The 122250-nt window shown below is 42.9% G+C and overlaps 1 protein-coding gene across 6 annotated transcripts; it reads right to left on the bottom strand.

Annotated features, from left to right (window-relative positions):
* Window positions 1–1311: 1311 nt before the first annotated feature.
* plekhm3 (pleckstrin homology domain containing, family M, member 3) lies at window positions 1312–91876 on the bottom strand. 6 transcript variants are annotated; one of them, XM_078403653.1, is made up of 9 exons: window positions 91788–91876; window positions 85822–85926; window positions 80927–81775; window positions 72386–73297; window positions 56238–56383; window positions 43205–43398; window positions 30493–30556; window positions 13824–13981; window positions 1312–4268 (listed from the first exon to the last, which is right to left on the bottom strand). In XM_078403653.1, exons 3-9 carry the CDS (start codon window positions 81504–81506, stop codon window positions 4094–4096), a joined length of 2229 nt encoding a protein of 742 aa, XP_078259779.1. In that variant the 5' UTR covers window positions 81507–81775; window positions 85822–85926; window positions 91788–91876; the 3' UTR covers window positions 1312–4093. The 6 variants fall into 6 exon arrangements, with proteins under 6 accessions (XP_078259779.1, XP_078259782.1, XP_078259778.1 ...); XM_078403656.1 differs by lacking the exon at window positions 85822–85926 and having other exon boundaries at window positions 91788–91821; XM_078403652.1 differs by lacking the exon at window positions 91788–91876 and having other exon boundaries at window positions 85822–86102.
* Between the last annotated feature and the right edge of the window lie 30374 nt (window positions 91877–122250).

The raw sequence follows: 122250 nt of genomic DNA, 5'->3' as shown, positions 1-122250 counted from the left end.
CTGCGCCCTCCTTCCTCGCAACATGGACCCACTACAGTTCGCATACCGTCCGAACAGGTCCACGGATGATGCGGTCTCCCAGGTTCTACACACCGCTCTCTCTCATCTGGACAGCCAGGGGGCTATGTGAGGATGCTGGTCATTGACTTTAGTTCAGCATTCAACACAATAGTCCCCAGCAGACTGGTTGAGAAGCTGCTGGAACTGGGGCTTAGCACCCCTCTGTGTGCCTGGGTCCTGGACTTTCTCACTGCCAGGCCCCAAGTGGTCAGGATGGGGGAACACACATCTAGCCCCCTCACCCTGAACATAGGATCCCCCCAGGGCTGCGTCCTTAGCCCCCTACTGTACTCCCTGTACACACATGACTGTGGGGCCAGGTTCAGCTCAAACTCCATCATCAAGTTTGCTGATGACACTGTGGTGGTGGGCCGGATCTCCAACAACGATGAGAAGGCCTACCGGGAGGAGGTGGCTCATCTGGCACTCTGGTGTCAGGACAATAGCCTCCTCTTGAATGTCACTAAAACAAAGGAGCTGATTGTGGACTTCAGAAGGGCTAAATATCCAAGGACGTACACGCCACTGGAGATAAATGGGTCGATTGTGGATAGGGTGAGCAGTTTTAAATATTTGGGAGTCCGCATCGCAGAGGATCTGACGTGGGCAACGCACATTGCCGCACTGGTGGGTAAGGCTAAGCAGCGCCTTTACCACCTTAGACAACTGAGGAAATTCAGAGTGTCTCTGAAGATCCTTCATTGCTTCTACTCTGGGGCTGTAGAGAGCATCCTGTCCGGCAACATTACAGTCTGGTTTGGGAACAGCTCTGCCCAGGACAGGATGGCCCTGCAGAGAGTAGTGCGTTCGGCAGAACGCACCATGGGAACTACACTCATCCCCCTGCAGGACCTATACATCAGGAGGTGCAGATCCAGAGCAAGTAAGATCATGAGGGACCCCTGCCACCCCAGTAACGGACTGTTCCAGATGCTACGATCAGGCAAACGCCTCCGCTGTCACGCTGTGAAAACGGAGAGGATGAGACGGAGCTTCTTCCCACAGGCCATCAGGACTGTCAACTTTTATAACCCCAGAGACTAAATTTTTGTCGACTCTAATAGTAACTTATTAACTTTATTTATATGCTGTAACTGTAATTCTTTTTGTGCACAACCCGCAGGCATTGCCACTTTCATTTCACTGCACATCGTGTATGTGTATGTGACAAATAAATTTGACTTGACTTGAGACAATGGCACATTAGAATATCATATCTTTATTATTTTCTAGATGACTTATAGACTCCAACTGTACAAAAATGAATCTCAGGATAATTTCTCACAATTTATATACATAAATATATTATATTATAAAAGCAACAAACTTCAAGTTGAAAGCTTTACAATTGCAACTGATATTTGAAGAATGACAACTTCCACACATCTATGAAAAACACCTTGGTGCAGACGTGTTGAGAAGTTAAATCTTATCACAGTTGGAGAGGAGAGATTACAAGTAATGTTATCAGAAGCTTTGCTTTTGTAAATGACTGAAGGAGCCGGTGTCCAGAGTCTGAGGCAGATAACAGCAGACAAGTCAATGAGGTGCAATCATCCCCCAGGGCTTCAGAAGTAACCTTGCATCATTATGTATATAAATGGTTCCAAAAAAATTAACTTCATTTGTTTACTCCCCCTACCAACCTTCACTCATAATCACTTCCGTTTTTCACTCTTGAGAAACGGCAGTCATCCCAATACATTACACCATATTTACATATAAACTCACACCACTCAGAGTTGTCATGCTCAGGACAATTGGAGGTTTGCACGGCCATATGGATTAAAACTGTAATGCTTTACAGAACTGGAAACCTTACTCAAGAGGAAACTAGATATGGATTGTATACTCAAGATCACACCCCATGGGACTGCACCCGCAGCAGGAATGTTGCACATGGTGCACGGTTTCAAAGTAATTGTTTTACCAGCAAACAAAAAACAACCCTTTTTCTCACTGTATACCAAAATACAACTAAAATTCTCTTTACAAATTGCCAATTTTCTCTTCTTAAAACCTTTTCCTTCATACGAACCTCAACAAAACAAAGTGGGTCTAACAGAGACAAAATGTGGTTTATGTGGCAATGGAACTAGTGAGTGGCAGGGGCTGAGGAAAAGCTGAATGCATGCAGAAGAGCCTCAGAAATGAGCCACAACTTTCAAAACTGCAATTCCAGAAAGTGGGCGTGAATAAAGTGCCTTTCCTGTTCATTCGCTCTCATTAAACACTCTTGATTCTTGACAATATTAAGTATTCCTGAAATCTCACTGCTCCCCAACAGGTCAACTACAATTGTCAACCATTCATTTTTTTAAAAGAGAGTTTTTTCCCTTTGGTTTTATATTTCATGATCCTAGTGTTCCCCACTTACCGTGCACTCAGTGCAATCCACCCTGCACACTTTTTTGGGAAACCTAAGCTGTACCCATGTGCTCCACATATGTTGATTACTGGTAATGTGTATAAATGTGCACAACTTCAACTTTTAAAAACACTTTGCTTTAAGTTTACTCCGATTCCTATGTATAACCCCAAAACAACATAGTTGCTGGAAATCTAAAATAATTGAAGTATTTAGCAAATCAGCAACATGTGTGGAGTGGGAAACAAGTGCATACACTTGAGATAGATGACACTCCAAAACCTTTTCCACAGATGATGCTGAGTATTCTGGCACTTTCTGTTTTTATTTTTTAAATCTGTCAGGTATTTGGTCTCAAAGACCTTACTTCTTCCCCATTGCTTTTTGGTTCAGTTCTCTCGCCTTCCCATTTAATAGCAGTTGATGTTTTTTAAACAGGCCTTCCTTAGGATGTTGAAAGGATACAACTTAGGGACGAACAATATGCATAAACCTTTTACGTGTAATGGAACAACATTGCAGCAATAAAGTCCACATGAAGTATTATCACATTGGAAAGTGCAAAGGAAAACAAAAAGGGAAAACATAACCACTAAAAATGCTATGTTGGCAGTAAGCACGAGTTGCATTAATCCTTGTGACCCCTGCGAGAAGCCTGGAATTCCCCTCTTGAATTTGCTTTATAATCACATGACCGTTGGGTAGATAAAGAAACACGCCTGGCACTTGAGTCTATTTACGAAAACTTGCGTCACATTCAAGCTGGCCCAATGAGTCTCCATGTTAAATGTATTGTCCTCCCCCATTCGCTCCAGAATATCTACAGCGCTTCCTCCAATGGGTACGAGGGTGGGAATGACAACAAAAATATATATCGGGGAATAAAAGAGTTATAAAATTTTGAAGCAGCTGTTGAGCCAATGGAGCATCAAATCTGTTTTAAAAGCATGAGGGAAATTTAATGTTCTAACTAAAATATATTTCCTCCAGTAATACTCATCTCGTAGCCAATAATAAATAAATCTTGGAAGGCGACTATTAAAATAGAAAGACAAACCTATAACATTGGTGCTATGTACATGTTGTTCTGGGGGTAAGGGTGGATCTTGTGCAAAAATGAAGAGGGATTGCACTGGGAAATGGCCCTGTTGTCCATCTTTGCCAACCAGTGCACGTGGCTGATGTGCACAGGTCAAGTAGGGTTACAAAGTGTGTTGCAACTCAGTGTCTGCTGAAGCCTAGGAATATACCCAATTCAAACCCAAAAGCCCTACCAGAGCAAAGTGACTCCAGTACATCAGTGCAGAATAAAACTGCAAATTTGCCCCAAGGAAATTTCTGTGCTCTCACTGGAAACAGATCTATGGTTATTTACTCAACTCTTCACTCGTCTTGACAGAAAATATGTTTTTTGCATGGCTCGTATAAACAAAGCAACATACCTTCAATGGTTACATCTGAAATACAATCTACAATGCGTGCTTTAATGTGGAGAGGGAGACCTCTTGGACCTCTTTAACTTCCTTGTCCTGTTATGTTCACAAACAAAATATCCTCTCTACTTATTCTATTACTGTACATGGGGTCAAAATACAGCTATTCTATTTCTCAAGTGATGAAAGATCGGTCCAAGAATTCTTCTCTAACCTACACCTGACCTGGACATCAGCTAGTTGGATAAGGGAATTCAAATGCACTGCAAAGCTCAAAATTGTCATCAAAGTCCAGTTTGCTCCACAAAGATTGAGGCTTCTTCTGCAATTCCCTGTGCACACAGCGGGGACAAGGAATATTCCTCGACTTGCACTCAATATGGAAAACCGCTCTGCAAATTTCACACCTATGGAGAAAGAAAAAAAGTTTTCATTTGTTTTCAAAAGGGTCTGATATTTACACAGTGCTTTTCATGACTATCGAGGTCCTAAATGAAAAGTGTAATAATTGCTGAAATGTCTTATATTTACATAAACATCTTTCATATCTCTACAACTTAAAAAACATGTTTAAATTTTTTTAATGTTTCCACCTCAGATGAAGGGCTATCCACCTGCAATGTTAACTCTCTTCTCTCTGACTATTTGTGCACTTCTACTATTTTCTGGCTTCTTTTCCCCAGAATTCCAGCACCTGTATTTTTTTCCTGCTTTTAGAGCTGACTTGATCTTGGTTCAAAGTAGGGTTGCCAACTGTCCCGTATTAACCGGAACATCCCGTATTTTGGGCTAAATTGGTTTGTCCCATACGGGACCGCCCTTGTCCCGTATTAGGCCCCGGGGGGGGGGGGTGGGGGGGGTGCTGTGAACCTGGACACTGCAGGAAAAAAATTGCAGATGCCGGTTAAAATCGAAGGTAGACACAAAATGCAGGAGTAACTCAGCGGGACGGGCAGCATCTCGGGAGAGAAGGAACTGGCGACGTTTCAGGTCGAGACCCTTCTTCAGACTGAATATTATTATTTTTTTGAACTGAAATACTTTATTTCTGAGTGTTGTTTTGCACAAGCCAACCTTACCTTTCCCTCCCCACTCTCTCCCCAGCCCCACGACAGTCTTGACTGAGATAAAATGGCCCCTGTAACGCACAGCTCAGTTTGGGCACGGCGATCTGTGGGCGCATCTCGGTCACCGGCGCTATGCGGGCCGCTCCGTCCCACCGGTCGCTCCGCACTCCGTCCCGGCTCAGTGGCGCTTATAGTCCGGGCTTCTGCTTCTCCTGCGCCCATTCTGCCTCTTGCTCCTCGGGGGCCCCCTGACGAAGCCTCAGTCCACACTGATGGGATGCCCGGCCAGCACCGACCCGTTCAAACCCTCCATGGCTGCCTGCGCCTCCTTGTACTCCACCAGAGCATATCCCTTGAGGTAGCCGGTGCGCCGGTCCAGGTTGAGGTGCAGGTTCTTGATCTCATCGTACTCGGCAAACATGTTGTGGATGTCCTCCTCGGTGGCTTCCTCGTGGACCCCGGTCACAAACAGGATCCACCCCTCCACCGAGGGCCTGGTTCATCGCTGTCTTGCTCCACGGAGTCGTAGTCTTCTTGCAGCCTGGATCGAGCGCCTTCCTCTTCTTCGCCTTCTTCAGTTTGTGGATACTTTCGTTGCCCCTCGTCGTCCATGGCAAAGTCCTCGCCAGCCGCCTCATGGAGGTCCAGCAGAAGATGGGTGACGTTTTGGGTCGAGACCCTTCTTCAGGCTGAGGAAGGGTCTCGGCCCGAAATGTCATCCATTCTTTCTCTCCCGAGATGCTGCCTGACCCGCTGAGTTACTCCAGCATTTTGTGTAGGCCTGGAGGCCGCCTAATGGAGGTTGCGCAACAACCCGCCTCCCGGCCCAGGCGGCCGCCGTTGGTGGAGCGGGAGCACGTGGCCGCTGGCTGGATGACGTCACCTTGTCCCATATTTGGGAGTGAGGAAGTTGGCAACCTTGGTTCAAAGTCTCACCTGAAAGTAGAAGATTGAAAGGTGCAGCTCGTCCTCAGCACCGCACTCAGCTATGTATATTCCTTCAAGGTTTTAATAATAATAATAACATATTCCTTTATTCGTCCCACACCGGGGAAATTTACAGTGTTACAGCAGCAAAGTGGATAGCAAGAGAGCAAGAGATCATTCATTATAAATAAAAGATATATAAATTGTCATCAGTTTTCTGTGTGTTCTTAGCTGTTATTGTTGACTCGTCTGCTGGGATAATTATCAGATATGGAATTACACAGCATTTAGCTGAATGGAATTACACAGCATTTCACCATTGCACCAGAGAAAGAACTACCCAGTTAGGTCACTCACTTTCTCCAGATCAACACAAATCTTCCCGCTGCAAGTATATCTTCAGATCACTTTTGAAAACTAGTGTTGAATTGGCTTCCAAATGCAGCCTATTCCAGAATATAAAATATAAAGGCTATAATGTTCACCTGGATGCATTGTTTCCTTAAAAGAGTGTTGAAGCTCAATAATGTAGGTGTTATATTTCTTTAAATAACATATATTACAATGCTAATGATTCCAGTAACCTCAGTAACAGTGTTCGATAACAAATACAATAGTGTTAGCTAATTTAGTGTATTAGCTACAATAGTATTAACTAATTTAATTGTGCATCAGAATCTTAAAATGTTGAACAACCTCTTTGTCATTATGTAAGTGAATACGTAAAACTAATGGATTGAAGATGAGCGTACAGACAAAAAAGTAAAACTTGTAATAGCAAAGCACAAAGTGCTGGTGGAACTCAGCAGGTCAGGCAGCATCTGTAGAGGGAATGGACAGGTGCAATTATGGGTCGGGACTCTTCTTTAGATCCTGCTGTTCGACCATCTATCTTGCAAAAGCAAAATACTGGAGGTTCTGTAAATCTGAAATGAGAATGCTGGAAATACTTGGCAGGTCAAAACAGCATCTGTCGGGGAGTGAAAATGAGAGTTCATTTATTTTATCTCTGTTTTTTCCGAGTTCTGATTTTGGATCATCCCAACCTTAAAAGTATGTGTTAAATACCAATGGGAAATGACTCAAATGAACAAATTGCAAGGGGACGCGAGAAGGGTACTAATGGGATTGCTCTCCTTTGAACAAACTCAGATTTAATAGGCCAAATGGCATCCTCTCGGTGTTTCTGTTAGATCAGTCCGTGGAAAACATGGATCATTTTTTGTATCTCAGAACCCACCTCTCAATGAAATCAGATATCGATGATATAATTCACCACTGCTTTTAGAGCAGCAGTACAGCCTTTGGTTGACTATAGGGAAGGGTGTTTGAAGGACAAGAACTCAAATGTGGCATTAAAGAATCCCCACCCTCCATTATGCTTCAGAAATGAGCAGAAAAGATACCCCAAAACCATACCTGCAAAATCTTCCAAATGCACTGAAAAGGTAAGCAACCAACATTAACATCCCCTGTGTAGGAAGGGAAGGAACTCAGGTTTAAACCAAAGATAGAAGGAATGGGTGATGTTTTGGGTTGAGACCTTTCTTCAGACTGATGTCAGGGAAGAGGGAAATATATAGATAAGGAAGTGTAAGGTGTGAAAATAGGACAAAGGGAATAGAGATCAAGGAAAATGTCGAATAGATCATTGTTAGCTGGGAGTTAGCTGCTTTTTAAAATCTCTGTTCAAAGCAAACAGAGATAAAATATAGTCGGAGATTGTAAGACTGGTCAGAGAACTGGGAAGGGGAGGGATGGAGAGAAAGGGAAAGCAAGGGTTACTTGAAGTTAGAGAAGTCAATGTTCATACCGCTGGGGTGTGAGCTGCCCAAGCGAAATATAAGGTGCTGTTCCTCCAATTTGCACTGGCCTCACTCTGACAATGGAGGAGGCCCAGGACAGAAAGGTCAGTGCGGGAATGGGAGGGGGAGTTAAGGTGTTTAGCAACCGGGGGATCACCTCCCAGGTCAACTTACTCAGAATTGAGGCCCTCAGTACACACGCCAGGTCATTCACATACCTCAAACAAGACTACTGAACAGATACTCTATTCCAAACTCTACCAAAGGAAAAGATTATTGGGACACAGAAAAAGATTCAGGGATGTTCTCAAAGCTTCCTTGAAAGCAATGTAATATCCCCATTGACCTGAAAGAATCCGTGGCACATGAACACTTAAAATGGAAAAGGAGCAGTCTGGATGGCACAGGGAACCTCTAATCCATGTGCCTGGTGGTCAACTCAGGAAGCAGGTCATCATCGATATTGAGAGTCTGTTTAAGAAGAATTTCTTAATTTACTGGCACATTCACTAAAATATAAAATACATACTTTTTCCATTTTGATGACTCTTAAGATGAATCTTTATTGACAAACAACAAAACAATCACCGTTATCACAATCTGGTAAACCTGTTGTTAAGAACTGAGATAAACTCAACAATACAATATGTGTTACAAGGGCAGAGCAATTCTCCCAATATCATCATAACCATAAAATGCCAGGGAGGAGCCATTGTTTTATGGGAATGGAAATCATTTGAAACTCCAAGAGTTTCTTGAAAATGTCATTAGCATAGTAGATGAGGGGTAATTGGTGTCACAGTACATCTGAATTTTGCAAAAGATAACAATATACCACATAATGACAATGACTACTCTATGATGATATATACCACACAGATGGTTGTTACATAAAAAGGGCTTGCATGGATAGGGGAAAACATTACAAAGAATTGAGAATTGGTTAAAGGAATTAACCGGAGTAGTTTTTTTCAGGTTGACAGACGATGGGGTACCAAAAGGAACAGACCTGAGCCCTCAGCTATTAAGAATATTATTTTAACTAAATTTGCTCATCATTGAGAGCTAGATGGGAACACGAGCAAAAATATGTTAAAAGGAATAATGACAGGCGGTCCAGATGATAAAAGGAACTGCAGATGCTGCCTGACCTGCTCAGGCTCCAGCAGTTTGTTTTTTGAACTAGAATATCAAAATCATCCTTATGGACTGAACATATGGGGATGTCCTGCAAATCCGTCAACTAATGTGTATTTTGTTCAGTGCAAAGGGGATCATACTGTGAGGATTGGGTGCAATATTGTTTATTCTTATTATTTTAGGGACCTTGCAGTGTGAAAATTGTGTTACATTTCCATCTTTGCCAAGGGTTATCCCAAGGTTGGGAAAACTGCTAGTTACATCACCTTTTCTTTTGGAACTTTATATACAATAAGACCTTACAGCAGCCTCCAATGAAGGCCGCAGGTGAAAAGTGCCACTCCATAGTTACAGTGAATGGTCATCACTGCAGACCTGTGCTAAATCAGCATGGCTATGATGAACATATGATGAGTGTTTGACGGCACTGGGCCTAAACTCGCTGGAGTTTAGAAGAATGAGGGGGGGGACCTTACTAAAACGTACAGAATAGTGAAAGGCTTGAATAGAGTGGATGTGAAGAGGATGTTTCCTCTAGTGGGAGAGTCTAGGACTAGAGGTCATATCCTCAGAATTAAAGGATGTTCTTTTAGGAAGGAGATGAGGAGGAATTTCTTTAGTCAGAGGGTGGTGAATCTGTGGAATTTGTTGCCTCAGAAGGTTGTGGAGGCAAAGTCAGTGGATATGTTTAAGGTAGAGGATAGATTTTTGATGGGAGTCGGAGGTTATGGGGAGAAGGCAGGAGAATGGGGTTAGGAGGGAGAGATAGATCAGCCATAATTGAATGGCGGAGTAGACTTGATGGGCTGAATGGCCTAATTCTACTATCACTTATGGCTCACCTAAACAGCTGGGCTCTAGTTCAATGAAAATGGGTTGTTCCTGATGAACCATTTATCCAGCCAGTCAGCCATTCTCAGCTGTCATGGCCTTATTTGTAGTCTTTATTAATTTGAGATACTGCTGGTCTCTTCACAACCTAAAACGCACACTTTCCTTAATAGGAAACGGCACAAAAATATAAGAGAGAAAAGAAAAAGCACGACCCAGACTGTTTAAACATTTCAGCTGTTTAAATGACATGGGCTAGTTGATGAGGCATGTGGAGATTGCCCTGTGCCAATATGAGCAATTCACAACAGATATGAGTAAGCTTTTCAAGGTAACCAAAGCTAATTGCTTCTGTGTACTTTGGTCATGCGATTTTAGAATGCATATCTCACTAAAAAGGCAATGCCGTTTCCCTGCTCCTGCTCTGTGCGTCCTCAAGCCCTCTTTACTGCTCTATCTCCTTGTTGACTTTAGAAATCTTATCAAAACTCTTGAAACAAATTCTTGGGAATAAAACAGAAAATGATGGAAATACACAAGAGATCAAACTGCATCCACAGACAAAGAACAGTTGACAAGTTTCAGGTTGATGATCTTTCATCATGATCTGGAGCAGATTTCAGATTTCCAGTATCCACTGCATTTTGCTTTTAAACAAATTCTTGGTCTCAATACCTATTCTTCATCTGTGAACTGTTCCAGAATGCTTTCCTGCATTAACTGCTGGAATGCATTAGGTGCGGCTCAATTTAGCTCACACTCCCCTAGCAAGAAGGTGACACATTTGTGCCCCACTACATAATGGCAAAACCCAGGTTTACAATTCAGTGCAGTTACGAAGGTAGTCTGCAGTTTTGGAGATGTTATAATTTAAATTATAAAGTTCATTTCTTTCCTTTGAATTTCACATAAAAAGGTTCTTAAAAGCAAAAGGGTGCTACCTGGTCAATACCTTTCTCTCAGTGAATCCCACTTGTTGGTCAACTTGGCCCACTATCACATGCTGCGTGCAAACTGGCCACCATGTTTGCTGCATCACAAAAGTGACTGTACCTTAAAATTATGCCATAAAGTGATTTAAGATGCTCTGAAGAAAAGCACAACAAAAATGCCGGAGTTGATTTAAAAATTAAAATTATTTTAGTTGACATTTTCTTCATGTCAGTCCATTTAAAATGACTTTGGCGATATTTCTAAGGTTTCTCTGGTCTGCTCTCTGGATTCCTACGCAGACAGATCGCATATTCTACGCTTGTAATTTTCTCGATAGATATTGATAGAGAAACTGAGGGAGATGCCAATCTGCAGAGTAGCCAAAGCCTCCCCAGTGACATTTGGTAGTGCACGAGGAAAGAATAATGTTCTGCGCAATGTGCACCAAACCAACTAAATATTCAGACGTAAGGAACAGCAGATGCTGGTTTACCCAATCCGAAACATAGGAACAGGCTCAGCAGCCCACCGAGTCCATGCTGAGCATCTACCCATTCATGCTAGTATTATGTTATCCGATTTATGCATCCAGTCACTACACACTGGAGGCAATCTAGAGGCCAATTAACCAACAAACTTGCACGTCTCTTGAATGTGGGAGGAAACTGGAGCATCTGAAGGAAACCCATGTAGTCACAGGGAGAATGTGTAAACCATGAAGACAGCATTTGAGGTCGGGATCGACCCCAGGTCTCTGGTGCTGTGAGATAGCACCTCCTCCAAACACGCCACTGTGCCAATGGAAACTCGATTTAACATTCCAACTGAAAGATGGCATTTTAAAGTAGTCCCTCCCCTTCTCTCTCCTCATGCATATGTGAACAGACACAGCTACAGACAATCAAGTCTCCAGGTTACAATAGGGTTCTATTACCCAGAACTGTTTGAACTGTGTGGGAGGGAATGACAGAACAGCTGTGAAGGGAGAGCAACCCAGGAAGAGCGGCTGCCAGCTGGCCTCACTAACTCAGTGATAGAATGTGTGAGTGTGCTCAGCCCTCCCAGCTCTGATCTGCCTGACCTAGCCCCTGATTGTTGCAGGTTGAGGGGCACGGAGGGGGTGGTTTGTTGGAGAGAAGGCAGGTTGGAGAGTTGGAAATGCCACGTTCCCACAGGGCAGAAGTTGCCTGTAGCAGCTTGGAAATTCATCCCCATCCATCCCAAATGTTCGTTCGTATGTATGTGGTTTTGGGCTTGTAACCCGGGGATGACCTTATTGGGCGCCTGCACTCAGTGCAGCTGTATTTAGATGTTAAAAACTTATCTGCATTCAGTGATCATTAGTGTTTACATTCTTCTCTATTAGTTCTTTATTTTACTGCATTAAAGGTGCATTATAAATACGAGTTATGTGCTTTTGAAATAACCTAAAACAACACTGGGTGATGATAAAAGCATGTAACCTTCTGTGACCATAAATATATTCAACACATTATCATGTGGACCTGCCTCGTAATGTTAGGAAAGTGATGGGGAGCTTTTTCAAGTGTTCCAACACTGAAACACATTTCTAGTTTAATGCAGCTATAATCTATTATGGTGTAGCAGTTAGAAATAAAGAATAGTGTGCTTACAAATTGAATCACGCAAAGAAAGATCAGTAAAAGAAAACTGATCTACAATACACATGTAGAATAAGTGAGGCACAGATGAAGGCTACTTAATAGTTTGAAGCCATTTTCAAATATAATGCTTGGATCATATTTCAACAAAACAAGGAGTACTTGAGCATATCTCTCTCTGTATAGAAATGAATGGTCATTTGCTTGATCATTGCATTACACAACATTAACATTTTAATACTGGAACATTCCATTTTCTATGAGGCAGAGAATCGGAATGCAGAGAATAGAGAAGGGTGCAGTGCATTTTCAAAAGCAAATCTGCACCAGTCTATAATTAGATTTATTCCTAAAGTCATGATGTCATCATATATATTTTGTATCAAGCTTCATGTGCCAACTACATCACAACATGTTTTTCCCTCATGATGCCAATCGTATGTTTATAAATGGGAGATATGGCCCAGCTGTGAATTCAATGTTTTGTACAACATCCCTTACATTTTCCCTATATTAATTACTGTTAATTAGCCCAAGGCGGGAGATCCACATGACAAGAAATCTATTTTGGCGAAAGAATTCATGGTGATAATTTACTTAGGCATTAAGGGGCTTTGAGCATTGTGTTGCGGTGGTATAGATGCACTGGACTGGGGCCAACTGCAACTTTTTTTTTCCCCCAGGAGAAAGAAGCAATGGAGATGTTTATTGGCATATCTGTATTACATATATTCTCATCAAACCACTCCTGGCTCTTTTTGGTAGAGAGACAAGTGTCAGTTATTGTGGATACTCTGTGGTTCCTGTGGGCTGGGAGTCAACAGGTCACCTCTGAGACACTGTTTGAGAAGAACTACATTTGCGGGGTCTTTGAGAACTCCAGAATACGTAATAAAAGTGAATTAATGTACACATGCAAAATTCCTTGAATTACAAATATTCAAATCACAAATTTTCGCAACAAAGCAACTGATATTTAGGGGTATGCGTCTTTGATTTGATTTTCACAATAACAAATAGCATGCCACTCACTCCCCTTAGGAATATGTTACCCTATAACTCTCAAAAAAACATTTCACACAGCCTTTTTGATTTATGAAATTTCTCCAAATTAACGTGTTTTCCAGCAAAAATATCCTTTTTGTGAATCTATATGTATAAAACATTTTCCCTGAAAATGGAAGATTAAATAGCATACCGAGGACGAGGTAATTTAACATGGATAGTCCGTATCCCGGGAGATCCTTCCATATAAAACTAGCATTTACATAGCAAACGAAAATATTCCAAGGTGTACCACAAGAGCAGATTCAAACCTAATTTGACACTGATCAAGAGGTTATGATTGTTAACCTGAAACAAGGTCAAAAAGGTAGGAATTAAGGAGCATTTGAAAAGAAACAGGAGTAAAAGGGCACAGAGAAAATTCCAGGGTTTACAAGCTTGGCAACTGAAGGCACAGTCCAGGGTAATTAAAAATGGGAATGTGCAGGACGCTTGAATTGGAATGCAAACATTTCAGAGGGCTGGAAAGCTGGGAGATTACAGAGAAAGAAGTGGGTGGAAATTGAGGGATCTGAAAATAAATAATTTTTTTGAAGCTGCAATTACCTCCCACCCAGGCCTGACATACCTACCTTTTGGTGGTCGTCCCTTCGAAAGGATAGATGATTTGCCCATTGTTACAGATCTCACAGATGAAGCCTTTCTGGCTGCAAAGGCCACAACTATATACGTGGGCACTGGCAAATTTGTTGATCTTCACGAGGAATGGAGCAAGCTTGCCTTCAAAGACCTATGAGAAAAGGGAAGAAAAAAAAATCAGATCACAGGCAGACCATAAAAATTGGATTTATCTGCTATTAATTCCTCATCTGTGATTTTGTTACCTCCAAATTCAATTATCTGGATTCTTATTCTTCACTCACCATACACATCATTCCTCAAATCTTGACCGGCACCATATGTCCTTTTTTTCACCTATTGGACCCCAGGGATGGGAAAGGGGGGGGGTTCCCTCTGAATTCCTGATGAAGATTGGCCAGCACGGTGGCGCAGCGGTAGAGTTGCTGCTTTACAGCGAATGCAGCACCGGAGACTCAGGTTCGATCCTGACTACGGGTACTGCACTGTAAGGAGTTTGTACGTTCTCCCCGTGACCTGCGTGGGTTTTCTCCGAGATCTTCGGTTTCCTCCCACACTCCAAAGACGTACAGGTATGTAGGTTAATTGGCTGGGTAAATGTAAAAATTGTCCCTAGTGGGTGTAGGATAGGGTTGGTGTGCGGGGATCGCTGGGCGGCGCGGACTTGGAGGGCCGAAGGGGCCTGTTTCCGGCTGTATATATATGATATGATATATAAATAAATGAGATTTATGCGCTCTACCGCAGCTGGGGAATACCTGCTGAGCAAAGAAGTCATCTCAGTTTACAGTTTCCTCAGCTTGACAAAGGTGTCAAACTAGTCTCAACCAATGTCACTCTTCATTTTCTTCAGAGATGCTGCCTGACCCGCTGAGTTACTTCAGCATTTTGTGTCTATCTTCAGTGTAAACCAGCATCTACAGTTCCTTCCTACACACCTGTAAATCTTGCCTTTGAATCTACTGGTTGTAGTTTCAAACTCCACTAGAGAGAGCACCAAATCTAGGCTATCATTCCAAAGTACTTTATCTGATCATTACGGAACTAGTATTTGCTGAACTTTTCTGTGCAAAAATGTTTGCCTTTTTCATTGTTGCAACAATTCAACATTTCAAAAGTATTATAAAGGGAGTGAAATATTTAACAACCTAACAGCTTTCTCCTGCTGTATAAAGTTCCATCCCTTAGATGTTAAAGTGTACACTCTCCCCAACAAGATGATACATTTCAAATCACATAACAAGTTCATTTTCAGAAATTACAGAAATAAAAACATTTGGAGCAATTATAATATACAGTGCTCGTAATAATAATGATTGGGCCAAAGACCAAGCATTTATTTATTTGCCTCTGTACTCCACAATTTGAGATTTGTAATAGAAAAAAAATCTCATGTTAAAGTGCACATTGTCAGATTTTAATAAAGGCCATTTGAATACATTTTGGTTTCACCATGTAGAAATTACAGTAGTATTTATACATAGTCCCCCCCATTTCAGGGCACCATAATGTTTGGGACACAGCAATGTCATGTAAATGAAAGTAGTCATGTTTAGTATTTTGTTGCATATCCTTTGCATGCAATGACTCCTTGAAGTCTGCGATTCATGGACATCACCAGTTGCTGGGTGACTTCTCTGGTGATGCTCTGCCAGGCCTGTATTGCAGCCATCTTTAGCTTATGCTTGTTTTTGGGGGCTAGTCCCCTTCAGTTTTCTCTTCAGCATATAAAAGGCATGCTCAATTGGGTTCAAATCGGGTGATTGACTTGCCCTCTCAAGAATTGATCATTTATTAGCTTTGAAAAACTCCTTTGTTGCTTTAGCAGTATTTGGGATCATTGTCTTGCTGCAGAATGAACCACCAGCCAATGAGTTTTGAGGCATTTGTTGAACTGTGTCTATACACTTCAGAATTCATTATGCTACTACCATCAGCAGTTGTTTCATCAATGACGATAAGTGAGCCAGTACCTTCAGCAGCCATACATGCCCAGGCCATAACACCCCCACCACTGTGTTTCACAGATGAGGTGGTATGCTTTGGATCTTGGGCAGTTCCTTCTGTCCTCCATACTTTGCTCTTGCCATCACTCTGATATGTTAATCTTCGTCTCATCTGTCCACAAGACCTTTTTCCAGAACGGTGGTTGCTCTTTTAAGTACCTCTTGGCAAACTGTAACCTGGCCATCCTATTTTTGCAGCTAACCAATGGTTTGCATCTTGCAGTGTAGCCTCTATATTTCTGTTCATGAAGTCTTCTGTGGACAGTGGTGATGGACAAATCCACACCTGACTCCTGAAGTGTTTCTAATCTGTCGTACAGGTGTTTGGGGATTTTTCTTTATTATAGAGAGAATTCTTCTGTCATCAGCTGTGGAAGTTTTCCTTGGCCTGCCAGTCCCTTTGCGATTGGGAAGCTCACCAGTGCTCTCTTTCTTCTTAATGATGTTCCAAACATTTGATTTTGGTAAGCCTAAGGTTTAGCTGATGTCTCTAACAGTTTTATTCTTGTTTCTCTGTCTCATAATGGCTTCTTTGACTTTCATTGGCACAACTTTGGTCCTCATGTTGAGAAACAGCAATAAAAGTTTCCAAAGGTGATGGAAAGACTAGGTGCTGAGAGCTCTCTTGTACCTTCATTATGGAGGCAATTAAACACACCTGAGTAATTACAAACACCTGTGAAGCCATGTGTTCCAAACATTTTGCTGCCCTGAAATGGGGGGGACTACATATAAACACAGCTGTAATTTCTACACGGTGAAACCAAAATGTATAAAAATGGCCTTTATTAAAATCTGACAATGTGCACTTTAACCACATGTTATTTTTTTCTATTTCATATCTCAAATTGTGTACAGAGGCAAATAAATAAATGCTGGGTCTTTGTCCCAAGCATTACGGAGGGCACTGTACATGCTGGGTTCATGACCCCACTGTTGTTGATGTACCCATTTGGACAAATTGATTTGCTGAGAGACAGAACAATGAGAAATGCTTAAGTGGAACCAAGCCAATTTATCCTACACTTTCCTAGAATATCCATGTACCACGTGGAGCTTTCTATGTTAAAACATCTGACGCAGACATAAGACCACTGCCAACTGAGATTCGTGGAAAGGGAATTTGCAGTTATCTAGCTCCTTTCACAATGTGAAAGTTTCACACAGTACTGTTTGAAGTGCATGTATTGTAGAACAAGAAATGAGGCAATCAATTTACATACATACAGCCAGATCCTATTATATGGAAAGTAAATGTTTCAGTTGGGCAAGATGAGGGATAAATATTGTCTGTCATTGAGCAGAATGCCTTTGTTCTTATTTTGAATAACATGAGAATGTGTACCAAGTTCTAATTTAATGCTTTGCCTGACACAAGTTACTTCAGGTAATGCCACCCGCCCTCAGTACTACATTGAAGTGCCAACCTACCTTTTATCCTGTTAAGTCAGCCTTGAACATACAATGTTATGACTCGGAAGTGAAAGCATTATCAACTGAATCAGCTCACAAAGATTTTCAAAGGCATATTTTTTGCTTTCATACTAGATAGAGAGAAAAATGAACAGGAGGATAGAACACAGGAGCTTCAAAATGTGATAGGGAACTTGCAGGCAGTTAGCAGCTTGATTGTTGAGAGGTATCCTGAAGGTGAGATTCCATTTGTAAAAGGCGACATGCTGGCGAGACTCCCGCTTCAATTAGTTATTATAAAATCTAAACAGTCTGCTTGTCCCCTCAAGTGATTAATGGCAAATTCAGTAAATTAATGAGGAAAAAAGTAGACTCCTGCTTCTTGTCGGGTTTTATTAATTGGTTAGCAGCATAGTTGAATCCTGATGAAAGTACAATTGGCAAGCCAAGAAATGTTACACTTTAGCAAGGTTCCCTATAAATTGCATTATTATGTAAAATAAAAACAGGCAATTTGCAAAATGTTGTTACAAGTTCTTTTTGAATGAATAAATGAATAAGATTAATATAGTTCCAGATTCATTCTCCAGGCTGTGGTGGGAACTACAAGGACACAACATTTCACTGTCCTATGCCTGTATTAACAGTGAGAAATACACAAAAGGTAAGGATCAACAGCAGCCATCCAAGTCTTCCAGCTATTTACAATATACATTAATGACAGATAAAAGGAAGAAAAGTAACATTAGCAAATTTGCAGATGATACAAAGCTGGGTGGCAGTGTGAACTGCGAGGAGGATGCTATGAGGATGCAGGGTGACTTGGACAAGTTGTGTGAGTGGGCAGATGCATGGCAGATGCAGTTTAATGTGGATAAATGTGAGGTTATCCACTTTGGTGACAAGAACAGGAAGGCAGATTATTTTCTGAATGGTGTCAAATTAGGAAAAGGGGAAGTACAACGAGATCTGGGTGTCCTTGTTCATCAGTCACTGAAAGTAAGCATGCAGGTCCAGCAGGCATTGAAGAAAGCTAATGGCATGTTGGCCTTCTTAACAAGGGAGTTGAGTAAAGGAGCAAATAGGTCCTTCTGCAGTTGTACATGGCCCTAGTGAGACCACACCTGGAGTATTGTGTGCAGTTTTGTTCTCCAAATTTGAGGAAGGACAATCTTGCTATTGAGGGAATGCAGCGTAGGTTCACGAGGTTAATTCCCGGGATGGCGGGATTGTCGTATGGTGAAAGAATGGAACGACTGGGCTTGCATAAACTGGAATTTAGAAGGATGAGAGGGGATCTTATTGAGACATAGGATTATTAAGGGATTGGACACACTAGAGGCAGGAAACATGTTCCCGATGTTGGGGGAGTCCAGAACCAGGGGCCACAGTTTAAGAATAAGGGGTAGGCCATATAGAACGGAGATGAGGAAGAGTTTTTTCACTCAGAGTTGTTTATCTGTGGAATTCTCTGCCTCAGAAGGCAGTGGAGGCCAATTCTCTGGATGATTTCAAGAGAGAGTTAGATAGAGCTCTTAAAGATAGCGAAATCAAGGGATATGGGGAGAAGGCAGGAACGGGGTACTGATTGTGGATGATCAGCCACGATCACAGTGAATGGCAGTGCTGGCACGAAGGGCCGAATGGCCTACTCCTGCACCTATTGTCTATTGCCTGCTACGCCATTCTTCAAGATCACGTCTGATTTTCCAGTGCTTTCCGCAGACACTTTGATTTCTTTAATAGGTTCTGCATCGTTCTGCAGAAGGACCCAGTTGCAGAATGATGCACAAAATCTTTGACATTCTGCCCCTGGATAACCTCATCTGAAAACTGCCCATTTCCACACATCTGCTGACACCAGAGAGCTCGACTTCATCACCGTGCTTCTGATCCATCCACTATCTCCAAATTATGAGGCAGCTTGCCTGAGTACTCAGTGAGCATAAATTCTTTCCAATTAAGCATTGGGGCAAACAAAGCCACGTAACGTTTGCACTGTCATAAACCATTTCCTGGCTAGTGACTCCATCTCTCGCCTCAGCAACTGCACAAAATTGAACAGCCCCATTTGCAAATTGGTTGCTATATTTCATCCGAATCATAGACTGCCCACAACCGGAATCTAAAATTCCACTTTTATTACCCTGCCAAACCCAACTGCAATTCATCTGTTGTCAAAACTATGGCCTTGTTACCTTCATAATTAGCTATTCCATTGTACACTTGGCCAGTCTCCCTTGTTTGATCTGGAGTAAATCTGAGGTCATCCACAAAAGTCAACTGTCCATGTCCTAGTTTGCGCCAAGTCCTGCTCATCCATCAACTCCATGCTTATGATCTTCCAAGGAAAACAATACAGTTATTTATATATATTTAAAACTATCCAAGATTCCCCACATCCTTTTCTTTGTAATCTCCTCAGGTACAATAACCTTCAAACTCAACCAATTTTGCTGTCTTGATCATCCTCAAAATTAATTCACTCTGCCATTCGTACCATTAAAATTTGGAATTTCCAACCTTCCCTTTTTCTTTTACGACACTTAAAACCTATTTGTGCCAGACGTTGTCTGTCAATGTTTCCGCAACCTGTGGGCCATTTTACTATGTTAAAGATGTTACTGAAATGCCAGTTGTTGATGCAAGTTATTGATTACTAGAAATGAATGGATTTGGAATCATTAACCCAACTTTAAAACCAACTCCAGTCTCTTCTCTGGTTACATTACTGTGGTGGAGATAGATTAAGTGGAAACAAGTTTACCAAGTTAAAAAGTCAGGATAGAGAAAATGCAATGATAAACTTCTGACTGCTCATATTATCTGTTCACTATCTGGGATATTTTTAAAAAACTTAACGTACTACTTAAGAGAGGCAAATGAACTGCGAAGTAAAATATTCCAGATGAATGCCAAAAATATATTATGTTTTCAAATACAATGTCAATCGTATGAATACACTTCACAACAGACAATGAAAGGGATATGGAATTAACAAACGCTGCCTGAGAAACCATATAAGACACAAGGTCTGAGTCACCAATATGTACGAGCTCCTGGGAAATTAATCTTTGCTGGTTTAACTTACAACTGCATACATAGAGCATAAAATAAAAGACATTGCACAGAAGCCAGAGTATTTGAAATAATTATTCTGTGCTGTGTTTGTACTCCACAAGCTCCCTCCTATATTTTTTTACTTAAATCCATCAGCATACCCTTCTATTCTAATTTTCTAATATATCTTTCTAATTTAAGTAATTTACCTCAATTATTAGGGATTAGCACCACATTCTCACAACTTACTGGGTAACAATGTTTCTTCTTGGTTTACTTCACACTTTTAGCCCCTGGGACTGATCTCTCCCAAATGGAAACTTTTACCAATCTACCACACTAAAACACTTCTTATAGAAATCTATAATTTTATCCTTAATCTTATAGAAGAGAGCTCTAGCCGGTTTATTTTTCCTTTTTGGTTGTAAGTACTGAGTTCTGGTCTCATCCCTGTGAAGTTAATGTACTGTTCTGATTTGGCACTATAGCAATAGCAGTGATTTTCTCTGCAATGCCCTCTATCCCCACTAATTCCTCATTAATCTGTTATTAATGCCTCTCCTGTATATTATACATCCCTTCACTTCGAAGCTGACAATGTCCTCAGAATGCTTTGGGGAGCCAGTGATGGGTAAACTGAATAACAGCAATTGTTCCAAGTGCCTGTCAAGCATCATTTTTCTGCCTTTAATCCAGTTCCTTTCTCAATTCTGCCTGTTGAGTTTGAATTGCTGTAATTAGCCATCTTGTCCAGCAAAGCAGATCTTGAATAATGAAGTTACAGGGAAGAAAAGGAGGTGAGGGGTTGGGAAAGGAGAGGAGACCCCTCCTGGAACAGCAACTTGTACAAGCTCCCGGCTCTGAGCAGCTTCCATGACCATCATGTAACTTAACAGCACACAGCTTCCCATGTAGTGGTCCACCTACTGTGCTCCGATAGAGCCATAAACATCCCCATTTATCTTCAAGTACAGTTAGCTGGGCTCTGCTCTATACTGCATGGCTTCCGAGAGTGCTCTGGAATGGGCAGATCTTTTAAATAGGTTACTGTCCCCAGAAACATCTTATGTAAAAATTCCGAGACCAAAACTGCACACAGTGCTCCAGGTGCGGTCTCACTAGGGCCCTATACAACTGCAGAAGGACCTCTTTGCTCCTATACTTAACTCCCCTTGTTATGAAGGCCAACATTCCATTGGCTTTCTTCACTGCCTGCTGTACCTGCATGCTTCCTTTCAATGACTGATGCACTAGGACACCAAGATCTCGTTGTACGTCCCCTTTTCCTAACTGGACACCATTCAGATAATAATCTGCCTTCTTATTCTTACCACCAAAGTGGATAACCTCACACTTATCCACATTAAACTGCATCTGCCGCCCACTCACACAACCTGTCCAAGTCACCCTGCAACCTCATAGCATCTTCCTCACAGCTCACACTACCACCCAGCTTTGTATCATCTGCAAATTTGCTAATGTTACTTTTAATCCCTTCATAGCCCAGATTCCAGAAGATCCCGACAGGCCTTGCGGCAGAAGTTGCCGATGATGGGCCATGGCTATTCATCGGCAGCAGGTCTGGCTCGCATACTGCGGAAGTGAGAGCCCACCTGGTGAGGGAAGACACCGAGCCCGGCTACTGTACATCCCTGAGGACAGGAAAACCAACGAGGAGGGTGGAGGGAGTCCACGATGGTGGCGGACGCTGGAACAAAGGGCCGGTAAGAAAGAACCGGGATGTTATTTTCCGTGCCCTCAAGGTCGGCTGTGGGAGACACTCCGGGCCACAAAGGCTGAAGGTGGCTAGGCGAGCAGAGAGGCAAAGTTCGTTGGACAATCCGGCTAATGGTGACAGACCTAATGTGCCTTTATGGCCAGCTGCAGCTGGGACTTTGAAAATGGCGCCAAAACCTGGCGATTCTTGCACATGGTCTCAATGGGTTGTTTCTTTGCATTCTGTACTTAATATGGCAGTAATTTTACTGAACTGTATGCAGAAAAAGAATTTCACTGTACTTTGGTACATGTGATAATAACCATTGAGATTTTTATGTCTATCCATTTAACCAAGATCCCTCAAAACCCTACAACCATGCAAAAAAAAAAAATTCTCACTGCTTTACAACCATCACATCCTATTTACAGTGCTAAAGCTCCCAAGAAAAGGTCAAACAATCAAAAACAACTAATTGTTAAAGCTGGGACAGTGCCATTGAAAACTAATCGAAGCGCTCTCACTGGCACAGTGGGCTTGAAGGATGTCAACTTCAATCACCAACTGTTCCCCTCAGCTGATGAATCAATACTATTTGATCTAGACCACCATTTGGAGGGGCCTGAGAGTGGTAAAGACATAGAATGTACTCTGGGTGGGGACTTCAACATGTATCACTAAGAATGGCTCCATAGCATCACTACTGACTAAACTGGCCGAGTGCTAGACAACAATGCTGAGAGATTCAGTCTGCAGCAAGTGGTGATGGAACCAACAAGAGGGGAAAACCTATTTGATCTCATTCTCACTGATCTACCTGTCACAGATCCATCTACCCAGGATAGTATCAGTAAGAGTGACCACCGCGCAGGCCTTTGGAGGCAAAATCCTATCTTCACGGTGAAAATACACTTTATTGTGTTGTCTGGTACAACCACCATGCTAAATCGTAAGTCGGTAAACAGCTAGAGATGGTCTGGAACTGGGCATCTGTGAAGCGTTGTGGGCCATGATCGGCAGCAGAATTGTGCTCAACCACAATCTGCAACTTTGTGGCCCAGCGTATCCCCCACTGAACCATGTATCAAACCAGAGGATCAACCTTATTACAATGAAGGGCACGACAGACGCAGCACCAGGCATACCTCAGGATGAGGAATCAAGCTGGCAAAGCTGTAAAACAGGACTACTTGCATGCTAAACATAAACAGCATGCAATAAGGAGTTAAGAGTCCACAACCAATGGATCAAATATAAGCTTTGAAGTCCTGCCACAGCCAGTCATGAATAGTGGTGGACAATTCAACAATTCACTCGAGGAGCAGGTTCCACAACTATCCCCATATTCAATAATGCCGGAGCCCAGCACATTGGTGCAAAACAGAAAGCTGAAGCATTTGCAAAAATCCTCAGCCACAAATCCTGAGTAGATCATCCACCTTTCTTCACCCGTAAGGTCAGGAGTAGGGATGTTCGCTGAAGATTGCAGAATCTTTAGCACCATTCATGACTTCTCAGATAATGAAGCACTCCACAAACAAATGCAGCAAGATGTGGACAATATCTAGGCCTGGGCTAACAGGTGCCAAGTTATATTGTGTCACGCAAGTGCTGGGCAAATATGATACCCAACAAAAGAAAATCCAGCAATCACTATAACATTCAATGGCATTACCATCACTGAAGCCCCCACTATCAATATCCTGGGTAGCCACTGACCAGTAATTAAACTGCAGTAGCAATATACACAATGTAGCGACAAGGGTTACAGGACAAGGACAGCAAAGGTATGAGATCATCACCACCTGGAAGTTGCCATCCAAGTCACACACTACCCTGACTTGTAAATATATCACCGTTCCTTCGCTATCGTAGGGTCAAAATCCTGGAACTTTCTCCCTAACCTCATTGTGGGTGTACCCACACCATAAGGACCATAGCAGTTCAAGAGGGCAGCTCACCACCACCTTCTCAAGGGCAATTAGGGACAGGCATTTAAATGCTGGATCAGCCTGTGATGCCCTCATTCCCTCAATGAATATACTAAAAAAACACCAGAACCTTGACTCATGCTGAAAGAATGGACTTGGATGAAGTACAGGCGAATAAGCAAGGTGTATATTCACCTTATACAGGTGAATAAGCAACTGGTTAGATTAACCAGTTAATCTAAAAGTTGCTCTGGGGAAATGAATAGAGACGATAAATTAGCTCTAGAATGACAAGGTACCTTCAAAATTTTCAATTATTAATGTAAGCCTGTCTGGACATGTAGAGGAGAGGTTACGTTTGATTAACTTGATTAGAACATAGAACAGTACAGCACAAGAACAGGCCCTTCGCCCACAATGTCTGTGCCGAACATGATGCCAAGACCATTTCTGTGTCAGATGGCAGTAATCTTAATACAATACAATATATCTTTATTGTCATTGTACAGGGGTACAACGAGATTGGGAATGCGCCTCCCATACGATGCAATAAATTAATTAGCTAGTCCGTATTAATTTAAACAACCCAATGAAGCAAATTAGAACAGTTTTAAAACAGAATAAAGTTCAAGTAGATCTGTGCCGGTTCACTGTGCGATGTGACCAGCCGGCTCAGCAGGACCGGTTCATAGCAGCTATGGCCCTGGGGATGAAGCTGTTCCTGAGTCTGGAGGTGCGGGCGTAGGAGGCCTTGTATTAACCAAGTTAGATGTTATGTTTTCAAGCTCCAATCCAGAAAAGTGCATGCAAATCAAGATTGATACCATAGTTAAGTACTGAAATCTATCGAGATCTTAACTGAAGATCTTGGCACAATAAGAATTCCATGTAACTATTTTGAAGATATTTATTTGTCAATCAATATCACAAAATAAATTATTTAGACATTACTGAATAGATGTTTGTAGAAACATGCTGTGCACAAATTGGCTGCAGTGTCTTCTACATTACGTTATTTTGAAGTGACAAGTTCATTGCCTGTAAAGAAGTTTGGTATGTCTCTAGATATAAAAGGTATTATATAAAGCATTTTTTCCCTTTCATATCCAGGTTTGCTGATGACTGAAAGGTATAAATGAAAACATAAGCTGAGAAAGATATATTAATAGATAAAATAACTGAACAAAACTGCAGTAGATTTCAATGCAGTCAAGGTGAAGTAATTCATTTGAAACCTAAAGATTTTAAGCAGAGTACTTATTAAAGATGAAAAGTTAGTTACAGTATTAATTGAAAATAAATTTACAGTAGGTTATTAAAATCTCATGTAAAAAAATATTAAATCAAGATGACTAACAGAACCTGGGTCATTATGTCAAGAGGATTAGAATACATGGATGATGAAGCAATTCTTCAGGTATATAAAGTCCTGGGTAGATATTGAGACACAGGATGCTGGATTTCTTGCTGGAATGGATGGAATATTGGTGCTGGAATATTGAGTAAGAAACAATGCGCTGGAGTAGCTCAGCGAGTCAGGCAGCATCTCTGGAGGTAATGGACAGGCGCCATTTCTGGTCAATAGACAATAGACAATAGGTGCAGGAGTAGGCCATTCAGCCCTTCGAGCCAGCACCGCCATTCAATGCTGATCACTCTCAATCAGTACCCCGTTCCTGCCTTCTCCCCATACCCCCTCAATCCGCTATCCTTAAGAGCTCTATCCAGCTCTCTCTTGAAAGCATCCAACGAACTGGCCTCCACTGCCTTCTGAGGCAGAGAATTCCACACCCTCACCACTCTCTGACTGAAAAAGTTCTTCCTCATCTCCGTTCTAAATGGCCTACCCCTTATTCTTAAACTGTGGCCCCTTGTTCTAGACTCCCCCAACATTGGGAACATGTTTCCTGCCTCTAATGTGTCCAATCCCCTAATTATCTTATACGTAGAGACGCTTCTTCAGATGGATTGCATTAGGGGATAGATAAACTGGAAGGGAGATGGGGGGGGGGGGGGACGGAAACAAAGTCTGGCATGGAGAGAGAGCGACAGAGGGGCAGAGAGGGAGGGATAAGAGGAGTGAGGGGGAGCTTAGGGAGAGGAGGCAGATGGAGTGGGAGGGGGATGAGTGGGAGAGGAGAGGGAGGGGGAGAGGAGAGGGAGGAGGAGAGGGAGGGGAGAGGGAGGGAGAGGGAGGGGAGAGGGAGGGAGAGGGAGGGGGAGGGAGGGGAGAGGGAGGGGAGAGGGAGGGGAGAGGGAGGGGAGAGGGGAGGGGAGAGGGGGAGAGGAGAGGGGGAGAGGAGAGGGGGAGAGGAGAGGGGGAGAGGAGAGGGGGAGAGGAGAGGGGGAGAGGAGAGGGGGGAGAGGAGAGGGGGGAATGGGGAGAGGGGAGGGATGGGGAGAGGAGAGGGATGGGGAGAGGAGAAGGATGGGGAGAGGAAAGGGAGACGGGTTGGGAAGACTGAGGGGAAGATGGGAGGGTGGGGAAAGGGAGGGTGAGACGGGAGGGGGGTGAGACGGGGGGGGGGGGGAGACAGGGAGGGGAGACGGGAGGAGGGAGATGGGTGGGTGAAGAGACAGGTGGGTGGGGGATGGGTGGGGGATGGGATGGGTGGGTGGGGAGACGGGAGGGTGGGGAGACGTGTGGGTGGGGAGACATGTGGGTGGGGAGACGTGTGGATGTGTGGAGGGGATAGTGGGGAGACGGGAGGGTGGGGAGATGGAAGGTTTGGGAGACGGGAGAGTGGTGCAAACATTACGAATAGGCAGAGAGGGAGAGAATAATTTGCAGGATGGTGCAAAAGAACAGGGTATGGGACCAATGGGAGTTGACCAGGTGTCTTAACAATTCTCTGATTGTATCAGCCCTGTGGCAGCAGAGATATTTTATAATTCTCATGCAGTAACAATCCAGCCGAAATCAGATTGTGTTGGTGCCAAGTCACCTGCTAATCACAGCAAGAAATTCATTCTGTACACAGAATCTAATCTGCAGTGGTCAAAGTAATTATTTCCCAGCCCTGCCTATTTACCTCGCACCTGTGCGACAAAGTGTACAAGAAGCTTTCACAGCATCAAAGTCAGTCTTGATTGTAATGCATATACATTAGGGTAGCCGCCTTTTAAAATAAAGGTGGGCTTTGGTTTAATAATGATCACGAGGGACCAGCAAGTCCACAGCTTGCACTTGGCACTCACATCAGTAAATTTAGTTCTATTCTGTAAAGTAAAAGTATTGGAATTACTCAGCAATTCTGGCAGCAGCAATGGGAGAAAAAAAGTTAACAGATCAATGAGATAATCTTTCAGCAGGTTTAGTTTAGAGTTTAATTATTGAAACAGGCCCTTCAGCCCATCGAGCCCATAGGGACTATCAATCACCCATTCACACTAGTTCTATCCTACTTTCACATCCACTCCCTGCGAATCAGGAACAATTCATAGTGGCTAATTAACCCACAAACCCACAAGTCTTCGGGATGTAGGGGGAAACTGCAGCACTTTGTGGAATGTGCAAACTTCACACACAGCACCCGAGATCAAGATCGAACCCGGGTCTTTGGCACTGTGAGACAGCAGCTCTCTCAGCTGTGTCACTGAACTGCAATAAGTTACAGATAAAACAAGTTTTAAAATGCAGAAAGAACAGTAGAGCTGTGAGAGGATGGAAATAGGAAAAAGCTAGCGATAAGATCATTTCATGGAATCCCTTGCTGCAGTTTTCTGTAAACATATGGGAGTCATTTTACACACTGAAAAACCCCACAAAGAAACAATGAGATACAAAGCTAGCAATCTATTATAGAAACAATGCCCAATTTCTCCAGCTCTTCTTTGGATAGGGTTAGAAGACCATGCATGTCCATAATAGGATGGCATAGTGGTGCATTGGTAGATGTGCTGCCTTACAGCACCAGAAACCCGGATTTAATCCTCACTACGCATGTTCTCCCTGAGACCATGTGGGTTTTCTCAAGGTACTCCAGTCTCCTCCCACATTCCAAAGACGTGCAGATTTGTTGGTTAATTGGTTTCTGTAAATTGCCACAAGTGTGTAGGATGGAACCAGTGTACGGGTGATTGTTGGGCGGCATGGACTTGGTGGGCCAAAGGGCCTGTTTCCATGCTGTATCTCTAAACTAAACTAAATTAAATAACAGTCCAACATGGCCTCAATTTAACTTCCCATTTGACCAGAGAAATCTCTAACAAAGCAGCACTCCTTTAGCACTGCAATGGATTGTCAGTCTGCATACTAACTCAGATATCTGGAGGATTTTTCTGTCTGAAAATATTAGGCCAGGCATTTCAAATACAAACCATTGAGGTGCAGTCAGGTTTATTCAGGTGTTTATAAAGAATCACTGGCATTTTTCATTGAGCAGTAAAGAGCTCTCCCAACATTCCTCTTTTAAATAATTAAACTAAAACAAGATTAATCTTTTGCTCTTTCATCTTGCTAATTTTGGAATGCAGAGAAGTAACATTGAACTTTCCTGAAGAACAGTTGCAAGACTTCATGCAAAGCGGAGTGGGCTATTCTGACAAATATACATCACTGTCAAGATTTGACCTTCCTGATTTAGAAAGGAATGCAGGAAATGAAGACATTTATTTCTATAACATTTCCCTACCTCTGAACATGTACTTTTCTACCAGTGACGAATAGCCAGTGCTGTAATGCAGGAGGTGCAGGAGCCAAGAATGGACAACTTCTATATCCTGGATTAGGGAGGTCAAGAATCAACCAGATGGCTGCTCCTGATCAATGTCCAGTGAGTTAGAAGGGGGCATAACTTTGGTTGGTGATCAGATCAGGCTTGGCCTTTGCATCCATGTGATCAAATAATCTGCAATGTTTGCACAAAGGAGCTAACTGGATGAAAGTTTCCACAAACCACGCAGGCAAGAAAAACTAATGTTGAACTGGTCAAGGCCTTCATATTCTTGCATGAAGAGTTACCCCGACTTTCTTTTAAATAATAGATGGTTTAATTTGGACCTGGACATTAAATCACAAAAAGCTTAGTTATTTAGTCACAGTGAGCAGCTCCAATCAAATTAGTTTGCTACTCTCGGGAGTATATGTGCCACTTTCTATGTCCACAAGCTTCTCTGATTTGATGGCTCAATTTAGGTCACATTAAATTATAAACTACTGGGACTAATGGAGCACAGCTTTGAGTTTTTTTCCTAAATAAACAATCTAACAAACTGAGCAGAAGAAAACAAGGCTGCCCACAGGGTTTAGAAAAGCTGCTGAAAGGTTTCCGTGCCTGCAATATAATACTTTCATCTGATTAAATTCATTTACTCTACTGAAGGGCCAGTATAGAGGTTCTGCTGTCATTAACTGATTTTCAGATCAATGGTGTACAAAGTGCTTGTGACAGCCCCATGGTACAAAAAGGTTGCAATAAACCTTCGCTGTTTATTTATGTGGTTTGAGCCAGTCTCCAGCATTCTCAATACCTTTTGCTCCATCCTTCTTAAAGCTGCCTAGATCCCAAAAGCTAGAACTCCCTCTCCTTCATCAAGGTGTTCCATAAAAATCACCTCTTTGACTAGGTTTTTGGTCGAGTGTCCAATTGTCCTACGTTGTTCAGTGTCATATTGTCTGAAAATGTTCCTTTATAATCTTTTTTTGACGTTTATTGTATTAAAAGTGATAGGCAAACATAGGTTGCTTTAGGTGTATAATGTTCTATTCATTTGCAATGGTGAAGTTGTGTTTTATTGTGTTTTATTTAGCGAATTCAACAATCGGTGTTGAGGGGAGGTTGGAGAAGACACCAACTTTGGGAAAAGAGAAATAATGTCAAAACAGAGATGTAAAGTGTTCTTTACATACATAAACCAACGTAGGATAGAGAAACAGATCAGCCATGATTGAATGGCGGAGTAGACTTGATGGGCCGAATGGCCTAATTCTGCTCCTATCACTTATGATCTTATGATCCTCCCTTCCATTGACTCCATTTACGCCACGTTGTCTCACCAAGGCTGCCAGCATAATCAAGGACCAGTCTCACCCCCGTCACTCTCTTTTCTACCCTCTCCCATCAGGCAAGAAGTGTGGGAATGCATGCCCCTTCCAGATTCAGGGTCAGTTTCTTCCCAGCTGGTGTCAGGCAATGGAACCGTCCTGTCACCAAATAGAGTGGTCCTGACCTCCCACCGACCTCATTGGAGACCTTCAAATTATCTTTAATTGGACTTTACCTTGTTCTAACCATTATTCGCTTTATCCTGTATCTGTTCACTCCAAATGGCTTGATTGTAATCGTGTATAGTCTTTTCTCTGACTGCATAGCACCCAAAAGCTTTTTCACTGTGACAATAATAAACTGATCTAAACTACCTACCCAAGTCGGTCGGAGTACCAAGAATAATTGTATTTTGTCCCAAGTGCTGGCCTGGCTCAAGTCTTGATTACACAGATGCATGAAAAGCAGGTTATGCTGAATGGAATTCTTTTTAACGGAAAATAATTCTCCCTTGGATAGTTATGGTGATTGATAAGCATGGTACATACCTGCTGAAGGTCAGCTAATGAGTACAAGTGTATGTGCTGTAGAATATATTCTCTGGGAAAGATCCTGTGGGGAAAAAAAAATCATAAATCAGTGTTGTTATTATTAGTAAATTGCAAAACTAAATATTGTATGAAATTTGCCCCATCTAGGGAAAATACATGTTTTACCATTGGGGCTTTTTTGCCACTTCAAAAAAACTTTTAGGTAATTCAGTATCTTAGGGGTATTTGACCCAGTAATTGTTTCTAATTCCCATCTATCTTTCCATTGACAGCAATTCTAGTCACATTACATGTGAACTTTTCATTTAAGTCATTAATAAAGATTGTACGTTGTCAACCAGTGATGTTTTTTTCTCTCGGATAGAGTTCATTATCTATATACTAAAAACTCTCGTTTGTTTGTTCCTGAACTACAGCCAAAACTGTACACGATAGCGCAATAATTTTAGGCCCACCTTACTCACCGTCGTCCCTTAGGTGCTAATGGAAGAAATTTCATTGAAATCGGTGTTATATTTTTTAAGTTATTCAAATTTTAAAGTTTAAATCTATCTCCGAGGGAGGGAGGGGAGAGGGAGGGAGTGGTGGGAGGAGGGGAGGGGGGTTGAGGAAGGGGAGGTGGAGGTGGGGAGGAGAGGGTGCTGCACCAATGCAGGAGAGGTTTGGGCCCAACGGGTCCACTTGGTCTAGTTTTGTTGGCAGTATTTGTTGAGATAGTACCAGGGTTAATACTTCATCACAAATTTGCTGTTTATCCTAAGAATATATATGAGATCTTACTGAGCAAATGCTGGCTGTTGCTCAAGGTTATGTAAAAAATGTGACTCTACAAAGTAATTTGTTGCTTCTTAAATCAGTGTTACAGAATCACACAGCATGGCTTCAGGCACACTGTCCATCCCTACATCTACTCTAATTCCACTTATGTTTTCTTATTCTTCCCACAATCCCCAGATTCCAATCGTCACCAACATATACTAGGTGCAATTTACAGTTGGCAATTAACCAACTGACCCACACGTCTTTGGGTCTTAAGAAGGGTCTTGACCCGAAACGTCACCCCTACCATCTTTCCAGAGACGCTGCCTGTCCCCCTGAGTTACTCCAGCATTTTGTGTCTATCCACAAGTCTTTGGAATGTGGCCGTAAACTAGAGCACGTGAAGAAAACCCAAACCGTCAATGAGAGAGGGTGCACGAAAAGTCAAGACTGAACTGAGTTGGTGGGGCTCTGTGGCAGCAGTTCATTTAGCTGCACCGAAAGAGATCAAGAATATTGTACGATGTGAAAATCCATTATTAAAGGCATTATTTATACAAAACCTCTTTATACGAAGGGATTAAAAGTACCATTAGCAAATTTGCAGATGATACTAAGTTGGGGGGTAGTGTGAATTGTGAGGAAGATGCAATAAGGCTGCAGGGTGACTTGGACAGGTTGTGTGAGTGGGCGGATACATGGCAGATGCAGTTTAATGTAGATAAGTGTGAGGTTATTCACTTTGGAAGCAAGAATAGAAAGGCAGATTATTATCTGAATGGTGTCAAGTTAGGAGGAGGGGAAGTTCAACGAGATCTGGGTGTCCTAGTGCATCAGTCAATGAAAGGAAGCATGCAGGTACAGCAGGCAGTGAAGAAAGCCAATGGAATGTTGGCCTTCGTAACAAGAGGAGTTGAGTATAGGAGCAAAGAGGTCCTTCTACAGTTGTACCGGGCCCTGGTGAGACCGCACCTGGAGTACTGTGTGCAGTTTTGGTCTCCAAATTTGAGGAAGGATATTCTTGCTATGGAGGGCGTGCAGCGTAGGTTCACTAGGTTAATTCCCGGAATGGCGGGACTGTCGTATGTTGAAAGGCTGGAGCGATTGGGCTTGTATACACTGGAATTTAGAAGGATGAGGGGGGATCTTATTGAAACATATAAGATAATTAGGGGATTGGACACATTAGAGGCAGATAACATGTTCCCAATGTTGGGGGAGTCCAGAACAAGGGGCCACAGTTTAAGAATAAGGGGTAGGCCATTTAGAACGGAGATGAGGAAGAACTTTTTCAGTCAGAGAGTGGTGAAGGTGTGGAATTCTCTGCCTCAGAAGGCAGTGGAGGCCAGTTCGTTGGATGCTTTCAAGAGAGAGCTGGATAGAGCTCTTAAGGATAGCGGAGTTAGGGGGTATGGGGAGAAGGCAGGAACGGGGTACTGATTGAGAGTGATCAGCCATGATCGCATTGAATGGCGGTGCTGGCTCGAAGGGCTGAATGGCCTACTCCTGCACCTAGTGTCTATTGTCTATAATGAAAGATTACTATTTTTAAAAAAAGCTTTCAGAGAATATATATATCCAATAATTCAATGTGGATTCAGATTAATATAGCTCTATAATGCCTGCCACCCTTCTTTGTTGCAGAACAGTTGGACATTGTGCAGCTGTATGCTCCAAAGCATCCTTTTACTTACCTCCCCTTAGTCGTTACAGAAATAATGGCACTAAAAAGATTTTCTAAAAGAGTAATTGCATTTCATGTAGAATCTGTTTTTAACGAGAGGATTTGAGTATAGGAGTAAAGAGGTCCTTCTGCGGTGAGACCACATCTGGAGTATTGTGTGCAGTTTCAGTCTCCTAGTTTAAGGAAGGACGTCCTTGCACTGCACGTCCTTGCAGTGCAGCGTAGGTTCACAAGGTTAATCCCTGGGATGGAGGGACTGTCATATGAGGAAAGAATGGAAAGACTAGGCTTGTATTCACTGGAGTTTAGAAGGATGAGAGGGGATCTTATAGAGACGTATAAAATCATAAAAGGACTAGACAAGCTAGATGCAGGAAAAATGTTCCCAATGTTGGGGGAGTCCAGAACCAGGGGACATAGTCTAAGAATAAAGGGGAGGCCATTTAAAACTGAGATGAGAAGAAACTTTTTCACCCAGAGAGTTGTCAATTTGTAGAATTCTCTGCCACAGAAGGCAGTGGAGGCAAATTCACTGGATGAATTTAAAAGAGTTAAATAGAGCTCTAGGGGCTAGTGGAATCAGGGGATATGGGGAGAAGGCAGGCACAGGTTACTGATTGTAGATGATTGTAGACTGTCTTTCAACATACGACAGTCCCGCCATTCCGGGAATTAACCTAGTGAACCTACTCTGCACTCCCTCAATAGTAAGAATGTCCTTCCTCAAATTTGGAGACCAAAACTGCACACAGTACTCCAGGTGTGATCTCACTAGGGCACTGTACAACTGCAGAAGTACCTCTTTGCTCCTATACTCAACTCCTCTTGTCATGAAGGCCAACATGCCATTAGCTTTCTTCACTGCCTGCTGTACCTGCATGCTTACTTTTAGTGACTGATGAACAAGGACACCCAGATCTCTTTGTATTTTCCCTAACTTGACACCATTCAGATAATAATCTGCTTTCCTGTTCTTACCACCAAAGTGGATAACCTCACATTTATCCACATTAAACTGCATCTGCCATGCATCTGCCCACTCACACAACCTGTCCAAGTCACCCTGCATCCTCATAGCATCCTCCTCACAGTTCACACTGCCACCCAGCTTTGTGTCATCTGCAAATTTGCTAATGTTATTTTTAATCCCTTCATCTAAGTCATTAATGTATATCGTAAACAGCTGCGGTCCCAGCACTGAGCCTTGCGGTACCCCACTAGTCACTGCCTGCAATTCTGAAAGAGACCCGTTAATCCCTACTGTTTGTTTCTTGTCTGCCAACCAATTTTCTATCCATGTCAGTACCCTACCCCCAATACCATGTGCTCTAATTTTGCCTACTAATCTCTTTGTGGAATTTGTGGAATTCTCTGCCACAGAAGGCAGTGGAGACAAATTCACTGGATGAATTTGAAAGAGAGTTAGATAGAGCTCTGGTGGCTAGTGGAATCAAGGGATATGGGGAGAAGGCAGGCACAGGTTACTGATTGTGGAGGATCAGCCATGATCACAATGAATGGCAGTGCTGGCTTGAAGGGCTAAATGGCCTCCTCCTGCACCTATTTTCTATGTTTCTATGAAACCTACACAGTTGTCAGAACATGCAAAGTCAACACAGAGAACAATCCCTCCTCAACCACAATTAGTTTGAAGAAGGGTCCCGACCCGAAACATCACTTCTCCATGCTCTCCAGAGATGCTGCTTTACCTGCTATGTTACTTCAGGTCTTTGCATTTTATTCCATGTAACTCTTCCATGCGATGTATTGCTTACTCAATTCAGATCACATGTGGAATAGCAATCTAATTTAGATGTCAATAGTAAAATATTTTAAAATATTTATTTAATATGTACAGATCTGGAACTACAGAAACCTTGCAATAATGTCTGACCATAGCTGTTGATAATCAGAGCCAGGAACCTACAATGTAGAGAGAGGAAAACAAAGAAAATATATAGACTATAGCCTTGCACCATCACAATCCAATATAATGATCTATTTATTTAAATGGTGCTGGGTTAGTTTTGACTCAATTATAACCTTCCCACCTCTGAGCCAGAGAGTTGTGAATTCAAGTCCCACTCCAAAGTTCAAATTCAACATCTCAGCTAATGCTCCACTTGTTACTTAGGGAGTGCTGATCTGCTAATGGTGTCAAGTTTCAATGAAACATTTCATCAAGGCCGTTCTAGCCCAATATTAAAATCGGTTGACACGACCCCAAATGGTGCAGGGGGGGTTTTCCGGGGATCCTGGGTTGACATTTATCTTGAAGCAACATCACAAAACAAATGATCCCATCTTTGTTGATGGGATGTCATGGTCAAATTAGCTGCCATATTTTCTACATTTTAGCAATGACAACACTTAAGAATGTTCTTCAACTAGAAAAAAATAAGATTTGCATTTATAGTACCTTTCCTTCCTTTAGAACAACCCCAAAAGTATTAATTATGAAGTATTTATCTCCATTGTAATGCAGGAATGCAGAAAACCTTGGCTAATGGTCTGCAAACAGCAAGGTAATCTATTCTAGTGATGTTGTTTGATGGATTGACAAAGGCAGACACCCTGAGATATCCAAACCTCTGAAAGATGCTAAAATAAAACAAACAAAAATCCATTTGAGCTAATAATTCTCTGTAAATGTAGGGTGCTATGGGACCTTGGTCGTGCTTCTGCTCCTGATCACCATTCAGTGCTGACAATGGGAAAACAGATCAGGATCACCTGCGCAATATTCCACTCTCAATAATTGATCAATATTTATGGTCTGGGCCCACTCATAATGAATGGCAGTCAGTCTGAGTCAAAGGAGGGCTGTCTATTTGACAAGAAGAAAGGCAAGTCAAAAACTGGGTAGAATTACAAGATAAATAGGGCCGAGGAAGGGATAGTTTAGTAATTAGTCAAATTGTGGCTGTGCTCTAGGCCCAAATTAAAATAATCAGGCTGCTCACTAATGAGAGCCATCTCCAACAAGGAGCCCGCAGCACCTGAGAGGCAGATAAATCATGCTGACAACTCTTCTTTATCATCGTGATTACACTGAACCGTCAGAACGCTAATTACATTTGCACATCAATGGGTGGCCTTGTGTACTGGGTTCCCATTTCATTACATTACTGTGATAACCTGTAATCAAATTATTAGCTAGCAATACACAGTAGCCATGTTGATTTATATTAAGGGGTAGATTATTAAATGCTTGTGTCCAGCTGGCACACACCACAGGCATTAATCCATGGTTTAATTTTGCATTTCCAATTTGTTATTGTAACAAAATGGATTCAGAAACTATTTGCTTTGCATCTCCCACCCCTCTTTCTAAAACAAAAGCTCGACTTTACTGATTCCTGATCCATATTCGCAGAATTCTATTCTCTCGCAACTGTCTCCGCTGCCCTGTACTGGAAACGCATCAAATTTAACACTGTCATCCATGGAGTAAGCTTTCTCCAAGATTTTGCCCTTCACCTCTCTTTCAGCTGTAGCCCCTCAACCTTCTTTCATTCCACTCCTTCAAATATAGCAATGCTATGCTGCCCAAAGTTTCATCGACAACCATATCTTTAAAGACTGAGGAGAACCTTCACAATCTTATTGTGTCCTTCTCTCTCACAGCCATTAAGACTTTTGTTAAAACATCTCTTAAATCAAAGCTTGCAACTGGTACACTGACCTTTGTACTGGGGCCATTAATAGAGACAGAAACAAGTGAATTTATTATGGGGAACAAGGAAATGGCAGACGGGTTGGACAGGTACTTTGGCTCTGTCTTCATAAAGGAAGACACAAACAATCACCCAGATGTACAACGGGACAGAGGACCTAGGGTGATGGAGAAACTGAAGGAAATTCACATTAGTCAGGAAATGGTATTGGTCTGAAGGCTGATAAATCCCCAGGGCCTGATGGTCTGCATCTCAGAGTACTCGAGGAGGTGGCTACAGACTTTTGGTTATTGAGTAGAGCTACTGCTCATGGAAAAATGCTGTTTCTATGTCTGGCCGAGGCGGCTTAGACAGTCCGTAGTCGCCTTCCAGAGGGAAGTGCTTCAAAGAGTTTGTGGCCTGGGTGAGAGAGGTCAGAGATGATCTTACCAGCTCGCTTCCTGGCCCTTGCAGCGTACAGTTCGTCGATGGGGGGAAGGTTGCAGCCAACAACCTTCTCAGCTGATCGAACGATGCGCTGCAGCCTCCGGATGTCGTGCTTGGTGGCTGAGCCAAACCAGACCTTGATGGAGAAGGTGAGGACAGACTCTGCGATGGCAGTATATATCTGGACCATCATTGCCTGCGGCAGATTGTGTTTTCTCAGCAGCCACAGGAAGTTCATCCTCTGTTGGGCCTTTTTGACTGTGGAGTTGATGGTGGCCCCCCAAATAAGGTCCCTGTAGATGATGGTTTCAAGGAACATAAATGACTCCACAGATGTGACTGTGGTGTTGTTGATGGTGAGTGAGGGGATGGGAGGGGGAGGGGGAGGGGGAGGGGGAGGGGGAGGGGGAGGGGGAGGGGGAGGGGAGGGGAGGGGAGGGGGAGGGGGAGGGGAGGGGGAGGGGAGGGGAGGGGAGGGGAGGGGGAGGGGGAGGGGGAGCTGGAGCTCTCCTAGTCTACTATCCATTCCACTGTCTTACGAGCATTGAGCTCCAGGTTGGTGCGAAGGCACCAAGGCGCCAACTGTGTCACTTCCTGTCGGTGTGTTGAACAGCAGGAGAACAGCAGGAATCACAAAGGGGGAGAAAATGTCACAGAAATCCCGTTTGAAAGAGAACTTCTTCAAGGTAGCCATACTGTGAGGGTCTATACCAATCAATCACTGGTCAGGCTTTGTCCTACCCCACCCCACTTTTCCAGCTCTCTCCCTCCTATTACAATTAGCCTGAACAAGAGTCCTGGCACCAATGGTCGCTTACCCATTCCCTCCATAAATGTTGCCTGACCCACTGAGTTCTTCCAACACTTTGTGTTTTGCTCAAGAGAAGAAACCTTGACAAGAGTGGTGAAGGAAACTCTAAGCAGTCTGATTCAAACTCTTGGGTTCTTAAATGCTTTCAAGGCTTTCAACCAGAACTAGTCCGTCATCATGCAGCAACTCTTTATCTTTATTTGTTTGTGTCAATCAACATGAGTCATAAACTAAACTAACCATGCCGAGTGCAAGTATGGTTGAGCAACAGTGCAATACAAAATCTCCCATTGTTACTGCAATTAGTCACCTCCCTGTAATTAAGTAGACCTTTGACCAGCAGGTATGTTTAGAACAAAATTAACATGAAAATCAATGTTAACTGCATGCAGTTAAAAATCAATTGACCACAACCAATGATAACAAGACTCAACTTTGCTCTCACTAGGGTCTCTTCTACATCCCGCAGCTCCGCTCTTGCTCCCCCTCCCCCCATTCGTAACAAGGACAGAATCCCCCTCATTCTCACCTTCTACCCCATCAGCCAGCGTATCCAACAAATCATCCTCCAACATTTCCGTCACCTACAATGGGACTCCACTACTGGCCACATCTTCCCATCCCCTCCCCTTTCTGCATTCCGCAGAGACCGTTCCCTCCGTAACTCCCTGGTCCACTTGTCCCTTCCTACCCAAACCATCCCATCCCGGGGCACTTTCCTCCTGCAACCGCAGGAGATGCAACACCTGTCCCTTTACCTCCCCCCTCAACTCCATCCAAGGACCCAAACAATCTTTCCAGGTGAGACAGAGGTTCACCTGCACCTCCTCCAACCTCATCTACTGTATCCACTGCTCTAGATGTCAACTTCTTTACATCGGCGAAACCAAATGCAGGCTCGGCGATCATTTCGCTCAACACCTTCACTCAGTCCGCCTTAACCAACATGATCTCCCGGTGGCTGAGCCCTTCAACTCCCCCTCCCACTCCCAGTCTGACCTTTCTGTCATGGGCCTCCTCCAGTGCCATAGTGAGGCCCACCGGAAATTGGAGGAACAGCACCTCATATTTCGCTTGGGCAGCTTGCAACCCAGTGGTATGAACATTGACTTCTCCAACATTAGATAGTTCCTCTGTCCCTCTCTTCCCCTCCCCAGTTCTCCCTCTAACTTCCTGTCTCCACCTATATCCTTCCCTTGTCCCGCCCCCCCTGACTTCAGTCTGAAGAAGGGTCTCGACCCGAAACGTCACCCATTCCTTCTCTCCTGAGATGCTGCCTGACCTGCTGAGTTACTCCAGCATTTTGTGAATAAATACCTTTGATATGTACCAGCATCTGCAGTTATTTTCTTACAAAAGAACATTAAATCTTTATCCCTTAGGCTGGAAGTGACTGAGAAGCTTTGGAGAGGAGGGGGCGGAAGGGGATTTCACAAAAAAGGGCGAATTTTAAGGTACATGAAATGCAAATAGGATATATTCTTAAAAGTAAAATAATTGCAGGTTGGAAATCTGAAATAAAATGCGAAAATTCTGAAAACACACAGGTCAGGTAGCATATGTGGAAAGATAAACATTTGACATTTGTTGAGCAAAACAAAGTACTGAAGGAATTCAGTGGACAGGCAGGATCTGTGGAGAATGGACAGTCAGCGTTTCAGACGAAGAAAGGCCCTGACTTGAAATGCATCTGTCCATTCCCTCCACAGATGCTGCTTGACCCATTGAGTTCTTTCAGCACTTTGTGTTTTGCTCAAGATCCCAGCATCTGCAATTTCTTGTTTCGCCAGTTAACATTTGTTCATGTCATTGTACTTTTGTGTGTGCCGTAAGTATCCGATACTGAGGTAGCATATGGTGTGATATAAATCCAAGCCTTACATCTACAAGCCACATACAAAGAAATTGAGTCATAGAGATGCAGCACGGATGATATGGTGGCCTACGCCCTCTGCTCGATGTTACTGTTGGCCAGGAGGTATAGAAGTTACATACCACCAGATTCAGGAACAACTATTTTCCTTCAAGTCCTGGCTGAGATATAGGAATCATCGTTAGACACAGGTGAGGTGCTAGAAGACTGGAGGTTAGGTAATGTTGTGCCTCTATTGAAGAAAAGCTGCAAAAGAAAACCTGGGACCTACACACCAGTAAGCCTAACATCCATGGAGAGCCAATGGTTGATTACGGATAGTCAACATGGTTTTGTCCGTTGGAGATCATGTCTCACAAATTTGATTGAACGTTTTGAGGAAGTAACCAAAATGATGATGAGGCAGGGCTGTAGACAAAGATTATATGGAATTCGGCAGCCTTTAATAAGGTTCTGCATGGTAGGCTGCTCTGGAAGGTTAGATCACATGGGATCCAGTGAGAGCTTGCTAAAAGGATACAGAAACGGCTTCATGTTAGGAAGCAGAGGGTGGTGGTGGAAAATTGTTTTTTGGACTGGAGGCCTGTGATGAGTAGCGGGCCTCACTGATCGGTCCTTGGGTCGTTGTCATCTATATCGACGACTTATGAGAACCTACAAGGCATGGTTAGTAAGTCTGCCGATCAGGGTATTAAGTATAGAAATTGGGATGTTATGGTAGACCGGGGGCCCACCCGGAAGGTCCAGCTCACTCCCTGGAGACTGAGGACTCGACTGCCCGGAGGGCCTGACTCACCCATTGAAAACTTTGTGCTGCGATCGTAAACTGCTCGGTAGGCCTGCCTCGCCCGCCATTGATAGTGGAACCACAATCCACGTTGAAAAATGGAACCCACCCAGAATAGATGGCGGGCACGCGGACCGGAACCCACCCGGAAGGCCCGGCTTGCCTGCCTCGGATCGAGGACCCACAGGAACCCACCTGGAAGACCCGTTAGCAGACCGGCTGCGGGAGAGAGTGCACAGCTTTCATGGATGGAGGCTCTGCAGCAGCCTGGGGCTCAGCTGGTCCGGGAGCAGCGGCGGAGGACACCGCGGCCAGGCGCCCGGCCGATTTTGCAATGTCGCTAAACAACGGGCTTCATGGCCAGCTCAAGATCCCTGCACTTAAAACTGGGACTTGAAAATGGCGCCAAACTGGCGACGCTGTATGTTGTCTCAGTGTACTGCTGCTGCACATATGAACTGTATCTGAGATGTTTATCTAATCTATATCTAAGTGCTTATGCATAGTGATACTTGTACTGAATACAAAAATGAATTTCACTGTACCTCGGTACATGTGACAAATAAAGTACCATACCACACAGTTGTACAAGACATTGGTGAGGTCACATTTGGAGTATTGGGTTCAATTTTGGTCACCCTGTTATAGGAAAGATGCCATTAGGCTGGAAAAAGGGTAGAGAAGATTCACGAGAATGTTGCCAGGAGTCAAGGGCCTGAGCTTCTGGGAGAGATTGAGCAGGCTAAGACCTGATTTCTTGAAGTGCAGGAGGATGAGGTGTGTCCAATCACAAGGGGAATAAATAGGGTGAATGCACAGAAGCTTTTTTTGAGTAGGGAAAAAGAGGACTTAGGTTTAATAGGAACTTGCGGTGAAAAACCTTCACACTAGTGATGGGTATATGGAATGAGTTGCCAGAGGAAGTAGTTGAGGCAAGTACAATAACAGCATTTAAAAGGCATTTGGATGGGAAAGGTTTGGAGGTGTGTGCCAAACACGAGTGAATGGGATTAGCTTATATGGGGCATCTTGGTCGGCATGGATGAGTTGGACCGAAGGACTTGTATCAGTGCTGTACCACTACAACCATCATTATTGAGTTGACTGCACAATCCTAATCCTACCTCAGCAATGTAATACTAAGGAAGACCTCTTGTACTATCCTGGACCTGTTTTCCATTTGTGTTTCACACTGATGTTTTTGTTTATGCAGTCTTTTTCTTTTCACTGCATTGCAAAATTTGTGTAACTTGTGTTTTTATGTGTTGGCTGCATCTATGTGCCTGTGATACTGCTGCAAGCAAGATTATCAATGTACATGTACCTCAATGTGCTTGTGCATATGACAATAAATTGAATCACCAGTAATCATTTTCAAAGTAACACAAGACTGAATCAAGCCCCAAGTACATATTATTCCATAATCTGGTCTCCTTAAATTCTAGGGATGCTAAATCAGTCTACAGATGCCAACATCAGTCATCAATCACTAGCTCATTTGCTGTCAAGTCCTTAATCTGTTCTACTGTTACGTGACTATTCCAATGCTCCCAGCTTATCCCATGATATTTTGCAAGAGTGTTATCAACAAAATTTGACATTGAGCCACTTAATTCCAGCTTTTGATTTTTGTTCTAATTATTCCATATGAATATGTATGTATGAATATGAATATGTCGAACATTTCTAATATTACAACTCAGAACTCCCCACACTGAGAACTGAGGATCATCGAATCTGACTCCGAAATCTTAACAGGGAAAATAAAAGCAAAATTCGTCATGACAAATTAACAGTTGCTATTTAGTAAAATGGAATTTATAGCACTGGAGTATTCAATAAAGATTCACTGGAATGATACAGGAACTAAGGAGTTACATCTTTCAGGGGGTGACTAAACAGAACAAAATTGAAATGTATGATGATCCTGATGAGTTTTTCAGGTTCTGAAAGGGTTTATTAAAGTAAGCAGATGTCAGACTGGGTAGAGTGATCAAAACCTGTGGCCATGACCATACAATATCCTAGTCACTAATAAATCCAAGGGAAAGCAAATAGGTAGCCTCAGAATTGGTTAGACTATGGAACTTGCCACAAGATATGGTCAAGATAAGTAGAAGAGATACAAATTAAGGGGAAACCTATAAAAGCATTTGGCAGATAGGAATAAAAAAATAATTGGTGGGGAATTAGTTTAGTTTTTTTTGTTTAGTTTTATGATACAGCTCGGAAACAGGCCCTTTGGCCAACCGAGACCATGCCGACCAGCAGTCCCCGCTATCCACACTAGGGACAATTTACAATTTTACCAAGCCAATTAGCCTACAAACCTGTACGTCTTTGGAGTGTGGAAGGAAACTGGAGCTCCTGGAGAAAACGCACGCTGGTCATGGGGAGAATGTATAAATGCCTTACAGACAGCACTTGTAGTCAGGATCGAACCTGGGTCTCTGGCGCTGGAAGGCAGCAACTCTACCGCTGCACCACCGTTGTTATTGATGTACGAGGTGGCAGAATGAGAGACAGATGGGTACATGATAAGAAGTCGGAAAGAATAATACGGCCTCATTTAATTTACCCAAGTACTACCAGAATGACTATCTTTTTATTACAATTTACACAAGCAATACAAGCAATCTTACTCTCACAATAGTCAATACACGCGAGTTTCAAACCACAGCTATATACACACCTTCGACGCAAATCTTCTGCCACAGTGGCTCTGCAGCTGAAGAGGTATGCTCTCAGCGATCTGAGTTGTTGGCGCAAGCGGAGGACAGTTGCCAATGCATCCACATGTTCATACAAGCATGGATTATCCTGCTGGATGTCAATGAGTGGCTCTTCCGCGATGTACTCTAGGAACTCTTTTGCTTGTTTCGAAATCTGCAGGAACCAAGAGATTTGAAAATGGCATTAGATATTTATAGAGTACATAGGACATCGAACAAAACAGCACAGGAACAGGCACTTTGGCCCACAATATATGTGTTGAGCACGGTCAAGTTAAAATAATGTAATATATGCACATGATCCATATCGCTCCATGTCCTGCATATCCATGTGCCTATTTAAACATTAATCTCCTATCTTTCTCCACAACTATCTCCAACAGCACATTCCATATAGTGTAAAAAATGCTCCACATACCTCCTTTGCACCACTCTCATAAAGCTATACCCTCTTATGTTGACATTTACACCTGGAATAAATGTTCTCACTGTCTCCCTATCTATGCCTCTCACAATTTTATACATTTCTATCAGGTCTTCACGCAGCCTCTGATGGTGTAGAGAAAACAATCAAAGTTTGTCCAACCTCTCTTTGCAGCTAATCTAATTCAGAAATCATTCTGGTAAACCTCTTCTGCACCCTCTGTTCCCACTTTCGGAGCTATGGGCCATCAATGCAGAATGAGTCTTGCCATCAACCATATATATATCTTCCTTTACATTCAACCTCCCAAAGTGCAACACCTCACACTTGCTTGGATTAAACAACATTTGCCATTTTTTCACCTCATTGTTTGCAACTCCAGCAATATTGATGTCACATGCAAACTTGCTAACTAATCTGTCTACATTTACATCTAAGTCATTTAAATACATCACAGTAATGTAGTCAATATGTTAAAGAATATAACAAGTTTGAACTGGAGCTAACAGCCTTACAGTATAATAATCTGTAGGCAGTTAATAACAGATTAATTTGCCGCTACACTTTGAGATCAAGAAGAGGTGGTGTTGGGCTCTTGAAGAGCACGAAGGTGGGATAAGCCCCGAGGGCCTAGTGGGATCTATCCCAGGTTATTGAGAGAGGCAAGAGAGGCGAGTGCTCGGGCCTTGAAGATCTTTGTATCCTCTCGTCACAAGTAAGGTCCCAGAAGACTGGAGAATAGCCAATACGGGTCTCCTTCATTAAAGAAGGGAAACAGGAATATTCCAGAAAATTATAACCAGTGACCCTCGACATCAGTGGTATTGGAGAGGATTCTTCAGGTAGAATTTACTTGCATTTAGAAGAAAATAGGCTCATTAGGGACTGTCAGCATAGCATGCTCCAGGGCAGGTCATGTCTTATAAACTCAAATACATTTCTTGAAGAGGTGACAAAGGTGATTGATGAAGATAGTCAGTGGCTGTTGTCTACATGGACTTTATGTGAAGCATAAGATAAGGTCCCTCGTGGTCGACTGATCTAGAAGATTAAGTGTATGGGATCCTTGGTGATTTGGTAGTTTAGATTCACAGCTGGCTTACCCATAAAAGAAAGGGGGTGGTGGTGGAATGGTGGAATTCTGGCTGGATATTTTTGTGTTCACAGGATAAGTAATGAGATATCTGCTGCTTGTGACACATTTAAATGACTTGGACGAGAATGTAGATGGGTTGATTAATAAATTTGCAGATGACACAAGGCTGTCAAAGGATATAGCACAATGTAGATCAGTTACAGATACAGTGCCCTCCATAATGTTTGGGACAAAGACCCATCATTTATTTATTTGCCTCAGTACTCCACAATTTGAGATTTGTAATAGAAAAAATCACATGTGGTTAAAGTGCACATAGTCAGATTTTAATAAAGGCCATTTTTATACATTTTGGTTTCACCATGTAGAAATTACAGCAGTGTTTATACATAGTCCCAACGTTTCAGGGCAGCATAATGTTTGGGACACAGCAATGTCATGTAAATGAAAGTAGTCATGTTTAGTATTTTGTTGCATATCCTTTGCATGCAATGACTGCTTGAAATCTGCGATTCATGGACCTCACCAGTTGCTGGGTGTCTTCTCTAGTGAGGCTCTGCCAGGCCTGTATTTCAGCCATCTTTAGCTGAAGAGAAAACTGAAGGGGACTAGCCCCAAAAACAAGCATAAGCTAAAGTTGGCTACAATACAGACCTGGCAGAGCATCACCAGAGAAGACACCCAGCAAACTGGTGATGATTTATAAGATTATGCAAGGCAAAAATAGCAAGTCAGATCCTTTTCCCCAGGGTAGAAAGGTCAAATACCGGAGTGCATAGCTTAAGGTCACTGGGAGAACATTAAAGATAATGTGCAGTATCACGAGGCTTTAGGATGGGCAAGAGGCTTTTAGATGGGTACATAAATATGCAGGGAACAAAGAGATAAGGATCAAATTCAGACAGAAGGGATAATTTGGTATCATATTCGACTATCATGGGCCAAAGGGCCTGTTCTTCTGCTTCACCTGATCCCTTAACGGAAATAAAGTTGCTATCCTTGCCTAGCCTAATCTGTATGGGACTAGAGTTCTGGGCCAACATGCTTGCTGTAGACTGCCATAGAATCATACAGCAGCCATTAGCCAAATAATGCAATCCAGCAATCAGCAATCAGCAATCCAATTTTTCTTTGTGCATTCCTATCAACTCCACCCTCCCTTGAGTTACCCGTCACCCACTTTCACGAGGGGCAATCGACAGTACTCATTAATTTAACAGCCAAGTTGTCTCTATTTTTGCCTCCTCAATGGATCTTGAATGGTTCTTTATTATCACATGTACCAAGGAACAGTGAAATTCTTTTCGGAAAGATTATTCTTATACATAAGTATAATCCCCAATTAAATACAGAATGCATAGAAACAGCCCACTGAGTTCATATGCAAGGTCACCAGGTTTTGTAGCCATTTTCAAAGTCCCAGCTGCAGCTGGTCATAAAGGCCCGTTGCAGCCATCGCCATGATCTGGATCATCCCATGAACCGTCATCCATCTCTTCACTCGGCCATCTTCAGCCTTTGTGCCCTGGGGCACCATCTGCAGCCGACCTTGAGGGTGCAGAAGGTAAGACCACCGGTTCTTCTTACATCAGGTTTTTCTTGCATCCACCACCGACTCCCTCTACTCCCCTCGCCAGTTCCCAGTCCTCGGGGACAGGCAGGAGCAGGGCTCAACGGATTCCCAGTCCAGGTGGGTTCCCGGTTCCGCGGCATGCGAGCCAGGCCTGCTGCGGGGTATGGCAGTGGCGAGTGGCCTGTTGGGAGCTCGGGCCGCTATGTAATCTTGGTATAAAAAATTATCGCAGGGCAATTAATTATGGGCCTAATTCCACATAAGTCAAGTCAAGTCAAGTTTATTTGTCACATACATATACAAGATGTGTAGTGAAATGAAAGTGGCAACGCCTGCGGATTGTGCTAAACTACAAAACAGAATAGAATTTTTTTTTTAACACAAAAAATAAATTAATACAGTAAATTAAATTAGTCCCTGGTGATATGAGAGTTAACAGTTCTGATGGCCTGTGGGAAGAAACCGTCTCATCCTCTCTGTTTTCACAGCGTGACAGTGGAGGCATTTGCTTGACCGTAGCAGCTGGAACAGTCCATTGCTGGGGTGGTAGGGGTCCCCCATAATGTTGCTGACTCTGGATCTGCACCTCCTGATGTATAGGTCCTGCAGGGGGGCGAGTGTAGTTCCCATAGTGCGTTCAGCCGAACGCACTACTCTCCGCAGAGCCTTCCTGTCCTGGGCAGAGCTGTTCCCAAACCAGATTGTGATGTTCCTGGACAAGATGCTTTCTCCAGCCCCAGAGTAGAAGTACTGAATGATCCTCAGAGAGACTCTGAATTTCCTCAACTGTCTGAGGTGGTAAAGGCGCTTCCTTGCCTTACTCACCAGTACGGCAATGTGTGTTGTCCATGTCAGATCCTCTGTGATGTGGACTCCCAGGTATTTAAAGCTGCTCACCCTATCCACAGTAATCCTATTTAACTCCAGTGGCATGTACGTCCTCGGATGTTGACCCCTTCTAAAGTCTACAATCAGCTCCTTAGTTTTTGTGACATTCAAAAGAAGGCTGTTGTCCTGACACCAGAGTGCCAGATCAGCCACCTCCTTCCAGTAGGCCTTCTCATCGTTATCGGAAATCAGGCCCACCACCACAGTGTCATCAGCAAACTTGATGATGGAGTTGGAGCTGAAACTGGCCACACAGTCATGTGTGTACAGGGAGTACAGTAGGGGGCTAAGGACGCAATCCTGGGGGGGATCCTGTGTTCAGGGTGAGGGGGTTAGAAGTATGTCTCCCCATCTTGACCACTTGGGGTCTGGCGGTGAGAAAGTCCAGGGTCCAGGCACACAGGGGAGTGTTAAGCCCCAGTTTCAGCAGCTTCTCAGCCAGTCTGGTGGGGACTATTGTGTTGAAAGCTGAACTAAAATCAATGAACAGCATCCTCACATATCCACATTATCCACATATTTCATACCAAATTCAGGAAAGAAGCAGATTACCTGGACAATGTGAAATGGCAGAGTGAAAGCTAACTGCGTCGTGCCTTTCTAAAAATAGCTAGTATGGAAAAGATGTCATCACTAACCATATTACCATAGCACATACAAAAGAACAGCTGGCATTTCATTCACTGGAACTGTGACTTTACTTCAGAAAATACTTTTGGCTGTAAAGGACTTCTGAATGTTCTGAGGTCTTATGCGTGCACCTAATTTTAAAGCTCAATTCTCTTGTTTCCAGCAATGCTTGGATATTTAATATTACTCATTTTACAGAGATATGCCTTTTGTATTTTAAAATTACTTCACTGACTGTTGTAAACTGCGTAGAGGCTGCCAAAGGAAATAAATGTTCCATTCACATTGAGAGGGAGTGCAAAACAAGTTTCACAAGACCATGGTGCTGATTTCATCTCTTTTATGAGAATGACAAAGATCCGGAAGTTATAAACTAGAATAGTTCAGTAGGTATACTCATTGAACAAATTTTATAGCACCCTTTGATACCGTTCAGGTTTAAAAGAAAAAGTAAACCTGTGACCAGACAGACCAATAATGTAGGAGGTATGTAACTGCATGGAGTCAGAATAGACAATGTCTAAAGAATGGTCCCCTACCCGAGATGTTACCTGCCCATTTTCCTCCACAGATGTTGCCTGACCTGCCCAAGATTCCAGCATCTGCGCTCTCGGGTCTCCAGAATAGGCACCCTCCTCATGGACAGTTACAGAGCATCTGTAATTTGTCTTAGCGCTTAGGATTAGGGATCCAAAACTCAGGAAGAACTTGCGATTCGAGTGCCATCAACAACAGTTTGTGCTTATTAAACACATGTCCAAGCTGGATAATGGTGGGAGGGTGGGTGAGAGCCACAGGGGAAATATTTCAGGACTTGGAGCATAAGCAATGAAAATTGATAGTCAGTGCATGGTTGTCAGGATTGTTCAACTTCTAAATTCAACTTTTTCCTCCCTTTAAAAAACTCTGCTCATGATTTTTACTATAGAAATCCTATTTACAAAATATCCTCATATTGGCCTTGTCCACAAAGCACAACTGTGGCTAAGAATGCACAGCACAAACAGACCATTCAGCCCAACTAGTCCAGCCCGTGTTTACGCTCTACACAGGTTTCCTGCCAACCTTGCAACTTATCCTTCCCATTCCTTTGACATGATTTGCTAATCATCCAGTGCATTTGGAGGCTTTTTTGAGCACAGTGTTAATGGTATCTCTCCAGGGTTCCTGGCTATCTGACAGTACAGGAAAGATGTGGAAGACTGCAGCCATGAGCTTAGTATTGAATTTGAGGTCTTGATATTAACACACTTTTTTTCAATTACTCAAGCACTATCCTGGCACAATGGAGGCAATGGAGATTTTCATCATGACCTGTACCTTTGGTGAGAAGTTGTTCTCAAAGTATGGAGGGTGTTGGTTAAACATCTTTATTTGCTGAGGGTGGGAGGAGCGTTGTATTTTGCGTGGAAGGCAAACGTTAATAAAATACCTTTTCCTAAGGTACATTATAATGCAAATACGATTCCCTCGTAAACCTAACTGAATGAACTAACAATGACTTGGCACTCAGCCTCAGGGTGTGTACAAACACATGTTGTCTGCAAACTGTCACTTAATGTCTGCGGTCACGGTGACCTTGGCAGATTAATTGGCCACTGTAAATTCCCTTCTGATGGCAGGACATATTTGAAGCAGTTGACTGGCATGAAGAGAGAATAGGGACATGAATGGGACTAACATGGAGTATTCTGACAGCTTGTATGCACTGATAGTCTGAATCGCCTCCATCTAAGTTGCAAGGATGTATGGGTCGAGAGTGGAGGTGAAGTTTTCCATTCATCGATAAGATTACCACAGGCAACCTGTTAGAGGTGAGATGCAATACTGCACTGAGAAATATAAAGAGATGAAGCAATAGCTTGCTTTAACTCCATTCTGTAATGGTTTGGGGTCTGTGAAATCTCTTTTTAGAATTACAACATGCATGTCATTCAGTAGTACATGTAGAATGGAGACAAATTTCTGAGTGCAGCCAAAATTGGGGATTCACCAAAATCTCCCTTTGATGGCAGGGTTAAATGCTTCCTTGGCATCAAAAAAGCTATGAGTAGTGATCGATGAACCCAGAGCAGCGGCTCCCTGAATTTCGTAAGGCTTGAATTCATGCCAAATTTTAGCAATTGCACAGGATTCCATCTGCTACAGTGTACTTATTGTTTTTCAGCTACTCATGGCTTTTCCAGGCTCTTGTCAGCCTAAGGTGTGACGAGCTTGTTGTGGAACATCGTCAAGGATGCATGTCACAGATAGACCTTTGGTTGAGTAGATATTTGAATTGCTGCTGCCAGATGCTCCTGTCTCCCACTCCTTAAAATGCTCTCATAAGTGATAGGAGCAGAATTAGGCCATTCAGCCCATCAAGTTTACTCTGTTATTCAATCATGACTGATCAATCTCTCCCACCTAACCCCATTCTCCTGCATTCTCCCCATAACCTTTGACACCCATACTAATCAAGAATCTATCTATCTCTGCCTTAAATATATCCACTGACGGCCTCCACAGCCTTCTGTGGCAAAGAATTCCACAGATTCATCACCCTCTGACCAAATAAATTTCTCATCTCCTTCCTAAAAGAACGTCCTTAAATTCTGAGGCTATGACCTCTAGTCCTAGACTTCCCACTAGTGGAAACATCCTCTCCACATCCACTCTAACCTAGCCTTTCACTATTTTGTACGTTTCCATGAGGTCCCCCTCATTCTTCTAAACTCCAGCGAGTGCAGGCCCAGTGCCATCAAATGCTTATCATATGTTGACCTACTAATTCTTGTAAACCTTCTCTGGACCCTCTCCAGAGACAGCACATCCTTCCTCAGATATGGTGCCCAAAATTGCTCACAATATTCCAAATATGGCCTGACCAGCACCCTATAGAGCCTCAGCATTACATCCTTGTTTTTGTATACAAGCCCTCTCGAAATAAATGCTAGCATTGTGTTTGCTTTCTTTTGTTCTTGGGTATCATCAGAGTTGTCCCGGGTGTTTAAACCATAATGGTTCTGAACAGCATTATGGTTACAGTTAATTGCTGGATCTCCTACATATCTCCTGCACCCATCATTTGTCTTTAGGTTGTAATGTTTTGTGCCCAGATGCCTATGGATTTATTTATTTTCCCTTGAGGCATGCCAGACTTTCAGTCCAAGAAAGCTGTGCATTTATACTTAACTAGATTGAGGTGGACCTATTGGGTCCAAATCTCTCCTCAGGGCCTCTCCTAGGGCAACCCTCCCCCAACTTACAATACTGCGGGCCTGGCAACCCTCTCCAACTGACGAAGTCCGTTGCCGGGTGGGGAGTGTCTCCCGGGGCTGTGGGCGGGCGAGGGGGGACAGGGAAGAGGAGAGGGTGCCACTCACTTTGGCCCTGTGCCGCCAGCACTGTAGCCAGAGCGAGCCATGGACCCAAAGCCTCTCCTGCATTGGTCTAGCACCCTCCCCTCCCCCACTTCCCCCCAACTCACCCACTCAATCCCCCCTCAACTCCCCTTATCTCCCCTCCTCCCCCCCACCCACTCCATCCCCCCTCATCCCCCACCCACTCCATTTCCCCCTCAACCCCCCTTAAAACTTCCCCAAACCTCTCCTGCATTGGTCTAGCACCCTCCCCCACTCTCACTCCCCCAGACAGGGCACTATACAAAACAGAAGCAGCAACAAGCCATCTGGCCATTTGCATCTTTCCTGCCATTCAAAGAGATGATGGATGATTCTTTCCATCAGCACTGCCTTCTTGTGCTAATCCCATGTTCCTCAATTCCCTTTAATATAGTAAAACTCGAATAGTCCAGTGTCTTCTGGACTCCTGAGCAAAAATCAAAAAGTGCTGGAGGAAACCAACGGGTCAAGCAGCAACTGTGGTGGGAAATGGACCCTCCTTCAGACTTAAAGTAAGCATCATTTAAGATTTCACAGTGGAGCATTAGACGCAAGGGACTGCAGATGCTGGAATCCTGAGCAAAAAACAAAGTCCTGGAGGTACTCAGTGGGTCAGTCTGAAGAAGGATCTTGACCTGACACAAATGCTGGATCACCCACTGAGTTCCTCCAAAACTTTGTTTTCTGCTCAAGATTGTAGCACCTGTAGTCTCTTCTGTCTTTCTAATTTGGACTTTAGTAGTAGATTTTCTGACTATTGGATGTTACTTTTATTAATTAAAAGAGATTCAAAGACTCTCTTAGAACATCACTGAGGAGTTGCAACTTTGATACACACCACTGGGAACCGCAAGCATTGGATTTTCCTGTTTGGTGAACCTACATAAAAAGTGGTGCTCACTCATGAAGAAGCTAGATTGAGAAGCAAAGCGAATCTCACAAATCAAGAACCACTGATGCTACAGCATCTCTACACCAGTTACCTGTGTGATAGGAACATATGAGCCCAGAATGGTCAATAGACAATAGGTGCAGGAGTAGGCCATTTGGCCCTTCGAGCCAGCACCACCATTCAATGATCATGGCTGATCATTCTCAGGTCTATGGTCATATCATTCTATGGTCATATCAGCTATTTCAGTACACATCGCGACACTATAGATTAGATGTCATGATCCTACTCGAGAACTAGTGACCACAAGAATAACAAAGGTAGACACAAAATGCTGGAGTAACTCAGCAGGTCAGGCAGCATCTCGGGAGAGAAGGAATGGGTGACGTTTCGGGTCGAGACAAGAAGGGTCTCGACCCAAAATGTCACCCATTCCTTCTCTCACGAGATGCTGCCTGACCCGCTGAGTTACTCCAGCATTTTGTGTCTACCTTCGATTTAAACCAGCATCTGCAGTTTTTTTTCCTACAAGAATAACAAATGTACCTTCAACACACCTGTATGAAACTTCTATTAAAAATGTTACAACAGTATAATATTTTTTTCCAGTGAACGAGGAGAGTTTAAAAGGAGCATAGAAATAAAACCTTGGTGAGTTTAAAGGAAACGCAGGGAATGTGATCTTGGTTATTTAAAATGACCCGTAGAGTTTAAAGGGAGTGGAATCAGAACTGGTGAACCAGATGCCGAATGATCAGGTTTACTTAAAAATGGATGGCAGATTTACTAGAGTTTTGCTGCCTCCACAGTCCTTGGGATAGAGAAAGATGTTCTCATCTCAAACCTGACTAATCGACCCTTTTTGCTGAGACAATGATCCTGATTCTAGATATCTCAATAAGAATCATGTTGTTCCTTTACTCACCTTATCTTGTTCAATAATAATTAGTTCAATCAGATTCTTCAGAGGGAGTTGATAACAACAGAATCTTAATATGCGGAGGAACCTTAAAGGAATCTCTTCCTTCAAAGATAAATCAAAGTCTGTTAACCTACTCCCATAGAACAACCCCTCACATTCCAAACTTAATCTGGTGAAACTCTATTGCCCTCTCTCCATTGTAACTCATTGAGTCAAACAGCATGAAAACAGGCCCATCAGCCCATCCAGTTGGTGCTGACCATCAAGCACCGATTTATTCCAATCCCATGCAAGTGTATCCTTCTGTAGGGAGGAAGACCCAAGCACTCTGCTGGCTCTTCTCTGATTAATACCCTGTCCATTCGGTTAGAACACCACTAGGATATGCACTCATTTAATAAAAAGAAACACTCACAATTTACCAACATGTGCTTTTCTACCTGTGAAGTAATTGTATTTAATCTTGTCATCTGACCACCAGAGGGAGTTGATAACAATAGAATCATAATATTTCTTAAAGGAGCCTTTCCCCGTCAAAGATTACAGCATTAGCGCAGACCAGCTGCTGTGGGACACTCTGCTCCACTTATTTAGAATGAGGGACTGTGCCTGCCAATTGTGGTGTTAATACTCAAATCCTCTGACTGAGGTCAATTTCTAGCTCTCTATTCCCTTCAGTCTAGCATGGACAATATGCTTTGGATATTATCCCTTTGTTCCTAGGGTTTCACTGCCTAACAACTGTACGAGAATGTGGCATCAAATTACAGGCAATGAGGTCCAACATGTTTGCAAGAGCCAATGGAATACCACCGATTAATGCAGAAGTTTCCTTTATTATCACTTTCTTCTGACTTTTACAAACCCCCAACCTGCTCACGTGCTACTTAGGTCAGTCACTACAATCAAGCACTATGGTTGCATTCAACCATTGTTCAACTAAGGTGGTTTTACTGACAACTCCACATTAAATAATGACACACCTGTCAAACACACAGATCCCTGGGTTACAGGTGAACTGACTTGTGGTTATATATTTTAAGCAGCTTTCAATATAGTAATAATGCATTTTTGTTTAGTATTCAGTGATGACTGGAGTATATATTCATTTAAATTATGGCTGGTGTTAGGTCAAGTATTCAATGAAATGAAAGAATTGTGGCAAGTGTACGTAGAATGATATGATGTTGGTTACTATAGAAAATGAACATTTCTGACATGGAAAAAAAATTGCTGATGGATAATTGTCAGGAACAGAACGCTTATGTAACCTCAGGACTGATGGGGCCACAGAGTGCAAACCAGGGCCAAGGCCCATTCTTTGAAAAACAGTCAGAAACAACTGAAAAAATTCAGCCTTGAAAAAATCAAAGTAAACATTTTTTGTAGATAGTCACATACGCACTATAAGAACTCTGGTCCTCCAAGGATTACAAGAAATCTTCAGGAAATACATTTTAACCTACTACAGAGAGCTCATTCAAACAAAATTATTTGTATTAGTAAAAAAAACTTTAAAAAAAATCTTTCTTTGAATAATTTTGTTTATGTTCTCAAAATACCAGCTATGAACTAAATAATATCAGTCAAGAATCAGTTTATTGAGGTTATCAAACAGTCCATTTGTTTTTCAATTGAAGTGAGAAAGCTACGTGTTAGGAGATTGGATGTTTTAAGTCACACTGATTGGATGTTATAAGTCACACACGGGGAGAGTAATTGGAAGGTAGACACAAAATGCTGGGGTAACTCAGCGGGACAGGCAGCATCTCTGGAGAGAAGGAATAGGTGACGTTTTGGGTCGCGACCCTTCTTCAGACAATGAGAGTAATGGGAGGCAGGAGGTCAGGTCTAAGAAGTAGGTTCAGTGTGCAAATTTATACCCCTCCAAGCTGAAAGTCTCCGAGTCAAGGCATGTTTTACAGTGGTGGCAACACAGTCAGCATGGCTTTGTGTATGGGAAATCGTGTTTTATGAATCAAACAAGAGTTAAAAAAAAAAAGAAGTCACGGAGAGGACTAATGAGAGCAGGGCGGTGGACATTGTCTATATACACTTTAGCAAGGACCTTGACATTGTCCGCATGATAGACTAGATTGGAAGGTTAGATCTCATGGAATACAAAGTGAACTTGTTAGTTGGATTCAAATTAACTTGTTGGAAGGAGTTAAAGGGCATTTGTGGAGAGTTGTTTTTCCTATTTGGAGACCTGTGTCCAGTGAAAGGCCACAGGGATCGGTGCCGGGTCCACTGGCATTTGCTATACACATTAACAATTTGGATGACAATGTAGTTAACATGGTAAGTAAATTTGCAGATGGAACCGAAATAATTAGTATAGTGCACAGTGAGGAAGAAAATCTTAGTTTACAACAGGATCTCAATCAGAAATTGGAATTTAACTCTGATAAACATGAGATGCTGCACATTGGTATGCTAAACTAGGGCAGGATTTACACAATAAATAGTAGAGCCCAGCAGTGTGTTGCAGAACAGAGAGATCTGACAGTACAGGCACATGGTTCCTTAAAAGTGGTGAATCACATGAATGGTGTTATGAAGAAGGCGTTTGGTACACTGATGTTCTGTACAGCTATAAAGAGAGTCATAAAGTCACAAAGCACGAAAACACAACTGGGAAGGCATATACACGGGGATCTCAGAGATGCTGATCATGACCACCTTCCAGTCCACTGATGTTGCTCTGTTTCTTCTATTATCCTTACTACTGTACTAATAAAAGTGTTTTGAATACCGTAGCTTAGTTTAGTTTAGAGATACAACGTGGAAACGTAGTGTCCATGCTGACCAATGATCACCCAACTTATTACAATCAGTAATAACGGACTCCATCTCCCCCCCACAGTGTAGTCCATTATAGCGAGAGTTTACTGTATTTGAATGATTAAAACTTTGATAGGTGGATTTCAAAGTGTGAAGTCAACAATTTTCAGCCAAAAATACAGAAGTCGCTTCCAAATAGTGAAAAGTTAGAAATGATAATAGTTTCAAAGGGACCTTGGAAATGAGGTTTAGAGATACGGTGTGGAATTGGTTGTAAAAAGATCATTTAAAATATCATGAAAAGAGCACACAAAATAATCAAAATGTGTTTCTACAAGGTGATAGTGGTTATGTTACATTTATCGCTACATTTCGCAAGAGGTTGCAAGGGAGTAACACACCTTGTGTTTGGCGGTGTCCCAGTTGTGAACGAGTCGAGCAGGGATCAGAAAGAGATCGTCCACGTGACATGATTGGCAATAGTACCAGCCACTGTAGGCACACACCTTGGCAATCCCATAGGACAAACCCACTGGTCGTTGACATCCTATTAAAATGAAACCAAAATTCTTGGATTAAAAAAAATAAAATTTTGCAAATACGAGTGGATCAGGCAGGATCTGAAGAAAGAGAGAGAGAGAGAGAGCAAAACAGAGTTAACACTTCTGATTGATGACTTTAGTTCTTGGAATTGTAAATGAAAAGTGACAGAAACAAAATTCAACTGCCTTCAATTAGTTTTTAAGGTCTCACAGAAGACCAAAATATCTGCTTTACTGATGTGTATGTATGGCTAACTATTGGAGTGAATACCAGCCAAGACTCCCCCAACGATCTTCAAATTAATGCCTTGAGATTTTTGCATTCACCCAAAGGGAAAACATGTACTTGATTTAACATCAAAATACTGCATCTCTGACAATGCAGCATTAGGTTGTTAGCAGGATTATGGGTTTGGACTTGTACCAACGGACATCCGCTGAAAACACTTCAGTCATACCAAAGTAAATCATTAATAGTGAGGTGGCTGACTAATCAGCAGTGATAAATGAATTGGCAGAAAACACTCTTCTGTGATGGATGAGATCTCGGGGGTAGATGGTAGGGGCCGGGGGTGGGGAGATGCCAAGATAGATCACCTGTTCAGGATTTTTGGCTGAACATGGTTGCAATGGCTTTTCCTAGCCTTGCTGAGAACAGAGAAGTTCTTCTTAGGTAGAAGATGGAGGAAGGTCCAGTGAGGGTAGATGGCCAGCCAGGGGAGTCCAAGAGGAGGAGATCCGCTGGAGACGGGAGAAGGGAGGTCTACAGTGATACCTACAGAGAAGTTCTTGGAGCTTTCTTCGTGCATTGGCTATTTGATGGTCCATCACCGTTCCTGACGATTCCAAATGAACATATATTTTTTTCCTGGAAAATATAGGCTGACGCTTCGATCCAGATACCATGAGTTTCACCGAGAACTCTTTGTTACTCTTTGCTACAATCAAGCCAGGAGATTAAATTGCACTCAATGAGGAATGCAGAAGGGAATCCTGAGAGCAGCATTAGGTAGATCTAAAATGTAATACCATACACGTAAAGAAGCAATGATGCACATACGGTTAATCAATTCCATAACCAACAAATATGATCCATGTTCTGTTGTCCAGTCATACCTTGTTAGGAACGGTGATGGACAATCAAACAACCAATGGAAGGAGAAAGCTTCAAGAACATCTTTGTTCTCAGCACAGCTACCTGAAGCCAATGCAACCATGTTCAGCCAGAAATACTGAGCAGGTGATCCATCTTGTTTTCTCCCTATCTCCAGCCCCCTATCTATCCACCCCCAAAATCTCTACGATCACAAACTATCTTCAGTCAATCCAATTCACTTCACTTGATAGCAAGAAACAATGGGTACAACAAAGGCTACAAGGCTGGGCAACATTCAAGATGCAGTGTCTAATGCAAAAAGAATTGCTCCTCTAGACAAGCTGTTCCTATACATTTGCAACACTGGCAACCATCAACAATGTGGAAAATCAGCCAGATCTGTCTCAAAAAGCAGGACAAATTCAATCTGGCTAAATACTGCCTAATTAATCCATCCTTAAACCACCAGCAAAGTGATGGAAGGTGGCATAGATATTGCCATCCAGTGCCACATTCTATAATATCATGCTCACTGATGTTCACTTGGTGTTTCACGATCAGCACTTGGCTCCAGGTCTTGGGCCCTACATGGACCAGAGGACTGATTCTTGAGGCCAAGGGGAGCTTTTATGACAAGGGGGGCACCTCGACAGGTGTGACATCTAGCTGCACAAGCAAAACTGAAATCAATGGGCCTCGAGGGAACAATATCACAATCAATGGTTGAAATTGTAGCTTGCACCATAGGAAATGGCGTGTCTGTTGTTGGTCACATAACTCTATTTCTGGACATCTCTGCAGATTCTACTCAGGGCACTGTCCTCAATACAACCATTTTCAACTGCCTCATCATTGACATTATTTCTATCATACCATATAAATTGAGGATGTTCATTGCGCAATGTTCAGCAAATAAACCAGTACATATTTACATGCAACATGTGAAGAATCTGGCATGGGCTGATAAGTGGCAAATCATGCCACAAATTTACCAGGGAATACCACATCCATTAAGAGTGTATAATCACCCATCCTTGACATGTAATGGCATTTCCATTCCTAAGTACCTATTCATTAACATCTCGGGGTCGGCACTGTCAAAGTATAGCCACATAAATATTGCAGCTACAAAAGCAGTTCCTGCATTGAATGACTAACCTGCTGATAGCCCCAATCCTTTCCATGATCTAGAGTATAAGAAACACAGAGGAATATTCTTTGTTTGCCTGGATGAGTACAGCTCCAACACCAGGCAGCACAAAACAGTCTGCTTGATTAGCACTCCTGCCCCCACCCTGATAATTCATTCTTTAAACTACTGATATATTGTGGTTGCTGTGTGTTCTACCTACTACTAAATGCACTGCAATTACCTTATGGGATGATTCTCATAAACCAGCACTTCTATGACTAAGGACAAAGGCATCAAATGCAGAGGAACACTGAAGGAGCTTCTTCCGTGGAAGGAACTGCAGCAGATCTAAAAAGTGGCTCACTTCAAAAGCAATTAAGGATAAATGCTGGCCCTGCTGGTGAAGCTCATATCCCAGTAAAACAGACAAGTATTTGCATCTTATCCCCCCCCCCCCCAGAGTCTTTAGAGATAATGCAAAGAAGATGTTCTTACAGCCGAGGTGCATGCTTTCAAAATTTTGTATCTGCTGCCCGATAGAAAAGAGGAAAAGAGATAATGATTGGGATGTGCATGGTCCCTGATTATGTTGGCTGATTTCCCGAGGCACCATGAAGTATTGATGGTCAACTAGGGTGAAAGGGGGATGGGGGAAGCCATTTTTTTGCGATGAACTGAGCTGCGTTCACAACACTCTGCAATTTCATACGGTCATGGGTGGAATAGCTGCTAAACCAAATTATGATACATCCGGATAGAATGTTTTAAACAGTGCCCTCCATAATGTTTGGGACAGACCCATCATTTATTTATTTGCCTCTGTACTCCACAATTTGAGATTTGTAATAGAAAAAAATCACATGTGGTTAAAGTGCACATTGCCAGTTTTTATTAAAGGCCAGTTTTATACATTTTGGTTTCACCATGTAGAAATTCTTTACAGCTGTGTTTATGCATAGTCCCCCAATTTCAGGGTACCATAATGTTTGGAACACATGGCTTCACAAGCGTTTGAAATTGCTCAGGTTTGTTTAATTGCCTCCTTAGTGCAGGTATAAGAGAGCTCTCAGCATCTAGTCTTTCCTCCAGTCTTTCCATCACCTTTGGAAACTTTTATTGCTGTTTATCAACATGTGGATTTATCAATGACCACTGTCCGCAGGAGACTTCATGAACAGAAATACAGAGGCTACACTGCAAGATGCAAACCGCTGGTTAGCTGCAAAAATAGGATGGCCAGGTTACAGTTTGTCAAGAAGTACTTAAAAGAGCAACCACAGTTCTGGAAAAAAGGTCTTGTGGACAGATGAGACAAAGATTAAGTTATATCAGAGTGATGGCAAGAGCAAAGTATGGAGGAGAGAAGAAACTGCCCAAGATCCAAAGCATACGTCCTCATCTGTGAAACACGGTGGTGGGGGTGTTATGGCCTGGGCATGCATGGCTGCTGAAGGTACTGGCTCACTTATCTTCATTGATGATACAACTGTTGATGGTAGCAGCATAATGAATTCTGAAATGTATAGACACATCCTATCTGCTCAAACAAATGCCTCAAAACTCATTGGTTCATTCTACAGCAAGACAATGATCCCAAACATACTGCTAAATCAACAAAGGAGTTTTTCAAAGCTAAAAAATGGTAAATTCTTGAGTGGCCAAGTCAATCACCCGATCTGAACCCAATTGAGCATGCCTTTTATATGCTGAAGAAAAACTGAAGGGGTCTAGCTCCAAAAACAAGCATAAGCTAAAGGTGGCTGCAACACAGGCCTAGCAGAGCATCACCAGAGAAGACACCCAGCAACTGGTGATGTCCATGAATCGCAGACTTCAAGGAGTCATTGCATGCAAAGGATATGCAACAAAATACTAAACATGACTACTTTCATTTACATGACATTGCTGTGTCCTAAACATTATGGTGCCCTGAAATGGGGGGGGGGGGGGACGATGTATAAACACTACTGTAATTTCAGCCATGATCATGGTGAATGGCGGTGCTGGCTCGAAGGGCTGAATGGCCTACTCCTGCACCTATTGTCTAATGTCTAATTTCTACATGGTGAAACCAAAATGTATAAAAATGGCCTTTATTAAAATGCGCACTTTAACCACATGTAATTTTGTTTCTATTACAAATCTCAAATTGTGGAGTACAGAGGCAAATAAATAAATGATAGGTCCTTGTCCTAAATATTATGGAGGGCACTGTATAGGTCATCTGTGTAAATTGGAGAGAGTAGTTGGAGATATGTTGAATTTATTTAGTTTCCTGACGAAGGCAAGGCATTAATGTGCTTTCATGGCCATAGCTTCAATGTGGTTGGATCAGGCCAAATTGTTGGTGATTTTTGCATCTAGGTACTTGAAACGACCACAGTACCCACCATATTATTCATCCAGAATGAAATAAAACTCCAGAGCTCTTGTCCTTCAATAATATTGTCACTTCACATTTCATCCCAGTATGTTAACAATACACCTTGTTTGGAATATCTGAACAATGCATGCACAGCCTCACCAGTCAGTATTGTAATGGATGACTGGACCTCCAAGAACAAATCCACCTCCAATACTGCTTCACCAATACAAACAAAATAAGCAAGGTAATAATACAGTGCTGACCATCATCACAGTAACTGCATAACAAGAGAGATAAAACTACCGCTGTATAAATAAACTGACAAGTTAGTTGTAAAGCACAACAGAAATAGAGGCAAGCTATAGTTTAACTGCTTAACAGATAAAGACTTTCCATTAGTAGTAAGGCAGTAGGTCTCAGAGCATCGCTGTTCACAGCTGTGATAACAAACATGTCACTGCACAATGGCTTCAGACCCCACCCAATTGTATCCCTTCATCGTCTGGCAGTCACAAAGTCAAAACATCTAACCACACCTCATTTTTGGCTACTATTCAAGGGCCTACTACAGTTAAATGGATAAGGACAGGTCTGTGCTGAACTGTGCGCACCTCCATGATCAAACATCCTAACAAATCTTAATCAAGAGCAAGAGCTGCTTGTGTTAGAAAAAGCGATGGGGTGCCAGGGGTGCTAATGCATTGCAAATCGCTAAATCGATTCAAATTTCATGGGTGCGAGGACACAAATCCATACATGTAACTTTCACAGAATAGTTTAATCTGTTCTAAATTTGAAAATTGGTGCTCTTCTGGTTAGACAGGCAAATTTCACAGATTTATACAGCCATTTTGGCCCATTTAATTTGCTTCAGCTCTTTGGTGCCACCTCCTTGTTGTACCCCATAACGTTGAAGGGAAATTAAGGAGGGATTTTTAAACATCTGACTACATTTTCTTCTCTCACCCCTCCAGGCAGTGCATTCCTGATCACTGTTAACTCCTCCCAGCTGCTTTGACAATTATTTTAAATCTGTACCTTCTGGAATGTGCTAAATGACGAGCATTCTGAGTGTAGCATTGAGAAGGTGCTGCACTGTTGGACCTCCGCTTTCCAGATGAATCGATGAATACATTCAACTTCTCAGTTGGGAATGAAAGATCCATTATATTATTTTGAAGAAAAATACAGACAATTCAACTTGATGTGCTCGCCGATATTTACTCCTGAGCTCTAGATTATCAGGTCATTACTGCATTGCAGAATTTAGGATCTACCTGTGCACAAATAGGTTGTCCCATCACCAACCACAATAATAATCACAGTTCGGATACCTTAAAGGCATGACAAAAACATTTATCTCATGGAAGTCTTAATTAAAAATCCTTTTGATATTAGTGGATGTTCACTGCAACAACAGCAAGCAGTTGGACATCAATATCAGGAGACAAAGGTTCGCCTCACTTGACTTTAATCCGTAAAATGGGAAGGGCATCTTTTAGGCTCCAAGGTGGGAGCTTTTAAAACACACACAAAAATGTAAGGAACCTGCGTCACATCAATAAGAGAAATGAATCACAGTACATCAAAGAGCCATCACGTTCAAAGTAACTTGCCTCTGGAGTTCAGCAATCCCCTTTTAACAATTGCTGCCAGATGGTGAATGGGGATAGGAATAGGGGAAAAACAAAAATCATTAAGTTGTATATAGTCTACACTGACACATTGTATGTTTCTTTTTTTTCCTAATCAGATGTGCAGCACTTTGGTCAACGTGGGTTGTTTTTAAATGTGCTATACAAATAAAATTGACTTGACTTGACTTGACTTGACGACATTCAATGTTACTGGGCAGTATTTTACTACTACACCAAGATATGTTTTTACATATGTTTAATAATCTAAATTATTGTTTAAGTTACACATACACAATAACAGTGGATATTGCTACGGATGGATTGCAACGTGCCATTACTGAACTAACCTAGGAATTTGTGAGCTGGAATTTGTTCATGATTACTTTGGCTCTCATTCTATCAGATCGCCACATAGTGTATGACTGGCGGCAGCCTATTCTTAGATGTAGGTTCACCAGCTATTCTGAAATAACTACCCATTCCTTGTAGGAAAAGGCTGCCCCACAATGCCTCAGGAATCCACAGGTTACCCCTTCACCATTCGGGAATTTTAGGATTGTTCCTCTTCAACTTAAACAGATGTTGCAGGATTTCTTTGGAGCTGTACTTATTTCATCTTGAGTGATCAAGGAGTCGCATGTACTAGTTTTCAGTAATGCCTGTTCTATTCAGCATTCTATGCCATGCATCACGGTGCTTGAATAGCATGGCTAAGTTTTTTTTCTCGCTACCACCATGTCTGAATTGCATTATACAACTACTTATTTACATAGATCTTGGAAATGGAGAGAAGAAACACCACAAAGGAAGTCGTTGCTTTGATGTTACATTCAAAAGCAATGCAGGATGAGAAATGTATTCACTCTCGGGTACTAATTAGTCCTGTTTGTTACATGAATGGGAAAGTCTCAGTACCTCACCAACAGGAAGACAGTCTACCTACAGTGAAGAGGCTGGAGAGTGTGCACTCCCTGTCCAGACCATACAGCCTTTTGTAATATTTCCCAGGGTCAGGGTTCGATTAGTGTTAAAGAATGGTACATTGAATCAGACTAAAAAATAAGGGAGTAGGAGGGGGTAGTGGGGGTAGAGAGAAGGAATTGGGACAAAGCTTTGTTCGGCCAAAGCTTTATTTAACAACACAGGCTTCAAACGGAACATTTTTAACCTTGAATCCTTCAGAGTGACATCATTCGTAGAGAGAGGTTGCTTTCTCCCATCCCATCCTTTATAGCATTTCTCAATGCATTCTCAAAATACTGCTTAACATCAATCCAAATTCAAAGTACCGACAAACTGATTTCAGTTGGAAACAGTACCAATTAAAGGAGGTTGTACGAAAAAAATATATATATATATGATTTAAAAAAAACAAAAACTACATTTTGAATATCAAGTGCATAGAAATCTATTGGTCACAAATCACCCCCCAAAGACTAGAAATAACAATGGACCATCCAAAAAAATCATGACCTACAGAATAGATGGTGGTGAAAAGAGAAATCCAGCAACCTGGCAAATACCATGATATGCACAGGTTTTTAAAAAATTGTTACAACAATTTATGTCTCAAACACATAAGCTAACAGCCAAGAACAGAAAATAACTCAAGGACAGAAAGTCAATCAGCACCCTCTGGAAAAACCCCCCACCTTTAATAGCTGCTCATCAGAAATAGAAATTGCATCTTTGGCGTGACGGTCCCCAAATAAATGTCATCTTAGTGCTACGCACTTGGCAAATGCTCAAAAGGCTGCAAATTAGCTGAAAATCAACGACTCATGGAGCAGTTGGTATTGATTTATTATTGGCATGGTTGTGTGGACTGGGCTACATCGACAGCTCTCTGCAATTTCTTGCAGTCTTGAGCAGAGCAATTGACAAACCTGGTTTTGGTGCATCCTGATAGAATGCTTTCTCTGGTGAATCTATAGAAATTGGCCAGTCAATGAAAACAGACTGAATCTGAGGAAGAAGAGGCATCGGTGTGCTTTATTAGCCATGGTGCAAATTATTGGTGATATTTACACCATGGAACTTGAAGATCTTGACCATCTCCTCTTCATTAACCATGAGCTGACTGGGACGTGTACCCGCCAGTCATTAATTTCAAGCCAGCAGACAGAGTTCATGGAAGCTAAGCACCAAGTCATTCTTATCCGCTTCACTGTGACCCCCACTGCTTCCTCCCATTCTGACAATCACAATCCATGTTTGAACCCTGAGAAATATGGAAAGGTATCCAAATTTTGGGAACTGCCTCTGAGTTAAGGTAGCTATTGATGACGAGATTTACCACCGACTGCAGTGCAGTGCATATCCCGCAAATGACTGGTAAAAGACTTCCAATCAGCACCAAGCTCATGGTCTACTATGCAGCAATGATCTCTGCTTCTGTTGATATTTGAGGCATGGAAAATGTTTAATACCATCATATCTCCACAAAATTCTCCAAATCCAATGGGAAGATAGCAAATTAATGCCACAGTTCTCACACATCAATACTCTGAGCATCAAGGCTCTCATCAAGCTCAACAAGCTCCTGTGGGCAGGCCACGTGATACATATGTTCAGCTACCTTGCTTTTCTTTGGCACTGGATGGAAAGCAACAGAATGTAGCTTATTGTCTTAAGTGGTCTTCTTAAAGCAAGTGGGAACCTCAGAATGCAGTAGTGAGAGGATAAAGAAGTCCACAAATACCCCTGCCAGCTGGTCGTGCAGGTTCTGCGGATAAGGAAAGCGCACACAATTCCGAGCTCTGCTAAGCCAAAGATTTCCAAGAGTGCATGCTCAAAGTCTCCTTGAAAAGAAGCATCATTGTTTCCAATTCATGGGAATTCCTAGTCCACAGCCATGCAAACATGGAGGAGCAGCATACAGGAGGCTATGATTACCTACAATTCCTGTGATGGGAGCATAAGGAGCATTGATCAGTGGAGGGAATACAACATCCCAAACAACCCACTCACTCAACCTGTAAACCACTATCTGCTCTCACCTATGGCAAAGTCCATGATTAAGATATTTCATCCTAAAGAAAGAGGGGAAAATAGCAAGCAGCCAAGATATTTTGATTCCATTCTATGGTGCAATGCTAAATCTTACTGAAGAAGTTTATGACAATAGACAATAGATGCAGGATTAGGCCATTCGGCCCTTCGAGCAAGCACCACCATTCAATGTGATCATGGCTGATCATTCACAATCAGTACCCCGTTCCTGCCTTCTCCCCATACATCCCCTTTGGCAAAGGATATACAGTTCCTGTGTATTAAAGTCTTGCTTCGCTGATAGCATTGAATTCCACTGGACTTCATAACTTCCCAAAATATAATTTTATACAAGAGCATTCTAAATACCACTTCCAGTTGTACCTCCTATTTGCGCTGACATATCCATGTAACATCTTAATTCAACAATGCACTGCCATCAACATGTGGGAACTGCATTTGTCTTAGATAAGCACTTTCACAGTGAGCATCAAATTACTCAATATGAAGCCAGGGTTTTTGAGCAAGAGAAATAGCTAGAATCATTGCTGGTCATATTGAAGGTTGAGATGTGTAAGAAGGAACTGTAGATGCTGGTTTAAACCCGAAGAAGGATCTTGACCCGAAACATCACCATTCCTTCTCTCCAGAGATGCTGTCTGACCTGCTGAGTTACTCCAGCTTTTTGAGTCTATCTGAAGGCTGAGATGTTCCTCTAGTGCATTTTCCAGCAAGTAATGATCCTGTAGGTCAAGGTATGAAGAAGCAGGCAATGCATGAATCCACCAGAGGTATGGCAACTCTCAAACCAATTTGTCGTGGTCCGAAGACTCAACTGTTACTTGAACTTAAGTCCTGTACACTCATTAAAAAGAGCAGTGATCATGGTATCTTCTCCGGAAAACAGCAGTATGTAGCTCATAATGATCGCCACCACCAATTCCTTTCTATTCCTTAGTCAATGTTGTATCTATGTTCTTCAACCTCTATTATTGTTAAAATATGACACGATCTCTAATTTTATTGAGAGCAATGAGTTCAAAAGAGAGGATATTATAAAGTATCATTAAAAAAAACACTAGTTAGTCATTAACTGGAGGGGGGTGTTGTTCATTTTTGGGCACTGCACTTTAGGAAGAAAGTTAAGGCCTTGGAGACATTTGCTTAAACTTGCATCCCTGTTACCCATTATGTTAAGTGACTGGAAAAGCTGTTCTCCTTGGAGAAGAGAAATAAAGAGTATTTATGGGTATTCAGTACTATATAATGCTTTGACAGAGCAAGATAGTCAAGATGATGAGGAAGCTGTTTGAATAGTTTAGGAAAGCAAATTTTGTTCAATGAGAACTAGCAAGCTTTCATTGTCTGTAATATATTGCCCGAAAGGGTGATGGAACGGTAACATTTTAAAGAGAACTGATTAAATTTTTGAAAGGAAAATATATAGGATTTTGAAGAAATGGCAGAGGAGTCAAACGGCCTTCTTCGTCCTTTAATCATATCAAGATTCTGAAAAATAAGTTCAGTGTGCGTTCACATAGTCAGGTTTACGTAGTCAGAATGGTTAGATTGAAAACACATAGTTAAGACTCCAGAGCTACGGGAAGGGAGTGCTGCACTGTTGAAGGATTATCCTATGACATGTTGTCAGGAAAGTTGGAATTTCCAAAATCTAACATTTAACTCCTTCACCCAACAACAACTTGGAGGAATTCATCTCAGGATCAGAAACCAGCCATTTAGAACTGAGACAATTCTCTACCTCAGGGTGTTATGGATGTTCAATTGTTAAGTTCGTTCAAGGATGAGACCAACAGATATTTGAGCACGTAGCAAGATGAAGAACACGGGGACCACTGCATTGCTCTTTCCATTCAGTCTCCAAAGACGTACAGGTTTGTAGGTAAATTGGCTTGGTGTAAATATAAAATTGTCCCCAGTGTGTGTTGGATAGTGCCTGTATCCGTGCTGTATCTCTAAACTAAACTAAACTAATATATATTATGGCAGAGGGTCAAACCAGGGATATTGTCCATGGTAGAACAGATAACTGATCACCACCAGAATCATCTATAAAACGTGGAATGGTCTGGTGGCCTCTTTGGGTTTAATTCCTAGCAAAAGTCAGTAAACCTCTGGAGAAAAGGAGGTGGTTAATGTGGCTGAGAGAGGGCCAGCAAATAATTCAGAGAGAGGAAAATACCTCTTCATTATTAATTTAAAAAGGAAATTTTTGTAACTAGAATAAATACGAGTCAGAGGTTGGAACTTACTCAAATAAAATAGGATTGAAAGAAAGTTAAATGCTTAAGATAGTCACATTAACTAGGCTTGCACTTGCACGAGTGCAGTGAACGGAGGGATAATCTAATTGACCTTTTGATGAAGGCATTGTATAGAGAAAAAAAACCTATTTCCTTTGGAAACAGAATCTAAAACTAGTGGGCATTACTTTAAAATTAGAACCAGGCTGCGAAAGAATGATGTCAGGGTGCATCTCTTCACCCACAGGGTAGTGGGAATCTGGAACACCACACTCTAAAACATAGATGTATTTTTTTGTAAGTTTCAAAATTTAAATGGCAGATATTTTTCCAGACAAAAACATTTAGTACAGAATTGAGGTAAATAGAGGAATAGATCAGGTAGATGCACAGAGTCTCTTGCCCAGAGTAGGTGAATCAAAGACCAGTGGACATAGGATTAAGGTGAAGGGGAAAAGATTTAATAGGAATTTGAGGGGTAACTTTTTCACACAAAGGGTGGTGGGTGTATAGAACAAGCTGCCAGAGGAGGGAGTTGAGGCAAGGACTATCCCAACATTTAAGAAACAGTTAGATAGGTAAATGGATAGGACAGGTTTGGAGGGATATGGACCAAACACGGGCAGGTGGGACTAGTATAGCTGGGACATGTTGGCTGGTGTGGGCAAGTTGGGCTGAAGGGCCTGTTTCACTCTATGGCTCAAAATGAGTGGAATTGGTATATGTATAAGCTATGATGTGACTGAATGGCCAAACAGGGTTGAGGGGCTGAACAGCCTCCTGTTATTAGAAATTACTCAAAACACCAGTGCAGAGGGTTAATAAACAATGCAGTTCCCAGCAGCTTAACTCAACTGACCTGAATAATTCAGCACACATATTACCTTAACATAAACGTTGCTCACAAATGATGTTACTCGTGGCTCCAAATGCTGACATGCTGATTCAACAATGACACAAAAAAAGCAACAAAACACGACAGCCCACATCCTGTCACTCTATACCACTAATGATGTTTAAGCGTCAATCAACTGACTGATGGGGACGTAGCCCACACATCTTGCATTACAATTTAAATAGCTTTTACTAAATAAATAACACATGCCTTGAGGTGCCATTGCTGGGATTAGATTTACTTCAAAAATAGCTTTGCCATCCACTGGCCTGGTTGGAACTTGTAGAATGAGACAGTTATTACTGTAGCTTTAATGGTCTTCCTGGCACTTTCTTTTAATTTCGGCACTGTCACTGCCACTTTCTGGCCTCAATTTGTCAAGCTACACAATGCGGGAATTGTTTGGCCAGTACGGTCTCAATTAGACATGGCTTTTGGCGTATTATTTGCCATTCAGGCGCAGTACAATGGAAGTAATTACAGGAATCTGTGCTGAGGGGCTAAGGAATTCAAAGTTTTAAGAAAACGTGTTTTTTTCCCCTCTCCCCTCACTCCCATACAACTTAACTGGCTGCCTTCTTGCTTAATTCATTGACAAAAGTGACAGGACTGCTCTTGTCAATTCTGAGAGGTCAGCTGATAAATGGATGAGGGGCGAGATAGTTGAATTCAAGCAACGACCCTGGGTCATTGGTTCTGCAATTACCTGCCCGAATCCTGACAGGTGTGTGAAAGTAAGGAATGCAGCAGCAATGTGAAAGGAAAATCAAATAGAAGGTAAGAAAGGTTCCAGTGTCAGGTATAGTTTAAGCTTCTATTAATTTGCTATTATAAAAAATTAACTGCATTAGGCAGTTGTGAAGAAATGAGAGTTTATAAAGTTCACAATTTAATTTAGTCACCCATAAGAGATATCTATCCACTACGCAAATTCACAACAACGCTGTTTAATCAACTGTTACTTTAACACTACAATCCATTTCCACATTGCTTTCAGTAAGAAAACCAAGGCCCAACGTCATCAGGTAAAATCCAGCCATGGCTCAGACTCCAGAATCAAACGCCCATGGGTTCAAGTCCCAATCGAAGGATCTGAACATATGGCTGACATTCCCAGAGCAGAGACAGTGCTGCAGTTTGTGACTCCACTCTTCAGAAGAAACAATAAACTCCCTTAGCTGGATGTAACAAATCCTACTGCACTAAGCTGAAGAGCAGAGTACATGCTCCAGTGTTTTAGCTAATGTTTTTGAAACAACATCCAAAAAGACTTACAAAACACTGTGTCTCTGCTTTGTGCATTTTGGCTGGATCATTTCCTATGTTGGCTATGTGAACCCTACAGACGTACTTTATTGTCTTCAAAATGTTGAGAAGACCTTTTTAAACAAAATTGCTAAGAAAATAGGAAGCAGTTATATATGACACCTGTTGTTTTAAAAAGTTTTAAATGTTTAGAGATATCCAATTCTATGTCCTTATGATGCAGAATTCCCAATCAGTGTCATGAGGAAATAGTTAAGAACAGAAATACTGAGTCCAGTTTCCCAAGAATACACCAGACATTTACTAATGCCACTAGCAGACATCCGCAAAAAGGATGAGAGGTAGCAAACCTATGCTGACTAGATACTAGGTCGCAACCCAAAATAACCACCACCTCTTTGCCTCCGCAGATGTTGCTCAACCCGCTAAGCACTTCTAGCAGTTTGTTTTTGCTTCGACCCATGGTTAGCTTTAAGCAATAGTTCTCTGTGCACTAGGATTTGGATTAAGAATGCCAGACACCGCAGTTTACACAAGTTAAATACAAAAGTGTTGATTTTCAGTCTGGAACTAGATTTACACCTTAGCCCTGAAAGTTAAACAAAAGCATTTAACCTTGCTGGCAGTGTGCTCACTGTGACAATTAATGCAATTCTAATGTATGGTATAGAATAAATAAGGCAAAAATAAGTTGCTTCATTCCTTTCTTTTTATATACAACCTTTGAAGATGGTATTGCCTTCTTCTTAAACAGTGCATCAAAATCACAAATGACTTGCTTTTGTTCTGGGTCTATGGTTTCGGAGGAGCTGATGGAACCATTATTGCTACCACAGGTTGCACAGAAGATGCCTGATGGGATGGATGGGTAAGTAGTTTTGGAGATGTACTCTTTCTGGCCTTTATGCTGGGCTCCTATGTTCTTCTAATAAATGGACACAGTCCCGATCCCAAATGTTCCTTCTCTACTTTGAGCAGTCTGGAGCTAGGGATTCCACAGAGAGCATCACATGGGTGTGTGTTCCTAGCTTCAGTGCAGAAGTCAAGAATTTAATGGCAATTGGTATCAGTGCCTCTGGACTCAACACTGTCTCTGGGAGGAGATCAGTTATGCTGAGGGTAGACATAAAATGCTGGAGTAACTCAGCGGGACAGGCTGCATCTCTGGAGAGAAGGAATGGGTGACATTTCGGGTCGAGATGCTTCTTCAGACTGATGTCAGGGGAGTGGGCGGTACTGAGCTAAAATGTGGTCGGAGATAGTACGACTGGCTGAGGGGCTGGATATGCTGGTCCCTCAGCTTTACACCAGCTACAGACCAGCATTTCTCGAGGCAAAAGGATGGTCAAGGTTTGGGATTGAGATCCTGCGTCAGGACTGAGATGGCAGAGGAAAGATTGCCAGTACACAGAAGTAGGAGGGATGGGAAAGAGGCTGGTAGGTGATAGGTAGCAGCAGATGAGGGGGGGGGGGGGGGGTAGACCATGTTGGAAGAGATGTGGGTGAATCTTTCCCTCACTTAGGAGGGCTGTTTATGTCCCTGGATGGTGACCAGAGACACTGGTTACTCCTATAGTTTCTGAGGAAAATGCCAAGGGAGAGGGTGGGGTGGGTGGGTAGGTGGGAAGGGATGAGCGAACCAGGGAGTCACAAAGGGAGTACTACCTGTAGAAAGAGGGTGGGGTAAGAGGGGAATATGTGGCTGGCGATGGGATCTTATGGGAGCTGGTGGAAATGGCAGGCAATCGATGCTATGTTGGATTGAAGACTAGTGGTGCGAAAAGTGAGGACCAAGAAATTCTACTTCTTTTCTGTCTCTGGAGAGGGAAGATTGAAAGCAGAAATTCCCGAAATGGAGGCCAGAAAAGTACTGTCGTTAGTCAACAGGCCTGGATGGATAGGCGACATTTCAGGTTCAGATATGTTCCTACAAATTCCTGTGAGACATTCTCCAGAGATACTGGCTGACCCACTGAGTTACTCCAGCACTTTGTGCCTTTTTTTGTCATCTGCAGTTTCTTGTACCTACGTCTCTCTTGAAACTTAACATGCTCACTGAAATATATATCATTCCAATGGACAACATCTGAAAAAAATCCATTTGCATAGGAATTGAATAACAATTGATAGTCTGGAAAATCTGCTGGTCCAACACCAAAGTCCCAAACATGCCAGTGAACAGAATATTAATGCAGCTGCAGCACCAGATGTTGGAACCAGGTTGCCTGCCAATCTCTCTCCTCAGCTGGTTCCACGATAAAACAAACAAAATAAATTCTCACTCTCTTGGAAACAGCGAAGAGCCAACCAGATATAGCTCTTTGAAAGCGTTACTTGTTAATAAAGGATAAAAACATTCACCTGCACACATGAAGCTCTGAGCTATGAGTCCTTTCTCCACAGCTATCACCGTCAGAAGGCTCAGAAAGCTGCTGGTCACAGAGTGGCGTTTATTCTTCCGTGTTTCTGCACTTTCAGACTTTGTCTCCTTTGCCCGTAGATCTCTTGATGGAAAGCAGTCGGAGCAACTGGACACCAACTTGGAGTTAGTCACAGCCTTAAATGCCTCTGCCCACTCTTGAAGCTCCTGTTTTGTGTCTGCCATAAGAGTAAGCACCTCTTCAGGAAAAGCCACCTTAAGGTGGGAAATAGAGTCCACTGCGACTTCCAACTGAACACTAAGGCATCGATTTATCTTGTAAGATATCAAGGGCTCTTCAACTAGATCATTGGTTCGAAAGTAGTTGAGTTCATTTTGGCTAAGGACAAAGGTGTAAGTGTTCCAGTGATCCCGAGACAACAGCTTATGAAGTAATCCAATCCGAACTGTGCCTTTTGCGGGCATGGGAAAAGTCTTAGACTGAATTGGCTCAGCCTGGCAAGTTCCAATATGCCTGCCAGGTAGTGGTGCCTGACGGGACCCAATTGGCAATCGCAATGTCTGTGACTGATGCAGGATGGCCGTTCGTTCCAGAAGGTCCTGCCTCCAATCTTCAGCCTCCCAGCAGGAGCGTGCTTGTAGCTGCAGCCAGGCACCGTTGGTAAAGCGGATCTCTAGGATCTGATCACCTGAACTGGCTGACACAGTGATGCTTTGGCAGCAGTTCAGATAGTATACACTGCATAGGTGACAATCTTCCCCGGCCTCTACACTGTATAAGCACAGTTCCCTTGAACAAAGTTCTACGTAGCACTCTTTCCACGATCCAGCACGATCCTGTCTTGTTGCCAAGCTTCCTTTCTTCAGGACATCGCAATTGGGTGGATGAGGATCTGTAGGGGTAGAAAAACAGAAAAATTGGTGCTGTGCCCAACCGTGCATTTGAGACCTCCAGTATTACCCACTGTATAACTGGCTTACCAAGTACTATTGCTACAATGGCTTCCTCTGCTGCATCATTACTTATTTACAATTTTCACGGGTTGCTCCTTGTTGACTCAATCTTCAGTCAGTGTGCAAACTTCCAAGCTCTCTGTGCCCTTCCCATTCTCCTACCTTGTTCATTCACAATTTCCATCACCTCAGTATCAATGACTGCATCATAATCTGACAGAGCTAAATGATGGAATTAGTTCAAGTTCTCTCTTCATTTTTTTTACTATGGTAATAAAACCTACCACTTGGACTAAATTCTTGGTCAACTGCACCAATATCAACAGGGCAAAGTGTGTCCGATTATGTTCCTATAAATTCTTGTGGGATATTACACCATGTTCAAGGTAGCCAAACAAATCCCAACTCAGTTGCTTTCAAAAGAAAAATCCAAATATCCGAGCACTGAAAAGGATAGATTGTGACAATTTATTCCATTCCATTTTTGAAATAGATCTACATACACGAACACAAGGCAAGTCATACCAATAATAATAGTATATTTTGTTTGTTCTTGCAATCAGAATTGAGCATCCTATGCCTCACAAAACACGTTTCCACAGTTCCACTGTAGTGTTCTTATCCCACTGTAATTGTGACTTCCCCAAGCTATTCATCCAACAATAAATACAAGGCCACTTTTTGTGCAGCTAATTATATAAGACTGTTTAGTTTAGAGATACAGCGCGGAAACAGGCCCTTTCGGCCCACCGGGTCCACGCCGACCAGCGATCCCCACATATTAAAACTATCCTACACACTAGGGATGATTTTTACATTTACCAAGCCAATTAACCTACATACCTGTACGTCTTTTGAGAGTGGGAGGAAACCGAAGATCTCGGAGAAAACCCACGCAGGTCACAGGGAGAACGTACAAACTCCGTACAAACTTTGTTCTGCACAGACATTAGTAGTCAGTCCATATTGATGGCTGAAAAATGGCAGCTTTCTGATCACTTCTGGAGTTAGGCACGGCTTCTCTCTGTTCTCTTTCAGGCTGTTTTGAACCTTTTGATGAATCCATCAGGAACAATTTGGACACAATAGGAATGATGATTCTCAGCGCATGGACAACATCACCATCTTCAGTTTAGATCCTGTTGACCCACTGATTGAACAGGCCTCTGGGGTCAGAGTAAATGGAAGACAAAAGTGAGGTCCATCGTATGGCAACTGGTTTGACTGACCCTTTGTCCCCTTCACTGCCAGGTCCAACTATCTAAAGGTGCAGGGGATCTGGTTCAGAAGAGTCAGAGCATGCACCAAGAACTGGGATCAGTTGGTAGTGAAGGTGAAACAGAAACAGAAATTGCCAATTCTCAACAAACTGTGGGAAACAAAAAGGGAAGAAAGAATACCAGGTCGTGCAGACAGCTGGGTGGACTGAGTGGAATAAGCTTTATGCAAAGCTTGTTTGCCAACATGGAACAGTTGGGTCAAAGGGTCCAAATGTCTGTGAAAAATTCTTTGCAATGAAAGGTTTTATATGCTGAATTACAGGCTGAGATAGGGAAAGCATGGGTTACTTGAAGTTAGAGAGGTCAATATTCATACCGCTGGGTTGTAAGGTGCCCAAGCGAAATATGAGGTGCTGTTCCTCCAATTTGCGTTGGGCCTTACTCTTAATTACCCACAGTTGCATGCATTCCAACTTTGGAGGTTAGAAGAATGAGGAGTGACCTTAGGAGCCCAAGGAGGGAAAACGGTAAATGTTGAGATAGTTCCACACGTAGTAGAGTCTCAAAAAGGGAACATATTAGGGGATGGTCATTTAAACTAAGTTGTATGTGAATTTCTTCTCGCTGAGGGTGGTGAATCTCCAGAATTCTCTATCCTTGTGGGTTGTGAAAGCTAGATCAGAGGAATTTGAAGAGATCGCTTTTTTGCTTCAGGATTGGACAATTCAAGGTTACAAGGAAATGACAATGAAGAAGAGTTTCAGATCATATTGAATGGCAGGCAGGCAGGCTTGAGGGCCCTGGTATGCGATTCTGCGCCTATTGTGTTCCTTTGCTGCTTTTCTCTATTGGCTACGTATCATCCCTCAGTAACTGCAGCCCAAGAGACAGCAGAATCCAGGCCATTGATGACACAGCAGCACCGTATTTCTTCTCCCTTACCAGTCTTTTATTTTGTACCCATCTTGGAACAGTACCTGTGGACAAATGATACAATAGCAAAGCACGTGGGGAAATGATGATGGAGAAGAGGTGGTGGTGGTGATAGGGTAGGACGTTGACAAACAAATATGTAGGGAATTGGCAGAACACAATTCCAGGAAAGTTACCTTCCTCACGCAAAGTCTGGAAGGAAAAACATTGTTTGGGCTCCATAGGAGATCTGTTTATGTTGGTAGGGTAGAATTTTAGTTTTAAATTCAAGCTAATTCTAGTCTCACTTTTATGTATATCTAATGCCAAGGCAATATCCAGCAAGAATAGTGATCAGTAGTAGGAAGCAGCTTTTCCCTTCAAGATGCACAGGGTATGGCTTCTAACCTAATCTGACATCGACCAGAGGTCAACCACATCTGTACGACAATGTTAACAGCCGGCAATTCCTTTAAGCCTTCAATTGAAATCTCAAGTTTTGTTACGCCTGGTACTTTTATTAAACTAGCCTGAGCACCTTGTCTTACCTCGCATTGTTTGTCAAAACGAAATAAAGCTTTGAAATAAATACAATTAACTATCAACAATGTTGGATTCTGAAAGGTATGAGCAAAGACTTGATTGGCTAAATGGTCTCCTAGCATGTGCTACTGCACAACTCCATAAAATGATCTGCGAGTTTGAGTATATACGTTGGTAGTCCATCATATGTTTAGGAAGGAACTGTAGGTGCTGGTTTAGACCGATAGACACAAAATGCTGGAGTAACTCAGCGGGACAGGCAGCATCTCTGGAGAGAAGAAATGGTAACGTTTCGGGTCGAGACCCTTCTAAAGACAGAGTCAGGGGAGACATAGAGATATGGAAGGGTAAGGTGAGAAAACGACAGATCAAAGGGGATGGTGATCATGGAAAATGTAGAATGATTCATTGTTAGCTGAGGGGAAGGTGACAACTAGGCATACAATCAATAAAATTTAACCAGGACAGTAAAACTGGTCAGAGAACCAGGATGGGGGAGGGATGGAGATAGGGAAAGTAAGGGTTACTTGAAGTTAGAGAAGTCAATATTCATACCGCTGGGTTGTAAGATGCCCACACAAAATATGAGGTGCTGTTCCTCCAATTTGCATTGGGCCTCACTCTGACAGTGGAGGAGGCCCAGGCCAGAAAGGTCAGTATGCAAATGGAAGGGGGAGTTAAAGTGTTTAGCAACCAGGAGATCACGCAGGTCTAGGAGGACTGAGCGGAAGCGTTCAGCAAAACAATCTCAGAGTTCGGCGAGAAGAAGGGTCACGACCCGAAACGTCACCCATTCCTTCTCTCCCGAGATGCTGCCTGACCTGCTGAGTTACTCCAGCATTTTGTGAATAAATACCTTCGATTTGTACCAGCATCTGCAGTTATTTTCTTATATCACTGAACACCTTCGCTCAGTCCGCCTCAGCCTAGGTGATCTATTTTCTATAGAGAATATAAATTAATCTCTGCTTCTTGTAATGCAAGCAAGGGCTCCCTCCCATTCATTGCTGCCTCTCATACTTAATGAGAATTACATCCAGTAGACACACTAATCCCCTATTTGCTGGATAATATATGTTTTGCCACTACACTTCCCCTATTAATCCAGTAATATACATGTTCTTATTTTCACTCTGGCACATTTCACTTGGCTGCAGATGACAGTGGACTATTTCCCTAAACCACCCCGACCCACCGCAATGTCCAACCCCCCACAATTAAATAAACTGCACTTCAAAAGATCTGCATTCAGGCAGATCAACAATGGAGTCCAAGGTGTCTTTTGTTGCACAAGATAACTCCTCATTAGGGCCTGTATATTTCTAGCGTCACTATTTGGGATGCAGCTTTTGCCCATTGGGGTCCTCGCACCCAATTTCTTGAAATGAAAGGAAAAAAAGCTGGAAAAAGGCTTTCTTGATTAAATTAACCATTGTGCAATTGTTCCATAAGTATTGCAAAACCGAGAGTAGTTTATTATTTTTTAAGAACATTTTGAAAGGATTAACAGACAAGTCATTTTATTAGAGGTGTGGCGTGAAAAGGTATATCAGATTATCAGAATTTCATTGTAGTTGTATGTTTGTATTACCACAAACATACAATTACAGTAAAACTCTGATAACCCGCGATCCCACTATTTGGAAGAGCCTTGATTCCTGTGCTCTCCGTTCACTGCCTGGGATCCTAGTTCCAGCGCTTTCTTTAAGGTAACCAGGTTTTGTGGGTCACAGTCCATGAAAGTTGCCTGGTTTGTTTCCCATGATTTCCTTACACTTACCAATACCTTGTTTCCCATACTGCCTTTAAACTTAACAGAATCGTTGCAAAAAAATGATATTCTACAGTGTAGAATCTAAACTAAAAAGTGATTTCAAAATGTATTGGAGTATTTTAGAAGAACAACCAATAGACCAAAAAAATACTGATCTTGAACCAAAGTGAGCTGTAAAATAACGTCCGATTAACAGAGTTTCATAACATTAACCTAGTAAAAACTAGTTCAGCCAACCTTTACCACACACCAGGCTTGAACATTGCACCAAAGCATTTTGTGGTCCCCTTTCCTCTTGTCTTTCACAAACCCAATCTCCAATATCACCAAATCCTCGGCCACTTAAACTCTTAAGAAGCAAAACAAAAAGCTCAAGGAAATAAAGATAAAAAATACTTGAAGGATTCCAGTTCCTCCAAACTCAGTTGCTCCAAACCAGATCAGGAGAACCTAAGGGCAATGAAGCAAAAACTGCAAACGATGGAAATCTGAAATAAAAACTGGTGATATTGGAAACACTCCACAGATCAGGAAGTATCTACAGAGAGAAAAACTTTAACTGATGGAAATCTGAAATGAAAACAGGTAATATTGGAAATACTCCTCAGGTCAGGCAGTATCAATGCTTCAGGTTGATGACTTTTCATCAAAGTACCAGACTGCTGAGTTAGATTGCATGAATTAAGATGTTCTATCTCGGTGTAGGAAGGAATTGCAGATGCTGGTTTACATCGTAGACACAAAATGCTGGAGTAACTCAGCGGGACAAGCAGCATCTCTGGATAGAAGGAATGGTCCAAACCCGAAACGTTACCCATTCTTTCTCTCCAGAGATGCCGAGTTAATCCAGCATTTTGTGTTCTTTCTCAGTAATCAGCATGGAAACAGGCTCTTCGGCCCAACTCGTACAAGCTGTCCAAGATGCCCCATCTAAGATGGTTCTGTTTGTTTGATTGGCTCATAATCCCTCTAATCTTTTCCTATTCATGTATCTGTCCAAATGTCTTTTAAATGTTATTGTACCTGCACCAACTAATTCTTCTGACAGCTCGTTTCATATACCCATCATCTCCTGTGTGAAAAGATTTATCTTTTGGTTCCAATTAAATCTTTCCCCTCTCACCTGATACCCTCTCGTTCTTGATTCCCCTACCATGGAAAAAAAGACTGTGCATTCACCCTATCATGACTTTATACACACACCTCAAAAAGATCACAGCCTCCTGTGCTCCAAGGAATAAAGTCAAAGCTTGCCAATCTGTTCCTATAGCTCAGACCCTCCAATCCTGGCAACATCCTCATAAATCTTCTCTGCACTCTCTCTAGCTTAACAACATCAGGCTTCCCATCCACCCCATGTTCTCCAGACATGCTGCCTAATCCACTGAGTTACTCCAGCACTTTGTGTATTTTTTAATCCAAGCTTCCATCCTTATTTTCCTTACTGAATCAAAGTCAAAAGCATTCTTCACCACTCTATCTATCTGTCATGGCACTTTCAGGATACTATATACTTCTAGAATCTCGGTCTGTAACTCTCCTCGGAACTCTACTGTGAAGGACCTACCCTCGTTCGACTTCCCAAATAGAAAGACCTCACATTATCACCTATTTTAGTATAATTTGCAAACTTATTAATCATACTTTGTACATTTTCATCCTAATGTAGATGACAAACTGCAATGAGACACACGACTAGTCACGGGATTCCATTCCCCCAAAAAAACTTTCCTCCACCCTCTGCTTCCTACCATGATCCTGTTCATGCAGCTGTTGTTGTGCCTAATGTTGTGGCGCCTGGGGCAGCACTTTCTTCAGGCTGCTGCCGCCAGTGGGTCGCGCCAGGTCACCGTGGGGCTTCCCTCCACTCTCACCAGCTGATGCTTCTTCCTTTTGGGCCAGGTCCCCGTCCATTGCTTCCTCCTCCACCCCTTGAGAAGCTGGCATACTCTACCTTGGAGGGTGTTAGCTGCTGTGGGGAGAGGGAAGTGGGCAATTTGGCAGCTGGAGGGAGAGGGCGGGCCACCGGGTATGTCTTTTTGTTGGATCATAAGATCATGTGATAGGAGCAGAATTAGGCCATTCGGCCCATGAAGTCTACGCCATTCAATCATGGCTGATCTATCTCTCCCTCCTAACTCCATTCACCTGCCTTCTCCCCATTACCCCTGACACCCGTACTTATCAAGAATCTATCTATCTCTGCCTTTAAAATATCCACTGACTTGGCCTCCACAGCCTTCTGTGGCAAAGAATTCCACAGATTCCCCACCCTCTGACTAAAGAAATTCCTCCTCATCTCCTTCCTAAAAGAACATTCTTCAATTCTGAGAATATGACCTCTAGTCCTCGACTCTCCCACGTGGAAACATCCTCTCCACATCCACTCTATCCAAGCCTTTCACTATTCTGTACGTTTCAATGAGGTCCTCATTCTTCTAAACTCCAGTGAGTACAGGCCAAGTGCCATCAAAATGCTCATCATACGTTAACCTACTCATTCCTGGGATCATTCTTGCAAACCTCCTCAGGACCCTCTCCAGAGCCAGCACATCTTTCCTCAGATATGGTGGACTGAGGGAGGACTGACGGCCGGGGGCAGCGACCACGTCGGCTGGACAGTAGGGTAGCTGATGGGGAGGAGCTCGCTGATGCAGACCCGCAGCATTGACACCGAGTTTCAGGGTGGAAACAATACGGGGTGCTGGGGTAAATCAGCAGACTGAATCAGTCTGAAGAAGGGTTCCGATGTCATCTATCCATGTTCTCCAGTAATGTTGCCTGACCTGCTGAGTTGCTCCAGTACTAAGTGTCCTTTTGTATATTAACCATCAACTGCAGTTCTTTTTTTTCCAAGTACATACAATAATAATACATTACTATGTTATAGCAGACATCTGCAGTCTCCTCTCTTTGGTCCGTCAATGCAAAAGGAACAAATAATCGCAGTATTGCAGATACATTATAAACAAAATTTTATACAACTCCAGCTTAATCTACTTTGAAGTTCAGTTTCCTTAAGATAATGGCCAGTTTCGATTAGAGCCAGAGTCAGCAGCACATACTGTTTGGTGAAATAACAGGAAAATTAGATGACCCGTGATGTAGATGGGACTTACCATCTTTACTGCGAGTGGTCATTACAAAGTCTCTATCTTTGTCAAAAGTGTTGCCGATTCCAGAGGGAGGGAACTTGTAGTCTGGAAGACCGTGAACTGGCGTTGTGCTAGATTGCAGCTGCTTATGTGATGGAATAATGTCGGACTGCGTCCGGCAGAGCAATGGCTTGTTGGTTGACATGTCTTCAGCTGGGTTGTTCCTTCTGGCATGATTGCCATTGTAACCATTTGAGATGAAGGAACCATCGCTGAATGAACCATCAGCCCTTGGCAGTTTTGGTCTACTGGCTATGCTGACTGGTTTACTCACAAGTGCATTATTTCTCATTTCTTTTTGCATCGTTGTCTCTGACATGCTCTTTTTTTGAGCTGCAATTCTGGTGTCATCTATCTGGTCCAACTTTGCATTTCTCGCCTTAAGAATTTCATGTCCAATTACCACTGGGACCTCCTGAATGCCATACACCTCCTGTTTTGGAAGTTCTGCATGTCCCATTTGGTCATCAATGCCACTGAAAAGAAAGAACTCTTCTGTGGCCTCCAAAGCAGGGCTGATGTCATCTGCCTCCAGTGCCTCCATTAGCTAAGTACAGATTCACCAAGAGTTCAATGATTATTTTAAATGGTCTGTTTAAAAGGATTACAAAATCTACGAGCCAAAGTTCAGCAGGTCTTTTCGCTTTGAAGGATTCCTTGAACATCGAAAAGTCGTGTTAATATCCCAGTCCTCCAAGTCATCAGTAGACGGCGGCAGAGTTAATTATGGGCTGTGCATTTATTGCTTTTCATCCACACCATTCAATCCGTGAAGCACAATAAATCATGGTATGTCAATCTGCCAGCTCAAACCTATGCAAAGAAAGAGTTAGAGGTTCCCTTACCAGTCAATTAACCAGTTGAGAAGACAAATGTACTGGAGTAAAGTTATCAAAAATACATCTAAAATGCAAACAACAAAAGCAAAATATTCCCATCACCACGTAAAGTAACATTTTGTTGATGTGCTATTGTGGTCGGCAGTTAATATACCTGAATTCTCAAGTGTTTTCTCTTCAGAAACTGTCCAAACCATCAACAGGTGTTATGGAAATTCAAGTACCTGCTTTTAGATTACTGCTCATATCTTTGTTTACCACCAATAAGAATATTCCTGAACTGCCATATTTGGTGTTGCTTCTCAAAGATTAATTGCAATGCCCACATCAGAAGCACACCAGGGCCATTTTTTCAATTATTGTCCTTTTTGAGTTATGTCTGAATGTGAAACATGTCTCGCCCCAGAAGAAAAGCAGACGACTTTCATTGTATTTTCTTCTGTGATGACTGATTAAACATTAATTTATAAAAGTACCGATAACTAAATTGGAACTTGTTATAAAGTTAAAAATATAATAGTTCTTTTAATTTAGCAAACTATGAGATAGTGTATAACAGCAGTAAATCAGATGTCCATGAGATTGATGGATAATTAACGCTTTTTCTTCAAAAAGAACACGTCTTAGGTATGGGAGTGGAGTAGACCACTCAAATATTTAAAACCAGGCATCTAACTGAAAGGTAGATACTTCATAATAGGAACAATAAATGGCAGGGAATGAATTACAGACTGGAATCCAATCAAACAGTTTATATTTAGATTAATGGATACCTCTTTGTATGTTACAGGCTGGAATCTAATTGAGGGACTTTGGCAGTTAGCCAAATCATGGCAGTAGAATGATCTCAGTTCCTGAGATTTGATAACATCTTTCAGTTCCCTTTTTTAAAAAAAATATGTGAATTATGTTGTGTGTGGTTTTGTACATGTCCATCTTGAGGTTTTATTCTACCCGGTCGGCTTTATTTTCTTCATGTTCCAGAACTTGTACATGACTGTGAACTGTGATTCTCTGAATCTATCCCAATTTTAAATGGCTGGGCTCTGTGCAGAGCAGCTGTGTGTACATGGTCATGTGGGGGAGAGATGATCGTGGAGCCAGAATAATCCCTGCCCATGAAACAGTTGAAAATCTTTGATAGGCAACTACTCCTGAATTAGCTGGCTGGCAATTTTGTGAAAAACTATGAAAGTTTTGAATGAAAGTTCCCAAAATTTCAAACAAGAAAGAAACAGAATTAGGGAAAGTAAACAACTAAAAAAACAAAAGTAGAAATTTAATAACAAAAACAGTTTGAAACAATTAAAAACATTTGAGTAAACTTAATCAATGCAATAAAATGAGGGTGATACAGTGGCACAACTGCAGATAGGAAACGTTTAGAGGGATATTGGCCATTTTAGTTGGGGCATCTTGATCAGGATGGATAATTTGGGGCGAAGGGCCTGTTCCGTGCTGCAAGAGTCCAAGGCTTCAGTAAGTATCTTCTCATAAGTTTAATCCTGACCTCTGGTGCTGTATGTGTGGAGTTTGTTTTTGGGCTGGATCGTTTCGACTCTAAAATAAATTCTGACCGGGGTCACTCACAGCAGTTCCTCTTCATGAAATTGAATGGAGCCACTCCTTTGGTGCCAAGTCTAAACTAGTGCAGACAGATACTGTAGCGGGAGTGTTTGAGAACTGCTGATCGCTGATACTCCACTGCTAGGGGGTAGTCATTAATGGAGCATACTCAGGAAATCATTGATTATCATGATTGAACATTTTCTGGAGGAAGCAGGCTAAATTGCAGTCACCCAAACCACCTTTTGTTTCATCTGAAGATTTAAGATGGAGGGTGCCCAAGGGGTCACAATGCACATCCCTAAAGTATGAAAACACCAAGTGTCACTGTGTTGAGGTGCTAGCTGTTCCAGATGCTGTGAAGGATGGGCCTGACCTTATTACTGTGCTATGTTCCATTGAATTGGACTTTGCTGCGCTACCTGCCCATCACAGAAGCATTTCTGCAGAAAAGCACATTTGACCATGTTAGCACAGAATGCCCTAGACACCATAGGAGCAGAACATGATTGATCCTTTGGGAAAGTTCAACTGTGCAAATGGTCAAATCTATTTGGCAGAAGGTCTCACCGCCAGAACTCATCAACAAGCACCAAGACCTCACTTGACTGGTGGTGGAGGAGCCCTTCCTGCCAGATCTTCCTGCACGGTCAGTCTCACTTCCAATCCATACTATCCTCAAGATGGCTGCAACGAGGATGAGATGATCATGCACCATGTGGACTGTTTGGAAAATTCTGGAAAAGAATGCAAGGATCCTTGTTGGAGTTTGTCCCAAGCAACTGCGTAACAGGGAATTCTCTGATCTACTGGTTGTTCCCAGGGATGCACACTGAAACAAATATGAGGTGTTATTGTAAGATCATCAACTCAGTGAAAGGCACATATTGGTCTGAATGCAACTTATTGGTCTTCTAGTACACCGAGATTTCCATGTGAATGCTGTCAACTGGCATATTCCAGGCTGCAGGAGTACTTGTTGAAAAAGGCAGTGAAGCTTAGAGCAGCCATTGCAGAGGCTTTGTGGGAAAGGACTTTAATCTAAGGCCCTGCCGCAACCAAGCACTGAAGGACCGGGTCCTGTATTGCAGCCGCTCAAATAACTCAAAGATATTTTGTTCAGAGGCCACAAGAGTGTCATTGGTGATATATACAGAGAATGCATTAACTTGACACTACGAATCAACAGTATCATCAATACTATGAATTTATAGACTTGATTATACTATGAATGTAAAGAAAGCCAAGTACTATTTCGTATATATATTTTTTGATGAAAAAGTTTCTTTCTGAAATTGTAAAAAGCCAATACACCTTGATTTGGTGCAGTCTTTGCCCCTTCAAATATAACAGAAGGTTGAAATATTGTGATAGATACAGGATGGTGCAAATGATCCTGAACAAGCTCACTGCCTTGTATTTCCATAAGACATCCCAACACATATAACCACAATTGTAACACTGTGGCGGCTCCCAAGGGTCGGGCCATACCACTACCGACCCCTCGGCATGGGAATGGACCGGTCCGGGGGGGGGCCCTTAGCTACGGGTATAAAGGAGGCCGTGTCAATTGACCTCTTAAAGCCGGCGCACCTGGACATCGACCAACCGGTGTGGGTTGCCCAGCCTCGGCCGGGAGGTCTCCCCCCTTTGCGGGCCCCTCCACCTGTCCCTCCAACTGTGCCTACGCCGGCCCCTCTGTCAGCCGATATTCGTAGGCGGTCCGGTCGGGTTGTGTGACCACCAGTGCGTTTCGTGCCTCTGGTTCTGGGGGGGGGGGGTCCTGTGGCGGCTCCCAAGGGTCGGGCCAGACCACTACCGACCCTTCGGCACGGGAATGGGGGGGGGGGGGGGGACTTAGCTACGGGTATAAAGGATGGCGTTTTAGGCGCGTTTGTTCTCTGGCAGACTCGACTGATCTAGAGAACCCATTAAAAACATCGCTCCCAAAATACCCGGCTGCTCGCCTTTATTTCGAGCTTTTTCGACGCGCCACAACACCAACCAATTTATGCAAGGTCTGGAAAACAAAAATAAATTAGATCGTTACTAAATAATCTGTTGTTGTCTGTTATCTTCTCAGAGATAAATATTGATCATGACACCATCGTGGTTTATCCTACTCTTCTTCAAAATAAGATAATCGAGCAAAGGACCACAACATTAATGGTCCAGTATTTCCTCAGTATTGCACTGGGTGTATCACATCATATCTGCATCAGTAAAGCAAACTCACCTAAAGTAGACGAACAGCTTATTATCATCAGTAGTCTTTGCTGCCCTGCGGGTTTTCTCGATTTTATTGCCTTTTTATCCCCCGTTGTGGGTTTACTAATTGCTGATGATACACATCTCAGGATCCTGGATCCTGATTTAATTCATTCCCTCAGTTTTGCAAACTCAGCACTGGCACCATACTCTCCCCTGAGATTTACTTTCATCATTCACAGGTACCTTTGCATAGAGACAGGCAGCAGCAGTCCGTGGACTAGAAATTCTCTTCCAACATCCCGGCCCAGTTGTGTTCAGCTCCGCCGCACAGATCCAGTAGCAAACCCTCTGTGACAGAGCAGAGAGAAACAAAAATAACCATCCTTTTGGACCCGAGAGAGGTGACCTCATTGATTTCAGAACACAGCAGTGATCACCATTTCAGAAGCATGTTGTAGAGAAAAAAAGCTTGCCCGTAAATCCCAGGGCATCAATATTAAATAGGCATTACGTAATCAAAAGCCAATCAAGTACTGCAACAGTGCATAAATGACAGCAGTAGAGAGGAAGAATGGAAGCTGCTGCAATTTTTGAAATAAAATGCCATGCAAATCTTTCATAGACTATTAATCTAAAGATGTTTATTCGCAACAGATTATCACCATTGCAAATTTTGTGAAGAGGAACAAACTTTGACTGCAAAGGGAAAGCTTGGCAGGCAATTATATTGTAAACCCACAATATTTTCCCTGTGCAATCATTATCCCTCTTGCACCATCCTTTTCCAATCTTGCTTCTTGCTCTCATTAGATAACTTTCATTTAGTTCAGCTCCCTCCTATCCAGTGATATCCAGAACCTCCTTAACACTGGCTGTTTTCCAAAGCCCCAGCCCAGCCGTCTTTTATTGCTCCCGTACACACTGCCCCTCGACAGATGCATATGACCAGCCTCTACTTATATAGTTGATTACACTCAGCTCCACCTAGTTATGTTTGACCATTGGGAACAGCGATTGTTAAAAATGAAAATAATAATAGCACTACAACCCCCAACCAACCCTTTTTAAAGCCAGGCTGAATTTTAGGACACTCAGCAGCACGATAGTACAGCTGCTGCCTCACAGCACCGGAGACTCTGGCCTCGGGTGCTGTCTGTGAGAAGTTTGCACGTTCTCCCTGTGGCCCCATGGGTTACCTCCAGTGGCTCCAGTTTCCTTTCAAAGCCTTTCGGGTTTATAGGTTGATTGGTCATTGCAAATTGTCCCAGGTGGGCACATTCAAGATGGTCGGCATGTACTCAGTGGGCCCAAGGGCCTGTTTCCATGATGTATCTTTCAATTCAATCAATCAGTGTCTCAAGTGGAGAAGTGACACTGGAGTAGCAAATGTGAACTGAGCAACCTGGATCCTGATTTCAATCAAACTGACATTGGGTAGAATGGGAATCTGTTTAGTTTCGATTAAATGGATGCTACAGATTAAAGAATTTAAATGCTTATGATAGTATAGCCTGTTGTCCAGGGATGGCAGAAGTGCTCCCTACCTCTGCAGCCTCTAATGGCAGCCTTTGGCTCCCCTCCGCTGACCCCCACCAGGGATCTCCCCATCTCCACACCATCTTTCTCCAAGGACCATTCTGAAAGTCTGGTCTCTTTGTCGTTAGTTTTCACATCTGATTACCAACGGGTAAAAAAATGCCCTGTGTTGCACCAGAATTGGCATGGAGCAAAAGCATCAACAGCTGTCCCAGAAATTAGTTTGGGAAAACTCACGGCAGACTGACACCATTATGAATGATGGCCGAATGGCCCATTTCCATTCGGTGCAACTCTGCGATACCAGTTCAGTTCTGTTCTGTTTCACGAATCAGGCTGGGACTACCATCCTAGCAAACTGCACAACTACGACTGTAGTGAAGGCTTTAAGCTAAATAGTGATGGTGGGGTGGATTATGGCGAGGGGAAATATTGAAAGCTAAAGAGAAAGGCAAGAGGAATAGTTCAGCACGGAAATTTTATTGCAAAGCATCACATATCCAGGAAATCTGAAACTAAAACAGAAAATATCAGGGATACTAAGTGGATTGGGCTATGTAATGGAGAGAGAAACAGTTTCAGGTTGATGGCCTTTCACCAAAATTAGAAAAATGAGGAGACAAGTGTGTTTTAAGTTGTAGAGAGGGAAGACTGGAGGGAACAAAGAGAAGTCTGTGATGGGAAAGAGACCAAGTTAGCAGCAAGAGGATGGTTATAGTGATCTGTCTGGAGGAGTGCAAGTAGAGGATGAAGTGTTGCTTGTACACAGATCAATGAAAATTAATATTCACATTCAACAAGCAATGGTGAAGGCTGAAGGTACACTGGCCTTTACTGAGTACAAGAACAGTGACTTCTTGCACCATTTATATTGCAACTGTTGTGCTCAGGAGAGATATATTTGCAATGAGAAAAGTAGTTAAGATTTCTGCAGATTGGCAACTGGGATGCAGTTTTGTTGTATTTGGAGAGATTAAATAGACTATTCTCAACCCCAAGTTCGGAAGCAATGGCCAAGAAAGCACACTAACATCTCTACTTTGTTAGAAGGCTAAGGTAGGTCGGCATGTCCCTAACAACTCTCACCAGCTTCTACAGATGTGTTAGATACAGGATTTTATCAGGATGCATCACAACGGTTTGTGAACATAGACACAAAATGTTGGAGTAACTCAGCGGGACAGGCAGCATTCTGGAGAGAAGGAATGGGTGACGTTTTGGGTCAAGACCTTTCTTCAAAACTACAGGTGCGGTCTCACCAGGGCCCTGTAGAAGTGCAATAGGACCTCCTTGATCCTCAAATCCTCTTGCTATGAAATCCAACATGCCATTAGCTTTCTTCACTGCCTGCTGTACCTGCATGCTTACTTTCAGTGACTCATGTACAAGGACACCTAGGTCTCGTTGCACCTCCCCTTTTTCTAATCTGACACCATTCAGATAATAATTTGCCTTTTTGTTCTTGCCACCAAAGTGGATAACCTCACATTTATCCACATTATACTGTATCTGCCATGCATCCGCCCACTCACCCAAGCTATCCGTCGCCCTGCAGCCTCATAGCATCCTCACAGCTCACACTGCCACCCAGCTGTGTGTCAAGAACGGTTGTGATCCTTCTTCAGACTGATTGTGGTGGTGGAGAGGAGGGAGGTGAGAATACTGAAAGGGAGGTGCAGCAGGCCAAAGCCTGGAAAGTGATAGGTGGATACAGAGGGGGTTGGGGGGGGGGGGGGGGGGGAGGGGGAGGGGGAATAGATCGGCAAAAGACTGAACAAAGGCCAGAAATAAAAAGACAAATAGTGCGGGATAAGGATAGAACAGATGCAAATTGTAAAGCCAGAGGAAGGAATTAAGGTGGAATAGAGGTGGTGGTGGTGGTGGGGGATGAGAGGGGAAAGGGGAGAAATGGCTGCATATTCAAATGGGGGACAGGGTTGGGAAGAGATTCGTGGGCTAAGTTAGTTCTCAAATGTTAACATTGTTGTTAACATTTATCTCAGAATCAGCGCTGCTAGAAACAGCAATCTGCTTATTATCACATCTGTGGAAGCAAATTGGCCACCACGTTTCCTACATTATATGTAACTGCACAGCAGGCAGTGAAGAAAGTCTGTGGCTGTAATGCATCTTGGCTCATCCAAAGGCAACTGAAAGTGGAATAGAGATGTCTTTCTCTCCGCTACTCTCCACGATTAATAAATTACTGAGATCTCAGAAGCAAATCTCCAGCATTTTTACGTATTTGATGATAAAAAGCTTAATCAACATCTCCTGCACAGATTACAGGCATCCCTAACACATGGAAATCAATGAAGGTCAACCTCAGATTTTGAAAATATTATTACCAGCTGTGGAACTTCTCCATTGATTTCAGACTTTAAGCATTAGGCAAGTAAGAACACACCGTCGTCCGTTGTAGTCAGGAACAGTAACAGACACAAATATAATATTTATTTCACAGAAGCATGCCCTTTGACCCACCAAGTCCATACCAATGGTCACTGTAAACCCACACTAATCCCATTTTATTCTTCAAGAATCCCCATGAACTCCTCCAAGAATCTACCATTCACCTATATAGGGTAATTAAGATTATTCCCAATAATTAAAACTATCCATTCTCTTTCCAAAATTATTCAATACATCAGCACAGCACACAAGATACAAGGAATTCGAAGGCTTCTTGAACACAACAAGCCCGCTACAATTCTGACGACATTTCAAATGTTCAACAGCATTTCTCATGGCAGAGACTCAGTGCAGCTCTCATGATGAGACGAGAACAGCGATCATAGAGACTGTTGATATGGCTCCGGCGATTTAAAGGACCCTGCTTTCTGGAACAAACTGATTGGTTGTCACATTTCTCAATCCTTTCTAGCTTGACATTTTGTCATATATTGTGTCCATTTTTAACATCATTAGCTTATAAATTGTATCCATGCATCATAAATGACAGTATGCTCACACCACAAACCTAACAGATCATGTATATACACTGTTTAAACTTTGCAATGCAACCATTCCCAATCCCATCCTAAGTTTGCTTCTACCTTTAATAGCATCATTGCTATCAGTGTCAGACACTGTGCAAATGATAGCCTCGTCATCTAACAACCCTAGTTTGCAGATTCAATTTGGCTCCACTGACTGATAAACGTAACTGAGGTTGGCCCATCCTATACAATATTAGGGAAGTAGAAATGCTATGATTGGATGTTGTTAAACCAAGCCCAGACTGCCTTCAGTGGTGGTGCAGAAGTTTCCATTGCTATTTTTAATTGTCAGTTCTGCCCAATGAACAAATTAGCTGACAAGCTCTAAATCTGTTGAGAAATACCACAAGGAAACATGCCCTTCAGCACACCATCCATGCCAATGACCGATACAATAATCCTATTTATAGCCCATTTTATTCTTCCCACTTACCCATCAACTACCCCCACCCTAATTCTACTTCTGGTTCTGGTTGATTACTGAGCAAACACCTCATAAGTGGTTATCTCACGCAGGTCAGAGTGAGTGGAGTAGTGATTAAGTTTTGAAGTGGGCCTTTTTGACCAAATTGAGGAGATCTAGTTGCTCAATCCCCTTTGACTGAACACCGGGAGCGGCTCGTGTGTTGGGTGGTAGCATATTCCATCCCCTTATCATCCTAGGGTAAAGGGAATATTGGTAGCAAAGTTTATTGAAATTTAGCGAGTTGATGATGTATTTTGTCTTGTTTCATGGCGGTTGGTGCTCTGGGATGACGGAATAGCTGTGCAATAGAATGTGTTGTCGGCTAGCTAACCCAGATGGTTTATAAATAAAAGTAGAGGATTTTCTGACATGCGTGTTGCTGTTGCTGTACATACCTGCATTTAATTTATTGCACCCAGCAGTAGTTTACATAACTCTTAAAGTAGAATCAAACACAAATCAAGGCATTTATCAAGCACTTCAATCACAGTAAGTAAGCCTAATGTCAGAATGTGGATTAATTGGCCCCTGCAGCTCAATAACATGCCTTGCTAACGTTCACATGCAACAAGAGACCTCGGAAGGGCTGATCAAATGTAGTGTGAAGCACATATGCTATTTGGCCCCACTTCATAAACCCTGTCAAAACATCCCTCCCCCTTATCCACCAGCCAAGAGTAAACAACACGTGGAAATGAAGGGGGTGGATAGAAGTGAAACTGCACGTTAGAGTTAGCAAGAGGTGAGGTTGTGGAACGAGGCGAGATATGAAGTCGGTGCGGAGGGTGGCAAGGGAAATTGGAACGAAAAACAGGTTGTAAGTGGAGATCTTCTGAGGAGGAGGCAGAAACAATGAAGTGGTGAGGAGGGAGATTCAAGGGGTGGGACACTGGGTTGTTTGTGGGGCAGAGCAGAGCGAGGCGGGTTGTTATGAAGAAGAGAGGGGATAGGAAGGTAGAGAAGAATCAGACCGGTTCAGGGGAAGGAGGGAAATGGAGACAAGGGGTTTGATAAGGGGGGAGGGGGTCGAGGGGTAGGTGCAGAGAGAGAGAGTGTGGAGGCAGGAGAGATTGAACGGCAGGTGGGGAAGGGAGGACAGGGTGGGGAAAGGATTGACAGACCATTGATGCTCCGGGGGATGGGGACTCGGGAGGCGACCGTCAGAGAAGTAGGAGAGGAGGGAGGGAGAAATGACAATGTAAACAAACCGGCATCAAAGTCCCGCCATCGCGCCTCCTCCTTCTCCGCCGCTGTTCCAGTCTCAGTCCTTACCCCACCGGCTATAACTCGGCAGCCGCTTCCGCCAGTGCCCAAATGGCGGTTACACACTCCCCACGGCCTGAGCGCCACACCGCAAACCCTCCTCCCTCTCAGCCTGCTCGAAGAGAGCGCCTGGCAAAAGGCCCGCCTCTGCAGGAGCGACCCACTCTGCGAAAGGACGTGCTTTGCACAACCTATTCATTTTATTTTTGTAATTTGCAAAACTCTGCTTATTTATTTTCATACCAGTGCAGAGAACTAACATGGAATAAGCCAACCTGAAGAAGGGTCTCGATCTGAAACGTCACCCATTCCTTCTCTCCACAGATGCTGCCTGTCCCGCTAAGTTACTCCAGCATTTTGTGTCCATCTATGGAATTAGTCAATAGTCAATTTATTTGTCACATACACATAAATGTGCAGTGAAATGAAAAATTACCCGCAGTCCAACAATAAGACCAATAAAAATAAGCAATAAAAATATGCAATAACACATACAATCATAAACCAACACCAAACAAAACAAACATCCATCACAGTGAGTCTCCTCCAGTCACCTCCTCACTGTGATGGAAGGCCAGACTGTCTTCTCTTCCCCTGCCGTCTTCTCCCGCGGTCAGGCTGTTGAAGTTGCCACGTCGGGGCGGTCGTGGCTCCCGACATTGAAGCGCCGCGCCGGACCGTGAAATGAGCCAATCCAGCTTGAAAATTAGGTAATTGAATGAACATTTCATAAGTTTTAATGTAGGCTCATGATCTGAATCGTCGACACCCATCTGCCTCCACAGATACTGCCTGACCCAAGAGTTCCTCCAGCTGTTTGATTTTTGCTTTCAGAAATTTCTCCTGAAGGTGCTCTTGAATTTCCACATAAGTCATTTAATACCTCAACAAAGTGGCTCTATTTAGCAACTGAAAACAAATCTATGTTCAGCCAAAAGAAGAAATCACTATGTAGCACTTGACCAACAATATGCACATAGATCACAATTCATCCATAGGGTTACACAATGGAATCGTCTTCGCACAAGATTTGCAGGTCATGGTGGATAACATATTTTTAATTATTGCCTGTGGTATGAAGATGATCACTTGATTACCATGAACACAGAAGAAGATCTGCCTTTTGAGGAAGTGTTCAGGAGATTACATAAACACAGGGAGTAGTTGAATGAAAAGACTGCATTTTTGCAAGAGCGTACATTGGTTTGAAGATTCAAGCAAGTGAAGGAAAGAAAAGAGACCATCACCAAAATGCCTGAAAATGTAAAAGGGCTAGGAGATGATTTCTTGGGAACTGCCTCATTGTGGGTGATACCTTCTAAGCATATTCAGAAATTTCCATCATTAAACAAAAAGAGTCTGGAATGGATGCAAAAACGAAGAAGTGCACTTGTGAATGTTTAATTTAGAGATACAGCATGGAAATAAGCCCTTCAGCCCACCGAGTCCATGCCAACTATCGATCACCGGTGGCAAATGTATTGAGGTAGTGATAGAGCTACTGCCTTCCAGCGCAAGCACCAGAGACCAGGGTTTGATCCTGATTCCGTACAAACAGAATTTGTACGTGACCTTCGTGGGTTTTCTCCGAGATCTTTGGTTTCCTCCCACACTCCAAAGACGTATATGTTTGTAGGTTAATTGGCTTGCTATAAAATGTATACTTGTCCCTAATGTGTAGGGTAATGTTAACGTGTGGGAATCGCTGGTCAGCCAAAGGGCCTGTTTCCGCGCTGTATCTCCAAACTAAACTAAAAGACATGGTTCCATTGAATTTCACATTTACAATGTGAGCACACTACAACTGTCAGAACATCTATGAATATAGAATAGAGAACAGTAAATGACAAGAACAGGCCCTTCAACTCCTCTTTTGTCTCAATTGCTTAATCTTTCAATCATTTATCCATCAGGAAACTTTAAAGTTACTGTACCACATCAGTAACGGAGCTCCGTTTTTTTATTGTAAACAGCTTGCCATAAAATAGTAGGTATTTGAGACTTATTACCAATAATATGGAAATTATATATTATTTATTTTATGCTTAGCGATTCAGAATATAATAGCATGATTACAACACGGGAAGAGTCCATTCAACCCATTGAGTCTATGCTGGCTCTTAGCTCTTAGCTGAGCAATCAGATCAACTCTGAGCATTCCCACCTCTGGGTCAGAGTCATGGATACATTCTTTTTCAAAGACTTGAGCACAAAGTATAGTCTGACACCAACTAATATACCGGGAGTAGGAGGGGAGAGTGGTGCTCTGATGGAGGTGAGTTCTTTCAGGTGAGAAGTTATACAATGGCCTCACATGCCCTTTCAGGTAGATGCAAATGATCCCAGAATACTATCTGAAAAAAATCAGATTGTTTTTTCTTCCTTATGTCATAGTCAATATTTATCCCTTAACTAAGATCGTAATGCAGATTATACAGTCATTAACACATAACTAGTAGTGGGATCTATTATGCCTGATTTCTACATTAAAAGAGGATGCAGTTTGTTGGTTGGGAAATGCTTGAGGGAAATATCAATATCATTAAGGTGCTCCATAAACACAACCCTTTTTTTTCTGTAATCTGAATATCTGGTATTAGTTCCTAGTGTAAGTTTATTTCAATTGTAGGACAAGGAGCAATGCTAAAGTTTTAGTACTTCTGCTTCAGGGAAATAGGGCCAAGAACAGCCAGAGCTCCCACACTTCCATGGAAAGTGCCCACTGATTAGCTATGCTGGAATATCTGCAGCATGGCAAACAAAAGGCCAGTTGGCAACATTTGGGAACCTGCTGTCATTCTGTCGGACTATATGGACATATATTATCCAGAACCTTAAAGGGAGAAAACTTGCACTTTAATTGTTTGTTTTTCCTTTATGGAAGTGCATTACAACTAATGAAGTCTCACTGTTGTGAAATCACAAGATAATGTTGGAAAAACTGGAATATTTAAATTAGATGTGGCAGTTTCATTGACAAGATGGTATTTTTTGTGTGAGGTTAGATGAAGACAACAAGAACTGAATTAAATAGTGTTACGTGTTCATTTGTATCCAATTCAATAATTAGCAAAGTGAAGAAGATATCATTGACAGAACCACCATGTACTATCTGTTTTCACCAAGGGGAATGACATGGAGGACAGTGAGATCAGTGTGGGGAATACTAATATGCAAGGGTAATTTGGGATTAAGAAGGAGGAGGCCTTTGGGCTCTTGAAAACCATTAAAGTGGATACATCCCCAGGCCCTGATGAGGTCAATCTCAGGTTATTGAGAGTAGGAGATTGCAGGGGCCTTGATGAAGATCTTTGCATCTTCTCTAGCCACAGGTGAGTCCCAGAGGACTGGAGACTGGCTAACATTGTTCCTTTGTTTAAGAAGGGAAGCAGAGAGAATACAGGGAATTCAGTGGTAGGGAAGTAATAGGGAGAGGATTCTTTGGGAAAGGATTTACTGCCATTGGGAAGAGAATGGGTTGACTAAAGACTGTCAGCAAGCAGCCAATCAAGACCTCGGCAACTTTTCGGCAGGCGCTGATAAATGGTGAGTAATATTCATCCCACAAATGTGCCGGGCAATAGTAATCTCTAACAGGAGGGAGTTCATCCGTATTGACGCTGAAGACATTACTATCACTGAATCACCCACCATCAATGTACTTGGAGTCACCACTGACGAGAAATTGAACTGGATATATATACTGTGACAATAGAGAAGGTCAGAGGCTAGTATCCTACAGTGAGTGTCTCACTTCCTGAAAATGTATTTCCACCATCTACAAAGCAGAAGCCAAGGTTCTGATGAAATACTCTTCACTTGCTTGGATGAATGCATCTTCAACAATTCTCAAGAAGGTCCACACCTGCAGGATGGGTACACAATGGTTATAACGTTTACCAGCTACAAACGTACTGCAGTTACTCACTAAACTACTCAAACATCATCACTCCTGTGACATTCAGCACTGAAAAGGACAAGTGCATCAGATGCATGGAAATGTCACCGATTCCTAGCTCCCTCCAAGTTACATACATTCTGACCTGAAATGTATTGCTGGTCTCCCATTGTAATGGGATCTAAATATTGTAACTCCCTACCCAACATTACTGTGGAATTAGCTTTATCAGAAGGTAAGGAATAGATCTATAGGGCAATGCACCATCACCTTCTCAAGAGTAATTAGGGATGTGATAAATACTGGCTGTGCTGGTGATGTCCACGTCTTGAACAATGAAAACCTGAGAGTGGACAAGGAGACACAAGAGACTGCACATGCTAGAATGTTGAGTAAAAAACAGACTGCTGGAAGAACTCGATGGGTCTGGCAGCATCTATTGAGAGAAATGGACAGATGACATTTCGGTTCAGGACCCTTCTTCAGACTGATGGAGTATTGGGAAGACAGCTGGTCGAGAGGACAGGGTCTTGGTTTTATAGCTCATCCAAAGGATGACATTTCCAACAGAATCTGTGTGGCAGTGAACAGGCTGCCGGGAATGTTGTGCTTCTCGTGTGGAGTTAAAACCCACACCTTCCTTTCCCAGAGGCAAAAGTGAATCACAGTTGACATGATAGAAAATGGATTATAATCTGCACAGAGCAATGTACTCTGAGCGTACATAGCAGGGGCCAGGTAAAGGGTTAAACGTGTTTTATTTCTATACACCCCCCTTTCTCCGCAACCTTCACAATTGTTTCTCTTCTACCATGCATATTAAACACACTAACGACCCTTCACAATGTGCTCCATCAATTTTGCAAATGCTCTTAAGGTACTTGGTCCTGAGTCTCATCAATAGAGCGATTGTAATTGAAGTGGACGTTTACCCAAGCACAACGCTCACTGGAAGCAGGACTGGGTGGTGCTCAAGCCCAAGTTCCCACTGAAGTCAAAGCACAGGCATTCTCCACTAATGGGATTGGCACCGACAATGCTGGATCCACAGAGCATTGTCCGAAGCCCACAGAAAGAGAAACGTTATTCAAACATTATTCATACTCACAGAGGAGGCATTACAATGATCACAGCCTTGTTGACAAGTACATCTCTCTACATTGTCTGCATTTGTTTCAATGAGGCTGTTAGTGGGGGTCTAACTAATGGGTCTAAATAAGCAATGTGATTTCCACAGTTGGGACGAGGGACTTATGATACAACCTGCAAGTTTCAGAATTGAAGGTACAAAGTGCTGGAGTAACTCAACAGGTCAGATATCATCTCTCGCGAACATGGATAGGTGAAGTTTCGGATTGAAAATGTCACCTAATCTATCTCTCCGAAAATGCCACCTGACCCACTGATATACAAGTCAAGATATTCAAGTTAATTGGGTGGTTTATGGCCAATATGGATTCAGTGAGCCGAAGGGCCTGTTTCAATACTTTATGTCTCTGTTAAATCAAATTCTTTACCTTCAGTCTGAATAATCACACGTGATACTGGATTAGCATCTCTGTGATGCTTATTCAACACATTTCCTTATTCCCATTTGTTAATTTGTCTGACTCATCTACTAAGAACACGTACTTTTGTTAGTTTCATTTAGAAGTCAGTAAAATATGCTTTTTTATTTCTTGCTAGTCTACTCTGAAATTCTGTTTATTTCCTATTTCTCAATTTTGTTATCTTCCTCTGTCATTTATTATAATTCTCCCAATTCTCTGACTCATTACGTTTTGCAATTTTATAGGCGTTTTCCTTCAATCTAATACCATCAACGTTTAATAGTGTGAGAAAGTCACTTTTTCATGGAGTCCTTATTTTTCAGTGGAGCCTATGTTGAGTATTATAAAGTCTTTAAAAATCTATTCCCAGCATACTTTTAATTTGTTCCCAACTCTGCCAACTTACTCTCAAACCGATGCACTTGCTGTATTTAAGGTGTTGTGTCATAGAAACATAGAAAATAGGTGCAGGAGTAGGCCATTCGGCCCTTCGAGCCTGCACCGCCATTCAATATGATCTTGGCTGATTATCCAACTCAGTATCCCGTACCTGCCTTCTCTCCATACCCCCTGATCCCTTTAGCCACAAGGGCCACATCTAACTCCCTCTTAAATATAGCCAATGAACTGGCCTCAACTACCTTCTGTGGCAGAGAATTCCACAGATTCACCACTCTCTGTGTGAAAAAAAATGTTCTCATCTCGGTCCTAAAAGACTTCCCCCTTATCCTTAAACTGTGACCCCTTGTTCTGGACTTCCCCAACATCGGGAACAATCTTCCTGCATCTAGCCTGTTCAACCCCTTAAGAATTTTGTAAGTTTCTATAAGATTCCCTCTCAATCTTCTAAATTCCAGCGAGTACAAGCCGGGTCCATCCAGTCTTTCTTCATATGAAAGTCCTGCCATCCCAGGAATCAATCTGGTGAACCTTCTCTGTACTCCCTCTATGGCAAGAATGTCTTTCCTCAGATTAGGAGACCAAAACTGTACGCAATACTCCAGGTGTGGTCTCACCAATGCCCTGTACAACTGCAGCAGAACCTCCCTGCTCCTATACACAAATCCCCTCGCTATGAATGCCAACATACCATTCGCTTTCTTCACTGCCTGCTGCACCTGCATGCCTACTTTCAATGACTGGTGTACCACGACACCCAGGTCTCGTTGCATCTCCCCTTCTCCTAATCGGCCACCATTCAGATAATAGTCTGCTTTCCTGTTCTTGCCACCAAAGTGGATAACCTCACATTTATTCACATTATACTGCATCTGCCATGCATTTGCCCACTCACCTAACCTATCCAAGTCACGTTGCAGCCTCCTAGCACCCTCCTCACAGCTAACACTGCCCCCCAGCTTCGTGTCATCCGCAAACGTGGAGATGTTGCATTCAATTCCCTCGTCCAAATCATTCCCTGTTTGCATTCTTAAGTTTGCACAGAAATTTTATCACAGCGTGCTAGAATTTATTAGTTAGGTATGGTTCATAGAGATTATAGATCATAGAGATTCAGCACAGAAACAGGCCCCTCAATCCAAATACACTAATTTTATGCCAATCCCGTTTTATTCTCCCTGGAGGGAATGGAGGGATATGGATCATGTGCAGGCAAAGGAGAGTAATTTGGCATGAGGTTTAGCACGGATAGTCTGAGCCAAAGGTTCGGTTCCTGGGTTGTAGTATCCTATGTTCTATGTTCACCTGGAAAAAAACGCAAGAGAAGCAAAGGTGGTTAATTGTCATATTTATCGACAACAGAACAATAAAATTCTTACTTGCAGCAGCCCGATAGACCTTAAATGCAATGTACTCAGATAAAAAAATATTTTTTAAAATAAATAAATAAATTAATAACCATAATACTTGGGAGCCATAATAGTACACAAGCTGAAGTCCGTAGTGCAACCAAAGACACAGTCCACAGAAGTTCATAGTTGCGGAGGTTAGTATTATGTAATATTCAAGAGCATGATGGTTGTTGGGAAGAAGCTGTTCTTGAACCTGATGGGCACAGCTCAGGCTCCTACACCTTCTTCCTGATGGTAGGAGCAGAATGAGAGCGCGGCTAGGATGGTATGGGTTATTGCCTGCTCTCTCCCATAGATCCCTTTGGCACTGGGTAGGTCACTACTTGTGATGGTCCCAGCAGTGTCTACCATTATCTGTAATTTCCTTCATTCTGTCTGTTCAAGTTGCTAAACCAAGTCATAATGCAACCAGTGTATGTTTTCTATCCTACCTGTTGAAGTTCAATACAGTATTTGGCTGCTTACTGAATCTCCTCAATCTTCTTAGGAAATAAAGACATTGATGAGTTTTCTTTGTGATCATATAAATGTGCTTGGCCTAGGACAGATCTTTAAAGAGTATAAGAAAATAACTGCAGATGCTGGTACAAATCGATTTATTCACAAAATGCAGAAGGGTCTCGACCCGAAACGTCACCCATTCCTTCTCTCCCGAGATGCTGCCCAACCTGCTGAGTTACTCCAGCATTTTGTGAATAAACAGATCTTTAAAGATATGCAAGCCCAGGAACCTTAGGCAGTTGAATCTCTCCACTGCCGCCCCATCGATTAGTGCATCCTCAACGCCCCATGCTGATGGGAGAACATGGATTTTATGCACACAAAGGACTGAAAGACAGGATTGAACCTGGTTCCCTGGAGCTGTGCGGCAGTAGCTCTATGAGCTGTGCCACTGTGCCATCCTAGTTCCTAGGACTAGAATGATTATGAAACCGAGAAAGAAAACAGTGTACTGAATTTGGATGGTCAGTCATGATTGTATTGAATGGTGAAGCAGGCTCATAGTGCTGAATGAGTTATTCTTGTTCTTAATTTCTTTGCTTTTCTGATCACAGCTCGAGAACATTGTTAACTATGAGAATATTAATTAATGTTAAATCAATAAGTGGGCTTTAATTCCCAGGTTGGATTGGCAATGTATTATTCAAGGAAAAAACCTTGAATACATTCTATGAACGTCCTCAATTTAATTTTCCCAGTCTATATGAAAATGAATGCCATAAGATCATGACATAGGTGCAGAATTAGGCCATTCAGCCCATTGAGGCTGCTCCGCCATTCCATTGTGGCTGATCTATTTTTCCCTCTCAATCTATTTTCTTGCCTTCTCCCCAGACCTTGGATGCCCTTACCAATCAAGTACCTATCAATCTTCGCTTTAAAAGTGCCCAATGACTTGGCCTCGAGGGTTATCTGTAACAACAACTTCCAGAAATTCAGCATCCTCTGGCTAAACAAATTCCTCCTCATCATTCTAAAGGTACGTCCTTTAATTATGAGGATGTGCCCTCTGGTCCTAGATTCATCCACTACGGGAAAAATCCTCTCTACATCCACTCTATCTAGGCCTTTCACAATTCGGTAGGTTTCAAAGTGATCCCTTCAACCCCATTCTTCAAAACTCCAAAGAGTACAAGCCCAGAGCTGACAAATATTCCTCATATGTTAACCCAATCATCTCTGGGATCATTCTCATAAACCCTCTGGACCCTCTCCAACACCAGCACATCCCTCCATATGGGACCAAAAACAGTTCACAATATTCCAAATGTGGTCTGACCAACACCTTATAAAGCCTCAGTATTACATCCTTGCTTTTATAATCTAGTCCTCTCGAAATGAATGCTAACATTGCATTTGCCTTTCTTATTACTGACTCAACCTGCAAATTAACCTTTTGGGAATCCTGCACCAACACTCCCAAGTCCCATTGCACCTCTGATTTCTGAATTCTTTCCCCATTTAGAAAATAGTCTATGCCTTTATTCCTTCTACCAAAGTGCTTGACTGTATCCCTGTACATTGCTGTATTCCATCTGCCACTTCTTTGCTCACTCTTCCAACCTGTCCAAATCCTTCTGCAGACTCCCTGCTTCTGCAACACTGCCTGTTCCTCCGCCTATCTTCGTATCATCCACAAACTTGGCCACTAAAGCCATCAATTCCACCATCTAATCGAGATCATTAACATATAACGTGTAAAGTTACGCACCCAACACCGACCCCTGCGGAACACCACTAGTCACCAGCAGCCAACTGGAAAGGGCTCTATTATTCCCACTTTTTGCCTTCTGCCAGTCAGCCAATCTTCCATCCAGGCAAGTACCTTGCCTCCAATATCATGGATTTCTATCTTGTTTAGCAGGCTCACGTGTGGAACCTTATAAATGGCCGCCTTAAATTCATGTCCCCATGATTATTGAGTTACTTTCATTATCGTTGGTTGCTGTTCGATGATGCCAGTTATGCAATCTTTGTGAGTGAGCATTAGTGAGATCAGACTGGCAAGACCAGTCATAGAAACGCACGTTTGGTGACAATGGGGAAATGCAAGAGGTGCAGTGGCAGGTGCAGGTGTCCAGGCTTTCTTACGTTTTCTGGTGACTGATGTTCGATCGGCTGCCTTCAAAGTTGATACAGCGTCTTTTGGTCAAAGCACAGCATTCAGTTTTGTTCTGAGGATGAGACTACTTTTCAAAAAGGAGATGTAAATGTGGAGTTGAGGTGAAGAGTTGCACAAAATCTGTATGTGGGGCGATTAAGGTGGAGAAGCTGTTGCATTGGCCTCTCAGTCGCAGAGGCTGGTCCAGTAACATAATCAGGCATTACAGCTGCTAACAGCAGTACCTGTAATGGATGGCCAGGTCTTCCTCCATGCTCAGACGTTCCCTATGCACTCCACAGTGCACTGCTGGGCCACCTTCCTGGTCATTGAAATCTCCCCGTTGATTTCCTCTACACTGGTGGAACAGTCTGTTGGAATAGTCTTTGCATGTTAGGGCAAGCAAGTCCCTATCTCACTGATAGTTTGAAACCCATTAGGCACCCTCACTTAGTTCAGTCAGCCTGCCAAAGCCGTTGCCTGAGGCATGGCTGCTGTCACTTGCAAATAGCTTATTGGAGCCACAGGTGAAAACTGAGTATCCTACATTGATTCCATCCTCCTTACATTTTATCAATTCTCCCCAGAATATGCCTCTGGGTGGCAGGTTAATTGGTCACTGTAAATTTCCCTCACTGTGTGTTGTTAGGAGAAACTGGAGCAAGTTTACAGGACTGCAGGATGGAAAGAAACGGGGTTAGTGTAATTGGGTACTTGGTGATCAGTGCAGAATGGTGGGCCGAAGGTCCTGTTTTGGTGCGGTATGAATCTATGACTCTATTACTAAATGGAGAATTTGGCCTTTCATATGATCCTATCGTCGGTGTTAATGGTACCGACTGAACTTCACAAACATTGTGACATATATTACACATAATCCTCTGAAATCTTTGCCACCAACGAGATCCCAACACTAGTCACATCTTCCCATCTCCACCCCTTTCCGTCTTCTGCAGAGACCCTGGTTAACTCCCTGGTTAACTTATTCCTTCCCACCCAAACCACCCCGTCCCCAGGTATCTTCCCCTTCAACCGCAGAAGATGCAACACCTGTCCCAATACCTCCTCCCTCGACTCTGTCCAGGGACCTCGACAGTCCTTTCCGGTTCGGCAGTAATTCACTTGCACCTCCTCCAACCTCATCTACTGTATCCGTTGTTGAAGATGTGGACTTTTATACATCGGCGAGTCAAAACGTAGACTGGGCGATCGTTTCGCTGAACACCTTCGCTCAGTCCACCTGAACCTACTTGATCGCCCGGTTGCTAAACACTTTAATTCTCCTTCCCATTCTCACACAGACCTTTCTGTCCTAGGTCTCCTCCATTGTCAGAGTGAGGTTAAACGCAAATTGGAGGAACAGCATCTCATATTTCACTTGGGCAGCTTACAGCCTAGTGGTATGATTTTTGATTTCTCTAACTTCAGGTATCCCTGGCATTCCCTCTCTCTCTGTCCCTCCCCCACCCAAGTCGCACTAGCTTCGCGTTTTCACCCAACTAACAACCAACAATGACCTTTTTACGTTATCATCGTTACTTTTTTGCATATCTTTCATTCATTGTTCTTTATCTTTCTACATCTCTCATCGTCTTTATCTCTCGTTTCCCTTATCCCTAACCAGTCTGAAGAAGGGTCTCAACCCAAAATGTCACCCATTCTTTCTCTCCAGCGATGCCGCCTGTCCTGCTGAGTTACTCCAGCTATTTGTGTCTATCTTCACAAACATTTTGTTAACTATAAAATGCTTTGACCTATCAGGGTTATGAAAGGCATAAAATAAACACATGTTTTTCATTTTTAACGTCCCTTGCCTCTTAAGAATGTTCTGTTATTTTGATATCATTGTCAGAATAGGTGCAGCATTTTGAATTACAGAAAAAATATATACTAAGTTCCCTTTATCGGCAAGGTTCAGTGGCACAGACTTCCTGCACAAAACAAAAAGCATAGGTACGACTAAAGCCCATTTATTTGTACCCAACACATCCCCAGTTGGTAGAGCCACTGCCTCTTAGTGGCAGAGATCTGGATTCAATACTATTCTTGTGTGCTACTTGTGTGGAGTTTACACCATCTCCCTGTGACTGTGTGGGTTTCCTCTCGGGTTCCGGTTTTGTTCCACAACCCAAAATTGTGCCGGTTTTAGATTAATTGGCCTCTGTAAATTCCCCCTGGCGTTTGGGTGAGTGGCATAATCTGAGGAGAATTGATAGATTTATGAGCTTGTTGCCAGAACCCGAGGGCATGAGCTGCAGAGAGAGGTTGGGCAGGCTAGGACTTTAGTCTTCTGAGGGGTGATCTTATAGAGATGTACAAGATCATAAGGGGAATCATAGAAACATAGAAAGTATGTGCAGGAGTAGGCTATACGGCCCTTTGAGCCAGTACCGCCATTCAACATGATCACGGCTGATCATCCAGATTCAGTACCCTGTTCCTGCTTTTTCCCCATATCCCCTGAATTCATTAGCCCTAAGAACTATATCTAACTCTCTCTTGAAAACATCAAATGGATTGGTCTCCACTGCCTTCTGTGGCAGAGAATTCCACAAATAAAATCTCAGAGTAAAACAACCAAGAACCAGAGGATATAGGTTTAAGGTGAGAGGGGAAAGATTTAATAGGTACCTGAGGGGCAACTTTTTCACCCAGAAGGTGGTGGATAAATGGAATGGGGTGCCAGAGGAGGTAGGTACAATAAGAACATTTAAAAGTCATTTAGACAGGTACATGGATAGAAGTATATGGGCCAAATGGGGGGCAGGTGGGACCGGTATAGATAAGGCATATTGGCCAGCATGGATGTTGGGTCGAAGTGCCTGTTTCTATGCTGTATGACTCTATGACTCAGATGTCGCTCCTGAAGTAGATTCACCAAGCACCAAGTCTAGCCATCCCTTTGATGCCGTATGTTTTTAATCAACTGTAACAAATTCAGCAATTTTCCAATAAATTACACAGGAAATAAGCAACAGTGAGTACAATGAGAGCCAACATTTTTTTTACTGTAATAGGCCCACAGCACAGAGGACATGATTGAAAAAATAAAAATGAGGGAAGATTGCCCGGAAGGCTCCTGGCATTCTGTTGTCCTGAAGCAACACCTGGTCTCACCGTCCTTGTCTCCCCTTTGTAGTGGCTCTGATTGTACACCTATCTCCCTGATTGCTAAGTGTGGCAGCAATGCAATGTGCTCCATCCTTTCATCTGCCCTTGTTTGCTTCATCACAAAGAGGACCTGAACCTCTTCAGGCTCCTTTTGATGCCAGCCCTGTGCAATTTTCTAAGTGCTCCCTTCTCCTGTGAAATCCAGCCTCTTAAGTATGCATGTGCATTATGTTTGAAAGGGAGGATGTGTACATGCTGTCATAGAGGGGACAAGAAGGGCAGGCGAGAGGGAAATGATAGCCGCAGATGTATCACACACATAATCCAAGTTCATTTGATACTTATAAACAGAGAAGAAAGCAAGTACTTTTACTTACTGTTTATTTGTTACACTGCGAATAGCATGAGAAATTATTAACATTTCAGCCTTACTGGCACTGTGGTACACCGAGAAGAGCTGCTGCCTCACAGACTAAGCCAGATTCAATCCTGACCAATAGTGCTGTTGGGGTCGGATTTGCATGTGCTCCTTGTGGCAGCATGGGTTTCCTCCGGGTGTTCTGATTTTCTCCCAGATCCCAGAGATGTGTAGGTTGGTAAGTTAATTGGTTGCTGTAAATTAATGTGTGAGTGGTAGAATTTGAGAAAAATCGACAAGGATGTGGGAAGAATAAAATGTGATTCATGTAAATGGTTGCATGATGGTCAGCATGGACTCAGTGGGCTGAATAGTTGGTTTCCCTGCTGCACGATTATGTGACTCTTAGCTCAGTTGGCAACAGTCATCTCACTCACTCATAACTAAAACAGTGCATAGACTAGTGCAATAAAACCAAGCCCTGATGGTCTAACACTCAAATTCCTGTCAACGTAGTCACACATGCTTCCTTGCAGCCTCAGTGGCATTTACTGCATGGAGCAATGGTTACATTACAAATGTAATGAGCAATCAATGCCCATTTCTGATTATCCCAGAGAAGATGTTGATGCAGCCTCATTGAGCTGCTGTAGTTCTTGTGGTGAAGTAATCCCATAATATTGCCCCTTCATCCAAACAAATTTAATATATTTCTTCACACTGATTTAAAAGGCTTTGGGGAGCCGGAACATGAGATCTTGTGAAAGAATACCCAATCATTGATGTTCTCTGGAGGTCATAGTGTTTCTGTGGATGGTTGACTTACATTCGTAGTCAATGTTGACCTCCGGATGTTGATCGTAGGGACCAGGCCTTTTAAAATGTCTTTTAATTTTGATGATTTGACTCTTTATCAGAACTATTGGAGCTTGACAATTGTGAGGAACATGTGGAGGCTTTGGAGAGGGTGCAGGTTCAGCAGAATGCTGCCTGGATTAGAGGGTGTGAGCTATAATGAGAGGTTGGACAAAATTGATTGGTTTTCTCTGGATTGTCGGAGGCTGAGGGGAGACCTAGAAACATAGAAACATAAAAAATAGGTGCAGGAGGAGGCCATTCGGCCCTTCGAGCCAGCACCGCCATTCATTGTGATCATGGCTAATCGTCCACTATCAATAACCCGTGCCTGCCTTCTCCCCATATCCCTTGATTCCACTAGCCCCTAGAACTCTATCTAACTCTCTCTTAAATCCATCCAGTGATTTGGCTTCCACTGCCCTCTGTGGCAGAGAATTCCACAAATTCACAACTCTCTTGGTGAAAACGTTCCTTCTCACCTCAGTTTTAAATGGCCTCCCCTTTATTCTAAGACTGCGGCCCCTGGTTCTGGACTCCCACAACATTGGGAACATTTTTCCTGCATCTAGCTTGCTCAGTCCTTTTATAATGTTATATGTTTCTATAAGATCCCCTCTCATCCATTTAAACTCCAGTGAATACAAGCCTAGTTTTTTCAACCTGATAGAAATAAATAAAATTATGAGGGACGGAAGAGATAAATTATGAGAAACATAGGGCAGACAGAGAGAACCTTATTCCTAGGGTGGAAATGTTAAGGGCCAGAGGATGTAGCTTTAAGATCAGAGAGAGAAAGTTTAATTAAGATGTGCGGGGTTTTTTTTAATACCAAAATTGGTGGGTGCCTGGAACAAACTGCCAGAGGTGGTGGAGGAAGCAGATACAATAGTGGCATTCAAGAGGCTTTTAGATAGGTACATGAATATGCAGGGTATGGATCACATGCAGACAGAGAGGATTAGTTCAACTTTAATCATGTTTGGGTCAGATATTGTGGGCCCATGTGCCTGTTCCTATGCTGTACTGTTCTGTGTTCTATGAACAGCTGCAAACTAGGTCGTGTTAGCACCTATGTAAATAAGGATGCAGGGAACACAAGTTAATGGTTTGACTGTAGCACAACAACAGCAATGACAACAGCCTACATTGGGAGAGCTTGCCCTCAGCTAGCATGTATACTGATGAGCATAAAAGATGTCTGGACCCATAATTTTATCTATTTCAGTAGCTCAGTCATTCCTGGATAAGTGAGAGATCCTATTTGCCCTGTCACTCTGCAGAACACAAGCACTTGTTGGTTAACACAGACACCAACAATAAATTAGGTCACATCACTCTGTCAGATGAAAGCCCTTTCTGAGTGGCTGCAAATTTTTTACTCTTTGTTTATGATTTAGATGTGAATGTAGAAAGGATGATTAGTAAGTTTAAGATGACATAAACATTAGTAGTGTTATTGATAGTGAGAACGCTATGCTTGGGCTACAGGGCAAATTGATGAGATGGTAAAATGGACAGAGTAATTTAACCCTGTTAAGTGTGAGTTGATGCATTTTGTGGTCTAATAAGGCAAGGATGTACACAATGAGCATTGAGGGACCATGGTGTGTATGTCCAAGGATCCCAGAGGGAGACAGCTGACTAAACTACGGGTTTTGTGCCATGTTCAAAGACCTGATCTTCAAATATTCCCCCTCCCCCACTACCCACTGTTTTTTCTCTCAATCAGCCATGTCTTAAGGCCCAGAGTGGATCATGAAAGCAAGTCTGCAATGGAGTAATCCCACTGAGTTACTCCAGCTTTTTGTGTCTATCTTCGGTTTAAACCAGCATCTGCAGTTCCGTCTTACACATGGAACTATCAATAATTGCTTTCAGGTTTGTTGGGGTCAGTTGGGCCAAAGACGATTGCTTTGGATGGGGATGATAGTACATTTGGAAGCCTTGCAATGTAGATGAACATCAAAGTTAAACTTGTCATTTTACTGCAAGCAAGACTAAAAAACAGAACTCTTTTCCCTTTTGCAAATGAGGCATTACCTTTCATCTTGCTCCTGCTGTTCCTGGTCACGTTGGACATCATGCTGGGATATCGGATTTTTTGCTGGGATGTTGGAGGAACTGCCAAGATGCTGGAGGACCCGATGGGATGTTGGAGGTTCTCCTGGACATCCAACATGACCAGGAGGAGAAAGGTGAAAGGTAAGGCTTCCACTGCACAAGGAAGAAGATTACAGTTAGGCAAGCCCACCCTGAGGCTGCTGGGAGCCATGCTCTTGCTGCCAACTATGCAATCAGGAACATACCCAGAGGATATTGCAGTCATTGGTGAGAAGTACAAATTACCTTTGGCAAGCAAAGCTCTGGCCACAGGCCCACCTCTCAGCTACTCTGCCTGCACAAGCTAGGTTATCCATAACTCCTTAAGGTTATCAGGAAATAGCTCCATACCAAATATTAGCTCCAACCTTGTCTCATCAATAAGTTCAACCTAGGGTTGCCAACCTTAAATGGATATAATCCTGAAGGTTTCAACATTTTATTATTCCCTGAATCTGAATAAACCTGCCAACATTTTATTAATCCCTGAATCTGAATACTAGAAACAGGTGAACTAGGGTTTACTACAATCCTATTAGGCTGACACCACCTGGAAATTCCTTGATAACAATCTTTATTTAACTCTCATCGAGATAACTGCAAGGTAGATGCAAAATGCTGGAGTAACTCAGTGGGACAGGCAGCATTCCTGGAGAGAAGGAATAGGTGACGTTTCGGGTTGAGACCCTTCTTCAAACTGATTTATATCAGAGATAAATGCAAGGTACATCTCAAAATAAAAACACAAATCTTGGAAATTTTCAACAGTCAAACAACATCTACAGAGAGAGAGAAAGAAGAATGTTAAAGTTTCAGGCAGACCGATGGAAGGCTCGTGATTGTACATTTAAAACAAGGACACAGTTTCTGTTTGAAGTCAGAGTGCTTTCTCACACATGGTAAGTAACTCTTTGATTTTTTGTTCTTGCCTTTATTGATTTATTCCATCATGAATTTATGAATATGTTGATGTGGAATTAGCCTGATATTAAAACAAAGAGCTGTGATGTATGAGCCTTTATGTTGGGGCATATTTCTACTACTTATTAGCTGCCTTCAGTGGTAGCCATCGCAATCGTTATCATCCAACAAAAGAGTAGCTTGCCATTGTCCGAAGCAACAACAACATAACTCTGAACAAGATATAAATGGAAACATTCTCCATTTTACAATAGTAAGAAATATACTTCTGTGTTGGTGCCGCAGGATAAACTAGTGGGGCTTAAAATGTTGTGGCCTAGTATCTGACAGAGAGGTCTCTTTACTGTTCCCAGTCCTTCCAACAATGATTGGATTGGTTGTAACATACTTGCACTTGAGATATGATTTTAAATCCAGAGGGCGAGGATGTTATTGAAGGTCATCAACACTTAACGTACAGGGGTCCTGAGCCACTCAGCTCCTAGACACTTTCTTTTGAACCCATTGTGAGGGGAGGTGGGTGTAACTGGCAGTCACTTGTGCATCTAACGGAGGCCTGGAGAAGTGCTGCTTTGTAAGACATTTTACCCTTCAGCAGAGGTACCAAAACCAGGCCACCTGTACGGCCTGTTGATTCAGCTGAAAACCAGTGGTATTTTACAACAAAAAGGCTGTGAATCTTCACAGTACCCCATTCAACATTCCTCTCTCAGTCACAAGGAAGGAAATAACTTTATCATCCATCTCATAAATGTCTTGGGGGGTCTCTCTCTGAGCAAAAATATTGCTTCCATTATAAAGATGATTGAATGTCAGATTCTATGTATTGTGTGTGAAGCAGATTGAGTTGAATGAACACCATAAACCCAGAAATTACTGGATAATAGTGAGTTTGAGAAGCAAAAGTATTAATGCTAAACTAGTAGTCAATAGAATTCATCTGATGTCTCTATATTCCTAGCAACAATTATTTGCACCATATTTCTACATTGGTTGAAGTATTTGTGAAGTCAAAACTCCTGCTCACATGGATGACAAGCCATGGCCCTGGCTTCCCTGTCAGATGGAAATAAATCCTATGAGACATTCAACATATAATCTAATAAGTCAATTTGTTTGAATGACCATTTTCCTACATAGTTTACAACTTTGTTCAAGCTGGAAGTCCAAAGGACCTTGCACGAGTGTGTCCCTGTGGGGAAAATTAAGTTCTCAGCCACAGCCTGCAATATGTGGGTGAAGACTGACTTCCTGGTTGGCGATGTAAAGTGAAGAATTCAGACCCTCATCAAAGCCTAGAGCAGCTTAGCACAAGGTCAGCCTTTTCTCCTACAGCAGCTGATTATTTCAACAGACTGTGCATCTATCAAGCTGCAGTTCAGTGATGAACCCATTTTAAAGTTGGTTGATAGAAAAAGGGCAGGACTTTTTCATTAATGCAGAGCTTTTCATCACAGTCTAAATGCTCTTGCAATGAAGTATTTTAGAAGTGCAGACTGATGTAATGTCGGGAACATACAGCAGCCAGTCTCTGCAAGCAATATGAGATCATTATTGGGTAATTTATTACTTGTTAGGATTTGATCATGGGTCATAACAAGGTGGAGAACTTTCCGGTCCTGATCTCCCATCTACCCTATTGGAGACCTTCAAACTATAATTATTCAGATCTTCCACTAATGTTATACCCTTTATCCTGTATCTGTACATCATGGACGGCTTGATTGTAATCATGTATAGTCTTTTCGCTGTCTAGATAAGAGGCAACAAAAAAGCTTTTCATTGTACCTCAACGGGACAATAATAAACTAAACTAAACAATCAGTCAAAACTTTACTTAGATCTCCAATGTTGGTGATTATTTCTTAGAAAGGTAAAGAATGCATTCTATGTTCTTGAACACAGACTGGAAATCTGTTAGCCTTGTGAAATTTTTACTGTACATTACTCGAGAAAATGTTGATATTTTTTCACTTAATTTGTGCAAAAAACACATGATTCACACAGCTTGCTTACTTGTATCCATCAAGCCCTGGTGATTGATGACCAGGTGATTGATGAGCAGATTAGTACTCTGAGCACCTGGGAGAAGTCATAGAGTCTTAGAGAGATATTGCATGGAAACAGGCCCTTTGACACATCTGGTCTGAGTGGTCCATCAATCACCCATTTACACTAATCCCACATTAACCCCATTTCTTATTCTCCCCACATTTCCACCAACCTACCCCGCATTCTACCACTCACCTGCACACCAGGGGCAAATTACAGACACCAATTAACCTACCCATCGGCATGTCTTTCAGATGTGGAAGGAAGCCAGAGAACCTGTCGGAAACCCACGTGGTCAAAGGGAGACATCCAAACTTCACGTGGCACCAAATGTCAGGATTAAACTCAGATCTCTGCAAGGCAGCAGCTCCAGTAGCTGTTCCACTGTGAGCACAAGGCTTAGGACTGGTTCTCAAACCAGGTACTGACTCACATGCAAGAGTGTCCCACAATGAGCTACCACTGTCCATGTCCTCCGTTATGCCTGCATCAACATTGGCTGGCAGTGGGAGATTAGCATCGTTCATTGAAGGGCAGGGCCCATAACATGCAAAGGAAACAAGACAGCAAGCCAATTGACAACAGCAGTAGCTACATTCACACTTATGTTCTAGCAAGATCACAGAGGAACTCTTTATGTTTCTGACAATTAACCACCAACATTGGGGATCTGAGTCAGGTCGTGACTGGTGAAAAATTTAGTTTTACCTCTTGGAGACAAATATTTTGTTATTTGTTCAAATGCACTTTCAGTGAAAATGATGTCAGAAGTTTGTGGGTTTAAATCCAACCCCAGAAACTCCAGCTCATCACTGTTTGTGATGGCTCTCCTATAGCAATATTGACAGTAAGCCTCACTACTCAAAAATGCTGTCTTTCAAATGAGATGTTTAGCTGAGACCCTTCCCTGCCCTCTCTCTATTCATGTCACTGTTTCAATGGTACAGAGTGGTTTCACCTCAGGCCAGTGTATATCCTTTAACCAATGTCTGCCATTGTCATATTGGTATGAGTTGAATCCTGCTGGGTGCAAAGTGACGGCCCATTTTCCTACTTGACAGCAGAGGTTAGACCTCAGGAGGAATGTGAAATGTGATGAATGGATAGATGATAGTATAGATAAAGAGACAGATAAATAGGCAGGTAATCATTGTATGAACAGCATATTACATGCAATTCCGAGTATCATTTAGAATTTGCTAATTTTACTCAAACTTTCTATTTTGAGCATGCATTTTGTTTCATTCAGAAATAAAAGAAAATGGACCCCTTTGATTTGATTGTGCAGTCGGAGATTAGGGCTTGAGGTAATTGAACATATGGTTGCCCAGATCTGAATCCCAGTGTGTAATTCATTTCCAGAGATCTATTATTCTACATGTTGACATTTGATGCTCCTGTTTAGATTTTAGCCTGTAACTTGAGAGAAAAAAAATATTTTTAATACTTCTGACAGACAACTAGAACCCACAAAAAATAATTGATTTTGTTGTACACTTATCTTCCAAAAGTAGCAGCCCCACTATTACAGACCATTTAAACTGCTCTGTTCACTGATCTCCAATTTACCTGAAAGTGGCTGTGTTTGATTCTTCTGCAGGTCGTCTTCCGCAGGTAGTCATTCCAGGTTGAATTGGAAGGAACAATCTGCATAAAGAACTGCACATGCTGGTTTACAAAATAGAGACAAAGTGCTGGAGTAACTCAGTGGCTTGTTCTCCAGAGATGCTGCCTGACCTGCTGAGTTACTGCAGTATTTTGTGTCTAGATTCAATGTTGAATCTTACTGACATGATTGATTCCTCTTCCGACTGTAGTACCAATGTTCATACTTTTACTAGAATCCAATCTGTAACTTTTACCCAGGTATCTATTACATATAAACTCACCAAATTCTTCAATTAATTCTAGCCTGTAAAATTGTGCACAACTGGTAGAGTTGCTGTCTCACAGCGCCAGAGACCCGGGTTCGATCCTGTTCTCGGATGCTGTCTGTGTGGAGTTTGCACATTCTTCCTGCGACTGCATGGGATTCCTCCAGATTCTTTGGTTTTCTCCAGCATCCCAAAGATATGCAGGTTTGTAAATTAATTGGCCTCTGTAAAATTGCCCCAAATGTGTAGGGAGTGGATGAAAAAGTGAGATAACATGGAAATAGTGCGAATGGTCAGCTTGGTCTCAGTGGGCCAAAGGATCTATTTTCACATTGTATCTTAAAACTAAACTCATTCCCAGGTATCTAATATTCTGTATGTTAGTTAATAGAATTCCTATATTTTTTATCCTTTAACACAAATTCTCTGAATTTCTCAATTAGATTCTAATCTGCAGCTCATTCCCAGGTATATATTATTCCAAGCATAAACTCTCTAAATTAGATTCCAGTCTGCAACTCATTCCAAGGTATCTATTATTCTGTACATAAACCCTAAGGATCACTAAATGCAAATGAAAACAATGTGTGCGTCAGGCACAATTGCCGAGAGCAGGTGGCTGACCTCAAGTCCTGATGTTCTTTTCACTGAGGTCATGCTTTTGGATGTAATAGCACAATTATATTTTAAAAGCTTGAATAATTTGTGTAGGTATTGACTGCTGTCTAGAAGAATATAATAAATAGTGTAAGCCTAGGAAACACTATTCTTCAGATAAAGCCTAACCTCCTGCTGAACTCACCTTTTGTCAACACTCATAGAAGAAGCTGATGACAGAAAGGATTTATGCAACCCCCACCTCTCACACAGGGACACACCTCACACAAGCACAGGCACAGGCACACATGTCAGGTTTTTGATCTGCTGACCGAACATAACGCCTGTCTAATGGACCAGTTGTCTATTGCAGAAACCACCCAATGATCACGTCCGTCAGTCAATAACAGGCACTTGGAAATCTACCTAGTATCTCAAGTGAAATAGCAAACGAGGGAAATGTTGGCACTTTGCCGATATGTATCTTACCACACACACTGGTTCGCAAGTACATCACCAGATGTGCTCTATGGAAATCTCCACTAGATATGCTGTGTAGAGAGCTCCACCAGATGTACTGTATGGAGAGTTCTACCAGATGTGTGCTGTGGAGAGCCCTGCCAGATGTTTTATGGAGAGTTCTACTAGATGTGTTCTATAGAAAGCTCCACCAGATGTGCTTTATAGAGAGTTCTACCTGATGTGTTCCATGTTGAGAGCCACCAGATGTGCTTTATGGAGAAACAAAGAACTGCAGATGCTGGTTTATACCAAAGATAGACACAATATACTGGAGTAACTCAGTGGGTCAGGCAGCACCTCGGGAAAACAAAGGATGGGTGAAGTTTCAGGTCAGGTCCCTTCTTCAGACTGAAAGTAGCGGGTTCGGAGGGGGGGAGGAGGTGAAGAGCTGGAGGCGAGAAATGTTCATACCTCTGGGTTGCAAGCTATTCAAACAAAATATGAAATGCTGTCCATCCAATTTGCATGTGGCCTCAATCTGACAATAGAGGAGGCCCAGGACAGAAAGATCAGTATGGGAAAGGGAGATCCCATAGGCCTTGGCAGACCAAGCATAAGAGTTCAGCTAAATGGCTGCTGAGTCCATGTTTGGTCTTGCCAATGTAGAGGAGCCCTCAGGAACACTGTATGCAGTCGGTGAAGTTAGAGAAGGTATATATGTGATACTGTCCCTCCAATTTGTATGTCCTAATACCTCCTCCCTCGACTACACCCAGGGACAGCCCTTTCAGGTTAGACAGATGTTCGCATGTACCTCATCTAATCTCATCCACTGCATCCAGTGTTCCCGATGTGGGCATCTGTACATCGGCGAGACCAAGCTTAGACTGCAACCATTTCACTGAACACAAATGCTTGGTCTACCTATGGAATCTCCTGGTTGCCAACCATTCTAGTTCCCCTTCCCATTCCCATACTGACCTTTCCATCCTGAGCCTCCTCCATTGTCAGAGTGAGACCACACACAAATTGGAGGAACAGCACCTCGTATTTTGTTTGGGTAGCTTACTGTTATGCTCTGGGGCACACAGGAACTGGACTCAAACGCACGACTCACACACAAGAGTCAATTTGGAGAAAATAAAGGCGTTCTTTAATTTTCACATTAAAGAACACTGCGATTCGAAACAAAAACTCTAAACTTACTCAGCTACAAAAAACATTAGTTACAAAAATTACTTACTAGCTATACTACGACCGAGAGCACATGAATCACAATACGAACTGGCACAGGACAAAGGGAGGCGTGGGCAGAAGGCACCGTCACCTCACCCTCATAAGCCGAGAACAAGGGGGGCTGATAGCCGTAGGCACACTGGAAGGGTGTGAGTCCCGTGGCAGCCGTAGGAAGCGTGTTGCGTGCGTACTCGACCCAGATGAGATGGTCGCTCCAGGTGGTCTGGTTCTGCGCGATCAGACAGCGCAAGCAGGTCTCGAGCTCCTGGTTCATCCGCTCAGTCTGGCCATTGGATTGCGGATGGTAACCAGAAGACAGGCTGACGGTGGCACCTATGAGGGAACAAAACTCACTCCAAAACTTGGACACAAACTGAGGACCTCGGTCCGAGACAATGTCTGTAGGGAAACCATGGATACGGAAAACGTGAGACATCATTACATCTGCCGTCTCTTTGGCAGAGGGGAGCTTGGCCACAGCGATAAAATGTACCATCTTTGAAAATCGGTCTACCACCGTCAGGACAGTTGTGTTACCTTTGGAGGCCGGCAACCCAGTAACAAAGTCAATGGAGATGTGGGACCAGGGCCTCTGAGGGACTGAAAGTGGGTGCAGCAGGCCCGCTTGGGCTTGTCTGGAGGGCTTGCTCCTTGCACAGACAGGGCAGGCGGCCACATATTCCGCTACATCCTTCTCAAGTGAAGGCCACCAAAAACGCTGTTTAACCACAAAAACAGTTCTCTTGGCACCTGGATGGCATGTGAGCAGGGACGTGTGAGCCCAGTGGATTACCTGGGGGCGCAATGTCACAGGAACAAACAAACAGTTAGTAGGACAGCCACTCGGTGCTGGAGTCTCATCATTAGCCTGCTTCACATCTGTTTCGATCTGCCAAGACACCGCTCCTACCACACGGTTAAGTGGCAGGATGGGTTCGGGTTCTCTGGTATCAGGTTCAGGGTCATAAAGTCGGGACAGGGCGTCTGGTTTTGTGTTCTGGGAACCGGGCCTGTAAGACAGAGAAAAGTTGAACCTACTAAAAAACAGAGTCCATCTGGCCTGACGTGAGTTGAGTCTCTTGGCTTTACGGATGTATTCCAGGTTCTTGTGATCTGTCCATACCAGAAAAGGCTGCTCGGCCCCCTCCAGCCAGTGCCTCCACTCCCCCAATGCGGCTCTGACCGCCAGCAGTTCTTAGTTTCCGACATCGTAATTTTTTTCTGCAGGGGTCAACTTACGTGACAGGTAGGCGCAGGGATGAATCCGGTTGTCCTTCTCCGCTCTCTGGGAAAGTACCGCCCCAATCCCCTCGTTGGAGGCATCCACCTCCACAATGAACTGTCTCTGGGGATCTGGGATGGTCAGAACAGGAGCGTTGGTGAACAATGTTTTGAGGCGCTGGAAGGCGGCTTCGGCCTGAGGATTCCACTGGAACTGGGTCTTGGAAGACGTGAGAGAGTGCAGAGGAGCAGCAACAGCACTGAAGTCTCTAATAAAACGTCTGTAAAAGTTTGCAAATCCGAGAAACTGTTGCACCTTCTTTCTGTTAGTGGGGGTGGGCCAATTGGCCACCGCACTGACCTTACCAGGGTCCATCTGGATGTGGTCGGCCGATATAATGTAGCCCAGAAAGGACATTGTGTCTGCGTGGAAGTCGCACTTCTTGGCCTTCACATACAGACGGTTAGCTAAGAGCTTCTGCAACACACACTTGACATGACGCTCATGAGACTGTATGTCTGGAGAGAAGATAAGAATGTCATCAAGGTAGACAAAAACACACTCATTGAGAAATTCCCTGAGGACCTCGTTCATAAAAGCTTGGAAGACTGCGGGGGCATTGGTTAACCCAAACGGCATCACCAAATACTCGTAGTGCCCGTTAGGGGTGTTAAACCCAGTTTTCCACTCATCCCCCTCTCTGATTCTCACTAGATGGTATGCATTCCTTATGTCTAGTTTAGTGAATACTTTGGCTTTGTGCAACAGTTCAAAAGTAGAAGACATTAAAGGAAGTGGGTAACGATTCTTGATCGTAATCTCGTTTAGGAAGCTGTAATCTATGCAGGGACGAAGTCACCCATCTTTCTTGCCCACAAAGAAAAACCCCGCGCCTGCTGCCGAGGAGGACGGGCGAATAATGCCCGTCCTCAGGGAGGACTCAATGTACTCATCCATCGCCTTCCTCTCGGGGCCGGATATGGAGTACAGTCGCCCCTTGGGAATAGGGGCCCCCGGCAGCAGGTTGATAGCGCAGTCGAAAGGTCGATGAGGAGGTAGGGTGGTGGCCCTGGACTTGTTGAACACCTCCTTCAGTTCATGGTAACATGGTGGAACCTTCGACAGATCGGGATAGTCATCATCATCATTAGAAATCTTTATTTCTTCAGATTTAAGAACATTTATTCCCAAAACCGCCCCGATCTTCCCGTAACTCACCCCTTTGTTCACTGGTTCAACAAGACATGATTGTGTGCACTCAACCCCCCATCGTCTGATCTTACCAGATCGCCAATCAATCTGAGGATTGTGTTTCTGCAGCCAAGGGAAACCAAAGACCAAAGGATGTTGAGCTGAGTCAAACAAGTGAAAAGACATTATCTCCACATGGTTAGCATTGAACATGACTTTGACAGGTTCTGTACGATGAGTTATCTCAAACAACTGACGTCCATCTAAAGCGCTCGCCACAATAGGTTGCAACAAGGGCACAGATTTAACCTTACACGATCGAGCTAGAGTCCAGTCCATGAGACTCTCGTCGGCTCCGGAGTCGATCAAAACCCCCCGAGTCACAATTTGCTGATTCAGAGTGAGGGTGGCCTGTGTCAGAGGTCGAGGAGGTAAGTCCGAAACGGGGAATTGGCTCACCAGTGTCCTCCTTTTCACTGGTGAGCCACCCCTTTTACCGAGCAGTCGGCCAGACGGTGTCCTTGTTGACCGCAGTAAAAGCAGGCTCCGTCCTTCAGGCGGCGCTGTCGCTGCTCCGGAGTCAGCCTGGTTCGTCCTAGCTGCATGGGTTCCTCCGACGGCTGAGAGGACGCTGTTTTCTCTGGCCAGCGATGGACAGGGAACAATGACTTCTTCGGTGTGAAGGACCCGGAGGAGCGCCCCTGGTGATTGGGAGGACGATCAGCAGCCTGGTGTCTTTCCTTTTCCTTTATCCTGTTATCGACACGAATAGCCCTGGTAATTAATGTCTCTAGATCACTGGGTAACTCAAAAGGTGAAAGTCTGTCCTTTATAGCCTCCGACAACCCATTCATGAATGCATCCACTGTGCAGGCATATTCCACCCACTGTCTGTTGCAAGGGTTCGGAAGTCAATGGCATAGTCTATCACTGGGCGAGTGTTCTGTTTTAGCTGCAGTAAGACTCGGGAAGCTTCCTTAGCAGAGGAAGTGTGATCAAAAATACTGCTAAATGTTCTTTGGAAGAGGTCTAGATCCTGACAGACTGTGGAGCCCCGAGACCACTCCGCAGTGGCCCATGCTGCGGCTCGTCCCGTCAAATGGGACACAATAAATGCTACCCTGGCCTGGTCTGAGGGGAAGTGTGCAGGGTTATGCTTGAAGTGGAGATCACATTGTACAAGGAATGATCTACAATTCTCCGAGTCTCCAGAGAACTTATCTGGTGAAGCCAGGCGTAGAATCAGCGTGGGGTTCGCAGGCGTGGCCGGAACAGCAGGCGGATGGCCGGCTGAAGGTTCAACGTGAGCCAGTGGAGAAGCTGCCGAGGTTGGGTCGAGACGAGCCAGAACCTGATGGAGTTGTACAGCGAGGTGGTTAATCTGGGTCGTCACTGATGACTGGAACTCGCCTTGTCTATCGTTCAGCTCGCGCACCCCGTGACTGACTGAGCGCAGCTGCTCCTCCTGGTGCTGGATCTTAGTGCCCTGGTTGGCAAGGGCTGATTTCCAAATCTTAGAGTCGGCTGAGTCCATATTATGGCCAGTTCGTTCTGTTATGCTTTGGGGCACACAGGAACTGGACTCAAACGCACGACTCACACACAAGAGTCAATTTGGAGAAAATAAAGGCGTTCTTTAATTTTCACATTAAAGAACACTGCGATTCGAACCAAAAACTCTAAACTTACTCAGCTACAAAAAACATTAGTTACAAAAATTACTTACTAGCTATACTACGACCGAGAGCACATGAATCACAATACGAACTGGCACAGGACAATGGGAGGCGTGGACTATATATACATGAGGTAAGGGCACACAGGTGGAAACAATCAAGGCGGGGCTGACAATTACAATGGCAGGAAGTCAAGGGACCTGAAATGAGAATCTAAACACAGAACATGACACAAGACTAACAGATATGACGGGACATTACACTTACAACCCAGTGGTATGAACATTGAATTCTCTAAGTAGGAAGGCATTGCAGAAACTTAGACCTTGATGAGTGGAAAATGAGTGTATCAGTATCGTTAGTGAGCTGGACGTTGCGTCATTGGGATTCTGAATAGTCAGATGGCGGATTATCAGAGTTTCACTGCACTGTTGATATCACTCAGCACACGGGACTGTTCAGAACCTGTAATCCCAATAGAAAACATGTCTTCTGCTAGCATCTGACCTCCAAATAGAGTTCCATTCATGGGAATTTCAGAGCTATCTTTTATCCTTGGAGAATGTTAACCATTCAGCCTTCAGCAGCCAATAGCCGTCTTTGGAAAATTTGCCCATTACAACGGGAGATATGCAAGCGATTTGGTAACAAAGTGCCGATTAACGGCCACCGTAAATTGCCACAAGTGGAATTTAGAATCTGGAAGGGGAAGCAAAGAAGATGGGTTAGAATAAGAATAGTGTAAATGAGTGGTTGACGGCTGCCATTGGTTCAGTGAGCTTAAGGACCTGTTTCTGTGTCTCTTTATAACTCATTTTCTTTTTTGATTCAAGCATCTAGAGATTTTCTTTTCACTTTGATACTGTCTCCTTGTATGACTTGGTGTCACATTTTAGTCCCAATACACTACTGTGAGGTCTTCTGGCAAGTTGCTGCTGTAATTATGGCTGATGGGGGGAATGCCTTCCGACTGGTCAATTAATGTGACCAGTATATCATTAACTTCTCCAGATGGTGGAGCTATACTCTCAGATACTCTAAGCTGCATTTTTGGGCTTCCAGCTCAATGCACAGTTCCTGCTGCAGTTCCAATCCACCAGAATTTTCAGACTCACAAGAACACAAGCAAAAAGGAGCAGGAGTGCGCCACCAGGCCGCTCATGCCTGCCCCGCCGTTCAATATGATCATGGTAATCTATGCTGACATCTGTCCCTCCTCTATGCCAGTTCCCCATGAACCTCAATTCCTCAAACTTCCAAATATTTATCAATTTCCGCATTAATTACATCTAATGATTCGGCCTTCACCATCCATGGGGACAAAGAATTCCAGAGATTGTGAGAGAAGGAATTTCTACTCCTCAATTATAAATGACCAATTCCTTATTTTGTAGATTAGATAGAGCTCTGGGGGCTAGTGGAATCAAGGGATATGGGGAGAGGTTGGGCACAGGTTACAGATTGTGGATGATCAGCCATGATCACAATGAATGGTGGTGCTGGCTCGAAGGGCCGAATGGCCTCCTGCACCTATTTTCTATGTTTCTATTTAGCCACATCCTTTTGTTCATATTTCTATCCCCTGTGAAAACATCGAAACATCTACTTTGCAAATCCCACTTAGGATCTTGTATGTTTGAATATGATCACTTCTGATTCTTCTAAACTCTAAGGAATACTGACCTAAACTGTCTCGACTCTCTTGGGCAGACAATCCTCTCATCCCAAGAATTACCACGGTGAATCTGCTTTCCATTCTCCACTGATGCTGTATCCTTTTTTTGGCTAGGGAACCAAAACTGTGATATTCACCCACCCAATTCGCCTGAACGGAATAAAAAGCACTGAGCAGGCTACAAAAGTGGGAACAAATGAACTTTCAGCAAAGGGGTAATTCCTTTCTGCTTACTGCCACCATGTGGCAGAGTAGCAACAAGCAAGTGATAACAAACAATAACAGACATACCTTGAGGAGATTTCACAGTGGAGCAGATGAAATCTGGGTATGGGGAGAAGGCAGGAACGGGGTACTGATTGAGAATGATCAGCCATGATCACATTGAATGGTGGTGCTGGCTCGAAGGGCCGAATGGCCTACTCCTGCACCTATTGTCTATTGTCTATTGTCTATTGAAATGCGTAGGAAGGAATTGCAGATGCTGGTTTAAACTGAAGATAGACACAAAAAGCTGGAGTAACTCAGTGGGCCAGGTATCATCTCTGGACAGAAGGAATGGGTGACGTTTCGGGTTGAGACCCTTCTTCAGAGATTTCTGAATAGTCAGGTAGGGGATTATCCGAGGTTTACTGGTATAAAAGTTTTTTCTAATCAAAGGCGAGGATATTTAGAAAAGCTTTTCAGCTATAGGTACAGTACCCAACTTGCACCCTGAATGGTGCTAGAAACAGGGGCGTGATAGTAAATAAATGTGTATGCTTGCAGGCATTGGACCATGTTCAATGACCGCTTGTTATTCCTTAATGGAAAGATGGGGGCATTCTACTGCATTTGAACAACAATGAGCTGGAATTCAGAGTTGTTGTCTTGCCTCATTGTCCAGCACAGTAAACTGGGCAGGTTATCAACATAGAGGTCCAGTTTATCAGTTGATAAATATTGGTCAGGAATCGGGCTCTACTTCAATGAAAACCTGATGATCTTCAATGTCAACTGGAGGAGCAGACGGTACCTCTAGTGTAAAAAATGGCCCTGATCCAAAACATCACCTATCCTTTTTCTCCAGAGATGCTGCCTGACCCATTGTGTTACTTCAGCACTTTGTGTCTATCTTTGCGTCCATCACTATTTAACATCTCGTAGGAAAAATGACCCAGCAAACAGCGAAGCATTCCTTGGTACAGTTCCGAAAAATAACATTCACCAATTCT

Source organism: Rhinoraja longicauda, chromosome 8 (assembly GCF_053455715.1).
Source record: "Rhinoraja longicauda isolate Sanriku21f chromosome 8, sRhiLon1.1, whole genome shotgun sequence".
Taxonomy (NCBI): domain Eukaryota; kingdom Metazoa; phylum Chordata; class Chondrichthyes; order Rajiformes; family Arhynchobatidae; genus Rhinoraja; species Rhinoraja longicauda.
This window is presented reverse-complemented; position numbering and strand designations above follow the sequence as displayed.

What these genes read in the sequence shown, in the direction of transcription:
- plekhm3 (XM_078403653.1), bottom strand. Translation starts at nt 81,506, where the DNA reads ATGGAGGCACTGGAGGCAGATGACATCAGCCCTGCTTTGGAGGCCACA. An exon ending in GACCACTCGCAGTAAAGATG is followed by an intron (nt 73,298 to 80,926) that starts GTAAGTCCCATC and finishes CTACCCCTACAG; the next exon opens with ATCCTCATCCACCCAATTGC. An exon ending in GGGACACCGCCAAACACAAG is followed by an intron (nt 43,399 to 56,237) that starts GTGTGTTACTCC and finishes TGGTTCCTGCAG; the next exon opens with ATTTCGAAACAAGCAAAAGA.